The 144,179-nt window shown below is 45.2% G+C and overlaps 1 protein-coding gene, 1 long non-coding RNA gene and 1 pseudogene across 2 annotated transcripts; 2 read left to right on the top strand and 1 right to left on the bottom strand.

Moving 5' to 3' along the window:
* Window positions 1-30,883: 30,883 nt before the first annotated feature.
* Window positions 30,884-35,115, bottom strand: LOC123411358. Its single transcript, XR_006613248.1, has 11 exons — window positions 35,012-35,115; window positions 34,856-34,917; window positions 34,341-34,432; window positions 33,732-33,797; window positions 33,599-33,642; window positions 33,395-33,462; window positions 32,416-32,520; window positions 31,949-32,228; window positions 31,705-31,860; window positions 31,454-31,611; window positions 30,884-31,354 (listed from the first exon to the last, which is right to left on the bottom strand). It is a non-coding gene; the product is annotated as an uncharacterized LOC123411358 (long non-coding RNA).
* Window positions 35,116-77,426: 42,311 nt separating this feature from the next.
* On the top strand, window positions 77,427-86,808 carry LOC123408029 (annotated as a pseudogene).
* An 8,780-nt stretch (window positions 86,809-95,588) lies between these two features.
* On the top strand, window positions 95,589-122,665 carry LOC123408028 (short-chain dehydrogenase TIC 32 B, chloroplastic-like). The gene is made up of 4 exons (XM_045101249.1): window positions 95,589-95,997; window positions 96,081-96,254; window positions 122,315-122,570; window positions 122,660-122,665. Exons 1-4 carry the CDS (start codon window positions 95,624-95,626, stop codon window positions 122,663-122,665), a joined length of 810 nt encoding a protein of 269 aa, XP_044957184.1. The 5' UTR covers window positions 95,589-95,623.
* The last annotated feature ends 21,514 nt before the right edge of the window (window positions 122,666-144,179 follow it).

Here is a 144,179-nt window from a genome sequence, read left to right as displayed (position 1 = left end):
TGGAGCCCAGCAAGAGTCCGCCACCGCGTCAGCCGACTCCACCCCGCCAACCCGCCACCGGGAGGCCACTTCATTTTCTGTCGAAGAACTAGAGTCCAAAGCGAAATAAGCCAAGTAAGAAATGCATCCCTTCTTCCCGCCCAAAGTTGGCTTACGAGAAGACCACAGAGGAAATAGACGAGACAGTGGCTGCTGAGTTGCAGGCCCATAAAGACAAGAGAAAGCATGTACCAAAGGAGATAACACCTCTGCAAACTGTCAAACGCGTTATGTCCAATCTTGCGGACCAGCCGCCTCCGAAGAAAGTTGACTATGATCGCTCTATTACCAAGTCATATCAAAAAGGGCAAACGAAGGGGGCGCTCCTTATTAAAAGAAGCTGGAAAACCATTCCCCAGCTAGGAGAAGAACATGTGCAATCGATCCCGCGCTCAAGGTGGGTACCAATGAGTTCGTAGTCAATCTCGAGGTTGCTGAAAAGATGGCTAGAGAGGCCGGTGTCACTGTTGCACAACTCCTAGGAAACAAAAACATTCCTGCCACGACGGAAGGGGATAACCAACTAGTATGGACATATCAACCTAAGAAACCTCTCGTCAGGTCTGAGCTTGTCAAGCAACTATGAACGAAAATGTACAGATTACATACCTGGTACATGAATGAAGCAGAAGTCGGGCATACGTCCCTAATGGTGAAAGTCAAGCCAGAGCATTTCTTCACTGCAAAAGATTTGTGGATTGATATGCCAAAACTTTGGCAGTTATACAATCAAGACGCACTCGACAAATCTCTCCTTAGTTGCTATTGTTTGTAAGTGATTTCTTTCTGTAATTCAAGTCCCTAGCTCATCGGCTCGTTCCTAATTTTCCTTTAATTATCCGCACTATATTATTTTGTGTGTGTTGTTATGCAGAATGAAGATGTGGGAAATGAAAAGAGATGGAGTATATGGCATTGGCTTCATTGACCCAAATACCATTTATGACCACAAGCTAATACAATTCCCAAAAGATACAAAGAAGAAATCGTTCCGGGTTTTGTAGTTACTAAGTCACAATGAAAAAAATATTATTTCCTTACAACTTCAAGTGAGTGTTACTGTCTTGTATTATAAATCTTATTTTGCTTATCCGATCGATGTTAAGTTTACGTATAGTGCTTCATGAGTTGCATGTATGCCCGTTTATACAACACAGATTCTACTGGATCCTGCTAGTCATTATGGTTGACGAGGGAAGAGTTCACATATTGGACTCGCTAAGAAAAGACCCGGATGAGTACATGTCCCTGAAGTTGATGCTCGACCGGTAATTTCAATCATTATCGCACTATGTCAGCCTCTTTAGTTCATTTCCTGATATCAATTAATCAATGACTCATTTTATTCTTTTTCTTTGTCGGGCAGGGTTTGGAGCCGGTTCATCAAAAATGTTTGTGGTGAATGGAAATCAGAGCTGCGATAGACAGCGTCAAGGTAATTAAGTAGTACTAGCTAGCTATGTCAGTGCATCTCTTTAGTTCTAGTTTCAATATCATTATAATGCTTGATTATTATCTGACTGAATTCTATTCTCATAAAGTATTGGATGCGGCAGCAATCGGGGAATAATTTATGTACATACTATGCTTGGGAGAACATTCGCTGCTTTACGACCGAACGGGCCACTATTCCAGGAACTCTTCCGTTATGTAAGTATTCACAATTTTTATATCATGGTCTAATATATATACGCACATACTCCCTTTGTTCCTAAATAGTTGTTGTTCGAAAGAACTAGGTTAGTTCTCTCCAACAACAAATATTATGGTACAGAGGGAGTATAAAATATTCATATTGATCTCCTTCTTTAAAAGATGTCGCACAAGCGAGAGGAACTCCTCCAAACGGAATGCATACGAGCACTTCAAGAGGAATTTGCCGGATTTTTATTGGGGCAGGTCATAAATCCCAAGGGAGAATATCACTTCACCAATTAATACATGCATGTAATTGATCCGCAAGTTGTAGCAGAAATTGTATATACCAGATTGTATATATGTGTGTATGCATATATATATATATATATATATATATATGAAAAATACATCCTACCACCCAGGGGTAGTTACCCCACGTGTTCCATATACTACCACGCGGGAGCATATATACTAATTTATCATTCCTATTATGTTCATATATTATATATAAGATTTTTCAAAGTGAGCTACATGAAAAAATTACAAGTTGATCCATAGTTTTTATTATATTTGTGAAATACGCATATATTTGTATGTAGAAAAGAGCATACACAAAATATGATACATACTACCAAACAAATAGTATATATACTACCTAAACATGATTATATACTACATATTACGCATACATACTCTCCGATTTGATAGATACTACATACAACATACAAAACACAAGTGGTGGTAACTACCACCGGTGGTAGATAAAATTTGTCATATATATATATATATATATATATATATATATATATATATATATATATATATATATATATATATACACACGTCCTACGAGAAATTCTATAATATATGTACCAAATTCTATGATATATTTAAAATAAAAAAGAATTAAATGAAAAATAGAAAATGAAAAGCAAAAATAAACAATATACCCTAAAATCCCAAAACCCCAAAACCCCACATCATTGAATTCTTTAGTCCCAGTTGGTGTTACTAACCGGGACTAAAGGGTCCCTACCCCTCGCATGCTATGTCTCGGTTTGTGACAAATCGAGACTAGGGGGAGGGGGTCTTTAGTCCCAAGTTAATAGTCTCGATTGGTGAACCGAGACTATAGGTCATTACCAATCGGGACTATAGCCCTGTTTTCCACTAGTGAGGACAGGGCCTATAGTCCCGACCCGTAAGGGGCTTTAGTCCCGGTTCAACAACCGGGACCAAAGGGGCGGGACTAAAGGCCTAACCTTTAGTCCCGGCCCTGTTCCAAGCCGGGACCAAAGGTGCTCCACGTGGGCGCCTCGGAGCGTCCTCAGGGGCAGGCCCTTTAGTCCCGGGTCTTTACACGGACCGGGACTAAAGAGTTTCAGATTTTGTTTATTTTCGGGTTTTAGGGTTTTAGGGTTTAGGTGTTCGGGAGATTAACGTGATGCCTCGTTTGGTGTTCGGGAATTAGTTTTCATATAATTCTAAATAGAAATAATTATGCATATATATATATATAAGATCAACTTATCTTACAAGCGAGCATATATATACAATTATATGGAGATCTGAATTATGGGGACTAGAGCCCATCTATTCGATTACATGGACCAACATCAGTAATGGCCCCTAGCTACACTAAATTGTCCTTTGTCATCTATAGCTTTCGTCCTCAGAAAGGTCGCAAGCTCCTCTGCAACAGCAATCGCGCGTTGCTCTGGTAGGGACTTCTCCGTCATGGCCGTGTACTATATAAGAAGAGGAGATGAATATGAATATCAATCATGATAACAAAGAATGACGTGTAAAAATAGAGGTGTGAATGTTCATTGCTTACGTCGAATCTGTGATCCTTGTGCTCAGAGGTAAACGTGTGAATGGTCTCGCAAACATAGTATCCGCATAGATGCGTCCCCCGTGGCTGCTGGTCGCACTTTACGAGAATAGAATATATATAATCAAAATAATAATCTAGCATCATAAATGTATTGAAAATAGAAGTATATCATACTACTACTTACCTGAGCCGCTCTAAAGGTCAGCTTCTCAGGCTCGATACCGGGAGTCACGCACTTGAACCGCTTCCAAACCTTGCCCGACAAGGATAATGATTTGCTAAGTTTTTCATTAATTGATATATCAGAAAATCATCGAAAGAGACCGATAGAGCGCAAGAATGATTGAAATTACCCTTGGAGCATGTCCTGCAGGCTTTGGAACTGTTCCAAGGGTCTCGATAATGGGTCGAAGGCATCAACTCTTCCCTTATCAATTTAAATTTCCAACAGAATCCAATGGAAGCTGCACATGTATATATATATGTGTGTGTGTGTGTGTGTCAGTAACTTATCAATTACACTTATAAGTGAATGGACACAACAGAGTAAAGACACTCACCTGAAGTTGTATGGAAACAGTATGTGGTCACAGAAATTTTGATCCGTTAGAAACCTTAGAAGGTTTTCCTCCGTCTTCTTGGGTTATCAGTTAGCGTCGCTATATGTATTTTATCTGGGTCAATAAACCCAATATTTAAGATGTTCCTATTTTTACAATCCAGAATCTTCATTCTACATAATAGAGTACAAGTTATATATAGACAATGAATTGAAATAACTAACAAGTTATATGTAGACAAAGAATTGAAAAACTTACAGACAATAGCAACTCATAAGCGATTTGTCGAGGGCGTCGGCATTGTACATATGGAAGAGTTCATCAAAGTCGATATGGATTTCTTCGGGGCGGCCGTAGTACTCCCGTGGGACACTCACCACGATCATCGTTCTCCGATTCTTTGATTCACTTAAGTACCATGTATGCAAGTAATGCATATTTGTTGGGAGATCATCTTTGCTGACCAAAGGCGCTCCCATGACAAACTGTGGCTTAGGGGCTACCACAGCCTTGGGTAACCTGTCGTCTTGGGAAGCTAGAATGTCTTCAACCGGGATACCCCATTCATTCGCCCACTTCTTTGCTAATTCCAAATCTTGCCCCTGCACCAGAGGGGGGACATTCTCGGGTAACACCCTGAGGGGTGGGATCGACTGTTTGGCCTGTTGTCCAAGCTGAGGAACGTCTGATCTTTTTTTGCTTGTAGTTGAACTTGATTTGCTCCCACTTGCACTTGCACGTGATCTGCTCTTTTTCACTTCCTTCTGCAATGTGAGTGTATAGTCATCAGGCTTATGGTGTAAGCCATACAGTGATGGAAGGGTCGTGAAGTATTTTGCATATGCTATTTGCTTCTCGGTGTATTACGGGCGGGGCTCGGGTTCCTTCTTTTTCATCTGCGCATCATGATGTTCCTTTGCTATCCTGGCGTTTTCCTCGGGGGTACGATCATAAGGTCTGATAGGAAGATTAGCATGAGGTACCTTTGGGAGGGGCGACAGTTTGCGTTTTGGGGGGCTCCGTCGCTTAGAAATCATCGCCGGAGCGTTCTTGCTGGCACGCTTCCGCTTAGTATCCGGAGCAGGCGGCGGCGGAGACGGACGACCCAAGTCCGGCGGCGGTGATCGAGATGGACTCGTGTTGTGTTGGCCGACGTCATGTGGAGGGCTTGGAGGTGATGGAGGTGTAGGTGACCTGCGACGACTCGGAGGCGGTGTTGTCCTTGGGGCCGAGCCTGGAAGCTTGATGTAGTTCTTGTCCCATAGGATGACTCCACCCAGTACTTCTCCGAGTGTCCTCTCATCTTCGGGTCCAGCTATGTCGAGCTCCATATCATGAAACCCCGACTTTAGCAAAGCCAGCTGGAATCTCACGGCCATGCCAGCGTGCATCAGGGCCAGAAGGTAAAGCTTGTCCGACGGCCACCTTCATAGATATGTTCTTGAATTTCTGATGGAGTTCACATGATGTTGACTCCTTGATTCCATCCACGGGATAGCCGGGACCGCCCTCTATCATTCTTCGTGCATCGTCGGGCGGGGCCTCAGATTCAGCCACGCTGCTTTTCCGCTTAGATGGGGCGCCGGTAATATCAAGTGCAGGATCTTCCTGGCGCGCTACTCCTCTAAGCTCATCAATCTGCTTCTGCTGCTCGTTAATCCTGGCAAGCAACTGGTTGAACTTGTCATTCTCCTCATCCTGCTGCCGCTTCTTTGCTCTCGCTCGGCTTCTGTAAGTGTCTTGGTCTCTAGCAAACCCAAGCCACCACGGGTAAGAAGGACCGAAGCCTCGCGTTCGTCCTCCATGTTCGTCATTGCCGAGGACCAGTGTGAGCAAATCTTTCTCTCTATCTGCAGTGAACTTTCTTTTTCCCTCCTTAATTTCTTTCACTATCTTTTTCCAATTCTCCCTGGGTATCCTAAGACCATCACTGCAGATGAGGTCCCCTGTTTCTTCGTCGTACAAACCACCATGCGCAAGGAACCAATTTCTTGCTCTCAATTCCCACTCATCACGGAGTGGTTCACGTATGATGCCTTTAGCTAGCAGATCTTGCTCTTTCTTATCCCACTTTGGGATGGCAGTCTCATAGCCCCCTGGCCCCAGCTTGTGGTGATATTTCTTCTTGTCGGCATTTATCTTGTTCTTTTCTGATAATGCCTGGGCATCTTCTGACTCCTTGTACTCTTGAAATGCCTTCGAGTGTTTCGCCTGCTTGGCTAGATACCCCTCGAATACTGGCACTTTCTTTGTCTTCAGATAGTTTTTCCATAGCTTCTTCTTCCAGCTACGGAACAATTCGGCCATCTTTTTAGAGTCCACTGCTTGACTTTGGCCCTCAGTTTGTCTGCGGCGTCTTCATTCTCACATTCTGGCAGGTTGAAATGTGACATGAGATCATTCCAAAGATTATCTTTGTACCTTTCGGCGACATAGTCACTATCGGCTGCCCCTTTGCGCTTGTTCCACTCCCGGACGCTGATCGGGACGTGATCCCTAACGAGAACTCCACATTGCTCCTTGAATGTGTCAGCAACATTCTTAGGAAGCTTGGGTTCGCCCGTAGCCAATATCACCTCAAAGGTGTAATGCGTCCGTGCATCCAACTTTCTAGTCGGGCCTCGTTTCATAGCTTTGCTCGATGTGGAGGCCTAAGAGGGAGAAACATTTGTCAAATGAATGTATATGTATACAATATACAGCTATCTCCAATATTTTTCACATATTACAAGTGATTGTTGAACTTCATATGTATACCTCGCCGGACTTTATTATTTCTTCACCGGCTTCTCCATCAGTGGAGCTATCACCTTCTCCGTCATTGGACCTATCTCGTGCCCCATCGGCTTCATCTTCGTGTCGCTCGACCTCCATTCCATATCCAGAGGGGTTTAGATATGACGACGGAGATTCACCTGGTTCAACGTCGGGGCCGTCTTTGATTATATCTTCGAGAAGTTCTTCCTCTTCGAGGTTAATTCCTGATATGTGGATCCATAGTTCTGCAAAAATGGACATTTGATTAAGTAATAAACTAACAAACTATATAAGAGGGGTTGGAAACTTCGAAGTGTCGTTTTATATAGGAGGACCTTTAGTCCCGGGTCTTCGCTAGAACCTAAACTCTAAAATATGTCTAACGGATTCTCTTAACCTTTAAGGATTTAACAAAATGGCGACATTCCAGATGTGTAGAAAATGATCCTATTTTTACTGATCTCATCTACCCTTCTATATGTCACTTTGTCTAGTGTCAGAGGACTTTGTTGAACTTTGTACCAAAAAAGAATTATTCTATCAGGAACTCCATTCCAAAACAACTTTAGTCCCGGGTCGTGGCTCCACCCGGGACTCCTAGATTTCTGCATAGTATTCAAAGTAGGAGTACTTTTCCAATTTGAGCATTCAATAAGCAAAACCAAATCGTAAAATAAAGGAGTATTCAAATTAGCATGCATTCAATTATAAGCAAAACTACATCATCTCTTTTGTCCGTACATCGTCGAATATTATCACTAATACTCCTCGAATACTATCATACATATAGCATCACTGATACAGCTAGAACCGTAGCGCCCGACGGGTATCGTCGCAGGCGGTGGACACCCAAAGAGAAGGAACCATCACAGGATCATAGCTCCAGTGAGATCCCCGAAGAACCTGCCAGGTATGCTCGAACCTGCCCTCCAACGCAACCATGTAGCGACGGACGTGCTCATCCTCCTCGCTGACACGGTGACGTACCACCTCCGCGGTGTCCGGAAGCCTCGGCACCATCACTGGCCCACGCGACCGCCACCAAACATGGATCGGGTCAACAACGGGCTGGCTCCTCACCAACCTACGCCCCCCGGAAGGTAGCACCTCCCAATACCAGCCGGGCGGAGCCCAGTCCCGGACATGGACCCTCTGATCAAGCAGGTGTCCTCCGCCGAGTCGACGACGAGGATGCGGGATAGGCATCGTAAAATGAACTAAAAAAATAAACTAGTTCTATTAATTTTCTTCCTAAAAATAAACTATTAACACTTCAGCATATACAATAGCAAAATTAAACTATTAACACTTAAGCATGTACAATAGCAAAATTAAGCAATAATCTAAGAAACACTAATTAAGCATCTATATACGTAGAAATGTCTTCTTCTTCTTCTTCTTCTTCTTCTTCTTCTTCTTCTTCTTTCTTATTTTCTTCTCCGCTTCTTCTTCTACTTCTCTTCTTCTACTTCTCCTCTTCTTCTATTTTTCCTCTTCTTCTCCTCTCCTCCTCTTCTTATTCTCCTTTTTCTTCTTTTCTTCTCCTCCTCTTCTTATTTTCCTTTTTCCAAATATTACTTTCTTATTTTTGTTCATCTTTCTTCTTCTTGTAACCCTAACCTAATTCTAAATATTACTAACCCTAATAGTCTAGCACAAACCTAATAAAAATAGGAATTAAATAACAAAAAAATCTTTTTGTTTTTCTTCTTTTCTTCTCCTTTTTCTTCTTTTCTTCTCCTTTTTCTTCCTTTCTTCCCTTTTTCTTCTTTTCTTCTCCTTTTTCTTCTTTTCTTCTCCTTTTTCTTATTTTCTTCTCCTTTTTCTTCCTTTCTTCTCCTTTTTCTTCCTTTTTCTCCTTTTTCTTCCTTTCTTCCCTTTTTCTTCTTTTCTTCTCCTTTTTCTTCTTTTCTTCTCCTTTTTCTTATTTTCTTCTTTTCTTCCCCTTTTCTTGTTTTATTCTCCTTTTTCTTCTTTTCTTCTCCTTTTTCTTCTTTTCTTCTTTTCTTCTACCGGACGGAGTGTTGGGAAGGAGGGGCGGGGGGCTTACCGGCCGGAGGCGTCGACGACGGCGAGGAGGACGGCAGGCGGCGGCGAGGAGGACGGCGGTGGCGAGGAGGATGGCGGCGGCGAGGAGGACGACGGCGACGGTGAGGAGGACGGCAGGCGGCGACGAGGAGGACGACGGGCAGCCTGACGGCGTCGTCGAGTTCGTCGGTGTGCCGCGCCGGGCAGGAGAACGAGGAACAAGGAGGGAACTAAATGCGATTTGGGTTGGAAATTTTCTAACTCCCGCTTATATAGGTGGATCTTTAGTCCCGGTTCGGAGCTCGAACCGGGACTAAAGACACCCTTTAGTCCCGGGTGGAGCCACGACCCGGGACTAAAGACCCTTTTTCGGCAGACCAAAAGGCGGGAAGCAGGGGCCTTTAGTCCCGGGTCGGGGCTCGAGCCGGGACTAAAGATACCCTTTAGTCCCGGGTGGAGCCACGACCCGGGACTAAAGGCCCGTGCTCGGCAGGCGGCAGGCGAGGGGCTTTAGTCCTGGATGGAGCCACGACCCGGGACTAAAGCCCCTCCGCTGGCTGCACGATAAGTTTAGTCCCACCTCGCCCAGCGAGGGGGACTAACACTAGTTTATAAGCCCCGTCGCAGCATCTCCATCGAGCTCCTCTCTAAACTAAGCTTACGGGCCTAAACTCACTGTAAATTTGAAAATTGAAACTATATTCAAAATTATGGAGAAAATTCAACCTCAATTGAAAGTGAGGTCAATTTGAATTTAGGTTGAATTTTCTCTATAAATTCTCATATAGTTTCAATTTTTTTCTAGTTTCAAAATTAATTATTTTGACTATCCAAACTATTATCTATTTTGTTATTTTCAATTAAAAACTATGTTTATTAAAAATTCTTTTTGCATATTTGAGAATTTGACAAAACTATGAAAATGAAAAGTGTTTGAAATTGAATAAATAATTCAAAACTATTTTCTATTTTCAAAATTAATTATTTTGACTATCCAAACTATTAACTATTTTGTTATTTTCAATTAAAAACTATGTTTATTAAAATTCTTTTTGCATATTTGAGAATTTGACAAAACTATGAAAATGAAAAGTGTTTGAAATTGAATAAATAATTCAAAACTATTTTCTATTTTCAAAATTAATTATTTTGACTATCCAAACTATTAACTATTTTGTTATTTTCAATTAAAAACTATGTTTATTAAAATTCTTTTTGCATATTTGAGAATTTGACAAAACTATGATAATGAAAAGTGTTTGAAATTGAATAAATAATTCAAAACTATTTTCTATTTTCAAAATTAATTATTTTGACTATCCAAACTATTAACTATTTTGTTATTTTCAATTAAAAACTATGTTTATTAAAATTCTTTTTGCATATTTGAGAATTTGACAAAACTATGATAATGAAAAGTGTTTGAAATTGAATAAATAATTCAAAACTATTTTCTATTTTCAAAATTAATTATTTTGACTATCCAAACTATTAACTATTTTGTTATTTTCAATTAAAAACTATGTTTATTAAAATATTTTTGCATATTTGAGAATTTGACAAAACTATGATAATGAAAAGTGTTTGAAATTGAATAAATAATTCAAAACTATTTTCTATTTTCAAAAGTAATTATTTTGACTATCCAAACTATTAACTATTTTGTTCTTTTCAATTAAAAACTATTTTTTTAGCTAGTTGACCCTGAAATTGAAAAGCACTACAAATGAACTCTGAAAATGTTGAAAGTTGGCATGCTATCATCATTTCACACACATAGTATGTGTTAAAACGTTGAGAGGGCTACGACAAAAACTGGATGCACTTCGTGTACAAAACAGACAATCTCTCTCGAAGTATTAGGGTTTCGAACGAGAACTCATCTCTTACAAAGGGATTTCATTTTTTTGAACTTATTTGAACTCCATACCTTTTGTGTGTTCAAAATGCACCATTCAAAGGCACATCACAAAATTTCAACAATTTCTGACTTCATTTAGTATTCTTCGTGCATTTACTTATTTTTTTGAGCTAGTTGACCCTAAAATTGAAAAGCACTACAAATGAACTCTGAAAATGTTGAAAGTTGGCATGCTATCATCATTTCACCCACATAGCATGTGTTAAAAAGTTGAGAGGGCTACGACAAAAACTGGATGCACTTCGTGTACAAAACGGACAATCTCTCTCGAAGTATCAGGGTTTCGAACGAGAACTCATCTCTTACAAAGGGATTTCATTTTTTTGAACTTATTTGAACTCCATACTTTTTGTGTGTTCAAAATGCACCATTCAAAGGCACATCACAAAATTTCAACAATTTCTGACTTAATTTGGTATTTTTCGTGCATTTACTTATTTTTTTGAGCTAGTTGACCCTAAAATTGAAAAGCACAACAAATGAACTCTCAAAATGTTGAAAGTTGGCATGCTATCATCATTTCACCCACATAGCATGTGTTAAAAAGTTGACAGGGCTACGACAAAAATTGGATGCACTTCGTGTACAAAACGGACAATCTCTCTCGAAGTATCAGCGTTTCGAACGAGAACTCATCTCTTACAAAGGTTTATTAAAATTCTTTTTGCATATTTGAGAATTTGACAAAACTATGAAAATGAAAAGTGTTTGAAATTTAGTACATTCCATACATGCATTACATAAAAGGTTTAATACATTATTACATTATTGCACCAATATTCCTATCTATTATTTCTGTTTTCTTCTGGGTCGTAGCCATGGAGAATCTTCATCATTCAGTAGGATGCTTGGGTCAGTTTTCACTTTGAAGGGTGGAATTTCATGAAACTTATTATAATCTTCTTACATGTTTGTCTTGTCATCTACTCCCACGATGTTTCTTTTCCTTGAAAGAACTATGTGGCGTTTTGGCTCATCGGACGATATCTTCTTTTGCTGATTTCTTTTTCTCGTTTTTGTAGACATGTCCTTCACATAGAAAACCTGAGCGACATCATTGGCTAGGACAAATGGTTTGTCCATGTATGCAAGATTGTTGAGATCCACTGTTGTCATGCCGTACTTTTGGTCTACAACTACCCCGCCTCCTGTCAGCTTCACCCATTTGCATAGAAACAAAGGGATCTTAAAAGTAGGTCCATAGTCAAGTTCCCATATCTCCTCTATGTACCCGTAATATGTTTCCAAACAGTGCCCATTCTCGTCTGTTGCATCAAAGCGGACACCACTATTTTGGTTGGTGCTCTTTTTATCTTGGGCAACCGTGTAAAATGTATTCCCATTTATATCATACCCTTGGAAAGTACATATAGTCGAAGATGGTGGCCTGGCCAAACAGTACAACTGATCTCCAACGGTGTCATCATTCATGAGATGTGTTTGCAACCAACTGCCGAAAGTCTTCTCGTGTCCCCCTTTAAGCCAAGAGTCAGCCTTCCCCGGGTTTTCGGAGCGTAGAATATTCTTGTGTCTCACGATATACGGAGCCACCACGATGGAATTGTGTAGAACTGTGTAGTGTGCTTGAGAGAAAGAATGTCCGTCCATACATACTTTTGCTTTCCTTCCTAGTGTGCCTTTTCCTATCAGCCTACCCTCATACCGAGATTCAGGAACACCAATCGTCTTAAAGTCAGGAAGAAAGTCCACACAAAACTCAATGACCTCCTCTGTTCCATAGCCCTTGGAGATGCTTCCTTCTGGCCTAGCACGGTTACGAACATATTTCTTTAAGACTCCCATGAACCTCTCGAAGGGGAACATATTGTGTAGAAACACAGGACCGAGAATTCTAATCTCTTCAACTAGGTGAACTAGGAGGTGTGTCATTATATTGAAGAAGGATGGCGGTAACAACAACTCAAAGCTGACCAGACATTGGACCACATCAATCTGTAACCCTGATAGACTTTCTCGATCGATTACCTTCTGAGAAATTGCATTGAGGAATGCACATACCTTCACAATTGTCAGGCGAACATTTTCCGGTAGAATTCCCCTCAATGCAACCGAAAGCAATTGCGTCATAAGCACGTCGCAGTCATGAGACTTTAGGTTTTGGAATTTTTTGTCTTTCATATTTACGATTCCCTTTATATTCGACGAGAAGCCAGTCAGGACCTTGATACTGAAAAGGACTTCAAAGAAGATTTCCTTCTCTTCCTTAGTAAGAGCGTAGCTGGCACGCCCTTGAAACTGTCCTGGATGCATGCCATCTCTTCCTTTATGACGTTCCTGGTCCTCCCGTGCTTCCGGTGTATCTTTTGACTTCCCATACAAGCCCAGGAAGCCTAGAATATTAACGCAGAGATTCTTCGTCAGGTGCATCACGTCGATTGCCGAGCGGACCTCATGGACTTCCCAGTAGGGTAGCTCCCAAAATATAGATTTCTTCTTCCACATGGGTACGCGCTTATCAGGGCCGTTAGGAACAGGTTGGCTGCCAGGACCCTTTCCAAAGATTACTTTTAAATCTTTGACCATATCAAATACTTCAGCACCAGTACGGATGACAGCTTCCCCCGGGGTTCTGCCTTGCCATTGAAATGCTTGCCTTTTTTCTTTAAGGGATGCTTGGGCGGAAGAAAACGACGATTGTACGGGTACACATTCTTCCTACATTTGTCCAGATATATACTTTCTGTCTGATCCAAACAGTGCGTGCATGCATTGTATCCCTTGTTTGACTGTCCTGAAATGTTACTAAGAGCAGGCCAATCATTGATGGTTACGAAAAGCAACGCTCGAAGGTCAAATTCCTCTTGTTTGTGCTCGTCCCACACACGTACACCTGCTTCGGCCCACGGTTGTAAAAGTTCATCAACTAATGGCCTTAGGTACACATCAATATCGTTGCCGGGTTGCTTTGGACCTTGGATAAGCACTGGCATCATAATGAACTTCCGCTTCATGCACAACCAAGGAGGAAGTTTGTAGATACATAGAGTAACGGGCCAGGTGCTGTGACTGCAACTCTGCTCCCCAAAAGGATTCATGCCATCTGTACTCAGACCTAACCATAAGTTCCTTGCGTCAGCTGCAAATCTCGGGAACTCTCTCTCGATTTTTCTCCACTGCCGACCATCAGCAGTGTGCCTCAACTTATCGTCTTTCATACGATCTTCCATGTGCCATCGCAACAACTTCGCATGATCTTTATTCCTGAACAGACGTTTCAACCGTGGTATTATAGGAGCATACCACATCACCTTGGCAGGAACCCTCTTCCTGGGTGGCTCGCCCTCAATATCACCAGGGTCATCTTTTCTGATCTTATACCGCAATGCAGTGTATACCGGGCATTTATCCATATTCTCGTACTTCTCACCGCGGTAGAGGATGCAGTCATTAGGGCATGCATGTATCTTCTGCACGTCTAATCCTAGAGGGCAGACAAGCTTCTTTGCTTCGTACGTGCTGGCGGGCAATTCGTTCTTTCTTGTAAGCATCTTCTTCATTAGTACCAGCAACTTTTCGAATGACGAGTCAGTCACACCGGTCTCTGCCTTCCACTTCAGCAATTCCAGTGTGCTACCCAGCTTCTTCTGGCCATCTTCACAAGTTGGGTACAACAATTTGTTGTGGTCCTGTAACATCTGCTCGAACTGCAACCTCTCCTTTTCTGTGTCGCAACCTCGCCGTGCATCAGAAATGACCCGACCAAGATCATCAGCGGGCTCATCTGGTTCCCGTTCTTCATCCTGTTCTTCTTCTTCATTGTCTTCCATTGCGGTATCAGCATACTCAGGGAACATAGATCGGTAGTTGTCATCATCGTTCTCTTCTTCTTCATCGTCGTCTTCCATCATAACCCCTCTTTCTCCGTGCTTGTTCCAAACATTATAGCCCGACATAAAACTGGACCGAACCAGGTGGCTCTGAATGACTCTTGAGGAAGTGTAATCCTTCTCATTCCGACATTCAACACATGGACAAAACATAAAGCCACCACCATGCTTGTTCGCATCGGCTGCATCTCGAAAAGAATGCACGCCTTCTCTGTAAGCGGCTGTGCGTCGATCACCGTACTTCCATGGATGGCTCATCTGCATTATACGACAGTATATCAAATACAATCACGGTCCTAAAAATTAGTACCGCATGGTCTAAATGAGGAAATATAGTTGCTAACCTTTTAGAATAAGTAGAAATAAAGAGGAAGAAGTTTAAGTGTGGCTCAGGCATCTCATATCGTAGTTGTGTTCGGTGAACTGAAGCGGCATCGCTCTAACACACATTTCAACAAACACCTCTAGTGCATCAAAAAAAATGGAGAGCTAGCACACACCCACACTCTTCCATTCAAGAAAAATGCAAGGAAGAGGGGAGAGGGGGGCTGTGCTATATATAGGCAGAGGACTTTAGTCCCGGTTTGAGACACAAACAGGGACTAAAGGTGACGCACATGCGGGCTGCACACCGCGTAGCCCTTTAGTCCCGGTTTGGGACACAAACCGAGACTAAAGGCTCCTTACGGGCCGAGACCAAAGCCTCATGGGAGGCATTGCGATTTGGGGCGACGTGGCCGGGCCTTTAGTCCCGGCCCAGAGGCAGGCCGGGACTAAAGGGTCCAGGCCAAAGGCCCGTTTTCCACTAGTGTTCTACTAGCGTTTATGAAGAGAGAGATGAAATGAGGAAAAGGAGAGCCAGCCGTGCTGTGCATGGGACTAGACCGACACATGGTTGGCTCTTGACGCGCGTGGAATCGACCGGGTGATCTCAGTTAAATAAATGTTCTAATAAATGTATAATAGCGTTTTGACCGGGTTTTCCCGTCAAATAAATGTTCTTCCATATCAATACGAGAGACAGCAGTAGCCACGTATGGGGATAGTGGTGTTAATTGGATACATGTATCGATACGTGATACAAGTTGGAAAGAATAATTCTTGATATACAAAAGATTACATGGATGGGTTTATACGGGGAGAGTTGCCATATTCTATACATGTGTCAGAGGCCGACGTGGGCTCTTCCCAGATCTTATAAACAAGGTGTGCAACGTTACACATAGAATTAGTCTAACACCCCCCTCAGTCGGAACTCCATGTGGATGGATGTTCAGGCTGGAACGAAAGTCGTTGAACACCTGTGATGGTAATCCTTTTACAAATACATCGGCAAACTGCGAGCTCGTCGGGACATGAAGTACACGAACTTCACCCAAGGCAACCCGATCTCTGACAAAATGCGGGTCAATCTCTATGTGCTTGGTGCGTTGATGTTGCACTGGATTGGAAGCAAGATAAGAAGCACTAATGTTGTCGCAATATACCACCGTTGCACGGGTTGGTGGTAGATGAAGCTCATGCAATAGTTGACGCAACCAGCAAGATTCAGCGACGCAGTTTGCCTCGCCACGGTATTTCGCCTCTGCACTGGAACGGGAGATAGTTGGCTGCCGCTTGGATGACCAGGACACAAGGTTAGAGCCAAGGAAACACAAAATCCAAACGTGGACTTGCGTGTGTCCGGGCATCCTGCCCAATCTGCATCAGTGTAAGCAACAAGATCCATGGACGGTGATCGGTAGAGTTGGAGGCCGTAGTGGGAGGTGCCCAGTAGGTATCGGAGGATGCGTTTAACAAGTGTCATGTGAGCGTCGCGTGGAGCACGCATGAATAGACAGACTTGTTGAACTGCATAAGCGATGTCCGGCCTAGTGAGGGTGAGATACTGAAGAGCCCCGGCTAGACTGTGATACTGGGTAGGGTTGGAGAGAAGGTGGTCGTCCTGGGAAGAAGTTTTGGAGCTTGTGTCTATTGGTGTGGAAACTGGTTTATAGTTTAGCATCTTGGCACGTTCAAGGATCTCGAGTGTGTATTGTTGCTGGCAGAGGAAGAGACCGGAGGAGTTGCTGGTAACATTAATGCCTAGGAAGTGGTGCAATGGGCCTAGATCCGACATGGAAAATTCGGATTTGAGGGAGTGGATGATGGAGGAGAGAATGGTGGTGGAACTCGCCGTCAAAATGATGTCATCCACGTAGACAAGTAGGTAGGCAAGGGAGTTAACATGGTGCATGATGAACAGGGAGGAGTCGCTCTTGGATGCGCGGAAGCCCAAGGACAGGAGGAATGCTTGGAACCGAAGAAACCATGTGCGAGGAGCTTGCTTGAGCCCGTAGAGGGACTTGCGAAGAAGGCATACATGGTCGGGACGAGTGGCATCGACAAATCCCGACGGTTGGGAGCAGTAGACCGTCTCATTAAGGTCACCGTGAAGAAAAGCATTTTTGACATCCAGTTGATGGATGGGCCACGACTGAGAGGTGGCAATGCTGAGCACCACGCGAATGGTAGAGGGCTTCACCACAGGTCTGAAGGTTTCGCCATAGTCCACACCTTCTCGTTGAGTGAATCCACGGACAACCCACCGAGCCTTGTACCGTGCTAGGGATCCGTCAGGGTGAAACTTGTGACAAAAAATCCACTTGCCCGTGACAACGTTGACACCTGCAGGCTTAGGAACCAAAGACCAAGTAGAGTTATCCATTAGGGCATGATATTCATCGAGCATAGCTTGGTGCCAATGGGGGTTTTTGAGAGCGGATTTATAGGGGGGTGGAATGGGTGAAATAGTGGTGGATGGTGCAGCCTCAAGGAAGAGGGACGGGGCATGAGATAGCCTGCTTTAGCGCGAGTGAACATTGTGTGTGCGTTGCGGGGTGGCTGTACGGGTTGTGCATGGGGAGGAAGAGGTGGCAGAGTGGGAGTGGCTGGAACGGAATGCGAGAGAGATTCGGTGGGGTCGCCTGGGCCGTTGGCAGGCGGATGGGAGGAGGATCCCGAGGATGAGGCGGGAGAATCGTGGGTGTCAGGCGCGGCAGGCGAAGCGGAGGGTTGGTGGGAGGCACGCGAGTCGTGGGCGACAGGCGTGGGAAATGAGGCGGGTTGGTCGTGGGTGTTGACCCGGTCAGTGGGAGAGAGGCGCGTGGCAGCGGGAGACTCGGTGGTGGGGTGACTGCGCGGCGGATCGGGTGGGGTTGGCGCGTGGTGTGCGGACGACGAGGAGGGCGCCAGATCCGAGAGATGCGTCGGAAAAACAGATGGCCCTGTGTGTGCGGATGGTATGGAAAAACGGATTCGTCGAATACGACGTGACGGGAAATGATAACACGGCGAGTGATCAGGTCGTAGCACCGGTATCCTTTGTGTTTGAGGGGATAGCCTAGGAAGACACAAGGTGATGAGCGGGGGGATAGTTTGTTGTCCATGGTGGCGTGTAGATTTGGAAAGCAAAGACAGCCAAAAACACGAAGATGTGAGTACTCGGGTTGCACGCCGTGGAGTAAATAGTAGGGTGTGTACGGCGTGATGGCTTTGGATGGTCGGCGGTTGAGAAGATATGTAGCTGTGTGGAGTGACTCGACCCAAAAGGGAGGTGTTAAGTTAGCATGGAAGACGAGCGAGCGCACAATGTCGTTTGTGGTTCGAATGAGTCGTTCGGCCTTGCCGTTTTGAGGGGATGTGTGTGGACAGGAGAACCGATACGCAATGCCATTAGTGGAGAAGAATGTGCGTAGGGATGTGTTGATAAACTCGCCGCCGTTGTCACATTGCATACTTTTGATAATCACGTTGAATTGAGTGTGAACGAAGGTAAAGAAGCGTTGGAGGACGGGTGTGACAGCCCGAGACCGACGTTCCAGAAGCTTCCCCGTTCTTTCCGTTTTCGTCGTGTGGGAATTTTCAGTTGTCGCATCATCATCGCATCATGCGCATCATCAGCATTGCATCGGTGTCTCCGTTGCCGCCCGTTTTCAAAACTCGCATTCGTTAGTAGTTGCCGGTTCTCGTCGTCGTCCGTTCTGAGCCCGACCGCACACGCACGCGCCCGCGGCATCGTCGAAACCCTGTTGTTAAGTGCGTTTAAAACTTCCTCTGATCGAGGTGAAACTTGGCACGCGGTCGCGATTAGATGTAGCTAGGCCGCCTGTCGAATTTCGTCGCGATCGGAGACCGTCTGGCACCCGAACGGTCGCCCGTAGCGGCACCGTATTCGGTCTACCGTCGGACGTCTGTCGGTGTTTGAAAGTTCGTGCCGCGCCGCCCGTTCTCCCTCTCGTCTCCGGATATCTACACAACACGGCCACGTAGCTCGTCCCGCGTTTGGAATCGTCCGAATCCGACCTCGCGGTTGGATCCGGTTCGCGATTCCGGTTAACCGAGCCCCCCATTTGTCTATAAATACCCCCCCCCCCTCCTCCTTAATTTTCGGACAACCTCTCTCTCTTCCTCGTTTTCCACGCAAACCCTAGCCGCCGCCCCACCTCTCTCTCCCCTGCCGCGCCGCCGGGCCCGCGAAGCCCATCCGGGGCCGCCAGGCCCGAGCCGCCGCCGCCCCGGTCTGCTCCGATCTGCCCGAGCTCCTCCCGGCGCCGCCCACGCTCCCCAAGCCCCGCCGCCAGCAAGATCTCGCCGCCGGCCTCTCCTGTTCGGCTCGCCGCGCCTGACCGGAGCCTCTGCCGGCCGGAGTTGTCGCCCTCGCGCCGCCGCCACCTTGCACCTCGCCGCCGCCTCTCCCTGCCCCGGCGCCGCCGTGCCGTTCCCGCCGCGTTACCCGTCGCTGCGCCAGCCCCACGTCCAGATCCGGCGACCTCGAGGCCGGATCCGCCGCCGACGGCCTTGGCCGGCAGGTCCCTCGCCGGAATCCGGGGCAGCCGCATGCCCTAGGTGCGGCGTCGTCGCTGCGTCGGGAGCACGGCAGAGCTGCTGCCTCGACCGAGCCAGCCCCGCTCGGCTGGGCCCCGAGCAGGCCCCGGCTCCCGCAGCGCCTCCGCCCGAGCCCACCTCGGCCCAGTGCCTCCCCAGGCCGCTCCGATCTCCAGCGCCCGCCAGTGGGCCCCGCGGCCGGCCCAACTCGCGAGTTCCATCGGCCCAAGTGGCCACGCAGGTGAGCCCAGCAAGCCTATCCCTCTCCCAGGGCGTGAATTAACTATGGTGCGCCTCCAATTCGGCCCGTTAGGATTTTAGGTCGTTTTCGGAATTGTTTATATTCCAGAAATTAGGTATATCTTAGAACGTCCGTAGTTTCTAAACCGTAAGTCGGAACGACGCGTGTTATATATCGTTTTGGGGTAGCTTCGCGAGTAGAACACGTTTATCCAACATGCATATTTGTTTAACGCTGTTTAGGATGCCTAATGCTTTGTTTTGTGTGCTGTTACAATAGGTTTCGATCCGTAGTTATTTTTCGCGCGTGTCCGGGTTGCCCGTATGCCATCGATTTAATGTCCATGTTTTAGGGATCATATTTCTACGTATTTTAGAACGGTCACTCGTATTTTTCCGTGTAGGGTTTTGCCGGTAGTTTATTTTCCCGTTTAGAGGTATTATCTCGCATTATTGTGTGGCGTTATTGTGTGGATTTTTCTGTGCAATTACTTTTAGCTTTTGAGGAAGTTAGTTCGCGAGATATTTTGCCGTGAAGCCCTTTTGTTTAATCCGTAGGTTTTATTCCGGGCCTCGTTTGAGTTAGTTGTCAACTAGTGATTTGATCTTGGGTGTTTTGTTTAGGCCCTGGTATTTTTAGTTGCAATAGAAATGCATGTTTAGGTGTTGTTTGCTTGCTCTCAAGTTGCTAGAAATAGTGCTGTTTCAGAGGAGCTGAAATATTTCTAAGTCTGGATTCTGCTATTATTTTGTTGCTTTCTTGTCTTGCTTGTATCTTGTGTTCTATAGCTCTTTTGAGGTTGGCCCAATGGAGTTAGTTGTACCCCTTATGTTTCTCTAGCATGCTGTTAAGTTTCATGCCATTTGGACTCCTGTAGCTATAGGTTTTTCTGCTGTCAATATTGCTTCAGGCTGAAAAGTGCACTTTCAGGAGGTGTTATTTTCACTAAGTCTGAAATAGTGCGTGAGGTGCCATTTTGTGTCTTCTTTTCCTAGTGCTCCTTGCTGCCATGTTAGTTGTTGTTAGTTGTTTGTAGTAGGGTGTCTTGCCCTCTTCCGTGCCATGCTTTGCTTCAGCTTATCGGAGTTGTGTAGCCAAAGTTGTGGGGCGTAGAAAGTGCTATGTGGCTGTTTTTGGCAGATTGTAGTGTTTTCTCGTTTTGCTCGTAGTTTTCGAACCGTAGCTCCGTTTTGATCGTGTCCTACATGAAACTTGCTTAGAATCTCGTGCAGTTTCATTTTCTCTTGCTGTTTGAATGCGTTGAAGTGCTCGTAGCCGCCGTTGCACACATTTTGCATTCATGCCATCATATCTTGCGGTGCTCGTAACTTTTGATCCGTAGCTCCGTTGGAGATGTTCTTTACGTGTAGGTTGCTTGCCTTGACGCGTAGAATCACGTGAACCTATTTGTTTTGCTGTTTAACAACCAATTAAATGCATTAATTCAGATCTGGACAGGATTGTAAATTAACTTGTGAGGTCGTCTCGGAGATGCTATATGTCGTTTCCGACCTCATTTAAATGTCTAGATAGGTAGTTTAATTTCCGCTTCACCTCTTGCAGGTTTGACAACACTAATATTGCCGAGTAGATAACCGGGAGTGAACTAAATAATTAACGTGGAGTTTCGTCAATATGCAACTCGTGCATATTGAACTTCACTTAATGTGTAGTGTTTGATTGCGTGAATTGTCATGTCGTGCCTTGCATGTATCCAGTAGCTCATGCATCATATGTGTTGTGCATCGTGTGGTGAATTCGTGTGTTGATTCTTGTTTCCGGTTTGCTTCGTCTCGATAGAGTTCCGCATCGTGCCGGATTGTGAGGACCCGTTCGACACGTCGGTTCGTCTGCTTCACGGAGGCATTCTTCTTCCAAGCGGGATCTCAGGCAAGATGATCATTTCCCCAGATACCATTACTATCATTGCCATGCTAGTTTTACCGTTGCTATCGTTTACGTCTCGTTGCCTACCACCTGTTAAATATCAGCCTCTCTACAATGCCATGAAATCATCAACCTGTTCACCCTAGCAAACCACTGATTGGCTATGTTACTACTTGCTTAACCCTGTTGATAGCGTTGCTAGTTGCAGGTGCATTGCTTCCATGCAAAGCATGGGTTCCTTGTTATATCACCATATTTTATGCTTTCTATTTTAATGCACCTATATATCTGGTAAAAGGTGGAAGGCTCGGCCTTTCTAGCCTGGTGTTTTGTTCCACCTTTGCCCCCTTAGTTTCGGCTACCGGTGTTATGTTCCATAAATGAGCGCTCCTAACACGATCGGGGTTGTTATGGGGACCCCCTTGATAATTCGTTTTAGATTAAAGCTGGTCTGACAAGGCCCAACTTTGGTACTACATTTGCCTAAACACCTAATAAATTGCATAGGGACTTTCCGGACCCCGAGGATAATTTAATCAACCCCCGGGCCAGTGCTCCTCATGAGTGTTGGTACCACCTGAGCGGTCCGGCGCCCCTCTGGTCACCCGGAGGTTTAGCGATCCCGACGTCTAGCTCATCCGCCGTGTCCTGAGAACGAGGTACGCGACTCCTATCGGGATCGTCGACACGTCGGGCGGCCTTGCTGGATTAGTTTTATCTTTGACGAGATATCTTGTGCATCGGTATTCCGGTGATGCTTTGGGTAATCTCAGAGTTGAGGTTTTCCATTAGGGAATCCGACGAGATCGCGAGCTTCGTGATTGAGGATTTCTATTCGGCTTGTGGTAATTTGTGATGGACTAGTTGGAGCACCCCTGCAGGGTTAAATCTTTCGGAAAGCCGTGCACGCGGTTATGTGGCAACGTGGAAGCTTTGTTTAACACTGGTTCTAGATAACTTGAAGTTAACTTAATTAAAACATGCCAACTGTGTGCGTAACCGTGACTGTCTCCTTCGTGAGTTCCTTCTCCGGTCGAGGACACGGTGGGGTTATGTCTGACGTAGGTAGGTGTTCAGGATCATTCTTTTGATCATCTGTAGTGATGTCCGCTATGCGTAGATCTTCCCCCTCTCATTTCTTGTACTCGTAAGTTAGCCACCAAATATATGCTTAGTCGCTGCTGCAACCTCACCATTTAACCATGCCTCACCCATTAAGCTTTGCTAGTCTTGATACCTTTGGAAATGAGATTGCTGAGTCCCCTGTGGCTCACAGATTACTACAACACCAGTTGCAGGTACAGGTAAAGGTTACGTGACGCGAGCGCGTTGATTGTTCACTTGGAGTTGCTTCTTCTTCTTCTTCATCATCGATCTAGGATGGGTTCGAGGCCGGCAGCCTGGGATAGCAAGGATGGACGTCGTTCTTCTTTTGTCGTTTATTTTCGTCCGTAGTCGGACCCTGCTCTTACTCTTGATGATTATGTAATGTACTGATGTGACTCTGATGTAGCTTGTGGCGAGTGTAAGCCAATTCTATATATCTCTTCTTTTCAGTACATGTACTTGTAACGATATCCATTCTTGCGACACGACGAGATGCGCTTCTATCCCTGACGAGGCCCTCGTGCCAAATTGAGGATAGGGTCGCATCTTGGCCGTGACAACGGGGGATGTGTCGGATTTGTTGCGTAGGGGAAATGTCCATGAGAAATGGGTGTAATCATCTAAAATGACAATATAATATTGATAGCCGGAAAAGCTTACAATCGGTGACGTTCACAAGTCACAATGTATTAAATCAAAAGGAGAAAATGTTTTGCTATGAGAAGAAGGGAAACGGAGGCATGGCTGGCGCCCGAGTTGACAAGCACTACATGGAGCATGAGGGGCCTTATTACAATCACTAAGGAAATCACGAGAAAGCGAGGAGAGGGTATGAGCACTAGGGTGACCGAGCCGGCGGTGCCAGAGATCCGAGGTGGTGGTGAGGAGTGCAGACGCCCGAGCCGGAGGGTTGCCAATGAACGGGTAGAGATCACCGGTGCTAGCGGAGATCATGAGTACTTGACGAGTGCAAAGATCCTTCACAAGAAAACCACAAGGGAAAAATTCAACAGAACAAGAGCTGTCGTTAGTAAATTTGCGGACGGAGATAAGACTGGTAATAACATTGGGAGAGACGAGAATATCGGTAAGACGAAAGTTGTGGGGTGGTAGAGTGGCGGAGCCGGTGGCCGTGACAGGTAGGTGGTGGCCATTGCCAACCAGTATGCTTGATGGAACATGTCGTAACGAACGACTAGACGAGGTCGGGTTACCTTGGCTGCCGGTCACGTGCAAGGAGGCGCCGCTGTCCATGTACTACTCGGGGTGGATTGGTTGTGGATGCCGGAGTTGCTGAAGGCGGCGTTGAGCCTGGCGAGGTGTTCCCACGACGACAGAGGGTATGGAGAGTGAGGCGGGGCCGGCGAGTGCATGGGTAGGCATGAGCGTGCGCGCCGGGCCGGGGCCCGAGAACGCCAGCGGCATTTGGAGGGACCCAGCCGGGGCGGGGCGACGGCAAGGCCATGCCGTAGGGCGCAAAGTAGCCTGTGAAGGGTGAGAACGCCGGTTGGGAGGGCTGGCCGCGACCGGAGGAGTCACCGCGCCCGCGACCATGGCCACGTCCACGGCCTCGGCCCCGATCACCGTCGGCGGAGCGATCACCGCGTCCACGTCCAGAGGGATGTGGGGGTGGATGCGGAGGGCCTTGGGGGCGGTTACCACCAGAGCGGTCGGACGGGGCGCGGTCGGCTGCGGCAACACCAGAGCCACGGTCACCGCCGGGCAGGGCGAAGGCCGAGGCGCTCTCCTCAGCGGCGCGCTGCGCCTGCGTTTCCTCGGCGAGGACGACGAGAGAGAGGACGGTGTCGAAGGGCAGCTCCTGGTCGCCGAGGACGACGCAAATGGTGTCGAGGCGCTTGTCGAGGCCGTGAAGGAACTGAGTGGTAAGATCGGTTTCAGTGACGGCGTGGTCGATGTCGGCGAGGCCGTCGGTGAGGAGCTTCATGCGGCGGGCGTACTCGGAGACGGAGAGATCGCCCTCCTTCAGGTTGCGGTATTGGCGGTTAAGAACCATGAACCGGGCGGCACGATTGGAGAGGAAGAAGTCAAGGATCTTCTTCCAGATGGAATATGTGGTGGTGGCGCCGACGACATAATCGATCATGGGATCGGCGAGAGTGGGTAGAGCCAGAGGGCGACGTGGGCGTCGAGCTCTAGATAGGCGGCATCGGTGTTGGGAGGCGGTGGGTGTTCGATGAGGTAGAGGACGCCGTAGCGGACCAAGACCATGAGGAAGAAGGATTTCCACTTATGATAATTGTGGTCGGAGGGGTTCAGAAGGAACTTGATGTGGTTGATGATGTGGTCGGAGAAAATGGGGTGGCGAGGTGGTGGTGGCGCCGGTGTTGATGGTGGCGGTGGGGAGGTGAAGAGTGGTGCGAACTGAGATCCGGTGGCTGGAGAGGAGCCGTGGAAGATGAAGGGCGGCGGCGGTGGTGGTGGCGCCGCGGGAGAGGCCGAGACAGCAGAGGCTGCGTGGGACGCCATGGAGGATGCGGCGGCCGGTGTGGAGCCGGAGCTCAGAGCAGCGGAAAAAGAGGAGGAGATAGCGTCGGGCTCGGCCATGGAGACCTGTAGTCTGATACCAAGTTGGAGAGAATAATTTTTGATGTACAAAAGATTACATGGATGGGTTTATATGGGGAGAGTTGCCACATCCTATACATGTGCCAGAGGCTGACGTGGGCTCTCCCGAGATCCTATAAACAAGGTGTGCAACGTTACACATAGAGTTAGTCTAACAATACGGCCGGGATAACCCAATTTTCTGAAAATCAGGATACAGAGATACGTTTATGCTCCTTCTGTTCCTAAATATAAGTCTTTCTAGAGATTTCACTAAAAGACTATATACGAATGTATATAGATATATTTTAAAGAAATATACATTCAGAGTGCAGACGGTTGGAGGCCGAGCGGCCTGCAGGCCGTAATCGTGCATACGTGCATTCAAGCGATGCGATGTGCGTTTATACACTGGCTTATATCAAAATACAGAGGTACCGAATGCACTGGTGCTGTCGTTGTACATGTCCCTCAGGCGCTACCGTGTGTGTGCATGCACGTAATGTGCCTGTTGGGCTGATTTAAGAAAACAACACGAGTAGGTCGTGGGGCGTTGTTGGTCTATTGAGGTATTAAAATCCTTGGATATGGGCCCATCTGCCAGTTCAGATAAATTAAATACAGGAGGTAGATGTTATCCATCTCGGTCTGATATGTTCCCCTTTTACGTGCTTAGCGGTGAGGCGAGCGATTCTTCATGAATGGGCTTGAGTTCTTCTTCGAGAAAGCCGAATCTAGGTTAGTTTCCTGCATGACATTATACCCATTGTTCTTTTCCAATGCTCGTGAAAAGAGGTTACTTTTTTCACTCGATCTTTCCTTCGGGTCTCACTGGAATTAGATTTGTTATCCTGCAGATTAGTTCCAAGAGGGGATGCGGGTAAGATCTTGGGTGACAGTTTAGTTGTTGTGGAATCAGTAGTTGTTTCCATCCACGAAGCTTGAGGGCGTTCCATAGATGTGATTTCTTCTGAAGCAATAGATGGGGACGGTGACCAAGAGCAGATCCGAGAGGTGGGGGATACTAAGGTAGTCGGCGACTCAAATGACATGGCTGATCATCGCAACACCGTTGGGCGTATGGCAGAGGATGGGGACGCGGAGGGTGTGCTCATCAACAACTTTAAAGGCTCCTGCTAGACTCGCTGGTAACACTCTTCAAAAATCGTTGTCATTTATTTCTTTTTGAGAAATTTGTGCCGGCTTGCATGCTGTTTTTGAAACATTGAACACACTATGGCGGTGAGTTGCAGCGGCGGGGTTAATAAAAAGAAAGAGAATCCTGCATCTAAGCATTTGTCTCTTGCCGTTCATTGTTTTTTACTGGTATATATGAAGGTTTCAGTGTTAGTTTATTTTGCCTTTTTTGTTAGGGGGTGGGGGGGGTGTGGTTGGGGTTTTGGCGGTGTAGGGCAGAGTCTGATCGGTTTGTGTGATTGTAAGGTCGTAGTTTGTGTGATTGTGTGATTGTAACGTGTGCCCACGTCCATGCCAGGTGAGTTGCAACTGTGTGCAGCTCTTGTGCCTGCTGGGTACCTAGCCGCACTTTCTAAATCCTACCGAATACGGTCACCATGTATCGGTCTATTACGCAGAATACAGATAAATACGCTGGTTTGGTACCAGGGTGGCACGGATCACAGCAAACACTGACGAGGCTGACTTCGGCCTTCAGAGAGCGCGGCCACCAAAACGCATTTTCGTATACATTCACTCATTTTGCTCCTATGTAATTTTCTAGTAAAATCTTTTAAAAAATTTATATTTAGAAATGGGGGGAGCATATATGAAAATGTAAGGAGCTTCCATGTCAAAGCATGCGATTACTCCCCTTTATTTTTCTTGCACTTGTCCATTTCCATCGGTTGATATATACTGGGATTTTCCAATGTTTGGTGCTCTCAATCAGTGTATCAACTCTCTCTTTCTCACTTTTCAGCTGAAGAAGAACATTGACAGTCATCTTTTGACATGAATTCGCGCCCATGCTGAAACTTTGAGAAGGTGCACCTTTACTTTTGAGAGGATTTCACGTCGAACGCTCCAAAATATATCGCAGCAGTATCCCAGGACCAGGAGTATCAAAAACTAACTTTCTTTTTTTAAATAAAAAATTTGAGGGATACGTATCGCACCATATCGGGGCAGTATATGTATCCGGCTGGAAACGCGTCGTTTCTAAAGTATCCGCGCAATTGACAAGGGAAATTGTTGCATGATCTCATTTTGGCCTCATCTTGATAATAAAAGGACCGCATGCATCTCTCTCATGAAGAGGTCGGAGGTATTCCTCCTTTTCTAAAAAAAGAAGAAAAAAAACTTGATAATGTGATTCTTGGTTCATGGATTAGGCCATCTCTTTCTTCAACCTTGGAACATCTGGTACGAGCCAAGGAGTGGGAATCCTTCCATGGCCTGTCTGCCACTTTCGGTTTTAGCTCGGCATGCAGGTTTCTAGATGCCGACGCAGACAGCTGAAGAGACGACGGTGCCAGCTCATGCACTCTGCAAGCTGAACCTTGTCGTTCAGAAAGATGGGCTCGAACTCATCCCAGACTAGCTTGGACTGGATATGGTGCTCCTTTTGTGAGTGATCCGTAAGCTCCGTCGAGTTCTCTTCTGCCTCCACTTTCAGGCTGTCATCCTGCTCATGCTCCATAGCTACACCTACACAGTAAGAAAACAGATAATCCATATCACTATCGGTAGTTCAGTACTCTGGAGGGCGTGTCACATCCTGCTCCAACACCTACGAAAGGCACGATCGACCACCCCACTGCAACCCGTCCTCTCCTCAAGGTCGACTTGCTGGCGCCCATCAAGTGCTCGATGGAATGCATGCCCGGACATCATCGCCGAGGGTAAGACGCCTCCGTGGAGGGGTTATGGGACTGAGAGGACCTTGATTTTGGAGGCTCATATTTTTTCGAAAAGGAGCGCTTAATATTACTTAAAAGTTTGGAGGCTCAGATGATGCATGATGCATGTGGTTGTACGTCAAATCAAGTTGACAAACAGGAACACGTTAATCAGAACAACTAGTAGTCTGATTTGCTCGGATTCAAGGGCGGCTCTTAAGGTGTACGTATCAAACTGGTTCTGAATTTTTTTTTTTTCAATGGAAGATTGCTTGGGGATATTCTGATGGTGGTGTTGCACTTAGGAAACTAGTTGAGGTAAATATTGTACATTCTCCTGGAGTTCACTTAGCTGTGCAGTATGAAATTGGGGTACCACTGAATCAGTTTTGTGAACCAATTGAAATGTCACTGGCTGAAGTATTCTACATGCTGCTGGATACTCTTGAACACAATTTATCCATGGTCCAGTTCTGGCCGACCTAACCTACCTGACTTGGTGGTCTCCTGAAACCTCGCACTTGTTGTTTCTCGTTGTTTCTGATCTGGGAGATATGATGAGTGGTTTGCAGAATTACATGTTCTTATCACTGTATGTCACAAATAGTGCAAGGTTTATCTCACCATGGGATCCTGGAACCAAGATCCACAGGCTAATTACTGCTGCAATTTTGGTTGGCTTAATGCAGTTTCTGAGGATATCAGTGTGTTGGCAAGTTCAGCAAGAAGTGGCAATCTTGGGGAATTTAAGTATGCCAATGCAACCTACTGACCTTCATGCCTATTTCAACATTTGTTGTGCTTATTCAAGCTATGAAAATACTGTACATTATTACTCCAGTGGGAGATGGCTTGGTTTTCCAGGATGGGCAACTTGCAGCCTGGACTGTGGTTGTGCATTCTTGGGCAGGAAAATGGTAGGAAGGCTGGTGTGCATATAACAGTAATTTCACTGGTTTGGCTTCTACTATTTTCCTCAGTATCCAGCTCACTGTTTTTGTATATTGTTGTGGGCTTGACAATCAGTGCAACTGTTGTTTGCTCCCAAAGATCACCCATGTACTATTAGTGAAGTGGTTTTTCTTGATAGTTCTGTTTCCTTGGGGTCAAGGAGATGATGTACTTGAGTTGAGGAATGAACTGTTCTTGCGGCATAAATTGTTATCCCTTCGGAACCTTGGGGAGCAAGCAGAAAGAAGCAAATACCCAGAGTTAATTAGTACGAAGAGACAGTCCGGTAAAATGCAACTAATTATGAGTTCAGTGATTGGGCAATTTTTGAGCGATTTGGAGTTTACAGGGAGTGGTAATTATACAGTACAATCAATGTTCGGCGCTATCGAATTGCAAGTGATTGGTATTCTATTCGTGCAGCCAGAGTGTACAATAATCGCTGGCCCTTGTTGCTATTACTTGGAGATTTTGGCCCTGATTCAACAAATCTCAACTCGAATAGAGTATGTACTTGCATGTTTTGCATACATGACGGCACAGGGTAATTCTTGTTGTTCTTGGGTTCAGTTTGTCGCGCAAGAGCCTTGGGATCAGTTTAACTGGGGATGTTCTGCCGGTGGTAATGAACACGGTTTTGAGATGCAGCAATTAATGGAGGATTGATTGGATCTTCAGCCGTATGATGGTGATGTCAGACCTTCAGTCGTTTGGCACTCTTGGAAATGATTGATATGATAATAGGTTCTGGCAACATTTCATTTGACCTGACAATTGCTTGTAGTACGAGCTATGCATGGGTCAAGGCATTTTTCCAACTGATAACCCAAGTGAGTGCTCTGCTATTATACTGATTGCCTGGGTGCCCTGTTCTCTTTGTACGTTGGATGTATCCAGTTTTTCGTGCGCATTCTTCAGAAGCTCGAATCATTGGTACATGCTGGGTCAATCAAGTGTCTTTTATCTGATTGAGGTTCTTGGGCACCCATTCAACCTCGCGTTCTACTTCAACCAAGGCCATGCTGACCAACACCACTCCCTCAACCACTCAACGGGTTTTTCGACCGGACCCCGATCAGCCACGATAACGACTATATCGACCTTACTCAAGGAACTGCGAGTACCATTCGATCCCGATATCGACCTTATTCATCCTTGCAATTTTTCTGTAAATTTCACTAGTTGTTGTATCTGAATTTGGTTGATCAAGTGAAATTAGTAGCGAGATCCTCACAACTAGACCACAGAAAATGCCTCGTTCCCACAATTCTTGGGCCATTTCATTTAAAAAACACTGAATTTGGTTGATCAAGTGAAATTAGTAGCGAGATCCTCACAACTAGACCACAGAAAATGCCTCGTTCCCACAATTCTTGGGCCATTTCATTTAAAAAACACTGAATTTGGTTGATCAAGTGAAATTAGTAGCGAGATCCTCACAACTAGACCACAGAAAATGCCTCGTTCCCACAATTCTTGGGCCATTTCATTTAAAAAACATGGTTTCTTTCAACCCATCGTTTTCATCAAGTAAAAAACAAAAAAATCGCAATATTGTTTTAAAACCACTGCAGACAATATGTTCCCCTTTCTACCATTTTCCATTCCGATTTCAGACTAAACATACCATTACAAGCATAAAATTTCGAATGACAGAAGAACTGAATAATGAATGCTTGCATCAAATTTGTGCCAAACCTAAAGGAAATTTATTTTGCAATGAACATCAGATATTTTGACTATGCATACTGCAAACATAATCCAGGCCTCCGGTAAGCTGTAAGCGAAAAATAAAACCTTATGCGCAAAACACTATGTGCAAATCATACACAATTCCACAATTCCAAATGACCTACTTTCGAGCACACTCCTACATTGCATCCTTCCAGCTACAATTTTTTCTGCTGCTACCCACCCTTCCAGTTACAAAACATAATCCAAGACCACCCTTTATTCCACCCTTCCACCTTTATACCCCAAGGAACATGTAACTGATGCACACAGAAGAGAAATGGCGCACATCATTGTGGCTCTCATCTTCCAGCGTTGGTTAGGTACGCACATCTGGCATTGGATTCTGAAATGTCGATCCGTTGCAAGGCGATTGTCGCTTTCCGGGCCTATTTGGACGCCGCATTCAAGACTGCATGAAACATTAGAGTCCCAGGGGTCCTAGGGGTGCCGACGCTGCTAAAACTGATCTGCCTGCTGACCTATTAGTTGAGAAAACTATTGTCCATGCCTCCAGTTCCTGCAATAGCACGAGTTTGTAAGACACTTGAACATCATTAAAAGAGCAACACAAAAAATAATATGAAGCCCAGGGCATGTAAAGTAGTTCATTCCATACCAAAGTTCCTCAGCTGTTCGATGGTTCCCTGGCTAAGAGACTTATCAAACTTAAGGGGCCCGAGAATTCCAGCAGTGATCCTCCCCATTGCATCACCTTGAGATCTGCAAATAATGGAAAAGGTGCTCCAGCTCTTCTTCTTTTACCACAGGCTCAATCTGCATGTTCAAATGGATATAAGTAGTTGTGGTACCTAGTAACAGTGTATTCCCTACTGGTTTTGACAAAAATATTGAAAGAAGTATTCCTACCGGTTCTTTAACAGAAAACTCTACATAACTACATTATCCATCATCCACTTTGCATTCCCAGTTTCCCACCGCCTAATTGACCTTTATTTATTTTTCCATTCCAGTGAGTTGATTTCTCAAGCAAGGTTTTATTGCATGTAAACCTTCAATTCCAGCCTGAAGGTACCACCAAATATCTGCCTATTAGAATACAGAGAAGGAGAGCACCAAATTAAACACAGAAGTATGGCAGCCATGGATATACCGTAAATCTCTCCACTGGAAATCGTCCAGAACCTTCTCTGCACCTCCCAACTTAGGTTGGTCACTACTTTTGCCTGACACATGCAGATTCCTGAAGCTTTATGCCTGCATTTATCATCCCTACTAATAGGATCACCACTACAAGGGGAAGGTCAATCCCGTGCTTCTTCTGTCCCTTCAAGTGCGAACAACTAATTTCTTAACAGAACTGACACAACAAGATCATCTGGCACCCCCCAGCTCAAACTTTGAATTTTTGTCATTGTCTTCAGATCTTCCTTCTATAATATTAGGGGATGAGGGGAAAATGAGGAACACTTTTCACACAAAAGAAAGGAATAAAACAAGAAACGAAGATCTTCCTCGGCCATCTGAAAGAAGGACTCGGAACATTTCTCCGTGTATTGTTTCAGTAGTAATAGTAACCAAAGTAGAGCTTTTACAATCTAGAAAGTTGCAAATGCTTACCATCCTTGTCAGTGACGTGAGATGGTGTGAAAAGTTTCCCAAGTGGACCAGAAGATAAATCCTCCAGTCCTCTCAAGAGGCCTTCTCCTGGACCACCATCATGTCCTATAATACCAAAATGATGCAGTAAAGACTCAGTATACCTCAGTCCACCTCAGCATCTAACGGGAACAGATAGCTCAAACTCTTTCAGAGAAGACAACAGGTTGTTAAATAAGGAATCAGGAAATGTGGCGCTATGATTGGGCCGAACTCCATCAGCTGAGAATGAGGCAATTCTTAAACAGTATTGTTCCTGAAAGGTCACCTAAAATGCAAAATTACAGGCAATATTTAATCAAACAGAAAGTTGAACATTCTGTTTCACTGTTAATCTTGAAGAAAAAACACCATAAGAGGCTGGCATGTGATGATTGTTTTCGAAGCAAACTTTGGAGGTGATGGAAGAGTGGTCTCAAGACGATAAAATGAAAATAAAGGAATTCCAGTACTGAATTCCAAGTCCCAAATGGATAAATTGGAGGACAATTTTTTAACCTGATAAAGTAACATAATAGACTAGGACCTGGGACGGTTGATAACTTGATATGATAGCAATAGTACAAAGAAGAAGGCATAATCAGTATTCACCAAAATCAGGGATGGGCAAAGATTCTTGTGGAACAGCTTGTATAAATGGTTGTATCAATGTCCACGGAGGACGAAAATATGTGTCTGACATAGAAATATTATTCATACATGAGACACAGCAAAGGTATGTATTCCTAACAGGTTCTGACAAAAAGATTGAAAGCATTATATCCATAGCTCAAATACAATCTCCATCAATGTTATATGAGAAGTTCACATTGCCGAAGTAACATAAGAAGTGCATAGATACAAATTATACTGGATTTGCATCTAACTTAACAGAGTAAGTAAATGACTATAAATTTCATGACTTGTAGTTTCGTCACTATAAACAAGGTATGTATCTTACCTCAGAAACAGCCGAGCAACCTTTATGCACGACAAGTTTTTTGAACTCACCCTGTATGAAATACTACCCTTCAAAAATAATGAGAAAAACAGTTGTTATCATGTCACTAGGTGACTACGATACAAAAAATCTCCGACAAGAAAGCCTGAATAATTATGTAATCAGAGAAGCGTACAGTAATCAATAGACAAGCAAAAAATGTACCCGTGAGAAGAACAGTGATTGCATTAGAAGTTCAGGCTGAAATTCTGTTGACGCAAACAAAATTTCAATGAACAAGTCACTATAGGTATCTATAAATAGTATATTCATAGTTGATTGGGCTGCTTGTCCTTACCAGCATCTTCAATGCAAAGGAATATGTGGTTTACAAGAAAGGACGCCATGGAAGATCCTGCTGCTTCTGCACGGCAAAATAGAAGGAAAAGAGTAAGAATGCAAAAAAATATCCATATGTGTTATGGCTGATAATTCTACTACATAGAATGCGATCATAAAAACTACTCCCTCCATCCCATAATATGAGAACGTTTTTGACACTAGTGTAGTGTCAAAATCGCTCTTATATTAAGGGACGGAGGGAGTACATGAGAAAAAGAAACCTGTTGAGACTTTGGATCTGAATCTGCTCTATCTAAGCCCTCAGATACCCCAGTTATGACTCGAAGAAAAGCCCGTAAAACTGACAAAAATGCGTTTCAGGTTTGACTGATACAAACAGGAACTGAACGACAAGCTAAAGTTTTATGGTCAATAATTATTACAAAGTTCACTTAAAGCAGGACAGAGAGCTCCAGTAACATGCAGCTGAACCTCCAGGCCAAGTGGACTGTTCTGCTCCGTTCGTTGCAGAGTTATCTGATGCTCGACAAAATTTATAAGCGAGGAAGCCAAGACATCAACTAACAAATTCTCGAAGTTGACAAATCATATTCGAGACACTCACATTAGAATCCCCTGGTATCCCTGCCAAAAACTTTTCACCGCCTAAGAATATTTGCTTTGCACCATCATCATCTCGCTTGTTATATTGACTGCCTGAAGAGTTAAATCATGCATTGGCAAACATGTCAGGATTGGGTAATGATCAACTGAAAGTAACTGCCATTCGAATTTCTGTGAATTTAGACAAAACATATGGGAGATTAGAAATTGTGTATACTATTCTTCATTGATTATGTCCTAGTACATTAGGTAACAACAACACAAGAAGACATTAATTTGCTGGGATAAACTAGGAGAGTATCAAACTATCAAACGATGAAAACATAAATGAATCTTGCCCTGCTGGAGAAATCCCTTGCTTCTTTCAAATTTACAACCTATAATATAAATGATATTTCAACCATCTTAATTCCGTGACATCTTTCAGAAAAACCTGATCATCTGTCACAGTTGTCCATGTGAATAATATGTTTGACCCTGGGTTCAATACTGCATTCATTAGCGAAAGAGAGGTACCTCTGATGCCTGTTCTCCTCCCACGCCACCTGCAGCACGCGACTCGTCTCCCGATAAACGAACTGCAGTGACAACACAAAACTGCATACAGTTACCATCTATATATATATACTGCCTGCCTTCTGCAGAATACTACTAGTAATTATCACCGCCTACCTGAGGAAAGTCCAACAAATATACTGTATTAGACACAGCAATACATCGTGGACTCCTCATGTACCATGTCAGAGACACACTATGAAACCAAACCAGCGTCGGCGTCCCAATGGATGAGCGTTCGCACGAGAGAGAGAATGAGGCCGGGAGCGCACCTGCCATTGCCAACGGACTCCGGCACCACAGTGTGGTCCAGGGGGGGCGTGCTCCTCCCTCCGCTGCTGCTCATGACGAGGAGGGATGGGGAATTGAGATGCGCGCTGCTCTTGGTGGCGTTCGCCAAAGGGGCGTGTCAGGAGCCGGGGAGTGAGGCGGTCGGTGGCGGCCTCGAAGGGGACGACCAGCGCGGATGTCCACGCGGCCCCTCTCCATGACCGGCCTCCCTGCTGCGGCCGGGCTCCCCTAGGCATGCCCCGTGCTGCGCCCAAGCGATCGGACTCCCGATCCCCTCACCTTCCAATTCCCCCTGCAGCTCCCGATTCATGCTCCGACAGGTGAGACGAGGGGTGGACCAACGCGCGGCGGTCACGGGGTGAGTTGCCGGTACGCCCAGGTAACCGCGGCGAGGGCGGCCACCGCGAACCCGGAGACGCAGAGCGCCGCGGCGGCCACCACGAGGAGCACGAACCCGAACGTCACACAGATGCGGCTGGTCAGGGGCGCCATCGGGCCGAGGAAGACGAGCGCCACCACTGCGGCCGTGAGGGTCAGCCCCGCCAGCACCAGCAGCGCCGCGCCGGCGATGAGCAGGGTCAGGAGGCCCGCCACCTGCGTCGATGTCGGGAGGTGCGCTCGCACGCGCTGCAGCAGCGTTGTCGATGGGTCGTCCAAGTCGGTGTGCCCCTGGCCGCCGCGCCGAGGCCACGCTGCCCGCGCCGCGGGAGACGGGCGGCTAGCAACCCATCAAGCCTCCGTACGCCGAACTTGTCCAGGGGCGGCGGCGGGGAGAGCAGCCAGTGTTACGCCCCCTTCGGTCGTGGAGCGCGTAGAGGAGGCCGGGGAGGGATGGGGGATAGGAGCACGGCGGCGGCGGCGGCGGTGGAGGTTGGTGAGGGGAGGGGGAAGCAGACAGAGCTGGGCAGGTGGGCTGGCGGTGGGGCTGCCCACACGCATGGAGCGATGGAGGAAGAATATTAACAGGTTTGCTTGCCATCTTTTGGCATTTTGCATAACTTGGTCTGGACATAAGAGCGACTCCAACGGCGCGGCCACCCATTTCGTCCCCTTTAAATCGTCGCCAACGCAAAAATCGATCTACAAAACAATTTCAACGAAAAGATCCAAACAAACACGATTTTTTTCGAATTTTGTCCGTTTGAGTCACCCGTCCGTCTAACGGACAAGATGCGGACACTGGTGACCGGTGAACGAACCCAACGCACGAGATGCAAACGCGGCTGACGTCCATCTCATGCCGCCTCTCTGGCTGGAACCAACACGCAACCTCCTCCCCAAAGCTTTCAACTACACTCAGGATCGGGCGGGCGGGGCAGGGTATCGGATCAGAGCGCTCTTGTGTTGCGTTGCTTGATGCCTGCTCTTCTTTTATTCCCCTGACCTGCTACCGTTGGGGTGGTTTTCTGTTTCTGGGGGCGAGGGGAATGGGACGGGGAGGATTCGTGTTGTGCCGTCTCGCGGACTCCTCGATCTCCATCTCGATCTCGACAGGAATCTGTGGAATCCTATCCATAGGTTTCGATCTCGATCTAGATCCAGCCCATTTCCTCCGCGTCCACGCCATCGATCGCCGTCGGGTTTGCCGGCGGCCCGCTCAAGCATTGGTGGGACTGGGGCATCGGTTGGCTGCTCTCCAAGAAGCTTGGCTTCGCCGGCGACGTGGAGATGAACGAGAGGAGGAGGCGGCAGACCGCTGATAGGTGGTACCAGGGCGGACACGACAGGGGAGGAGCGGACGACGGGAGCGCCCAGTTTTGTCCGTCGTGAACCCATTTGTTGCCCAATTTTGTGTCCAGTTTGGATTGAGATGGACAACGAGCGGACAGCAGGCGGACACGCGTGTTCGTTTGGGTCATCCCGTTGGGCCAGCTTTTGTGTTCGGATTACCCAAACGGACAAAATGGGTCGTTGCGTGGGGTTGCTCCAATGTACCAATTTAAACAGATGCGCGTGAGTCCTTTTGCATCTGAGATTCATTTTAGGCTTAAATTTCAATGTCAAATACATCGACGTGGATACGAAGCGGACACGCGCCTCGCGCGCGCGAGCTCCTTCCCCTGGCTCGCAAGTCGACGTTACAGTCTCCCCTTCTTATCCCCTTCTCCCACCCGCCGTCCATAAGCATACAAATCCTAGGCCAACGACCCCATTTTCCCCGGCCACCCCAGCTCTCCAGCAACAAAGCAGCAAATCCACCGATGGGGTGCCTCCTTTGTCTCGGTGCGGCAGTACTAGTGGTGGATCTGCGGCGGCGACTGTGAAATTTTACGCATCCCGCCAGCGGGATTTGCCGAATCCGGCCACAGGCGGACTACACTTGCCATGGACTGGATGGGTGCCGGTCCACCAGGCCTGAGCAATCCCTTGGCGCCGCATGCAGGCGCTCAATCCGTCTCCAGCCGCTCGAGTCTCGCCCGTCGCAGGTTCATCGGCAAGGCCAGACCGGTCGTCGCCCTGGCTCGGCACTGGCCCAGAAGCTTGCCGCCTCACCATTATCGTTCATAATGTGCGACGACTGCCCGTTGTAGGTCGTCCATCGCGTTTCTTGGACTTCGGAACATCCCGGTTGGGTGTTTGTGAAGTGCACAACCGACGGGGTGTGATTTTCGTTCGGTCTTTTGCTCTTTGATGATTCGATGCAATTTTGGTAGCTTATTTGCTCAATTGTGTGTAGTATGAATGTAACTTTTGGTATTGGGAAAAAGAATACATCGATCTATTGATCTCATGAAATTTGCTAGATGTGCGTGCACTTCTATCTAGAATTAAAGATATAGATGAGATTAAAGAAGAGACCAAAGAGGAAGCAACCTCATACTTCTTTACATCAAAGAAGAAAGACATTGTTAAGCTCAAAAATCCACAGATCAATAACGAAGACATAGAGAAGATCTTAGTTCAGCTAGTAGGAGCAGTTATGGAAGTTCGTTGGTCTTCTAATCTAGCGAAGACTTGGTAAAAAAATGTATCTACCGAAATGCATTTGATGAAATAGAAATAACGTTCAAATCTGGAAAAATGGATGCTGGCCAGCCGCGAGGACGAGATTTGGTTCATTCCATTGGACACACGGCCGAACCATTTACAAAATGAGCGGACATGTCGACAAAACGCGGACAAAACACAAACAAAATGCATGTGTATTTGGGTTGTGTGGTTGGAATTGCTCTAAGAACGGGCAAATCTGATCCCTGGAATGTCCACGGACATGTTTGCATAGTAATCCTCAAAAAATGTAACCTATAACCAGATACTTTCAATTATAATGCCCATGTCCGATGGTTTGTTGCTCCCCTCGTAGTGTCGGTCCCCTCGCCGGCGAGGTAGAGTAGGACATGGGACACTAGTCGGCTCACGGGAGTTGAGATCCCATCGCCTCTCATACCCTACTCTTTCTCGTCGAAGTCCGTAACCCGAACGGTGTCAGTGGAAATGAGATCGATGACGGATCCCTCATGGGAGGCGCCGACGTCCACCAAGACGTGGTTGCGGCGCCCACACTAGTTCATCATACGGGGCGCCGGAGAGTGTGACTCCGCCTCCGCAACGTCCACCGCCATGAGGGCTTCCGCCACCTCCCGTGTCTTCTACCTCGCACGGTGCGGACGTCGCGTCACGTTTGCGTCCGAGTGTACCAACGAAGGGGTTCCGCGTCCGCCGCCGCACTCGGTCACCATACCGACAACACCACCTCCGATGAGGCAGAGATGATGGAGCCATGCATCGATTGTGCGGACACTGTGGATTCCCGATGGAAGTAGTCCGAGCGCTTTCGTCGGGCGGCCACCTGCCGGGAGTGGTGGGGCGCAAGTCGGACAATCATCTCCTCCTCGCGGCCGTGTGGGATGAGCCCGGGGTCAACGGATCTGGAGGTGAAGGACTCGGATCCGTTGCCCTCCATGTCGGAGAAGGCCGGAGATCACCGAAGGTGAGCTCGGGTGGCGGAGGGGAGTGGAGGAGAGGGGAGTGAAGTGGCTAGGGTTTTGTCCGATAAGCGGACGGCAAGGAATATATGTGGGGTCAGGTGGGCCAACGTGGGCTAGGTCCAACGTGACGGATGCGCCTAGGGCGCCCCCATATCCACCCCATATTTGGGTTGAATATGAGGGGTGTTGGTCGGTCTGAGCGTTTGAGGTCCATTTGAGGCACCTGTCTGGGTCGCTTTTTTGTGACCTGTCAGTGACCAAGCGACCTATCCGGGCATTTGAAATGGTTTTGAAAGGTCCAGTTGTAGATGCTCTAAACGAAAGGAAAAGAAAAATTAACATTTGTATAGTTTGGTTACATTTAGGCTATCTCTCTAAGGAAAACAATTTTTATGTTTGGTTGACTACCTTGAAGTTGTTAGACCAACTACATGTTGTTTGGTTACAAACGACATAAGATGTGATCATCATTGTCTTAGTCCTAGCTAGAAAACAAATGGTACTTTATCCTAACTACTATCAAATGACAGTAAAAGAGCCATATGGCTGAATAGGAGAAAGTTCATCCATGCTAGCTAGGTGGAAGTCCATGCTCGTCCTCTTCTTGTTGATGTTGCTTCTTTCTTGTGCCGCTGCCTCTTCTTCCTATTCTTCAGATTATTATCTTACCTCTGTTATTCCATATTGTCCGTGACCACTCCATCTTTTTGTTATTCTAGACTTCATTTTCAAATGCCTCCACACTATGGCTGGAGCTGACAACATCATCGGGCGTCACATCTTCCTCCTTCAACACAAGTTCATCCCAACCTCATTGAAGATCCAGTTATGAGGGATGCAACATGTAAGGACAAGTTTAACCTAGGTAGGGTAAGGGTGGAATGGCTCCTAATTTAGGATGTTAAACATATTCTTCAGAGCTCCACCTCTCAACTGTCAATTTAGAGCTAGAGTGTCTGAGACTAAAAAGTTCATGTGAAGTCCTAGGATAGTTCCTAAAAGAGAACTCGTTCATATGGTACCTGGTTTTCGTGAAGGGTAAAAGAACAACAGGTCAACATGCATAGTCAACATCTCTCGGGTAGAACTTGCCATCGGGAATATTAATGTCATAAGTAATATTGCATTTAATGTTTTGGGGATCATATTAGCATGTCTACCTTATGGACTAGTCGTGGGGAGAAAGGAATAGAGAGATTAGCCACATCAGATTATAATATAATTTATGATGTATCCGGAAACGAGGTAACATACATATATATCTCCACTTACATAGAGCTCCCTTCTACCTCATCTTTAATTGCGGTGCCACATCAAGTTTTTGTCTATGAGACTATGCTAAGAGCCAACTATCAGGATTGCCCTAAGATATAGTGCAATCGGGCTGCTATATCTAATTAAATTCAACAAATGTTTAAGTATAACTTAAGATATATTGCACTAGGTCTGCCTTGAGGTACATGAATGCATGCCCATGAGGGTAGACCCGATTCTCATAAAGAACTATATGTTAGTCATGACACCTAAGAAAATGTCATATTTAACCGTGCATAATGATGAAAGAGAGAGTTACCATATCTTAATCTACATATATTTGTTACCATCAAGGTCAAGATAACACATAATTTTTCTCGCATAATACACAAAAAATGAGAGATCTTATGATACAACAATAAGATAAAATGCATTGGAGGGTTATATCTAAGTGCATATTAAAGGGATCTAATGCGCATGGGTGGTGTTTTGATACATGCAATACTATTGTTCAGCTATGGACAATTGAAAGGGTTATGAAAGGGTACATGCATGCATGCATGCATACATATTGTTGATGTGCATACCATGTAGTGCAATGAATCTACACTATGCTTGTTGACACATAGTTGAAATGTGGTGGAAAAAGTACATGCATGCATACATGTGTTAACATGCATATCATGTGTAGTCCGACAATGGTTGCATGATGAAGTTATACCGCGTCTATCAACACGCCTGCCATCTTGGGGCCGGCCTTATTGTTGGAATTCACAATGATACTCGCTGACCAAGATGATGTTATCATGGCATGTTTCATTAACTTGGTGTCTAGTGAAGATGGGGTGTATACTACACACTACATTGACCATGCCAACTTCTGCCCTTTAACACCAATGTCGTGTGCATCTATATTACAACAGTTTGTTGATTATGTGAGAGGGATCGAGGGCATTTAAGAGTAAATAATGACAAAAAATGTAGGCAAATAAAGAGCTACACGCACTAACATGCATTAATTAGTGCATTCAAAGTGGATTTTGAATCTTGTTAAATTCCATGGCATTTTATTATGACATATTTCACTTCAATTAAGGTACACAAATGCATGTTGTGCATACGCATTGTTGAGCTGACAACAATTGAAATGGAGTTGAAAGGGTACAAGCATACATGCATGTATACATATGTGTTGATGTGTGTATCTTGTGTAGTTCAGTGATGGTAGCACAATAAAGCTATGCTATACGTGTCAACACGTAGTTGAAAGGTGGTTGGAAGGGTACATGCATGGACACATGTGTTAACGTGTATATCATGTTTGTCTGACACATCAACTGTTTTGGGATCGATGTGACATTGGAGTTTCTGCTAATGCTCGCCATCCAAGATGATATGGCCGAGGCATGTTTTTTTTTTAACTTGGTGTATGGTCAAGACAGGGTGTACACCACACATTACGTTTATCATGCCAACTTGTGCCCTTGTAACACCAACACTATCTCCCTCGACACTACAATAATGTGTCGATTACGTGGGAGGGGTGAAGTGGGTTTAAGAGTAAATGGGAACATCAAGTTCTGCTACTGCAACAAAAGACCTTCCAATGGCATCAGAAATAGGACTGTTGCTTGATACTCCTCAGCAACGGCACCAGGAATTCTTCAGCTGCGGCTACGCCTTAAGGGACTTCCTAGGCAAGTATGCAAAGGATTTCCCCCGTGGCCTTGGAGCCTTGCGTTGGTGTTCCCTCGAAGCGGAAAGGGTGATGTAGCACAGGGACGGTAAGTATTTCCCTCAGTTTGAGAAGCAAGGTATCAATCCGGCGGAAGAGTATCTCAAGATCCTGCACAAACACAAAAGCTTGCACCCAACGCTATGAAGGGGTTGTCAATCCCTTATAGATTGTTTGCCAAGTGAGAACTGAAAGCAACAAAGTAACAAAGCAAAGTAAAAGCGGAGGTGTAAACGATGGATGTGAATAGACCCGGGGGTCGTAGTGTATACTAGTGGCTTCTCTCATGAAAGCAAGTAGATGGTGGGTGAACAAATTACTGTCGAGCAATTGATAGAACTGTGCAGAGTCGTGACGATATCTATGCAATGATTATTTCTATAGGCATCACGTCCGAAACAAGTAGACCGATACTTTCTGCATCTACTACTATTACTCCACACGTCGGCCGCTATCCAGCATGCATCTAGTGTATTAAGTCCATAAGAACAGAGTAACGCCTTAAGCAAGATGACATGATGTAGAGGGATAATCTCAAACCAATGATAAAACCCCCCATCTTTTTACCCTTGATGGCAACTGCTTGATGTGTGCCTTGCTGCCCCTACTGTCACTGGAAAAGGTCACCACATGGCAGAACCCAAAACCAAGCACTTCTCCCATTGCAAGAATCATAGATCTAGTTGGCCAAACAAAACCCAAGACTCCGAGAGACTTACAAGGATATCAAATCATGCATATAAGAAATCAGCAAAGACTCAAATATATATCATAGATAATCTGATCACAAGTCCACAATTCATCGGATCTCGACAAACACACCGCCAAACAAGATTACATTGGATAGATCTCCATGAAGATCATGGAGAACTTTGTATTGAAGATCCAAGAGAGAGAAGAAGCCATCTAGCTACTAACTACGGACCCGTAGGTCAGAAGTGAACTACTCACGAGTCATTGGAGGGGCGATGATGATGATGATGAAGCCCTCCACCTCCAAAATCCCCTCCGGCAGGGCGCCGGGAAGGATCTCCAGATGAGATCTTGGGGAAACAGAAGCTTGCGGCGGCGGAAAAGTATTTTCGAGGCTCCCTTGATTTTTTGTGGAATATTTGGGAATATATAGGCGCAAAACCTAGGCCAGGAGGCGGCCAGGGAAGCCACAAGTTTGCCCACCGCCGCCTCCCCCCTGGTGGCGTGGTGCAAGCTTGTGGGCTCCCTGGGGCCCACCTGGCTTGGCCCAAAGGCTCCCTGGTCTTCTTTCATTCGGGAAAAAAATCATTTCGGGGATTTTATTCCGTTTGGACTCCGTTCCAAAATCAGATCTGAAAAGAGTCAAAAACACGGAAAAACAGGAACTGGCACTTGGCACTGAATCAATAAGTTAGTACCCAAAAAGATATAAAAAAGGTACATAAAACATACAAAGAAGACAAGATAACAGCGTGAAACCATCAAAAATTATAGATACGTTTGAGACGTATCAAGCATCCCCAAGCTTAACGCATGCTCGTCCTCGAGTAGGGAAGTGATAAGAATGAATTTTTGATGCTTTCATGCTACCTAGCATAGGTGTCCTTTGTAATTCCTCTTATGTGACGTGAATGTTCAGATCCATTAGATTCAAAACAATAGTTTGCTATTGACGTGGAAACAATAATAATTCAAGCAAACTAGTAAGGTAATCATGAACTTTCAAAATAACTAGGCCAACAGAAAGTTATCTCTACAAAAGCATATAATCTGGCTATGCTCTATCATCATTGCACAACGAATTTAAATCATGCAAAACCCCGGTATTGGCCAAGTAATTGTTTCACACCTTTACTTTCTCAAACATTTTCAACCCTCATGCAATACATGAGCGTGAGCCATGGTTACAACACTATAGATGGTGTGGAATGTGGTGGGGGTTGCAAGACAAAAAGGAGAAGATAGTCACATTAACTAGGCATATCAATGAGCTGTGGAGATGCTCATCAATAGATATCAATGTGAATGTGTAGGGATTTCCATACAAATGATGCACTAGAGCTACAAGTATGTGAGAGCTCTTAAAGAAAACTAGTGGGTGTGCATCCAACTTGCTTGCTCACGAAGACCTAAGGCAATTTTGAGGAAGCCTATCAATGGAATATACAAGACAAGTTATATAATGAGAATTTCCCACTAGCTATATGGTGGTGACAAAACGAGAGACTCTCAATCATGAAGATCATGGTGCTTTAATATGCACAAGTGTGGAAAAAGTGGTAGCATTGTCCCTTGTCTCTTTTTCTCTCTTTTTTTTGGTGGACTCTTTGGCCTATTTTTTATGGGCTTCTTTGGCCTCTTTTATTTCCTGACATGGGACAATGCTCCAATAATGATGATCATCACACTTTCAACTCAAAACTTAGAGCAATTATGACTCTATATGGAATGCCTTCGGTAGTGTACCGTGGCAATGATCTAGCATGGCATAGACATCAATGGAAACATCATGCTAGCTATCTTACGATCATGCAATGGCAATGTAGACGTGGTGGCACATGTCATGGTGGTAGTTGCATGGCAATGTATCTCGGAATGACTTTGAAAAATCCATAGTAGGTAGGTATGGTGGCTGTTTTGAGGGAGGCTAATGGTGGGTTTTGTGCACCGGCAAAAGTTGCACGGCACTAAGAAGATAGTGATGGTGGAAGGTGAAAGTGTATCTAAACCATGGACTCAACATTAGTCATGAAGAACTCATATACTTGTTGCAAAAAGTTTTATTAGTAATCGAAACAAAGCATTCAATGCATACTCCTAGGGGAAGGGTTGGTAGGTATAAACCATCGCGCGATCCCGACCGCCACACAAAGGATGACAATCAATATACTAATCATGCTCAGATTTCATCACATAACGGTTCACCATACGTGCATGCTACGGGAATCACTAACTTCAACACAAGTATTTCTAGATCCACAACACCTTACTAGCATGATTTTAATACTACCATAACCACAACTCAAAACTAATTGAGATGAATCAAACTTCTCTAACTATTCAATGCACATGAAGGAGGAAGTTTTCGTATCCCTTTCGATAACTACCCCTTTTGAGACTACTTTCAAAGCATAGATCAACTACCAAGCCACGCACCGCTGTGCTCTAAAAGATATAAGTGAAGCAGATAGAGCAAAAGTATCTAGCTCAAAAGATATAAGTAAAGCACATGTGAGCTGAATTGTCTACCAAAAGATATAAGTGAAGCTCGACAAAATCACGGCATGTGCATGTATCTCTCTCTAGGTGTGCAGCAAGGATGATTGTGACACAACAAAAATAAAAGACTCCTACGATACAAGACGCTCCAAGCAAAAACACATAACATGTGGTGAATAAAAATATAGCCCCAAGTAACGTTACCGATGGATTGAAGACGAGAGAGGGGATGCCTTCCCGGGCATCCCCAAGCTTAGGCTTTTACGGCATCCTTGAATCTCTTGGGGTGCCTTGGGCATCCCCAAGCTTGAGCTCTTGCCACTCTTTATCTTTTTGTCCATAAGAACTTCACCCCAAACTTGAAAACTTTACAACACGAAACTTAAACAGAAACTCGTGATAACATTAGTACAAGAAAGCAAACCACCACTTCCTTAGGTACTGTAGCAAACTTAAATTCTATTTGTGCTGATGTTGGGTCACTGTACTTTCAATCTTCCATGGCTAATACCCCCCGATACTATCCATAGTTTTATCAAAATTAGCAACCAACACAACAAAAACAAAATCTGTTAACAGCAGACCAGTCTGTAGCAATCTGTATGTTTCGTATACCTCTGGTACTTCAACAATTCTGAAAAATTACGACGGTCAGAATAATTTGCGTATCAATCAGCAGCAAAACGAATCAACTCAAAATCTCTTACAGAAAAAAAATTAAAATTCTTTTCGTAAGCAGAAAGTTTCTGTCTTTCCCAGCATGACCAAACGATCATCCTCAAGACTAATCATAACGGTTTTGCTTGGCACAAACGGAAAAAGAAACACAAAAAACACAATCATAACAGAATTATGAAAGTGTGGAAAACACAAAACAGAAATAAAAAGGATAGATTCGTTGGGTTGCCTCCCAACAAGCGCTTTTGTTTAACGCCCTTAGCTATGCGAAAGTGATGGAATCACGTATAGTCATCTTTGGTGCTCAAACCATAGGTAGCCCTCATCATAGATTCATAAGGCAATTTTATTTTCTTTCTAGGAAAGTGCTCCATGCCCTTCTTTAAGGAAAATTGAAATCTAATATTCCCTTCCTTCATATCGATGATAGCACCAATAGTCCTTAGGAAAGGTCTACCAAGAATAATGGGACATGAAGGATTGCAATCTATGTCAAGTACAATGAAATCCACGGGTACATAGTTCTTATTTGCAACAATAACAACATCATCGATCCTTCCCATGGGTTTCTTGACAGTAGAATCTGCAAGATGCAAATTAAGAGAACACTCTTCAATCTCATGAAAACCAAGAGTATCACATAAAGACTTTGGAATCACAGAAACACTAGCACCCAAATCACACAAAGCATTGCACTCATAGTTTTTTATCTTGATTTTGATAGTAGGTTCCCACTCATCATGAAGTTTTCTAGGAATCGAGACTTCTAGTTCGAGCTTCTCTTCAAGAGATTTCATCATAGCATCTACGATATGCGCGGTAAAGGCTTTGCTTTGGCTATAAGCATGTGGAGTGTTTGCAATGGATTGCATCAAAGAAATGCATTCAAACAAGGAGCAATTATCATAATTGAATTCCTTGAAATCCAAAGTGGGAGTTTCATTACTACCCAAAATTTTGACTTCTTCTACTCCACTCTCCACACCTTTATCATCAAGATAGGTGGACTCCGAATCATCGGGGCATTTTTCAACCAAAGTGGATTCATATCCAGCCCTTCCATAAGTAGTTTTGACACGCGAAAACAAAGATTCAAGAGGAGACACACCAAGCACTTTAAGATCTTCGTGATTTGCATCACTAGAACGCACCCTTTTAAAACATTCATGTCTAGCGCGAATTTGGGCGGTTCTTTCTTTGCTCTCATTCATGGAGATACGCATAGCTTTCAAAGTTTCATCCAAGTTGATCTTGGGAGGAGCCCATCTAACTTTCAAAGCATCAATATCACAAGACATCCTATCAATGCTCTTAGCCAAATCGTCTATTTTGAGTAGTTTTTCCTCGATGGACGCATTGAAAATCTTTTGAGAGTTGATGAACTCCTTGATATTACTCTCTAGATCAGAGGGTAATTTGTTATGATTTCCATAAGTGTTGCCGTAGGAATTGCCATAATTGTTAGAGGAGTTACTAGGAAAAGGCCTAGGAACATAGTTTCCTCTAAAAGCATTGTTGTTGCCAAAATTGTTCCTACTAACAAAATTCACGTCCAAACTAGCGTTGCTACTCTCAATCAAAGAAGATAGTGGCATGTCATTAGGATCTACCGTAGCGTTTATACTAGCAACCAAATTCATCAACTCGTCCATCTTAGCACTAAGCGAGTTAATCTCTTCTATAGCGTGCACCTTTTTGCTAGCAGGCGACCGTTCAGTGTGCCACTGAGAGTAATTGGTCATGATATTGTCTAGGAATTTTGTAGTGTCTCCTAACGTGATTTCCATGAACGTTCCACCTGAGGCGGAGTCCAAGATATTGTGAGAAGCGAAATTCAAGCCAGCGTAAAAGATTTGTATAATCATCCACAAACTCAAGCCATGAGCGGGACAATTTCTAATCATAAGCTTCATCCTCTCCCAAGATTGTGCAACGTGTTCATGATCAAGTTGCTTGAAATTCATGATATCGTTACGTAAGGAGACGATCTTAGCCGGTGGAAAATACTTGGATATGTAAGCATATTTGCACCTATTCCAAGAATCGATACTATTTTTAGGCAAAGAAGAAAACCAAGTTTTTGCGCGATCTCGCAACGAGAAAGGAAAAAGTTTCAACTTAATTACGTGATTATCCACATCTCTTTTCTTTTGCATATGGCAAAGCTCAATGAAGGTATTGAGATGGGATGCGACATCTTCACTAGGAAGGCAAGATAATTGCTCTTTCATAACAAGATTCAGCACAGCTGGGTTGATTTCGTACGATTCCGCACTAGTGGCGGGAGCAATCGGAGTACTAATAAAATCATTATTGTTAGTGCTCGAGAAGTCGCAAAGTTTGGTGTTTTCAGACATGATGTCTTCAACAAACAAATAAGCACACAAGCAAGCAAGGAAACCGGCAAAGGGAAACGGCAAAAAGGCAAAAGAAAACGGCGAAGGAGAAAGGCGAATGAGAACGGAAAATGTGAAGTGCGGGAGAGGAAAACGAGAAGCAACTGGCAACAAAAGTAAATGCAAGAGAAGAGTTTGTGAGACCTACTTGAATAGATCTTGATTTCTCCTCCCCGGCAACGGCGCTAGAAATACTTCTGATGTTTGCTGTGTATCCCCGGCAACGGCGCCAGAAATACTTCTGCTACTGCAACAAAAGACCTTCCAACGGCGTCAGAAATAGCAGTGTTGCTTGATACTCCTCAGCAACGGCACCAGGAATTCTTCAGTTGCGGCTACGCCTTAAGGGACTTCCTAGGCAAGTATGCAAAGGGTTTCCCCCGTGGCCTTGGCGCCTTGCGTTGGTGTTCCCTCGAAGCGGAAAAGGTGATGTAGCACAGCGACGGTAAGTATTTCCCTCAGTTTGAGAACCAAGGTATCAATCCGACGGAAGAGTATCTCAAGATCCTGCACAAACACAAAAGCTTGCACCCAACGCTATGAAGGGGTTGTCAATCCCTTATAGATTGTTTGCCAAGTGAGAACTGAAAGCAACAAAGTAACAAAGCAAAGTAAAAGCGGAGGTGTAAACGATGGATGTGAATAGACCCGGGGGGCGTAGTGTTTACTAGTGGCTTCTCTCATAAAAGCAAGTAGACGGTGGGTGAACAAATTACTGTCGAGCAATTGATAGAACTGTGCAGAGTCGTGACGATATCTATGCAATGATTATTTCTATAGGCATCATGTCTGAAACAAGTAGACCGATAATTTTTGCATGTACTACTATTACTCCACACGTCGACTGCTATCTAGCATGCATCTAATGTATTAAGTCCATAAGAACAGAGTAACGCCTTAAGCAAGATGACATGATGTAGAGGGATAATCTCAAACCAATGATAAAAACCCCATCTTTTTACCCTTGATGACAACTGCTTGATGTGTGCCTTGCTGCCCCTACTATCACTGGGAAAGGTCACCACATGGCAGAACCCAAAACCAAGCACTTCTCCCATTGCAAGAATCATAGATCTAGTTGGCCAAACAAAACCCAAGACTCGGAGAGACTTACAAGGATATCAAATCATGCATATAAGAAATCAGCAAAGACTCAAATATATATCATAGATACTTTGATCACAAGTCCACAATTCATCGAATCTCGACAAACACACTGCCAAAGAAGATTACATCGGATAGATCTCCATGAAGGTCATGGAGAACTTTGTATTGAAGATCCAAGAGAGAGAAGAAGCCATCTACCTACTAACTACGGACCCGTAGGTCAGAAGTGAACTACTCACGAGTCATTGGAGGGGCGATGATGATGATGAAGAAGCCCTCCACCTCCAAAGTCCCCTCCGGCAGGGCGCCGGAAGGGTCTCTAGATGAGATCTCGCGGAAACGGAAACTTGCGGCGGCGGAAAAGTATTTTCGAGGCTCCCCTGATTTTTTGCGGAATATTTGGGAATATATAGGCGCAAAACCTAGGTCAGGTGGCGGCCAGGGAAGCCACAAGCTTGCCCACCGCCGCCTCCCCCTGGTGGCGTGGTGCAAGCTTGTGGGCTCCCTGGGGCCCACCTGGCTTGGCGCAAAGGCTCCCTGGTCTTCTTTCGTTCGGGAAAAAATCATTTCGGAGATTTTATTCCGTTTGGACTCCATTCCAAAATCAGATATGAAAAGAGTCAAAAACTCGAAAAAACAGGAACTCGCACTTGGCACTGAATCAATAAGTTAGTCCCCAAAAATATATAAAAATGTACATAAAACATATAAAGAAGACAAGATAACAGCGTGAAACCATCAAAAATTATAGATACGCTTGAGACGTATCAGTGTACACTACCCACGACATTGACCATGCCGAATTATGCCCATGAAACAACAACCACCCCTCTCTCGACATTACAACGATGAATCAATTATGTGAGATACATGGAGGGGTTTAAGAGCAAATGGTGAATGGGGGAGAGAGAAAAGTACACACCCATTTGTGTAAAGATCAATGTAGCATGCATTAGTGCATTTGTGGACTATATCATTAAATATCATGGTGTTTAGTTGTGACATATTTCACTTCAGTTAATGAACCTTGATTCATGCATCCATACCATGCATTATTGTTGAGCTTGCGACGGTTTACATAGATGTGTTGACGTGTATATCATCTCTAGTCCGACCACTACTGCACGGATAAAGCTAGAATATGCATTTTAACATGTAGTTGAAAGATGGTTCAAAGTGTACATGCATGCATGCATACATATGTTAACGTGCATGCTATATGTAGTCCAACAATGCATGCATGCCCATGTGGATAGTATCAGTGCTCTGTATAGTCCCCCTATTTAAAGTAGAAATAGAGTGTTACCATATCCTAATCTGGATATGATTTTTAGCATCAAAACCAAGACAACACATATTTTTCTTGCTCATAGAACAGGTCGACATGCATACCCAACATCTCTCAGGTAGAACTTATCATTGGAAATATTGATGCTATAAGTAATATTGCTTAATTTTTCGGGGATCATATTAGCATCTCAACCTCATGGTATTGTTCGTGGAGAGAAAGGACGGAGTAAAAAATAGAGAGGTTAGCCACATCGAAGTATAATACTAGTTATGATGTATAGGAAACGAGGTAACAACCATATCTCCACTAACATACACTAGTGGGGACAGGGCCTATAGCCCCGGCCCGTAAGGGGCTTTAGTCCCGGTTCACCAACCGGGACTAAAGGGGCGGGACTAAAGGACTAACCTTTTCGTCTCGGCCCTCTTACACGCCGGGACTAAAGGTGCTCCACGTGGGTGCCTCGTAGCGCCCCAAGGGCAGGCCCTTTAGTCCCGGCTCATTACACAGACCGGGACTAAAGATTTTCAGATTTTGCTGGTTTTTGGCTTTTTTTTTGAATGAAATTATCTTTGGGTTTTAGGGTTTTAGGGTTTAGGTGTTCGGGAGATTAACGTGATGCCTCGTTTGGTGTTCGGGAATTAGTTTTCATATAATTTAAAATAGAAATAATTATGCATATATATATATATATAAGATTAACTTATCTTACAAGCGAGCATATATATACAATTATATGCAGATCTGAATTATCGAGACTAGAGCCCGTCTATTCGATTACATGGACGGACATCAGTAATGGCCCCTAGCTACACTAAATCGTCCTTTGTCATTTATAGCTTCCGTCCTCAGAAAGGTCGCAATTTCCTCTGCAACAGCAATCGCGCGTTGCTCTGGTAGGACCTTCGTCGTCATGGCCGTGTACTATATAAGAAGAGGAGATGAATATGAATATCAATCATGATAACAAAGAATGACAGGTAAAAATAGAGGTGTGAATGTTCATTGCTTACGTCGAATCTGTGATCCTTGTGCTCAGAGGTAAACGTGCGAATGGTCTCGCAAACATAGTATCCGCATAGATGCGTTCCCCGTGGCTGCTGGTCGCACTTTACGAGAATAAAATATATATAATCAAAATAATAATCTAGCATCATAAATGTATCCAAAATTAATAGAAGTATATCATACTACTACTTACCTGAGCCGCTTTAAAGGTCAGCTTCTCATGGAAGTTACCGGGAGTCAAGCACTTGAACCGCTTCCAAACCCTGCCCGACAAGGATAATGATTTGCTTAGTTTTTCATTAATTGATATATCAGAAAATCATCGAAAGAGACCGATAGAGCGCAAGAATGATTAAAATTACCCTTGGAGCATTCTTGGTGGCACGCTCCCGCTTAGTATCCGGAGCGGGCGGCGGCAGAGACGGACGACCCAAGTCCGGCGGCGGTGATCGAGATGGACTCGTGTTGTGCTGGCCGACGTCATGTGGAGGGCTTGCACGTGATCTGCTCTTTTTCACTTCCTTCTGCAATGTGCGTGTATAGTCATCAGGCTTATGGTGTAAGTCATACTGTGATGGAAGGGGGTACGATCATAAGGTCCGATAGGAAGATTAGCATGACGTACCTTTGGGAGGGGCGACCGTTTGCGCTTTGGGGTGCTCTGTGGCTTAGGAATCGTCGGCGGAGCGTTCTTGGTGGCACACTCCCGCTTTGTATCCGTGGCAGGCTCAGGCTTTATATCCGGAGCGGGCGGCGGCGGAGCGTTCTTGGTGGAACGCTCCCGCTTTGTATCCGTGGCAGGCTCAGGCTTTGTATCCGGAGTGGGCGGTGGCGGAGCGTTCTTGGTGGCACGCTCCCACTTTGTATCCGTGGCAGGCTCAGGCTTTGTATCCGGAGCGGGCGGCGGCGGAGCGTTCTTGGTGGCACGCTCCCGCTTTGTATCCGTGGTAGGCTCAGGCTTTGTATCCGGAGCGGGCGGCGGCGGATCGTTCTTGGTGGCACGCTCCCGCTTTGTATCCTTGGCAGGCTCAGGCTTTGTATCCGGAGCGGGCGGCGACGGAGCGTTCTTGGTGGCACGCTCCTGCTTTGTATCCGTGGCAGGCTCAGGCTTTGTATCCGGAGCGGGCGGCGGCGGAGATCGAGATGGACTCGTGTTGTGCTGGCCGACGTCATGTGGAGGGCTTGGAGGTAATGGAGGTGTAGGTGACCTGCGACGACTCGGAGGCGGTGTTGTCCTTGGGGCCGAGCGTGGAAGCTTGATGTAGTTCTTGTCCCATAGGATGACTCCACCCAGTACTTCTCCGAGTGTCCTCTCATCTTCGGGTCTAGATATGTCGAGCTCCATATCACTAAACCCCGTCATGATTTCATCCACCCCGACTTTAGCAAAGCCAGCTGGAATCTCACGGCCATGCCAGCGTGCATCAGGGACAGAAGGTAAAGCTTGTCCAACGGCCACCTTCATGGATATGTTCTTGAATTTCTGATGGAGTTCACATGATGTTGACTCCTTGATTCCATCCACGGGGTAGCCGGGACCGTCCTGTATTATTCTTCGTTCATCGTCGGGCGGGGCCTCAGATTCAGCCACGCTGCTTTTCCGCTTAGATGGGGCACCGGTAATATCAAGTGTAGGATCTTCCTGGCGCGGTACTCCTCTAAGCTCATCAATCTGCTTCTGTTGCTCGTTAATCCTGGCAAGCAACTGGTTGAACTTGTCATTCTCCTCATCCTGCTGCCGCTTCTTTGCTCTCTCTCGGCTTCTGTAAGTGTCTTGGTCTCTGGCAAACCCAAGCCACCACGGGTAAGATGGACCGAAGCCTCGCGTTCGTCCTCCATGTTCGTCATTGCCGAGGACCAGTGTGAGCAAATCTTTATCTCTATCTGCAATGAACTTTCTTTGTCCCTCCTTAATTTCTTTCACTATCCTTTTCCAATTCTCCCTGGGTATCCTAAGATTGTCATTGCAGATGAGGTCCCCTGTTTTTTCGTCGTACGACCCACCATGCGCAAGGAACCAATTTCTTGGTCTCAATTCCCACTCATCACGGAGTGGTTCATGTACGATGCCTTTATCTATCAGATCTTGCTCTTTCTTTTCCCACTTTGGGATGGCAGTCTCATAGCCCCCTGGCCCCAGCTTGTGGTGATATTTCTTCTTGTCGGCATTTATCTTGTTCTTTTCTGATAATGCCTGGGCATCTTCTGACTCCTTGTACTCTTGAAATTCCTTCCAGTGATTCGCCTGCTTGGCTAGATACCCCTCGAATACTGGCACTTTCTTTGTCTCCAGATAGTTTTTCCATAGCTTCTTCTTCCAGCTACGGAACAGTTCGGCCATCTTCTTTAGAGTCCACTGCTTGACTTTGGCCCTCAGTTTGTCTGCGGCGTCTTCGTTCTCACATTCTGGCAGGTTGAAATGTGACATGAGATCATTCCAAAGATTATCTTTGTACCTTTCGGCGACATAGTCACTATCGGCTGCCCCTTTGCGCTTGTTCCACTCCCGAACGCTGACCGGGACGTGATCCCTAACGAGAACTCCGAATTGCTTCTTGAATGTGTCAGCAACATTCTTAGGAAGCTTGGGTTCGCCCGTAGGCATTATCACCTCAAAGGTGTAATGCGTCCGTGCATCCAACTTTCTAGTCGGGCCTCGTTTCGTAGATTTGCTCGATGTGGAGGCCTAAGAGGGAGAAACATTCATCAAATGAATGTATATGTATACAATATAGAGCTATCTCCAATATTTTTCACATATTACAAGTGATTGTCGAACTTCATATGTATACCTCGTCGGACTTTATTATTTCTTCACCGGCTTCTCCATCAGTGGAGCTATCATCACCTTCTCCGTCATTGGACCTATCTCCTGCCCCATCGGCTTCATCTTCGTGTCGCTCGACCTCCATTCCATATCCGGAGTCGTTTAGATATGACGTCGGCGATTCGGCTGGTTCAACATCGGGGCCGTCTTTGATTATATCTTCGAGAAGTTCTTCCTCTTCGAGGTTCCTGATATGTGGATCCATAGTTTTGCAAAAAACGGACATTTGATTAACTAATAAACTAACAAACTATATAAGAGGGGTTGGAAACTTCGAAGGCTCGTTTTATATAGGAGGACCTTTAGTCCCGGGTCTTGGCTAGAACCTAAACTCTAAAATACCAGCCTGGCGGAGCCAAGTCCCGGACACTTAAGCATATACAATAGCAAAATTAAACTAGTTCTATTAATTTTCTTGCTAAAAATAAACTATTAACACTTAAGCATATACAATAGAAAAATTAAATTATTAACACTTAAGCATATACAATAGCAAAATTAAGCAATAATCAAAGAAACACTATTAATACTTAAGCATATACACTATACAATAGCATATACACTTCTTCTTGTAACCCAAAATAAATTTTTTCTCTTCTTCTATTTCTCCTCTTCTTCTACTTCTTCTTCTACTTCTACTTCTCCTATTCTTCTACTACTTCTCCTCTCCTCTTCTTCTATTTTTCCTCTTCTTCTCCTCTCCTCCTCTTCTTATTCTCCTTTTTCTTCTTTTCTTCTCCTCCTCTTCTTATTCTCCTTTTTCTTCCTTTCTTCTCCTTTTTCTTTCTTTCTTCCCTTTTTCTTCTTTTCTTTTCCTTTTTATTCCTTTCTTCTCCTTTTTCTTCCTTTATTCTCCTTTTTCTTCATTTCTTCTCCTTTTTCTTCTTTTCTTCTCCTTTTTCTTCCTTTCTTCTCCTTTTTCTTCCTTTCTTCTCCTTTTTCTTCCTTTCTTCTCCTTTTTCTTCCTTTCTTCTCCCTTTTCTTCTTTTCTTCTCCTTTTTCTTCTTTTCTTCTCCTTTTTCTTCCTTTCTTCTCCTTTTTCTTCTTTGCTTGTGCTGGCCGGAGTGTTGGGGAGGAGGGGGCGTGGGGCTTACCGACCGGAGGTGTCGACGGCGCGCGGCGAGGAGGGTGGCGCGCGGCGAGGAGGACGGCGATGGCGAGCAGGACGATGGCGACGGCGAGGAGGACGGCAGGCGGCGGCGAGCAGGACGGCGGGCAGCCTGACGGCGTCGTCGAGTTCGTCGCTTGCCGCGCCGGGCAGGAGATCGAGAGGAAGAAGAAGAGAAAATGGACGATTTGGGTTCGAAATTTTCTAACTCCCGCTTATACAGGTGGATCTTTAGTCCCGGTTCGGGGCTCAATCCGGGACTAAAGACCCCTTTAGTCCCGGGTGGCGCCACGACTCGGGACTAAAGGCCCTTTTTCGGCGGACAAGAAGGCGGGAAGCAGGGGCCTTTAGTCCCGGGGCGTGGCAAGAACCTGGACTAAAGGGGGTCTTTAGTCCCGGGTGGCGCCACGACCCGGGACTAAAGGCCCTTTTTCGGCGGACAAGAAGGCGGGAAGCAGGGGCCTTTAGTCCCGGGGCGTGGCAAGAACCGGGACTAAAGTTTTGCCTATATAGACCCTCGCCCCTGCCCGCCATATCCCCTGTTTTTTGGTTGTTGAAGTGTGACCATGCCATTCTCTTGCCACTCTAGTTAATGCACATGACGTGTTCGATGAAATGTCTGAGCCACTCTACTTAAGCTTTCTCCTCTCCAAGCTCGACCTCCAAGCTCCATTTTCCTTAATATTTGTCTAGGTTTGGTCGTGCACCAACTGCGAGCACCACCGTGGAGAGCCTCTTGTTCTTATCTTCTCTTTAAAATCAAAAAAATCTTACTTGTATGATTTAGATACATACTTGTATAAATTACTCACTTTCATTATTTTTTGTTATTATATAGTGCGATGGTTTTGGTATCCGCCTCCGTCGGCCCTCGTCGTGTCTATGATTCGGATATGGTATATATTATCTTTTATAACTATTTGTTTTATTTAGTGTTTATGACAATTATGACGACCAATGTGACATATATATTTTTAATCTAGGAGGTATGTGAACCGGAAATTCCAACCCACATAAAAATTCTTGTCGAGAAGTTAAATTTGGTTGAAAAAGAAAAACAAATACTTGAAGAAAAAATTGAAAATAATTGAGGATAAGAATATGGAACTGGAGTTGCATGCCGCCGATGTCATCGATGATCGCAAGATGAAGATCGATGTGATGCGGTTGAAGATGGATGCAATGCGTTTGAAGATTAGGAATTTTAGAAAATATGCCATTGATAAAGAGGCTTGGTATCATTATGCTGTTGGATCAATTGTTACCTTAGTTGCGATTTTGATCGCGTTTGTTGTTGCATTTAAATGTTTTACATAGTTGTATGTTGTTTTATAAGAGAACTTTATGTATTTATTTTTTGCAATAATAACATTTGATCACTACTGTTCTTTGGCTTTAATGTGATGATCAACTTGTATTAATTTGGTCATATGTTCTGCAATGGTTTTTTGAACTTATTTGAACTCCATACTTTTTGTGTGTTCAAAATGCACCATTCAAAGGCACATCACAAAATTTCAACAATTTCTGACTTCATTTGGTATATTTCGTGCATTTACTTATTTTTTTGAGCTAGTTTACCCTGAAATTGAAAAGCACTACAAATGAACTCTGAAAATGTTGAAAGTTGGCATGCTATCATCATTTCACCCACATAGCATGTGTTAAAAAGTTGTGAGGGCTACGACAAAAACTGGATGCACTTCGTGTACGAAACGGACAATCTCTCTCGAAGTATGAGGATTTCGAACGAGAACTCATCTCTTACGAAGGGATTTCATTTTTTGAACTTATTTGAACTCCATACTTTTTGTGTGTTCAAAATGCACCATTCAAAGACACACCACAAAATTTCAACAATTTCTGACTTCATTTGGTATATTTCGTGCATTTACTTATTTTTTTTGAGCTAGTTGACCCTGAAATTGAAAAGCACTACAAATGAACTCTGAAAATGTTGAAAGTTGGCATGCTATCATCATTTCACCCACATAGCATGTGTTAAAACTGGATGCACTTCGTGTACAAAACGGAAAATCTCTCTCGAAGTATCAGGGTTTCGAACGAGAACTCATCTCTTACAAAGGGATTTCATTTTCTTGAACTTATTTGAACTCCATAATTTTTGTGTGTTCAAAATGCACCATTCAAAGGCACACCACAAAATTTCAACAATTTCTGACTTCATTTGGTATATTTCATGCATTTACTTGTTTTTTGAGCTAGTTGACCCTGAAATTGAAAAGCACTACAAATGAACTCTGAAAATGTTGAAAGTTGACATGCTATCATCATTTCACACACATAGCACGTGTTAAAAAGTTGAGAGAGCTACGACAAAAACTGGATGCACTTCGTGTACAAAACGGACAATCTCTCTCGAAGTATCAGGGTTTCGACCGAGAACTCATCTCTTACAAAGAGATTTCATTTCTTTGAACTTATTTGAACTCCATAATTTTTGTGTGTTCAAAATGCACCATTCGAAGGCACACCACAAAATTTCAACAATTTCTGATTTCATTTGGTATATTTCGTGCATTTACTTAATTTTTTGAGCTAGTTGACCCTGAAATTGAAAAGCACTACAAATGAACTATGAAAATGTTAAAAGTTGGCATGCTATCATCATTTCACCCACATAGCATGTGTTAAAAAGTTGAGAGGGCTACGACAAAAATTGGATGCACTTCGTGTACAAAACGGACAATCTCTCTCGAAGTATCAGGGTTTCGAACGAGAACTCATCTCTTACAAAGGTTTTCATTTTTTTGAACTTATTTGAACTCCATACTTTTTATGTGTTCAAAATGCACCATTCAAAAGCACACCGCAAAATTTCAACAATTTGTGACTTCATTTGGTATATTTCGTGCATTTACTTATTTTTTTTGAGCTAGTTGACCCTGAAATTGAAAAGCACTACAAATGAACTCTGAAAATGTTGAAAGTTGGCATGCTATCATCATTTCACCCACATAGCATGTGTTAAAAAGTTGAGAAGTCTACGACAAAAACTGGATGCACTTCATGTACAAAACGGACAATCTCTCTCGAAGTATTAGGGTTTCGAACGAGAACTCATCTCTTACAAAGGAATTTCATTTTTTGAACTTATTTGAACTCCATAATTTTTGTGTGTTCAAAATGCACCATTCAAAGGCACACCACAAAATTTCAACAATTTCTGACTTCATTTGGTATATTTCGTGCATTTACTTTTTTTTTTGAGCTAGTTGACCCTGAAATTGAAAAGCACTACAAATGAATTCTGAAAATGTTGAAAGTTGGCATGCTATCATCATTTCACCCACATAGCATGTGTTAAAAAGTTGAGAGGGCTACGACAAAAACTGGATGCACTTCGTGTACAAAACGGATAATCTCTCTCGAAGTATCAAGGTTTCGAACGAGAACTCATCTCTTACAAAGGGATTTAATTTTTTTGAACTTATTTGAACTCCATACTTTTTGTGTGTTCAAAATGCACCATTCAAAGGCACACCACAAAATTTCAACAATTTCTGACTTCATTTGGTATATTTCGTGCATTTACTTATTTTTTTGAGCTAGTTGACCCTGAAATTGAAAAGCACTACAAATGAACTCTGAAAATGTTGAAAGTTGGCATGCTATCACCATTTCACCCACATAACATGTGTTAAAAAGTTGAGAGGAATACGACAAAAACTGGATGCACTTCGTGTACAAAACGGACAACCTCTCTCGAAGTATCAGGGTTTCGAACGAGAAGTCATCTCTTACATGGATACTATGAAAATGAAAAGTGTTTGAAATTTAGTACATTCCATACATGCATTACATAAAAGGTTTAATACATTATTACATTATTGCACCAATATTCCTATCTATTATTTCTGTTTTCTTCTCGGTCGTAGCCATGGAGAATCTTCATCATTCAGTAGGATACTTGGGTCAGTTTTCACTTTGAAGGGCGGAATTTCATGAAACTTATTATAATCTTCTGACATGTCTGTCTTGTCATCTACTCCCACGATGTTTCTTTTCCCTGAAAGAACTATGTGGCATTTTGGCTCATCGGACGATATCTTCTTTTGCTGATTTCTTTTTCTCGTTAATGTAGACATGTCCTTCACATAGAAAACCTGAGTGTCGTGGTATCAATTCCGACAGTAGAAAGGGGGTAAGATAACGGAGCATGATCTATCAAGATGCACATGGGTGACACGGTGGTTTTAGCGAGTTCGGGCCTCTCACAGTGGAGATAACAACCCTACGTCTCGTGCTCCGAAGAGGCTTTGTTTTATCTGTCATGGACATGAGTTACATGGTATAGAGAGAGCCAGAGCTCCAGGGAAGGAATGAGCCTACAGGGGGAGAGGAAGAAGAAGATGTCCCTAGCTATGTGGAGGGGGGTGGCTTATATAGAGTGCGCCACCTCCTCACCTCTTATGTTACAAGATGGGGCATTGATGCCATAATGTCAGCCCACTACAGATGTCTTGTCGACTGTTGGTGTTTGCATGACCGAGTGAGTCATACGACCGAGTGGTTGACTGTCATCCGAGTGGATGGAATGTACTTGTCTGAGTGGATCCGTACCGAGTGGATTAGATGTTGTCACGATCCAGTAGGAATTTCCCTTGTAGCCCTTAAACTAATAATGAGGTGCCCTTAGGTAGGACGTATTGGTCAGACCTATGACCCTACCCTAGGGCTATATCCCCGTCTTTAGCCCCCGAATGGATCAGGGTCCGAGTGGTGAAGGTGTCGATGTAAATCTTGTAGCAGCAGATCGAACTTGAACGTGCTTCAGAGCCTTGCGAAATTATGCGTTGATTGAAGTCTTCATCATTCGCCCTGATCGATTCCGCTGAGTAGTACGTCCGAGTGAACTTAAGAATTGAAGTAGGTCCGAGTGACCAACAGGATCTTGAGACTTTGACTGACTGCTGGTAGTCGGTTGGAATTTGTTGAATCTGTTGAACTTGGATGTTGTTGGTGGACCTGACCAAGCAGAATGCTTCTTTTTTGTATTTCTCTTCCTGTGGGGGCACGCTCAGTGCACCCACTGGGTGTAGTCCCCGAGCCTCTGTCGGACTAGATGAGTTCGGCAGAGGGTTTAGACTTCCAGTGCTCGTCATGTTGAATGTTTGTTGAATCTGCATTATATGATTTCTGGATCAAAGTCAAGTCTCCGAGTGTATTTTTTAACTAAGGCGATACGGGGTCGCAGCTAAGTTCCCGAGTGTGGAGCGTGTCTGTACTCGGAGTAGTTTTAACTTAGGCGATACAGAGTCGCAGCTAAGCCTCCGTGTGTGGAACATGTCCGTACTCGGAATTGTTTTTAACTTAGGCGATACGGAATCGCAGCTAAGCCCCCGAGTGTGGAGCATGTCCGCACTCAGAGTTGTTTTTAACTTAGGCGATACAGAGTCGCAGCTAAGTCCCCAAGTGTGGAGCGTGTCCGCACTCGGAGTTGTTTTTAATTTAGGCGATACGGAGTCGCAGCTAAGCCTCCGAGTGTGGAGCATGTCCGCACTCGGAGTTGTTTTTAACTTAGGCGATACGGAGTCGCAGCTAAGCCCCCGAGTGTGGAGCATGTCCGCACTCGGAGTTGTTTTTAACTTAGGCGATACGGAGTCGCAGCTAAGTCCCCAAGTGTGGAGCTTGTCCGCACTCGGAGTTGTTTTGACTTAGGCGATACGGAGTCGCAGCTAAGCCCCCGAGTGTGGAGCGTGTCCGTACTCGGAGTTGTTTTTAACTTAGGCGATATGGAATCGCAGCTAAGCCCCCGAATGTGGAGCATGTCCGTACTCGGAGTAGTTTTTAACTTAGGTGATACGGAGTCGCAGCTAAGCCTCCGAGTGTGGACCGTGTCCGTACTCGGAGTAGTTTTTAACTTAGGTGATACGGAATCGCAGCTAAGCCCCCGAGTGTGGAGCATGCCCGTACTCGGAGTAGTTTTTAACTTAGGCGATACGGAATCGCAGCTAAGCCCCCCGAGTGTGGAGCATGTCCGCACTCGGAGTTGTTTTGACTTAGGCGATACGGAGTCGCAGCTAAGCCTCCGAGTGTGGAGCATGTCCGCACTCGGAGTTGTTTTGACTTAGGCGATACGGAGTCGCAGCTAAGCCTCCGAGTGTGGAGCGTGTCCGTACTCGAAGTAAGAAGCATCCGGTCGAGTGACGGTGCCCGGAGCGACCGAGTGACGAAGGAGTGTCCAGTAAAATGATGGCGCGCGGGGCGGCCGGGTGACGATGACGTTTCTCGCCGAGTGGTGATGGGCGGAGCTGCCGAGTGGATATGGAAGTGTCCAAGTACAATAGCTCGCAACGCATCGGAGGAGTTTCCCCATGTTCAGAATCTGCATGCAAGAGGTATTAGTGCTAACTAAGCAAGAATTAGAGACATGTCTCCATGTGACAGAAGTTGAACCGAGACAGAGAGTTGTGGAGGAGGCCTAGGGGAGGGATCCATTGCACCACAAACTGCCGGTCTGGCCAGTGTTCGATGACAGCTGAGAGGTGGCGATGAGGACGATGAACAGCTGGCTGCAGTCCAAACGCGGGAGTTGCGGGCCGGCGCAGCCAAGGACGAGGCCGGCATGAGCGCTGGTGATCGGGTTTCCTGCTCGAGACAGCCAGCGGACAAAATGAAGGTTTGCCCGAGTGATTCTTGTGCTTGTCGGACGACCCATCGGCACTCGAGGTATGCAAAATGTCCGAGTGGATCTGGCTAGAACGTGCATCAATGCAGAAGTTTGACTTGGTGCCGAGCGTGAAAATGCAGTCGGTTGCGTCGTAGACGAGGTCGGAGACGACGATGAGCGGAAGGTGCCAGCGTCCACGTGTGGAGTTGCACTCGTCTACCTCGCGGGCGAGGTCGGAGGCGACGAGCCGACGATGGCGCGGGCGATGTCCGTGGCCTGGTGGCCGTGCAGAAGATCCAGTCGGTTGCGTCGTAGACGAGGTCGGAGACGACGATGAGCGGAAGGTGCCAGCGTCCACGTGTGGAGTTGCACTCGTCTACCTCGCGGGCGAGGTCGGAGGCAACGAGCAGACGACGGCGCGGGCGATGTCCGTGGCCTGGTGGCCGTGCAGAAGATGCAGTCGGTGCCGAGCAACCAGCTCGTTTGAAGGTGCAGTCGGTGCCCAGCAGCCAGCTCGTTTGAAGGTGCAGTCGGTGCCGAGCAACCAGCTCGTTTGAAGGTGCAGTCGGTGCCGAGCAGCCAGCTCGTTTGAAGGTGCAGTCGGTGTCGAGCAGCCAGCTCGTTTGAAGGTGCAGTCGGTGTCGAGCAACCAGCTCGTTTGAAGGTGCAGTCGGTGCCGAGCAGCCAGCTCGTTTGAAGGTGCAGTCGGTGCCGAGCAGCCAGCTCGTTTGAAGGTCTCCGCTTGGTTGATGGAGAAGACGTTACCACGCATTGATGGAGGAGTTACTCACGTACACACGATCTGCATGCAAGAGATACGAATTAGCGGTAATTAAGCAAAAGTTAAGATAGGTCTTGCATGCTACGGGCGTTTCCATTTTCCACGACGCATTCACTGCATCATGTTTATTGCTGCGTCGTGTGTCCTACTGGACACAATCTTGTGGCCGTCGAACTCGCTGGGGACGAGCCGTCAAAGACACCGGAGAATAGCTCGGGAGCTTGGTGTGGACGTTGTCGACGTCGCGGTCGGCTTGCGACTGCCGGAGCAGCGTGTCAACGGACATGATGGCGCCGTCATGCAGTAACAGCTCGAGGTCGAGCTGCGGATGCCGGAGCAGCATGCTAGCGGACACGACGACACCAGTGGGCTCGACGGATAGATCGAGGGCGTGCTCGGCTGCCGGAGCAACTCGTCGACGGACATGGCGACGCCGGCGGGCTCTACGGATAGCTCGAGGGTGTGCTCGGCATCGAGCAGCGCCTCGACGGACAAAATGCTTCAACGTCGAGGACGCCCCAACGCAGCTGACCGGATGAAGATCGGCCATCGTGCACGAGGGTTTGACGACAGCGTCGCGACCGGAGATGACCACAGGCGGTCGGCGTCAACGCCGATGCGTGGAAGTGTGGCGTCGGCGCTGCAGAAGAAGTCGGAGACGACGGGCGGACCACGCCGATGCTCTTACATGAGTAAAGATCAACTCATTGTTAGATAATTTGATGTAAAAAGACAAGATGAGAAGAGGAACTCCCTGATACTTAGCATTTTATTGATCCGTAGATTGTGTGATGGTCGGGACTCCCATAGTCTAATATTCGATGATGATTGTTTGATCTCCAGGAGATCATCCCAGAACAGCTTGGGTTAGTCAAGATTGAAGAAAATACCATTTGCATCATGGCTCGATAGACGCGATGCCCCACGGTGGGCGCCAACTGTCGTGGTATCGATTCCGACAGTAGAAAGGGGGTAAGATAACGGAGGATGATCTATCAAGATGCACATGGGTGACACGGTGGTTTTAGCTAGTTCGGGCCTCTCACAGTGGAGATAACAACCCTACGTCTCGTGCTCCGGAGAGGCTTTGTTTTATCTGTCATGGACATGAGTTACATGGTATAGAGAGAGCCAGAGCTCGAGGGAAGGAATGAGCCTGCAGGGGGAGAGGAAGAAGAAGATGTCCCTAGCTATGTGGAGGGGGGTGGCTTATATAGAGTGCGCCACCTCCTCACCTCTTATGTTACAAGATGGGGCATTGATGCCATAATGTCAGCCCACTACAGATGTCTTGTCGACTGTTGGTGTTTGCATGACCGAGTGAGTCATACGACCGAGTGGTTGACTGTCATCTGAGTGGATGGAATGTACTTGTCTGAGTGGATCCGTACCGAGTGGATTAGATGTTGTCACGATCCAGTAGAAATTTCCCTTGTAGCCCTTAAACTAATAATGAGGTGCCCTTGGGTAGGACGTATTGGTCAGACCTATGACCCTACCCTAGGGCTATATCCCCGTCACTGAGCGACATCATTGGCTAGGACAAATGGTTCATCCATGTACGCAAGATTGTTGAGATCCACTGTTGTCATGCCGTACTTTTGGTCTACAACTACCCCGCCTCCTGTGAGCTTCACCCATTTGCACCGAAATAAAGGGATCTTAAAAGTAGGTCCATAGTCAAGTTTCCATATCTCCTCTATGTACCCGTAGTATGTTTCCAAAGAGTGCCCATTCTCGTCTGTTGCATCAAAGCGGACACCACTATTTTGGTTGGTGCTCTTTTTATCTTGGGCAACCGTGTAAAATGTATTCCCATTTATCTCATACCCTTGGAAAGTACATATAATCGAAGATGGTGGCCTGGCCAAACAGTATAGCTCATCTTCAACGATGTCGTCATTTATGAGATGTGTCTGCAACCAACTGCCGAAAGTCTTCTCGTGTTCCCCTTTAATCCAAGAGTCAGCCTTCCCCGAGTTTTCGGAGCATAGAATATTCTTGTGTCTCACGATATACGGAGCCACCACGGTGGAATTGTGTAGAACTGTGTAGTGTGCTTGAGAGAAAGAATGCCCGTCCATGCATAATTTTGCTTTCCTTCCTAGTGTGCCTTTTCCTGTCAGCCTACCCTCATACCGAGATTCAGGAACACCAATCGGCTTAAGGTCAGGAAGAAAGTCCATACAAAACTCAATGACCTCCTCTGTTCCATAGCCCTTGGAGATGCTTCCTTCTGGCCTAGCACGGTTACGAACATATTTCTTTAAGACTCCCACGAACCTCTCGAAGGGGAACATATTGTGTAGAAACACAGGACCGAGAATTCTAATCTCTTCGACTAGGTGAACTAGGAGGTGTGTCATTATATTGAAGAAGGATGGCGGGAACAACAACTCAAAGTTGACCAGACATTGGACCACATCAATCTGTAACCCTGATAGACTTTCTCGATCGATTACATTCTGAGAAATTGCATTGAGGAATGCACATACATTCACAATTGCCAGGCGAACATTTTCCGGTAGAATTCCCCTCAATGCATCCGGAAGCAATTGCGTTATAAGCACGTGGTAGTCATGAGACTTTAGGTTTTGGAATTTTTTGTCTTTCATATTTACGATTCCCTTTATATTCGACGAGAAGCCAGTCGGGACCTTGATACTGAACAGGACTTCAAAGAAGATTTCCTTCTCTTCCTTAGTAAGAGCGTAGCTGGCACGCCCTTGAAACTGTCCTGGATGCATGCCATATCTTCCTTTATGACGTTCCTGGTCCTCCCGTGCTTCCGGTGTATCTTTTGACTTCCCATACAATCCCAGGAAGCCTAGAATATTCACGCAGAGATTGTTCGTCAGGTGCATCACGTTGATTGTCGAGCGGACCTCATGGACTTCCCAGTAGGGTAGCTCCCAAAATATAGATTTCTTCTTCCACATGGGTACGCGCTTATCAGGGCCGTCAGGAACAGGTTGGCTGCCAGAACCCTTTCCAAAGATTATTTTTAAATCTTTGACCATATCAAATACTTCAACACCAGTACGGATGACAGGCTTCCCCCGGGGTTCTACCTTGCCATTGAAATGCTTGCCTTTTTTCTTTAAGGGATACTTGGGCGGAAGAAAACGACAATTGTACGGATACACATTCTTCCTACAGTTGTCGAGATATATACTTTCTGTCTGATCCAAACAGTGTGTGCATGCATTGTATCCCTTGTTTGACGGTCCTGAAATGTTACTAAGAGCAGGCCAATCATTGATGGTTACGAAAAGCAACGCTCGAAGGTCAAATTCCTCTTGTTTGTGCTCGTCCCACACACGTACACCTGGTACGGCCCACAGCTGTAAAAGTTCATCAACTAATGGCCTTAGGTACACATCAATATCGTTGCCGGGTTGCTTTGGACCTTGTATAAGCACTGGCATCATAATGAACTTCCGCTTCATACACAACCAAGGAGGAAGGTTGTAGATACATAGAGTAACGGGCCAGGTGCTGTGACTGCAACTCCGCTCCCCAAAAGGATTCATGCCATCTGTACTCAGACCTAACCATAAGTTCCTTGCATCAGCTGCAAATCTCGGGAACTCTCTCTCGATTTTTCTCCACTGCCGACCATCAGCGGTGTGCCTCAACTTATCGTCTTTCATACGATCTTCCATGTGCCATCGCAACAACTTCGCATGATCTTTATTTCTGAACAGACGTTTCAACCGTGGTATTATAGGAGCATACCACATCATCTTGGCAGGAACCCTCTTCCTGGGTGGCTCGCCCTCAATATCACCAGGGTCATCTTTTCTAATCTTATACCGCAATGCAGTGCATACCGGGCATTTATCCATATTCTCATACTTCTCACCGCGGTAGAGGATGCAGTCATTAGGACATGCATGTATCTTCTGCACGTCTAATCCTAGAGGGCAGACAAGCTTTTTTGCTTCGTACGTGCTGCGGGCAATTCGTTCTTTTTTGGAAGCATCTTCTTCATCAGTACCAGCAACTTTTCGAATGACGAGTCAGTCACACCGGTCTCTGCCTTCCACTTCAGCAATTCCAGTGTGCTACCCAGCTTCTTCTGGCCATCTTCACAAGTTGGGTACAACAATTTGTTGTGGTCCTGTAACATCTGCTCGAACTGCAACCTCTCCTTTTCTGTGTCGCAACCTCGCCGTGCATCAGAAATGACCCGGTCAAGATCATCAACGGGCTCATCTGGTTCCCGTTCTTCATCCTGATCTTCTTCTTCATTGTCTTCCATTGCGGTATCAGCATACTCAGGGAACATAGATCGGTAGTTGTCATCATCGTTCTCTTCTTCTTCATCGTCATCTTCCATCATAACCCCTCTTTCTCCGTGCTTGGTCCAAACATTATAGCCCGACATAGAACTAGACCGAAGCAGGTGGCTCTGAATGACTCTTGAGGAAGTGTAATCCTTCTCATTCCGACATTCAACACATGGACAAAACATATAGCCACCACCATGCTTGTTCGCATCGGCTGCATCTCAAAAAGAATGCACGCCTTCTCTGTAAGCGGTTGTGCGTCGATCACCGTACATCCATGGATGGCTCATCTGCGTTATACGACGGTATATCAAATACAATCACGATCCTAAAAATTAGTACCGCACGGTCTAAACGAGGAAATATAGTTGCTAACCTTTTAGAATAAGTAGAAATAAAGAGGAATAGGTTTAAGCGTGGCTCGGGCATCTCATATCGTAGTTGTGTTCGGTGAACTGAAGCGGCATCGCTCTAACACACATTTCAACAAACACCTCTAGTGCATCAAAAAAAGTGGAGAGCAAGCACCCACCCACAATCCTCCATCCAAGAAAATTGCAACGAAGAGGGGAGAGGGGGGATGTGCTATATATAGGCAGAGGACTTTAGTCCCGGTTTGAGACACAAACCGGGACTAAAGGTGGCGCACATGCGGGCTGCCCACCGCGTAGCCCTTTAGTCCCGGTTTGGGACACGAACCGGGACTAAAGGCTCCTTACGCGCCGGGATTAAAGCCTCGAGGGAGGATATGAGAATTGGGGCGACGTGGCCGGGCCTTTAGTCCCCGCCCAGAGGCAGGCCGGGACTAAAGGGTCCAGGCCAAAGGCCCGTTTTTCACTAGTGATAGAGCTCCCTTCTACCTCTTTTTTAAATACAGTGTCACATCAACTTTTTGTCCATGACGCTATGCTAAGAGCCAACTATCGGGATTGCCCTAAGATATAGTGCAGTGGGGCAATTACATCTAATTAAATTAAACAGATGTTTAAGTATAACTTAAGATATATTGCACTAGGTCTGCCATAAGGTACATGCATGCATGCCCGCAAGGGCAGACCCAATTCTAATAAAGATATATATGTTAGTCATGACACCTAAGAAAGTGTGATACTTCACCATACATAATGATGAAGAGAGAGAGTTACTATATCTTAATATAGATATATTTGTTACCATCAAAGTCAAGATAACACATACTTTTTCTCGCATAATACACATAAAATGAGAGATCTTATGACACAGCAATAAGATAAAATGCATTGGAGGAGTTTTATTTAAGTGCATATTTAAGGGATCTTATGCATGGGCAGTGCTTTGGTGCATTCAACACTACTGTTGAGCTATCGGCAATTGAAAGAGAGTTCAAAGGGTACATGCATGCATGCATACATATTGTTGATGTGCATACCCTGTAGTCCCATGAATCTACACTATGCTTGTTGGCACATAGTTGAAAAGGTACATGCATACATACATGTGTTAACATGCATATCATGTGTAGTCCGACAATGATTGCACGATGAAATTATACTGCGTCTATCAACACGCCTGCCATCTTGGGGCCGACCTTATTGTTGTAGTTCCAGTGATGCTTGTTGTCCAAGATGATGTTGTCGAGGCATGTTTCATTAACTTGGTGTCTAGTCAAGACATGACGTACACTACACACTACATTGACCATGCCAACTTCTGCCCTTTAACACCAACACTGTCTTCGTCAATATTACAATAGTTTCTCGATTACGTGAGAGGGGTGGAGGGCGTTTAAGAGTAAACAATGACAAATAATGTAGGGAAAAATAGACACCTACATGCCGAAATGTCATGCTCGCATGCATTAATGCATTCTAAGTGGATTCTGAATCTTGTTAAATTCCATGACAGTGTATTGTGACATATTTCACTTCACTTAAGGTACGCGCATGCATGCTATGCATACACATTGTTGAGCTAACAACAATTGAAATGGAGTTGAAAAAGTAAAAGCATGCATGGATGCATACATATGTGTTGATGTGTGTATCATGTGTAGTCCAGTAATGGTAGCACAATAAATCTATATTATGCATGTCAACACATAGTTGAAAGGTGGTTGGAAGGGTACATGCATGAACACATGTGTTAACGTGTATATCATGTTTGTTGACACGTCAACTGTTTTGGGGTCGATCTCACATTGGAGTTCCTGCTAATGCTCGCCATCCAAGATGATATGGCCAAGTCATATTTTATTAACTTGGTGTATGGTCAAGACAGGGTGTACACTACACATTACATTTACCATGCCAACTTGTGCCCTTATAACACCAACACCGTCTCCCTCAACATTACAACAATGCGTCAATTACGTGGGAGGGGTGAAGTGGGTTTAAGAGTAAATGGGAACACCAAAACCAAGGAAACACGTATTTTTATCACTCATAAAATAAATAAAATGATAGCCCAATTAAATGCAACAATATAATTTAATGCATTGAAGATGCTAATTATAAGTGCATATATATTTAAGGCAATAATGCATTGATAGTGCTTTGATGCATGCAATAAAATTGTTGTGCTATCATGATTTGGAAGGGAGTCGAAGGGTACATGCATGCTTAATTACTCACTCCACACATATGTGTTGACGTCTATATCATGTGTAGGAGGGCGTTGGCTGCATGATGAAGTCATACTATGCTTACTATATATGCTTGTTGACACGTAGTTGAAAGGTGGTTTGTAGGATACATGCATGCATATACGTGTTAACGTGCATATGCTATGTAATCTCACTATGATTGCACGAAGAAGATATACTACATCTATAGACACGACGGCCGTCTTGGTGGTCAACCTTATCATTGGAGTTCCACGTGATGCTAGCCGTCTAAGATGATATTGACAGGGCATCTTCCATTAACTTGGTGTGTAGTCATACACACTATGTTGACCATGCCTACTTGTTCCTTTGTAACACAAACACCATCTCCCTTAACACTACAACACTGAAAGATATACTTCATATCGACAACAGTTGGAAGGTGGTTAGAATGGTACACGTAGGCATTAGTACACACCCACACAACAAAAGGTTGTGGTAATATGCATTAGTGCATTCTAAGTGGATTTTGAATCTTATTAAATTCCATAACGTTTAATTATGACATATTCCACTCTGTCAGGGCACATGCAGGGCACATGCATGGATACCATGGATACATATTGTCCAGATAACGACAGTCCAAAGGTAGTCAAAAGGGTACGTGCATGCATACATATGTTTGACATGCATATCATGTGTAGTCTGACCACGACTGCACCGTAAAGATATACTTCCTGTCGACACACTATTCTAAGGTGGTTAAAAGGGTACATTCATATCCCGCAAAAAAAAGGGGTACATTCATGCATAAATGTGTCAATGTGCATACCATGTGTAGTCTGGCAACCGTTGCATGACAAGGCTATACTATGTAGTTGAAATGTGGTTATAAGGGTGCATGCATGCATACATGTGTTAACGTGAATATCATGTGTAGTCCGTGTGATGAAGCTATACTACATCTGTTGAGACGCCCGCCATCTTGGGGTTGACATTAATTAGCATTAGAGTTCCCTCTCATGCTTGTCGTTCAAGGTTATATTATGGTGCATGTTTCGTTAACTTGGTGTACAGTCTAGACGGGGTGTACACTTAACACTACATTTAGCATGCCATCTTGTGCCCTGTATAACATCAACATCGTCTCCCTCAACTTTACAACAAAATGTCGACTACGTGGGAAGTGTGGAGGGGGCTTAAGAGCAAAATTGTGGCCAGTAAGATAGAGTAAAAGTACACACCCACATGCCAAGAGATCAAGATATATAACATGCATTAGTGCATTCTTTGATTTTGAATGTCATTAGATTCTATGGCGTTTAAATGTAACATATTACACTTTCGTTTAAGGTATATGCATGCATGACATTGTTGTGCCAGCGACAGTTGAAAGTGAGTCAATACGGACATACGGTACATGCATGCATGCATGCATAAGGCTGGTTGTAATGGGAGTATCATAGCTAGTATCATGCATGCCAACTAAGCAGTTTTGATGAGGTGGCATGAAATTAAATGAAGAAAGAGAGGATTGAGTATCATATCATGATACCGTATCATATTAAATGTTGTGCTACCATGTGTCATGCATGGCAATAAATGACATATTCTATGATACTAACATATGATACTATGCATTAGGGTGTAATATCATACACTAGTATCATATGCATGATACTAGTATATGATACTACCCATTACAACCAGCCTAAATATGTTGTCGTTCTTATCATGTGTACTCCGCGACTATAGTTGCATGGCGAATAACACTTAATTTATCCCTGTGCGGCTGAAAGGGAGCTGGAAGGGTATATGCATGTATACATGTGCTAGTGTGCACATCATGTATATCCCGGCGATGCATATACGGCGCAGCTATACTATATACTATGGTTATCAACATGCCTGTGATTTTTGGGTCGACCTCATTGTTGTAGTTCCCGGTTTTGCTCACTGCCCAAGATGATATTGTTGGGGCATATCCTTTTAACCAATTTATCTCTAGTGTCAATCTCTCTCAACACTAGAACAATAAATAGATTGAGGGGAAGGGTGGGGGAGGGGGGGGGGGGATTAAGAGCAAATTACAATGAAGAAAGTACAGAAAAATGAGAAAGTCATGTGTAGAAAGATCAAGGTAACATGCATTATTGAACTATATAGTTGCATTTCAAATACTATTAAGTTCCATCACGTTCACTTGTGACATCTTCCACGTCTGTTAAGTATTTTCTTGTTGGAATACTTTCTAATATATACTTTAAATCATATTTAAAAAACAACTTCATATTATTTGCAATATCTAGAAATCCGCATTTCCAACGCCAGTCGAATCCTCAAAAGAAGTGTGTGCCGATTCGATGACACATACGTTGCGACAGGCGGAAGGGAGCCAGAAATGATCCATGCACTGGTGCGGAGGTGGGTTGTCGGCACCGGAGAAGGTAGGGGGTTTATACGTAGGAACAAGACTGCTCGACGTTGTAGTCGGCTCGGGTGGGCTAGAAATGATCCATGCGCTAGTGCGGAGGTGGGTTGTCAGCGCCGGAGAAGGTAGGTAGTTTAGACATAGCGACAAGATAGCTCGGCATAGGAGTCGGCTCGGACGGGCCATAAATGATCCATGCGCTAGTGCGGAGGTGGGTTATCGGTGCCGGAGAAGGTAGGGGGTTTAGACATAGGAAGAAGACAACTCAGCATAGTAGTTAGCTCCGGCGGGCCAGAAATGATCCATGCATTGGTGCGAAGGTCGGTTGTCGGCGCTAGAGAAGATAGGGGGTTTAGAGGTAGGGAAAAGATAGCTCGTCATAGGAGTCGGCTCGGACGGGCCATGAATGATCCATGCGATGGTACGTGTTGGATAACGTAGCATAAATTCAAAAATTTCCTACGCATATTCAGATATTCCTATGGAGAGACCAGCAACGAGAGAGGGGTAAGAGCATCTTCATACCTTTGAAGATCGCTAAGCGGAAGCGTTGCTAGAACGCGGTTGATGGAGTCGTACTCGCAGCGATTCCGATTTAGTGCCGAACTACGGCACCTCCGCGTTCAACACACGTGCAACCCGGTGACGTCTCCCGCACCTTGATCCAACAAGGAGGAGGGAGAGGTTGGGGAAGAACTCCAGCAGCACGACGGCGTGGTGTCGATGGAGAGACGAGGTCTTCCGGCAGGGCTTCGCCAAGCACCGACAGAGAGGAGGAGGAAGAAGGGCAGGGCTGCGCTGGGAGAGAGAGGAAACCGTGTCCAAAACAGCCCTGAAACCTCAACTATATATAGGGGGAGGGGGAGGGGGCGCAGCCCTTAGGGTTCCCATGTCACGCCCAAGATGCGACCCTATCCTCAATTTGGCACGAGGGCCTCGTCAGGGATGGAAGCGCATCTCTTTATGTCGCAAGAATGGATATCGTTACAAGTACATGTACTGAAAAGAAGAGATATATAGAATTGGCTTACACTCGCCACAAGCTACATCAGAGTCACATCAGTACATTACATAATCATCAAGAGTAAGAGCATGGTCCGACTACGGACGAAAACAAACGACGAAAGAAGAACGACGTCCATCCTTGCTATCCCAGGCTGCCGGCCTGGAACCCATCCTAGATCGATGATGAAGAAGAAGAAGAAGCAACTCCAAATGAACAATCAACGCGCTCACGTCAAGTACCCTTTACCTGTACCTGCAACTGGTGTTATAGTAATCTGTGAGCCACAGGGGACTCAACAATCTCATTTCCAAAGGTATCAAGACTAGCAAAGCTTAATGGGTGAGGTATGGTTAAGTGGTGAGGTTGCAGCAGCGGCTAAGCATATATTTGGTGGCTAAACTTACGAGTACAAGAAATAAGAGGGGGAAGATCTACGCATAACGGACGTGTCTACTGATGATCAAATGAATGATCCTGAACACCTACCTACGTCAGACATAACCCCACCGTGTCCTTGATTGGAGAAGGAACTCATGAAATAGACAGTCACGGTTACGCATACAGTTGGCAAGTTTTAATTAAGTTAACTTCAAGTTATCTAGAACCAGTGTTAAACAAAGTTTCCACGTTGCCACATAACCGCGGGCACGGCTTTCCGAAAGATTTAACCCTGCAGGGGTGCTCCAACTAGTCCATCACAAATTACCACAAGCCGCATAGAAATCCTCAACCACGAAGCTCGCGATCTCGTCGGATTCCCTAGTGGAAAACCTCAACTCTGAGATTACCCAAAGCATCACCGGAATCCCGATGCACAAGATATCTTGTCAAAGGTAAAACTAATCCAGCAAGGCCGCCCGGTGTGTCGACGATCCCGATAGGAGCCGCGTATCTCGTTCTCAGGACACGACGGATAAGCGAAGCGTACGAGTGCCAAACCTCGAGTTTCCTCGCGGTGGCCCCGCACGGTTCTCTGTTTTGGACCAACACCATCAGCACTGGCCCTCCCTGTATTATGTAGAATTACTCCTCGGGTAGCGCTAACTCCCTATGCATTTCAATTTAACAGAATTATTATGTTGGGCAAATGTAGTACCAATGTTGGGCCTTGCCAGACCAGCTTTAATCTAAAACGAATTATCAAGGGGGTCCCCATAACAACCCCGATCGTGTTAGGAGCGCTCGTTTATGGAACATAACACCGGTAGCCGAAACTGAGGGGGCAAAGGTGGAACAAAACACCAGGCTAGAAAGGCCGAGCCTTCCACCTTTTACCAAGTATATAGGTGCATTAAATTAACTAGTATTTAATAGGGTGATATAACAAGGCACACATGTTTTCACATGGAAGCAACTGCACCTGCAACTAGCAACGCTACACAGGGTTAAGCAAGCAGTAATATAGCCAATCAGTGGTTTGCTAGGTCGTACAGGTTGAAGGTGATCATGGCATTGTTGAGAGGCTAATATTTTACAGGTGGTAGGCAACGAGACATAATCGATAGAAACGGTAAAACTAGCATGACAATGATAGTAATGGTATCTGGGGAAATGATCATCTTGCCTGAGATCCCGCTTGGAAGAAGAATGCCTCCGTGAAGCAGACGAACCGATGTAGTCGAACGGGTCCTCACAATCCGGCACGCTACGGAACTCTATCGAGACGAAGCAAACCGGAAACACAAATCAACACACGGAATTCACCAGACGATGCACAACACATATGATGCATGAGCAGCTGAATATATGCAAGTCACGGCATGACAATTCACACAATCAAACACTACACGTTAAGTGAAGTTCAATATGCCACGAGTTGCATATTGACGAAACTCCACGTTTAATTATTTAGTTCTATCCCGATTAGGTACACGGCAATATTAAATGTGGTTAACATGGCAAGAGGTGAAGCGTAATTAAACTACCTATCTAGGCATTTTAAATGAGGTCGGAAATGACACATAGCATCTCCGAAACGACCTCACATGTTAATTTACAATTCTGTCCAGATCTGAACTAACAAATTTAATTAGTTGTTAAACAGCAAAATAAATAGGTTCACGTGATTCTACGCGTCAAGACAAGCAATCTACACATAAAGAACATCTCCAACGGGGCTACGGATCAAAAGATACAAGCGCCGCAAGATATGATGGCATGAATGCAATATGTGTGCAACGACGGTCACGAGCACTTCAAAACACACAACCAGCAAGATAAAATGAAACTACATGAGATTCTAAGCAAATTTCATATAGGACACGATCAAATCGGAGCTACGGTTCAACAACTACGAGCAAAACATGAAATCATTACAATCTGCCAAAATCAGCCACATAGCATTTTCTACACCCCGCAACTACGGGCTACACAACTCCGATAAACTCAAGAAAGACATGGCACGAAAAAGGGAAAGAAGCACTACTACAAACAAATAACAACAACTAGTATGGCATCATGGATCACTAGGGAAAGAAGACACAAAATGGCATCTCACACACTAGTTCAGACTTGGTGAAAATAACACCTCATGAAAGTGCAGTTTTCGATCTGAAGCCATATTGACAGCAGCAAAACCAATAGCTACAGGACTCCAAATGGCATGAAAATTTACATCATGCTAGAGAAACACAAGGGGTACAATTAACTCCATTGGACCAACCTTAAAAGAGCTACAGATCAAAATACAGAAGCAAGACAAGACAACAACAAAATATAACAGATTTCAGACTTAGAAATATTTCAGCTCCTCCAAATCAGCACTATTTCTAGCAATTTAAGAGCAAGCAAACCACACCAAAACATGCATTTATATTGCAACCAAAAATACCATGGGCTAGTCTAAACACCCAAGAACAACTCCCTAGTTGACAACTCCGTCAAACGAAGCACGGAATAAATCCTACGAAAAAGACAAGAGGGCAACATGGTAAAATATCGCGCGAACTAACTTACTCGAAAGCTAAAACTAATTGCACAGAAAAATCCCATGGATTTATCTACCCCGAAAACATATAAAATATGTGGGGTTGCGTAACAAAATTATTGCCACACGTAAATGCGAGATAATCACCTATATACGGGAAAATAAACTACCGGCAAACCCTACACGCAAAAATACCAATGACCGCTCTAAAATTCATGGAAAAATGGTCCCTAAAACATGGACATTTAATCTACGGTATACGGGCAGTCTGGACATGCACGAGAAATAACTACGGAACGGATCCTATTGAAACAGCACGCAAAACGATGCATTAGGCACTTCAAACTGCCTCAAATAATTATGCAAGTTAGAAATTCGAAATCTACGTGGAATTCTACATGAAAACCAATATATTACACGTCTCGATCCGACTAACGGAATAAAAGATACGGTCTTTTGAAAATCGTCTATTTTTCTGGATTTAAATAAAAATCCGAAAATAACCTAATACACTAACGGGCCGAGTTGGGGGGCAAATTAACTAACAACGCCTAGGGCGTAAATAAAAGGGCTGGGGAATTGCTCACCTGAGTGGCCTCGGGCTGGCTCGGTAGAAGGGGATCTGGGCCGCGGGAGGGAGGAGCAGCCTGGGCCGACTGCTGGCCATCTGGGCCGCGGCGCTCCTGGCGCTGGGAGCGTCCCCTCGTTCCCTCGAGCAGGAGGGCTCGGCGCGCTGGTCGCACGCAAGGGACGAGGAGGCACCGGCGAGGGGGCCGCCACGGGGGCGCAACAAGGCGGGGCTGCCGGAGGGGACCGGATCCGGGGCTGGCCGGCCCGGATCTGGCGACGGCAAGTCCGGCGGCGACGGGAGGAAGACGGCCATGGCGGCGGCTGGCGAACTGCGGCGGGCTAACGGCGGGTGACGCGGGCGCTCGGGAGGCCGGCTGCTCCGGCGAGCCTCTCCGGCCAGGTGTCGCTCCGGCGGCTGCAGGCGAGGGGGCGTGGGGAGGTGCTCCGGCGGATGGAGGAGCTGCGGGATTCGGGGCACAGAGGTTGCGGCGGCGGATGGGCCTCGAGCGGGCCTCGATCGGGCCTGGCAGGCAGGCGGCGCTGGTGGGAGAGAGAGGTTGCGGGAGCTAGGGTTTCGGGGTAGGTGGCGCGCAAAATGAGGCAGAGGAGGGGGCTGTCTAAAATAATGGCATGGGGCCTATATATAGACAAACGGGGGGGGGGGGGGGGGGGGCTAGGTTAGCCGGAATCGTATTCCGGATCCAACCGTACGGTCGGATTCGGACGATTCCGAACGCGGGAACGGTTATGAGGCCGTGTAGAGTGGATATCCGGAGACGAGAGGGAGAACGGGAGGCGCGGCAACAGATTTTAAAACACCGACACATGTCCGACGGTAGACCGAATACGGTGCCGCTACGGTCGACCGTTCGGGTACCAGACGAACTCCGATCGCGACGAAATTCGACAGATGGTCTAGCCATAACTAATCACGACCGCGTGCCAAGTTTCACCTTGATCAGAGAAAGTTTTACGCACACTTTTAAAACAGGGTTCGAACGATGTCGCGGGCACGTGCGTGTGTGGTCGGGCTCCGAACGGGCAACGACGAGAACCGTCAACTATCAAAGGACGCAAGTTTTGAAAACTGGCGGCAACGGGATGCCGATGCAATGCTGATGATGCGATGATGATGCGACAAAAGATAATAGACACACGACGAAAACGGAAAGAAAAGGGGAATCTTCTGGAACGTCGGTCTCGGGCTGTCACATCCCACCCCCAAGGGGTGCGGCAGCCCCAGATGGGAGAGGGGGCGGCGGCCAGGGTAGGGAGGAGGGGTGGTGTGCACCCCTGGTGGGCCTTAGGCCCACCTGGCTTAGGGTTTGCCCCCCTTCCCTGTCCCCTGCGCATTGGGCTGAGTGGGGAGGCGCACCAGCCCACCTAGGGGCTGGTTCCCTCCCCCATTTGGCCCATCTTACCTCCCGGGGTCGTTGCCCCCCTTCGGTGGACCCCCGGGGCCACCTCCGGTTGTCCCGATGGTCCCGGTACGTTACCGGTGATGCCCGAAACACTTCCGTTGTCCGAAACCATCCGTCCTATATATCAATCTTTACCTCCGGACCATTCCGGAGCTCCTCGTGACGTCCGGGATCTCATCTGGGACTCCGAACAACTTTCGGTAACCTCGTATAACAATTCCCTATAACCCTAGCATCATCGAACCTTAAGTGTGTAGACCCTACGGGTTCGGGAGACAGGCATACATGACCGAGACACCTCTCCAGCCAATAACCATCAGCGGGGTCTGGATACTCATGGTGGCTCCCACTTGCTCCACGATGATCTCATCGGATGAACCACGATGTCAAGGATTCAATCAATCCCGTATACGATTCCCTTTGTCTGTCGGTATAGAACTTGCCCGAGATTCGATCGTCGGTATACCCATACCTTGTTCAATCTCGTTACCGGTAAGTCTCTTTACTCATTCCGTAGCACGTCATCGTGTTACTAACTACTTAGTCACATTGAGCTCATGATGATGTTCTACCGAGTGGGCCCAGAGATACCTCTCCGTCACACGGAGTGACAAATCCCGATCTCGATTCGTGCCAACCCAACAGACACTTTCAGAGCTACCAGTAGTGCACCTTTATAGTCACCCAGTTACGTTGTCATGTTTGATACACCCAAAGCACTCCTACGGTATCCGGGAGTTGCACAATCTCACGGTCGAAGGAAAAGAAACTTGACATTAGAAAAGCTTTAGCATACGAACAATACGATCTAGTGCTATGCTTAGGATTGGGTCTTGTCCATCACATCATTCTCCCAATGATGTGATCCCGTTATCAATGACATCTAATGCCCATGATCAGGAAACCATAATCATCTATTGACCAACGAGCTAGCCAACTAGAGGCTTTCTAGGGACACATTATGATCTATTTATTCACACATGTATTATTGTTTCCTGTTAATACAATTATAGCATGAACAATAGACGATTATCATGAACAAGTAAATATAATAACAACCATTTTATTATTGCCTCTAGAGCATATTTCCAACAGTCTCCCACTTGCACTAGAGTCAATAATCTAGTTACATTCTGATGTATCGAACACCCATATCATTATGGTGTTGATCATGTTTTGCTCGTGGAAGAGGTTTAGTCAACGGGTCTGCAATATTCAGATCCATGTGTACTTTACAAATATCTATTACTCCACTCTGGACATGGTCCTGGATGGAGTTGTAGCGGCGTTTGATGTGCTTCGTCTTCCGGTGAAACCTGGGCTCCTTGGCTATGGCAATGGCCCCAGTGTTATCACAGAAGAGTGTCGTTGGACCCGACGCGCTTGGAACCACTTCATGGTCGGTGATGAGCTCCTTCATCCAAATTCCTTCATGAGCCGCTTCTGAAGCAGCTATGTACTCCGCTTCACATGTAGATGCTGCCATGACTTCTTGCTTGCTGCTGCACCAGCTCACTGCCCCACCATTCAAAACATATACGTATCCGGTCTGTGACTTAGAGTCATCCGGATCTGTGTCGAAGCTGGCGTCGGTGTAACCCTTTACGACGAGCTCTTCGTCACCTCCATAAACGAGAAACATTTCCTTAGTCCTTTTCAGGTACTTAAGGATATTCTTGACCGCTGTCTAGTGTTCCATACCGGGATCACTTTGGTACCTTCCTACCAAACTTATGGCAAGGTTTATATCAGGTCTGTTACACAACATGGCATACATAAGAGAGCCTACGGCTGAAGCCTAGGGGACATAACTCATCTTCTCTCTATCTGCTGTCGTGGTCAATGACTGAGTCTTACTCAATCTCATACCTTGCAAAACTCGCAAGAACCCTTTCTTTGAGTTTTCCAATTGAACTTCTTCAATATCTTGTCAAGGTATGTACTTTGCGAAAGACCTATGAGGCGTCTTGATCTATCTCTATAGATCTTGATGCCTAATATGTATGCAGCTTCTCCAAGGTCCTTCATTGAAAAACTCTTGTTCAAATAGGCCTTTATGCTCTCCAACATCTCTATATTATTCCCCATCAATAATATGTCATCCACATACAGTACGAGGAAAGCTACAGAGCTCCCACTCACTTTCTTGTACAGACAGGCTTCTCCATAAACCTGTATGAACCCAAACGCTTTAATCACCTCATTAAAGCGAATGTTCCAACTCCGAGATGCTTGCACCAGTCTATAGATGGAGCGCTGGAGCTTGCACACTTTGTTAGCACCTTAGGGTCGACAAAACCTTCTGGTTGCATCATATACAACTCTTCCTTAAGGTTCCCGTTAAGGAACGCTGTTTTGACGTCCATTTGCCAAATTTCATAATCATAAAAGGCGGCAATTGCTAACATGATTCGGACTGATTTCAGCTTCGCTACGGGAGAGAAAGTCTCTTCGTAGTCAACTCCTTGAATTTGTCGAAAACCCTTTGTGACAAGTCGAGCTTTATAAACGGTTACATTACCGTTTGCATCAGTCTTCTTCTTGAAGATCCATTTATTTTCTATGGCTCGTCGGTCATCGGGCAAGTCCACCAAAGTCCATACTTTGTTCTCATACATGGATCCTATCTTGGATTTCATAGATTCAAGCCATTTGTTTGAATCCGGGCCCGCTATCGCTTCTTCATAGTTCGAAGGTTCACCATTGTCTAACAACATGATTTCCATCACAGGGTTGTTGTACCACTCTGGTGCGGAGCATGCCCTTGTGGACCTTCGCGGTTCAGTAGTAATTTGATCCGAAGCTTCATGATCATCATCATTAACTTCCTCTTCAATTGGTGCAGGCGCCACAGGAACAACTTCCCGCGTTGCGCTACTATCCTGTTCGAGAGGGGGTGTAATTACCTCATCAAGTTCTACCTACCTCCCACTTACTTCTTTCGAGAGAAACTCTTTCTCTAGAAAGGATCCGTTCTTGGCAACAAAGGTTTTACCTTCGGATCTAAGATAGAGGGTATACCCAATAGTTTCCTTAGGGTATTCTATGAATACGCATTTCTCCGCTTTGGGTTAGAGCTTTTCTGGTTGAAGTATCTTCACATAAGCATCGCAGCCCCAAACTTTAAGAAACAACAACTTAGGTTTCTTTCCAAACCATAGTTCATACGGTGCCGTCTTAACGGATTTAGACGATGCCCTATTTAAAGTGAATGCTGCAGTTTCTAATGTGTATCCCCAAAATGATAGCGGTAAGTCGGTAAGAGACATCATAGATCGTACCATATCTAACAAAGTGCGATTACGATGTTCAGACACTCCGTTGCGTTGCGGTGTGCCAGGTGGCGTGAGTTGTGAAACGATTCCACACTTCCTCAGGTGTGTTCCAAACTCGTGACTCAAATATTCTCCTCCACGATCAGATCGTAGACATTTAATTTTTCTGTCACGTTGATTCTCGACCTCACTCTGAAATTCCTTGAACTTTTTAAATGTCTCAGATTTGTGCTTCATCAAGTAGATATACCCATACCTACTCAAATCATCGGTGAGAGTGAGAACATAACGATAGCCACAGCGAGCTTCAACGTTCATTGGACCACACACATCAGTATGTATTATTTCCAATAAGTCGGTTGCTCTCTCCATTATTCCTGAGAATGGAGTCTTAGTCATATTGCCCATGAGGCACGGTTTGCATGTGTCAAATGATTCAAAGTCAAGAGACTCTAATAGTTCATCAGTATGGAGCTTCTTCATGCGCTTAACGTCGATATGACCAAGGCGGCAGTGCCACAAGTATGTGGGACTATCATTATCAACTTTACATCTTTTGGTACTCACACTATGAATATGCGTAACATCACGATCGAGATTCATCAAGAATAAACCATTCACCAGCGGAGCATGACCATAAAACATATCACTCATATAAATAGAACAACCATTATTCTCTGACTTAAATGAGTAGTCGTCTCGCATTAAGCAAGACCTTGATACAATGTTCATACTTAAAGCTGGTACTAAATAACAATTATTAAGGTTTAAAACTAATCCCGACGGTAGATGTAGAGGTAGCATGCCGACGGCGATCACATCGACCTTGGAACCATTTCCGACGCGCATCGTCACCTCGTCCTTGGCCAGTCTCCGCTTATTCACTACAAGAAATATGCTCATACATGATGTTTTTTAAGACGTCGTTGATGAATTCGTCATAAATCTATGACGATTTCATCCGAGATCATCATAAACCATTTGAGGGGATCAAATCTACATATAAATTACGACGATGTGAGTCAAAAACGTCGTAACCACATAAGATGAGATCGTCATAACTTTTACGATGATTGTAAAAATGTCGTAACATGTTCTAACTATGTTGACATGTCACTCATGGGTCCACTCTATCCCACCTCATGCTAGTTTGTGAAGCAACCTACTATTCTGTCATTCCAAAAATTCTTGAAAAATTCTCATAAATACTTTAGATCATATATTTCTCAAATATGTGAAAACCTTTCCTTCCATAGTTCAAAAACAATTCAACAATATTCATTTTCCTATTCTGTTTAGAATAGCACTTTGTGAAGGAAGTGCTATTTCTATTTCTTTGATTACCCTCATATTTTGTGGGCACTCTTTCCTATCCAAATCATTGTCTCATGAAAACTTTCGTAAGGATTTTCCTAGTAAATATTTCTCATCAAATTTTCAAAATTTGTGTTCAGCTAATAGCTTTGTGAAGGAGGTAGTAGATAGGAATATCCTGATGAGTTGAATTTTTTCCACATCATCTATGTGCCCAAACACATAGATTCCTCTATTTTTAATATGTGCAAACTATTTTAAATCACTGATTTTCTGAACCAATCAGAACCCTTCCCACGGATCGATGACATGGCGCCCATCCATCCATCCATCCATGTCTTCATCCCACATCCATCCATCCATCTATCTACAAAAAAACACTAAAAAAGCAGCCCAAACCCTAGGTCAGATCCCCCCCATCCTAACCTTCCTCCCTAGTCCCCATCTCCTCGTCGTCGCCGCCGCCACCTCCTCCCCGTCGCCACCCCTCTCCCGATCCCCACCTCCTCGTTGGAGGACATGGACCGCGGGCTGTCCTCGTCGGAGGCGGCGGCACGGCTGCGCGCGCACGGCCCAACGAGCTGCTCGACCACCAGGGGCCCTCGGTGCTGCAGCTCGTGGCGCATCAGTTCGAGAACACGCTGGTGCGCATCCTTCTCGCCGCTGGCGCCGTCTCGTTCGTGCTCGCGCTCTGCTCGTCGGCCGGCGCGCTCACGCTCTTGGCCTTCGTCCAGCCGCTCGTCATCTTCCTCATCCTCGTCGTCAACGCCGCCGTCGGGGTGTGGCAGGAGACCAACGCCGAGAAGGCGCTCGAGGCGCTGCGCCAGATCCAGTCTGACCACGCCGCCGTGCTCCGCGACGCCGAGTGAGCGCCCGCCCTACCCGTGCGCGACCTCGTCCCGGGGGACGTCGTCATGGTCCGCGTCGGGGACAAGGTCCCTGCCGACATGGGCGTCCTCAGGCTCGTCTCGTCGACCCTTCGGGTCGAGCAGGGGTCGCTTACCGGCGAGACCAACTCCGTCAACAAGACGGCCCACGCCGTGCCGGCCGACGACGCAGACATCCAGGCCAAGGACTGCATGGTGTTCGCGGGCACCACCGTCGTGAATGGCAGCGCCGTCTGCCTCGTCGTGCATACCGGGATGGCCACCGAGATCGGCAAGATCTACTCGCAGATCCACGAGGCCTTGCAGGAGGACGACGACACGCCGCTCAAAAAGAAGCTCAACGAGTTCGGCGAGGCGCTCACCAAGATCATCGGGCTCATATGCATCCTCGTGTGGCTCATCAAGGTCAAGTACTTCTTGACCTTTGAGCTCGACGGATGGGTGCCCAGGAACATCCATCCATCTATCTACATCCATCCATCCATCCATCTACATCTAAGCAATCGTTTTTGTTTGCTAATGTGATAGGTAATACTTGGTGTGGACCGGCTAGACATGATTAAAGGTTTCCTGCAAAAGGTGTTGGCCTTTGAGAAATTTCTTCAGGAAAACGAGGAATTGGATTCTGAATACAAAGTAGTTCTACTGCAGATTGCAGTGCCAACCAGAAGTGATGTACCTGAATGTAAGATTCATTTCTATGGTTTATAATTTGTTCGTGCCTTCTATGCAAATAACTCGTATAATGGACATGCAGAATATTTACTTACTTGAATGGATTTATAATTTAGTACAATGTGATATCATGCTTCAGAAATAATATACCTTCTAGGCTTCTACTAGCTGAAGTAATGGAACTCCCAAATTTGTTGCTGACACTTCTTGTGAATGAAATAGAAGATGCGGTAATGCTTGAAGTGTTTTGTCTAGAACATAAATTTCTGCATGATTGGGTTCCTTAGAATATTTCAGAGTACTGTTTTTAGTAATCATTGAACGCATATTACTATTGGTAATTCTCTACTTTTAATTTGCAAAATAAAAATGCCTCATTAAGATTTAAGGGTCCAAGTCCCAAGAGTCTAATACCACACACACAGTCGGCCATTCTTAAATTTTGCATCCTAATGAACTTCTTTTCTGACAGAAAATAATGCTACCCCTTTTCTTTTCTTTTCTTTACTTACTTGAATGCTTTTATTGGGGGTGAGTTTTCTTTAAATCTTGGTTCCGACGAAATGGCGTGGCGAGGCGTTTTTGGATTCTTTTCGATGGAGAGGCTGGGATTGGCCGGTGCTTGGGGGCGGTGCCGGATCCTTCCGCGGTGGAAAGCCGAGGGATTCATCTGATTCCGCCTAGGTCAGGCGCTCTGAAGGAACCGGCCGCGTCGGCGGCTTGGGGAGCTCTTGCCGATCGTCGGCCAGACCGACTAGGATTGCGCGTTCCGTAGATTCGTGCGCGACTCGGTTCTCCTCATTGCCCCGTCGTCTCTTTAAATACAAATTAGTCGCCCGCGACGTGGTTTGCTGCGTGTGCTTGTCTGACGACACCGTCCTATTCCTGTTATGCCTTTGGTTTGAAATAAAAAAAACAGTTGAGGTTTCAGTGTAGCTCTTTGTTGGATCTGCGACTGCAATTCCAGCCACTGTTGTGGCTTTTGAACGCATTGTGGTTCGAGAGGTTTATCCACCTGCTTCTTGAGCAGTTTTATCTTGCACACATTTGTTTGTTATTTAGTACATGTGTTATTATTGCCAGCTAACGTGTGCTTGGCTTCTTTCAGGATTTGGACACTTCGATCGACAAGACCGCCCCGGCCGTTGCTCAAGATAGTTGACAAGTTTGCATAGTCACCAACATGGAGATTATTGACTTGTGTTCAGATAGCGAGGACGATGTTAAACTGTGTTCAAAAGGCATCCATGTAATGTGTCAGACTGTGATGCGACGATGGCGCACTTGATTGGAGCATCATGTAGCTAGCTCTGCTCTGCTGAATAATTCCTAATGCTCCTTGTGTGTTTGCAGGCGGTGGCACGAGTCTTGACGCTGTCGCAGCTGCCATTCAAGCGTTGGAGGTACGCACTGTTCCCTGTAGATGGATGGAGTGTCCATCTATACAGCTTGTCCGTTAACATCTGCAGCAATTACGGATTATGCAAGTAAACATGTTTTAATAGTTTAGAAGACCTGGCCGGAAGCACATTTCTCTGTTAAATAGCATTATAATGACAACAAAAAATTCGAAATATGCTCATACATGATGTTTTTAAGATATACTGATAATGACCCCCTGAACAGATCTCCTGTAAACAATGACCCCCAACCAAGCATGCACGTGCCTTATTTATTCAGATATACTGATAATTATTGACTACAGTTAAGGCATTGAGGGTCAGTCCCCGAGTCTGGTATAGGCATTTTTTATTTATGCAGTTGTCCATCTAGAATGTCTGAAAGTGTAGCTCTCTTGTGATATCAGCTGACGCCAGTGACATTTGCCATTACAGAAGATGATTTTGTCCTGTGTCATGCTTCCAGGAAAAGTTCAAGCTCATACGAGCCAACGATGATGCTACTGTGTTGGACGCTCTCTCATTCAGCATCCCCAAGATCAGACTGCTTCCCAGCTTGACGGTCGGAAAGAAGAACTCTGTTCAGGTACATATATTCGGCAGTAACATATATTGCAGTATATATTTTTACATCTGTGTTATTGTCAAAGAGAATTAGTCAGCTATTGTGTTGTCATGAATAGGCTGACACTGGATCAAATATTCATTGTCTTGCACCTATTCTTCAATTTTGCAGTTAAGTTTGATGCTTCCTGGTTGTCTATTATGTTATTGTTGTATAGTCTCTTTCCATCATGGAAAGCATGCCATGGTCGAGCAAAACATGCTATGATGCCAACATCCAAATGGATGAAGATGTAGGATCTGGATTTTACATTATTGTTGGTAGTCGTGAGCTGTTCTAAAAATATGTTTTGACTTCTGCTTGTCTCTTTCTGCTGGGTGTGCAATGCCTAATCTTTAATGCAAATATTTGTGTCCATTATTTTTAATGCCTAATTTGAATGCAAATATCTGTTCTAAAAATATGTTTTGACTTCTGCTTGTCTCATTCAAGGTTTTTATGTCAATTACAGTAGTAGTATGTTTTTTTTGCATCGATTACAGTAGTAGTACGAACTAAAACAAATAGCTGTATTGTAACTTTTATGCATCCATCCATACCTAGTAAGTAGCTGTTTATATTATTATGGCAGATTCTTGTCGAAGTCACCATTGATGCAAATGGCAGTTTGGATGGTGCGTGCATGAGTTTTGTGCAAGAAGATTATTTTGGAAGCACATCGACTTCTTTCATTACAGAATTTTGAACACTAGGATTCCCAAACGAGAATTTAGCTTTACTCTGTATGGTTCCATAAGGTACAGCTTTAGTCTCATGCAAAGCCAGCTGCGTTTTTCATATTCATTACAGATTATTTTGGTGTTTTTTGGCCAGTTGGGTGGGATTCTGTTGATATGGTAGTTTCTCTTACCTGGGGTGCTTTGTTGATCCTATTCATTTTGTTAACATCTCGTTATCTTAAGGAGAAATCTATTCATATCTGTACAAAGTTCCAATTTCACCATGTTAGAAAAAAAAAGTCTATACTTGGCTGTGTAAAGCGTCCAACTTACAGTTTTGACTATTACTTTTCATGAAATAAAAAGCAAATCAAATGCCATTTGTTCAGTAGTAAATACTTCTATAGTAAACATGAAGGGAGTGTATCAGGCGTCAGGTTTGTTGATAGCAGAGGAACACTGGTCAATAACCAAAACTTGAACGGGAAAAGGGCCTGAATTACATCATCCAAGGAACATAACTCTATCATATGGAATTGTAGCCTTTATCTTGTTTCATTTTGGTCTGACTTGATGTGGTGCTATCAGGTTTTTGCCCCATACTAGATGTTTCATTGAGCATCTATAGCAGGTTTCCTCATAATGTCCCAGTTCGCTCCTCCTGTTTTCAATGTGATGTTTCGTTGCTGGTGTTTGTAACTCCAAAATAGACCATATACTGTTATCTTTCCGTTAAGTCATTATTAATGGAAAGGTGGGGGGTTGAGCGGTTGGAAAAAAAAGAAAAAAACTGTATCATGTGTGCAGAGCATAATTACCACATGAGACGATGAGTTGTATTAGGCACATACAAGTACAACTTTACTAAAGTTGAGAGTTGAGACACTTATTCTGGGATGGAGGGAGTACATTTTTATTTCTGTTGCACTAATGTGGTTTGGTATTAAGGTCAATGTTTTGGGGTATGTGATCTTGGTGAAAATATATTAGGTGCACACAGTAGTTTGATCTTTGATTATCAATGTACAGCGCTCAATTAAGTCATGTATGATCCTTTTCACAGTTTTCTTTTTTCGGAAAGATCCTGTTGTCTTTTCATGACTTACATTTGAGCCTATGAAATATGCTAAAATTGTCTATATTTCCTCCTCAAAAGCATGATGTAGGTTAAATTGACCTTGTTAATGTGTTATTTCACTGTGAGTTGCTTACAATGTAAAATTCACTTTCCATATATGCAATCTTTTCTTTGCTTCCTGGGACTTTAGTAATTTGGATGGGAAGACATCTCCTTGATCTGGATAAAACATGGATTATATGTATTCTATATATTTATTTAATGATTAGTTTTTCCCGTCTGATGATGATTTCTAATCTCATGCAGGTTTTTGATCTGAGTCACTCGTGTCTTTTGAAGTCAGCGAGGGATCCCCTTATTTCCTCTCTTGCTACTTCTGGTTCATATATTGCATAAAATTCGGAGATTTCACTTGATACAAGTGGAACATCTGGAGTTTTGTGCAAATACTTCCTATCATGTGAATCAGTGGTAGTTGGTTTAACTGGTAAGACTCAAACTTCTCTCATCTGAGTTCAGAAACATTTGTCGCTTCAAGGTTTTCGCCATGGATTGCTTGTTTTTGTGCCTTGTTTCTATTCTTGATCTGTATCTTGTAGCTCTTAAAATTATGATTGTTTCTTCTATAGGACCTCCAGGCCTAAGAAAGTTGAAGTGCAAAGCCTTGAAGCCAATTGTGTGATGCTCTACTTGTCCAAGAATGCATATTATATATTGTAATAATAGGCATATCTGCTTTGTAACAGATTGGAAAAATTGTAATATACTACCTTCGTGTTAATTTGATGAATTTCACATGTTCTTTCTGCTCTATTTGAAATATTCATATCGTATGCGATTTGAAAATGTGTGAAATGAAAACCTGACGAGAACTTCTTGACATATTGGACAAATTATGAGAAGAACATGACAAGTGGGACCTGCACACAAAACTGAAATTCAAAAGGCCAAAACTGAAATTGGACCAAATGTATTTTGGCACTAAAAGGCCAGGGCCCAAATTATAATGACAAGAAAAAAATCGAAAAATATTAGAAGTGGCTGTAAATAGGCTAAGTCCCAAAAAGAAGCCCAACAAGAAAAGGCCCAAAAAATAAAACCAGCCCATGTGATCAATTGAAATGGGTTGGGCTGATTTCAATCATGATGTTTTGATTTCGTCGTAATTTTGCCACGTAGGACTGCCACGTAGGACTGGGTTTGATTGTCAATGACGATTTAGGATCGTCGTAAAGGTTACGACAATCCAGGAATCGTCGTAAAAGTTACGACGATTTTGATCAAAACATCGCTGTTCTTCATTTCCGACGCTCCGTCTTTTACGCTTGGTTTTTCGTCGTGAGATCGTCGTAAATTAAAAACCGTGACGATGTAGTGACGAAAAAATAGCGTCGTGTATTAGCATATTCCTTATAGTGATTCCGCAGTTCCTGCTTTGAGTTGCAAATATGAGCAACAACACCGATATCAAATACCCAGGAGCTACTACGAGCGCTGGTAAGGTACACATCAATAACATGTATATCACATATACCTTTAACGTTGTCGGCCTTCTTGTTCGCTAAGTATTTGGGGCAGTTCCGCTTCGAGTGACCTTTTCCCTCGCAATAGAAGCACTCAGTCTCAGGCTTGGGTCCATTCTTTTTCTTTTTCCCGGCATCTAGCTTACCGCGCACGGCAACATCTTTGCCGTCTTTCTTGAAGTTCTTCTTACCCTTTCCCTTCTTGAAACTAGTGGTCTTGTTGACCATCAACACTTGATGCTCTTTCTTGATTTCTACTTCTGCAGACTTGAGCATCGAGTACAACTCGGGAATGGTCTTCTCCATCCCTTGCATGTTGTAATTAAGCACATGGCCTTTGTAGCTTGGTGGGAGAGACTGGGGGATTCTGTCAATTATAGCATCATCCGGAAGTTCGACTCCAAGTGAAGTCAGACGACCGTGTAATCCAGACATTTTGAGTATGTGCTCACTGACAGAACTGTTCTCCTCCATCTTACAGCTAAAGAACTTTTCGGAGACTTCATATCTCTCGACACGGGCATGAGCTTGAAAAAACTAGCTTCAGCTCTTGAAACATCTCATATGCTCCGTGTTGCTCAAAACGCCTTTGGAGCCCCGTTTCTAAACTGTATAACATGCCACACCTAACCAGAGAGTAGTCATCACTCCGCGTTTGCCAGGCGTTCAGAATGTCCTGGGCTGCTGCGGGAGCGGGAGGGTCACCTAGCGGCGCATCAAGGACATAAGCCTTTTTAGCTGCTTCAAGGATGAGCTTCAAGTTGCGAACCCAGTCCGCATAGTTGCTACCATCATCTTTCAGCTTGTTTTTCTCTAGGAATGCGTTGAAATTGAGGTTGACGTTGGCCGTCTACAATATTTATAAAGACAACTTTTAGACTAAGTTCATGACAATTAAGTTCGTTTAATCAAATTAAGTATGAACTCCCACTTAAATCGACATCCCTCTAGTCATCTAAGTGATACATGATCCATGTTGGCTAACCCGTGTCCGATCATCACGTGAGACGGACTAGTCACCATGGTGAGCAACTTCATGCTGATCGTATTCAACCATACGACTCATGTTCGACCTTTCGGTCTCTTGTATTCGAGGTCATGTCTGTACATGCTAAGCTCGTCGAGTCAACCTAGGTGTTTCGCGTGTGTAAATCTGGCTTACACCCGTTGTATGCGAACGTTAGAATCTATCACACCCGATCATCACGTGGTGCTTCGAGACAACGAACCTTTGCAACGGTGCACACTTAGGGGAATACGTTCTCAAAATTTTAAGAGGGATCATCTTATTATGCTACCGTCGTTCTAAGCAATAAGATGAAAAACATGATAAACATCACAATGCAATCATATAGTGACATGATATGGCCATTATCATCTTTGCCCTTTCGATCTCCATCTTCAGGCATCGCATGATCATCATCGTCCCCAGTGTGACACCATGATCTCCATCATCGTGTCTCCGTGAAGTCGTCGCGCCAACTACTACTATCACTACTACTATAGCTAACCGTTAGCAATGAAGTAAAAGTAGTAAGCACATGGCGTTGCATCTCATACAATAAATTAAGACTACTCCTATGGCTCCTGCCGGTTGTCATACTCATCGACATGCAAGTCGTGAAACCTATTACAATAACATGATCATCTCATACATCATACATGCAACATCACAACTTTGGCCATATCACATCACATGTCAAACCCTGCAAAAACAAGTTAGACGTCCTCTAATTGTTGTTGCAAGTTTTACGTGGCTGATTTGGGTTTCTAGCAAGAACGCCTTCTTACCTACGTGACAGCCACAACGATGATATGCCAAAGCTATATACCCTTCATAAGGACCATTTTCATCAAATCCAATCCGACTAGAGTAGGAGAGACAGACACCCGCTAGCCACCTTTATGCACGGTCTGCATGTCTGTCGGTGGAACCAGTCTCACGTAAGCGTACGTGTAAAGTCGGTCCGCGCAGCTTCATCCCACAATACCGTTGGAAAAGAATAAGACTAGTAGCGGCAAGCAAATTGACAAATCATCGCCCACAACTTTTTTGTTCTACTCGTGCATAGAATCAACGCATAGAAAACCTGGCTCTGATATCACTGTTGGGTAACGTAGCATAAATTCAAAATTTTCCTACGCATATTCAGATCTTCCTATGGAGATACCAGCAACGAGAGAGGGGTAAGAGCATCTTCAAACCTTTGAAGATCGCTAAGCGGAAGCGTTGCTAGAACGCGGTTGATGGAGTCGTACTCGCAGCGATTCCGATCTAGTGCCGAACTACGGCACCGCCGCGTTCAACACACGTGCAGCCCGGTGACGTCTCCCGCACCTTGATCCAGCAAGGAGGAGGGAGAGGTTGGGAAAGAACTCCAGCAGCATGACGACATGGTGTCGATGGAGAGACGAGGTCTCCCGGCAGGGCTTCGCCAAGCACCGGCAGAGAGGAGGAGGAAGAAGGGCAGGGCTACGCCGAGAGAAAGAGGAAACCGTGTCCAAAACAGCCCTGAAACCTCAACTATATATAGGGGGAGTGGGAGGGGGCGCAGCCCTTAGGGTTCCCACCCCCAAGGGGTGCGGCAGCCCCAGATGGGAGAGGGGGCTGCGGCCAGGGCAGGGAGGAGGGGTGGTGCGCACCCCTGGTGGGCCTTAGGCCCACCTGGCTTAGGGTTTGCCCCCCCTTCCCTCTCCCCTGCGCATTGGGCTGAGTGGGGAGGCGCACCAGCCCACCTAGGGGCTGGTTCCCTCCCCCACTTGGCCCATCTTACCTGCCGGGGTCGTTGCCCCCCTTCGGTGGACCCCCGGGGCCACCTTCGGTGGTCCCGATGGTCCCAGTACGTTACCGGTGATGCCCGAAACACTTCCGGTGTCCGAAACCATCCATCCTATATATCAATATTTACCTCCGGACCATTCAGGAGCTCCTCATGACGTACATGATCTCATCCGGGACCCTGAACAACTTTTGGTAACCTTGTATAACAATTCCCTATAACCCTAGCATCATCGAACCTTAAGTGTGTAGACCCTACGGGTTCGGGAGACACGCACACATGACCGAGACACCTCTCCGGCCAATAACCATCAGCGGGGTCTGGATACCCATTGTGGCTCCCACTTGCTCCATGATGATCTCATCGGATGAACCACGATGTCAAGGATTCAATCAATCCCGTATACGGTTCCCTTTGTCTGTCGGTATAGAACTTGCCCGAGATTCGATCGTCGGTATACCCATACCTTGTTCAATCTCGTTACCGGTAAGTCTCTTTACTCGTTCCGTAGCACGTCATCGTGTGACTAACTCCTTAGTCACACTGAGCTCATGATGATGTTCTACCGAGTTGGCCCAGAGATACCTCTCCGTCACACGGAGTGACAAATCCCGATCTCGATTCGTGCCAACCCAACAAACACTTTCAGAGGTACCCGTAGTGCACCTTTATAGTCACCCAGTTACGTTGTGGCGTTTGATACACCCAAAGCACTCCTACGGTATCCGGGAGTTGCACAATCTCACGGTCGAAGGAACAGACACTTGACATTAGAAAAGCTTTAGCATACGAACAATATGATCTAGTGCTATGCTTAGGATTGGGTCTTGTCCATCACATCATTCTCCCAATGATGTGATCCCGTTATCAATGACATCTAATGCCCATGATCAGGAAACCATGATCATCTATTGACCAACGAGCTAGCCAACTAGAGGCTTGCTAGGGACACATTGTGATCTATTTATTCACACATGTATTACTGTTTCCTGTTAATACAATTATAGCATGAACAATAGACGATTATCATGAACAAGGAAATATGATAACAACCATTTTATTATTGCCTCTAGAGCATATTTCCAACAGTATGGTGGTGGGTTGTCGGTGCCGAAGAAGGTAGGGGGTTTAGACGTAGGAGGAAGACAGCTCATCATAGTAGTCGGCTCTGGTGGGCCAGAAATGATCCTTGCGTTGGTGCGGAAGTCGGTTGTTGACGCTAGAGAAGATAGGGGGTTTAGAGGTAGGGACAAGACAAGTCGGTATAGGATTCGGCTTGGACGGGCCAGAAATGATCCATGCACTGGTGCGGAGGTGGGTTGTCGGCACCGGAGAAGGTAAGGGGTTTATACGTAGGAACAAGACTGTTCGACATTGTAGTCGGCTCGGGTGGGCCAGAAATGATCCATGCGCTAGTGCGGAGGTGCGTTGTCAGTGCCGGAGAAGGTAGGTAGTTTAGACATAGCGACAAGATAGCTTGGCATAGGAGTCGGCTCGGACGGGCCATAAATGATCCATGCGCTAGTGCGGAGGTGGGTTGCCGGTGCCGGAGAAGGTAGGGGGTTTAGACATAGGAAGAAGACAACTCGGCATAGTAGTCGGCTCCGGCGGGCCAGAAATGATCCATGCGTTGGTGCGAAGGTCGGTTGTCGGTGCTAGAGAAGATAGGGGGTTTAGAGGTAGGGAAAAGATAGCTCATCATAGGAGTCAGCTCGGACGGGCCATGAATGATCCATGCGATGGTACGGTGGTGGGTTGTCGGTACCGAAGAAGGTAGGGGTTTAGACGCAGGAAGAAGACAGCTCGTCATAGTAGTTGGCTCTGCTGGGTCAGAAATGATCCATGCGTTGGTGCGGAAGTCGGTTGTCGACGCTAGAGAAGATAGGGGGTTTAGAGGTAGGGACAAGACAACTTGGTATAGGATTCGGATTGGACGGGCCAGAAATGATCCATGCGCTGGTGCGGAGGTGGGTTGTTGGTGTCGAAGAAGGTAGGTGTTTAGAGGTAGGGAGAAGACCGCTCGGCGCACGACTACCACAAAATTGAAATACCTACATCAAGATTAGAATGTTCTTTTGTGGGGCTAGAAAATCTATTTTGAAATATTTATTTTTCTTTTTTAATTATATAACAAGGTTGTGTTGCTTACCACATACTCCCTCCGTTCCAAAATTCTTGTCTTAGGTTTGCTTACAAATGGATGTATCAAAATACTAAAACGTGACTAGATACATTTATACCTTGACAAATCTAAGACAAGAAATTTTGGGACGGAGGAAGTATATTAACTACTCCTACTTTTTTTAATTGTAAAAAAAAAACTACTCCCACTTCTTTTAGGGTTAAAAAAGAAAAGAAAAGTAGTAGCAGTTTAATCAGCTAGAAAGAAGCAATATACCTCCCCGCAAAAAACAAAAAAAAAACAATATATTACCTAGAAAGGAATTTTGAGTGCAACGGCTGGGTGACAGGACGGGGTGTAGCACGCACGGGCGGAAAGCTCAGCCAGACCACCGTCTATTTAAGGGCCACCCACACGTCAAGAGCCGTCACGGCCGCTTTCATTCGTTCGCACCCCCGCCTCTCCCTTCCGCCCTCTCTCCTCCCACCAAAGCTCGCCGAGCAAACCCGCGCACGCAACCCACGCGCCACGCCCCCACGCCGCCGGCGACGTCCGCAGGCTACCAGGTGAGACGGAATGCATGAGATCCGTCGCTCTATCTCCCTGGCTTGAATTATTTCGTCCGCGGGATCTGATTTGTGCGCAGTCGGATTAGTCTCGTCTCGGCTATGTCGATTTACTTCCACGCTTTTCCCTTCCTGCCGCCGGTACTACTTGTTGTTCAACTAGTCCTAGATTTTGTGGCTTAATTTGGGGACACTTGTCTTTGATTCAACATCCGGAAGGAGTACTAGTTTCTCCGCGAGGACGGCGTGGAGATGACCTTCGCCACCGACTACCTGAGCCACTTCCTGCTCACCCCCTCCTCCTCGTCCCTCACCGGTCACACCGCTCTCTAACCATCTCTCTCTCTCACCCTCTGCAGCCTCCTCCATGAGCGCCATGCTGAGCTCGCTGAGGTACCTGGCCGGCTCGTCCGGCCCGAGCGGCTACGGCTCGCGCACCACCGCCGAGGAGGCCACCCTGTACGCCGGCGACCTGAGCCACATTACCGCCATCGTCACCGGCGCGACCTCGGGCATCGGCGCCGAGACGGCCCGCGTGCTCGCCCGGCGCGGCGCCCGGCTCGTGCTCCCGGCGCGCAACCTCAAGGCCGCCGAGGAGGCCCGCGCCCGCATCCTCGCCGGCCTCGCCGTCCCGGACGGCGACCGCGTCGAGTTGCTCCCGCTTGACCTCTCCTCCCTCGGCTCCGTCCGCCGCTTCGTCGCCCGCTTCCTCGCCCTCCGCCTCCCCCTCCACCTCCTCATGTAATCGCTCGATCCACCACGTCCTCGTCCCCGTCCCCGTCGCCGGCGATCGCCGTGATTGACTGAGCTGATCGTGCGTGCAGAAACAACGCGGGGCAGTACGCGGAGCGGTTCGCGGTGTCGGAGGACGGCGTGGAGATGACCTTCGCCGCCAACTACCTGGGCCACTTCCTGCTCACCAAGCTGCTGCTGCCGGCCATGGCGGACACGGCCAGGGCCACCGGCGTGCAGGGCCGGATCGTTGGTACGTGCAGTCTGTAGTGCATGTCGCTTTCGAGAGCACCTCCTAGTGCAACTCAGCGGCGCACCGTGCGTGCGTGCGCGCCATCGACGGACGGACGGAGCTCCATCTCCTTCACCTCTCCGGCCGCCTATCCTTCTTCAATATAATGACGTGGTCCAATGTCTGGTCAGCTTTGAGTTGTTATTCCCGCCATCCTTCTTCAATATAATGACACACCTCCTAGTTCACCTAGTCGAAGAGATTAGAATTCTCGGTCCTGTGTTTCTACACAATATGTCCCCCTTCGAGAGGTTCATGGGAGTCTTAAAGAAATATGTTCGTAACCGTGCTATGCCAGAAGGAAGCATCTCCAAGGGCTATGGAACAGAGGAGGTCATTGAGTTTTGTGTGGACTTTCTTCCTAACCTTAAGCCGATTGGTGTTCCTGAATCTCGGTATGAGGGTAGGCTGACAGGAAAAGGCACACTAGGAAGGAAAGCAAAAGTATGTATGGACGGACATTCTTTCTCTCAAGCACACTACATAGTTCTACACAATTCCACCGTGGTGGCTCCGTATATCGTGAGACACAAGAATATTCTACGCTCCGAAAACCCGGGGAAGGCTAACTCTTGGATTAAAGGGGAACACGAGAAGACTTTCGACAGTTGGTTGCAGACACATCTCATGAATGACGACACCGTTGGAGATCAACTGTACTGTTTGGCCAGGCCACCATCTTCGACTATATGTACTTTCCAAGGGTATGAGATAAATGGGAATACATTTTACACGGTTGCCCAAGATAAAAAGAGCACCTACCAAAATAGTGGTGTCCGCTTTGATGCAACAGACGAGAATGGGCACTGTTTAGAAACATATTACGGGTACATAGAGGAGATATGGGAACTTGACTATGGACCTACTTTTAAGATCCCTTTGTTTCGGTGCAAATGGGTGAAGTTGACAGGAGGCGGGGTAGTTGTAGACCAAATGTACGGCATGACAACAGTGGATCTCACCAATTTTGCATACATGGACGAACCATTTGTCCTAGCCAATGATGTCGCTCAGGTTTTCTATGTGAAGGACATGTCTACAAAAACGAGAAAAAGAAATCAGCAAAAGAAGATATCGTCCGATGAGCCAAAACGCACATAGTTCTTTCAGGGAAAAGAAACATCGTGGGAGTAGATGACAAGACAGACATGTCAGTAGATTATAATAAGTTTCATGAAATTCCGCCCTTCAAAGTGAAAACTGACCCAAGCATCCTACTGAATGATGAAGATTCTCCATGGCTACGACCCAGAAGAAAACAGAAATAATAGATAGGATTATTGGTGCAATAATGTAATAATGTAATAAACCTTTTATGTAATGCATGTGTGGAATGTACTAAACCTTTTAGTTTTGAATTATTTATTCAATTTCAAACACTTTTCATCATCATAGTTTTGTCAAATTCTCAAATATGCAAAAAGAATTTTAATAAACATAGTTTTTAATTGAAAATAAAAAAATAGTTAATAGTTTGGATAGTCAAAATAATTAATTTTGAAAATAGAAAATAGTTTTGAATTATTTATTCAATTTCAAACACTTTTCATTTTCATAGTTTTGTCAAATTCTCAAATATGCAAAAACAATTTTAGTAAACATAGTTTTTAATTGAAAATAACAAAATAATTAATAGTTTGGATAGTCAAAATAATTAATTTTGAAAATAGAAAATAGTTTTGAATTATTTATTCAATTTCAAACACTTTTCATTTTCATAGTTTTGTCAAATTCTCAAATATGCAAAAAGAATTTTAATAAACATAGTTTTAATTGAAAATAACAAAATAGTTAATAGTTTGGATAGTCAAAATAATTAATTTTGAAAATAGAAAATAGTTTTGAATTATATATTCAATTTCAAACACTTTTCATTTTCATAGTTTTGTCAATTCTCAAATATGCAAAATGAATTTTTAATAAACATAGTTTTTAATTAAAAATAACAAAATAGTTAATAGTTTGGATAGTCAAAATAATTAATTTTGAAAATAAAAAATAGTTTTGAATTATTTATTCAATTTCATACACTTTTCATTATCATAGTTTTGTCAAATTCTCAAATATGCAAAAAGAATTTTAATAAACATAGTTTTTTATTGAAAATAACAAAATAGTTAATAGTTTGGATAGTCAAAATAATTAATTTTGAAAATAGAAAATAGTTTTGAATTATTTATTTAATTTCATACACTTTTCATTATCATAGTTTTGTCAAATTCTGAAATATGCAAAAAGAATTTTAATAAACATAGTTTTTAATTGAAAATAACAAAATAGTTAATAGTTTGGATAGTCAAAATAATTAATTTTGAAAATAGAAAATAGTTTTGAATTATTTATTCAATTTCAAACAGTTTTCATTTTCATAGTTTTGTCAAATTCTCAAATATGTAAACAGATAACTATTTATATTCTCAAATATGCAAAAACAAATAAAATAAGAAAACAGAAAATAGGCCTTTAGTCCCGGCCCGTACCACACACCGGGACTAAAGGACCTGGGGCTGGAAACCCCCCGCCGAGGCCTTTAGTCCCGGGCGGTGGTTCAGGCCGGGACTAAAGGCCCCCCTTTAGTCCCCGCCTGAACCACCGCCCGGGACTAAAGGTCCGGGGGTATAAAAGGTGCCCTTTCTTCCCCGCCGCTTCACACTTAGCAGTTTCACGCGCGAGGAGTCTCCGAGGACGCCGTCAGGCTGCCATGCCGCCAGCCCACCGCGCCGCCGTCAGCCCACCGCGCCGCCGCGCCGCCAGCCCACCACGCCGCCGCATTGCCCGCCTGTCCCTGCGCGCGTCCTCGACCCCCCCCCCCCCGCTCCAAGCACCGTCGGTCGACCCACTCTCCTCCCACTCCGGTAAGCCCCCCGCCCCCTCCTCCCCATGCCTCGGTACCTCGCTTCAGATGCCCACGCCCCCTCCTCCCCATGCTATGGTGTTGCTAGAGATCAGGAGAAGAATAGGAGGAGAAGTAGAAGAAGAGGAGGAGGAGAAGTAGAAGAAGAGGAGGAGGAGTAGAAGAAGAGGAGAAGAATAGGAAGAAGAAGAGGAGTAGAAGAAGATTTTTTTGTCATTTAATTCCTATTGTTATTAGGTTTGTGCTAGATTATTAGGGTTAGTAATATTTAGAATTAGGTTAGGGTTACAAGAAGAAGAAAGATGAACAAAAATAAGAAAATAAGATTAGGAAAAAGGAAAATAAGAAGAGGAGGACAAGAAAAGAAGAAAAAGGAGAATAAGAAGAGGAGGAGAGGAGAAGAAGAGGAAAAATAGAAGAAGAGGAGAAGTAGAAGAAGAGAAGTTGAAGAAAAATAGGAGAAGAAGAAGCGGAGAAGAAAATAAGAAAGAAGAAGAAGAAGAAGAAGAAGATAAGAAAAGGAAGAAGAAGAAGAGGAGAAGAAGAAATAGGTTAGCTAGTGTGCTAGGTTAAATCTGTTTATTTTTATTTTTTGTCATTTGATTGCTATTGGTATTAATTTTGCTTGCTAAGTTTTTGTTAATTCATCACATATTATTTTGTGTTAATTAAGTACTTTGTTCAGTAATGTTGGTTGTTTCTGCCATGGTCATGCAAATTAAAAATATCCTCAGTTTTCCCGAATGTCCGAGTGGCCTATGTTTTGCCGGAATGTTGATTTATTTCTGTTCCAGCAAATTTTAGGTGCTCCATATGTCCATTTTTAGCAAAGGTCATGCCGAAAATTTCAGTGAATTTCGGCATGACTTGTGCTAGAAACTAGGACATATCGAGTGACCGGGAATTGCTGAAAAGGGGAATGAATCAACATTCCGACCAAATGTAGTCCCCCTTTTATTATTTATGTTATTCGGCCTATAAACAAAATGTTATACTTAATTACTCGTAGAAAAATAATATGTCTATCCACGACGAAGCCGGGTGTTCTTGTCGCCATGAAGAAGACCAGTTTGAGGAAGCAAATCATTATTTCGATTACCTAGATCAACTAGAGATGCGGATGCAGGGTGGCAATGAGACCAATTCGACACTGTCACTACCCCCGGCAGCGACAATGGCACCAACACCAAAACGGCGATGTTAGTCCCGGGCGGTGGTTCAGGCCGGGACTAAAGGCCCCCCCCTTTAGTCCCGGCCTGAACCACCGCCCGGGACTAAAGGTCCGGGGGTATAAAAGGTGCCCTTTCTTCCCCGCCGCTTCGCACTTAGCAGTTTCGCGCGCGAGGAGTCTCCGAGGACTCCGTTAGGCTTCCTTTTATTATTTTAGTTAGAATTATTTAGTTAGAATTTATTTGCAAATAGAGATAGAATGATTTTACTTAGAATTCTTTAGTTAGAATTATTTAGTTAGAATTTATGTGCAAATAGAAATAGAATTATTTTGCATCATATATAGTTTGTTAGTTTATTAGTTAATTGTCGGGACCCCGATCCTAAGCCATAGGAATCCAGCCTGTAACACATCGCATCCCTTTGTGGTCTCACGCACGGTTAACTCCACGGCTGCAGCCTTACCTTAGCCGGGACCGTTTGCGTCTTTTGACTCACGTATGCGATAGTGTCGCTAGCAATCCAATGTCAAAGAACCCGGATCGACGTGTCTAGTCATAAACCAAAGTGGCAGTACCGCACAAGGACAGACACACATGACCCAACAAAGCAGGTGTCGGTCATCAGCGAATGTAGACGAGTCGTAGCAAGCTACAAGGACTCTCTTACATCGCGTGACATTTCCTCAAAGAGGACAGACACAACAGCTAAGAAGGACACATGCCGGTCAACCAATGTGTCCGGAGCAGTAGCGAACTACCAAGGCTCGTTGGATCACAAAGGGGCATTTCCTTGTAAGGAGTGCTATTAAAGTTCACGACTAGGTAATCGAACCCCATACATATCAAGCATGACACACGTACGCATGGCATACCAATATGTATAGATACATCGATGGCATCACAACATAATCATAAACATACAAGCTTTATTTAAGAGGCTCGGAAGAGCCACACACATATTATTACACATTAAGGGTCTCACGACCCATAATAGCAGTCATTCAGTTACAAGCCAGCGGAAGCGTCATAAACTGTCTGAGTACAGACAGGGCAACTAGAAGGCACATGGCCTGACTATACTACAGATCCAACGTAGGGCCAGATCGTAGCTGGGACACCAGCTACTCGTCGTCGTCGATGTCTACGAAGAACCCTCCATTAGGGTCATTAGCAACCTCTGCAACATTTATTAAGCAAACATGAGTACGAAGGTACTCAGCAAGACTTTAGGACAACTAACTACTCATGCAAGGTATCAAAAAGGTATTGTGGGGTTTCATGCAGAAAGCCAGCATTTGACTCGTGGCTAGACACTTGCATTTTGAAATTATTTTTGACAACTTGATTTCTCGCACACGAGTCCACTAACACCACAACAATACGCTATCGTGGAATCATTCCGTCTCCGTACGGAAATGCCGTCCACGACACTCACGCTTATCTTGGCAATCTTATGAGTAGCCATTTAAGTTATCTATGAACAACATATGTCTCCAAGTAGTCCATATCAGCGGACGCGGCTATTCGAATAGATCATAACCCTGCAGGGGTGTACTTCGTCACACACGCTCTCGCCACTTATCGCCATGTGCACGTCATGCACCTCGGCAACCTTCAAGCGGAAGCCCAGCGAGGGAGTCGGCCACGACCGTTAACCACGCTAGTACCTAGTCCAGGTTTATCGCCTATCTAAGAGTAACCCGTACGGAAGTCCGACCGAGGTTTCCGCCACGGCCTCAAACGATGTGCGCAGGGTTCCCAAGCCCACCATCCGGGTGCCACTTGGTACACCGTGCCACTGCCTACCGCATCACGGCCCACCTCTCAGGTCAGCACCACGCACGGCCTCCAGCATTACTATAAACACCAGAAACTACTTGCAACTCCTGGACCGAGTACTACACGATTAATAGGCCGAGCGGGGTCATATTTCAGGGCCCAGCATGTGGTAGTATCTAGTCTTGGATTACATACACGGAACTCAGTTCCTATGGACGGTTCCAATGAAACAACCCACCATGTACTCCTACACGGCCTTTCACCGGTACCTTTACCAAGTCAGGATAAACGCACAACCTATACTTACCGAACACATTCTCACAATTCTGTTCATCTCCCAGATGACAGACCATACACAACTCTAAGCATAGCATGCATAGCAGGATAAGGCACATCATAGCTCAGGCAACTACCAGGTATGCTAGGTTGCAAGGTTCGGCTATTTACCGTGACAAGGTTAGGTCATGCAAAGGAAGTGGGTTCAACTAACGTGGCAAAAGCGGTTGTAGCATTTGATCCTAATGCAATAAATAAGTGCAGGAGCAAGAACATGGGAATTATCGGGATGATCAAAGGGTTGCTTGCCTTGTTGCTCAGAGGAGGGACGATATCCGTCAGACGGATATTCGGTGGAATCCGAGGGCGCGGAGCCTACCGAAATGAATGGCAACATTCAATAACAATCATATGCACTAAAAATGATGCATGAGCATGGCATGAGAATGCAAGGTGATAGGTTATTACAATCAACATGTATTAGGTTTAGAGTTGATTTGAATCACATTCGAATATCAATTCAAACGGGGTATTCACGGTTACCGTTTAATTGATTTGACCTGATGCTCAGATCAACTTGATGTTAGCATGCATGATATGTCATGTTATGGTACTGATTTGTAGCTAGGACAGTGTGTGATCATGGCATTCATAATGAAATTTGAATATTTTTCCAAATTCCATTTATGAAGTAATTATAAGAATTGAATTATTCATTATTCTACATTTTAGGGTTCTGTAACCTTTTCAAACATGAATGAAAATAGCATATTAAGATTCCTTGAATTTTTCTGATACTTTTTCATATATAAATTATTTTCATTGGAGTTACAGATTAATTTCTATGATTTTTACAAGTTTTAGCAATTTCCTGGAATTATTTCTATACTGGAAATTCTCTTTATTGCATCAGACTGACGTCAGCAGGTCAGCCGACCTGTTCAGGTCAAACTTGACAGGGGGGCCCCACTGGTCAGTCTCTCTGGTCAAATTTAGATTAAGTTTAAACTTAATGAACTGATTAACCTTGCTGGACCCACATGTCAGTGACTGATTAACTTATTTGATTTATTTTTATTAGTTTTAAACTTGCCAGAGGCTGGCCCCACCAGTCAGTGGCTCAGGCCAGCCGAGATCCACCGGCGGCGAGGTCGTCCTCGCCGGCGGGGAGCCTCCGGCGACCACCAGCACGGCGGAGGGGCTCGGAAACGGCGCACAGGGGGCCAAATGCTGCACGAAGAGCACCAGAAGAACGACACATCTCCCGCAGCTCCATTTCTGCACTTAGATGGGGCTGAACTGGCCGGAGATGACGCCGACGACGAGCTTGGCGGCAGCCAAGTCTCGGGCGTCATCGGGGTCCTTGATTCAGAGGGTACTACGCTCGGTTCTTAGCTCCTATAGCATCTACGCGTCGACCTGAAGCTGCTGGTGCCCTCGGAAGGACGAACTGATCACCGGAGGGCTACCGGCGACGAGCTGCAGCGGCGGTCCTCGTCGGGCTCCGGTGAAACTAGAGCTAGAGGAGGGGATCGACGGGGAAATCTTAGGGGAAATGTCCGCATGCTCACTCGGATTGCAGAGCAGGGCTTAGACGGCTCGGGGAAGGCCTGGGGGCGACGAATCGAGCAGAGCTCGCCGGCGGTCGAAGGTTGAAGACGACGGTGCCGTGGGCGTTGCAGGGCTTGGGGTGGCTTCGGCTTCTGCGGGGAGGACCAGACCGACGAGGCGGAGCTAACGGCGTGCTCTGAGAAGGGATCCTATGGCTAGGGGCACGGGCAGCTCGAGCTTTGCTCGGCTCCAATGGCGGCAGGAGGGGGAGGAGAGATCCGGGAGGAGGGAGAGAGCCGACGCTGGGAATGGATAGAGGAGGCCTCGGGGAGCTTATCCCCGGCCTTGCCAGCGCGAGGCGGCGGCCAGGCAGGCGCACAGGTGCGTGGCCACGCCGGAGAAGGCGGCGGCCACCTCCTGCTCCTACTGGCGCGAGGGAGACGACAGGAGCTGGGATGGGCCGGGCCAGGCTAGGCGACAGGTAAGCTCTTTTCCATTTCCTTCTGTTTTATTTCTGTTTTAATTTCTGACATTGATTTGCTATTTATTTCAGCTCCAAAAAGGTTGTAAAAACTATTTTAAACACACCTGAATATTTGTTATAATATTCCCAACCATTTCCAAAGTTTTCAACATTTTTGAAAATTTATAGTTTCTGATTTCAAATTTAAAATTTGAAACCAGTGGCTTTTTTGCATTAATTTAAAATGCTCAAAGTGTCAAGAAAATAGTTTTCTCCAATGCTCATTTACTTTCATGATTTATCAGAAAGTTTGAACATTTCTTTAGGCCATTTTGGGTTCATTGATTTTAACTAGTTTGAGATTTTCTTTATTTAAGGTAGTGGCTAGGGTTTTGAGTTTTTCCTTTGCCACTTTCTTGATCTTGTTGGAAAATCTTAGATGCAAATGCAAAGAAGACATGAGCACAAGACTAACTTGCTTAAGGGTTAGGGATGTGACAACTCACCCCCACTCAAAAGAATCTCGTCCCGAGATTTAGAAGTCGTCGGGAATAACGCAGGATACTCAAGTCGGAGACGATCCTCTCTTTCCCAAGTTGCCTCCTTTTCAGAATGATTTGACCATTGAACTTTAAGAAACTTGAGGTTTCGACATCGAGTGGTACGCTCAGCTTGATCAAGAATACGCACGGGGTATTCTCGGTATGAAAGGTTATCTTGGAGATGAGGCGTTTCGTGGTCCACTTCACGGATAGGATCCGAAAAGCAACGCCTGAGTTGCGAGACGTGGAAAACATCATGAACCTTGGAAAGATGCGGAGGAAGTTCCAACTGGTAGGCAACTTCTCCTCGTTTGGCAAGAATGCGAAAAGGACCAATGTAACGAGGAGCCAATTTGCCCTTGATACCGAATCGATGGGTACCCTTCAAAGGTGTAACCCGAAGGTAAGCCTTCTCGTCAACTTCAAAGGTCACAGCCTTATGATGACGATCATATTGGCTCTTTTGACGAGACTGGACTGTTTTCAACTTTTCACGAATAATGCGAACCTGCTCTTCTGCATCCTGGATCATATCCGGGCCAAAGAGTTGCCTCTCTCCGGTTTCTGACCAATTAAGAGGTGTTCGACATCTTTGTCCATAGAGAACTTCAAAAGGGGCTTTGCCCAAGCTTGATTGATAACTATTGTTATAAGCGAATTCGGCGAATGGAAGGCACTTCTCCCAATTCATACCGAACGAAATAACACAAGCTCGGAGCATATCTTCTAGGATTTGATTCACTCTTTCTACTTGACCACTTGATTGGGGATGGAAAGCAGTGCTAAAAGATAGATGAGTCCCCATGGCATTCTGAAAACTTTCCCAGAAGCGGGAGGTAAAGATACTTCCACGGTCCGAGTTAATCTCCAGGGGAACACCATGAAGAGACACTATTCGTGAGATATATAATTCTGCTAGCTGGCTAGCTGTTATACTCTCACGAACGGGAAGAAAATGAGCCACTTTGGAAAGACGGTCAATGACCACAAAGATAGCATTATTCCCTTTCTTGGTCTTGGGAAATCCGGTAATGAAATCCATACTAACTTTATCCCATTTCCATTCAGGAATAGCTAGAGGTTGAAGGGTGCCAGCAGGCCCTTGATGTTCTGCCTTAACTCGACGACAAACGTCACAGTTAGCAACGAACTCAGCAATTTCTCTCTTCATCCTAGTCCACCAGAACCTCTGGCGTAGGTCCTGATACATCTTAGTACTACCGGGATGAATGGTGAGAGGAGAATCATGAGCCTCCTTAAGGATTAACTGCCTTAGATGTGGGTTCGTAGGAACCACTAAACGATTCTGGAAGAACACAACACCTTGATCGTTCATGGAAAATTCTTTAGCGTTTCCGCTAAAAAATATTCTCCTTGATCCGTGATATACCCTTGTCACGCTTTTGGCCAGCTATAATTTGATCCTTAAGAGTAGGCTTCGCCACCAGGGTAGAAAGGAATCCTTGAGGAACAATATGAAGATTCAACTTTCGAAAGTCCTCATGGAGATGTGGTTGACCTTGTTGTAGCATCAAATTGTTACAATAAGATTTACGACTTAGCGCATCGGCCATAACATTGGCCTTCCCCGGGGTGTAAGTTATCCCTAAGTCGTAATCCGAGATCAACTCAACCCACCGTCTTTGCCTAAGATTCAAATCCGGCTAGGTGAAGATATATTTCAGACTTTGGTGATCAGTGAATATTTCGCAACGATTACCCAGAAGGCAATGTCGCCAGGTTTTTAGTGCATGGACCACAGCTGCAAGCTCAAGGTCATGTGTGGGATAATTATCCTCATGTGGACGCAACTGTCGAGATGCGTATGCGATCACATGACAATCTTGCATGAGAATGCAACCTAATCCTTGTCGCGAGGCGTCGCAATAGATAACAAAGTCCTTAGAAAAATCTGGTGGTAGCAACACAGGTGCGGAAGTCAGGCGTCTTTTCAGTTCCTGAAAACTATTCTCACACTGTGGTGTCCACTCGAACTTTTTATCCTTCTTGAGGAGTTCAGTTAGGGGCTTTGCAGCCTTGGAGAAATTCTCGACAAAGCGGCGACAATAGCTCGTTAGACCAAGAAAACTCCTAACTTGCTTAACCGATTCAGGTTGGGTCGAATCAAGGACAGCTTGAACTCTCTCGGGATTGACAACAATACCCTTCCCAGAGATTACGTGTCCTAGATAGGTCACTTCTGGTAACCAGAATTCATATTTTGAAAACTTGGCATAAAGGCGATGCTCTCGAAGTTTCATCAATACCAGCCTTAGATGCTCGGCATGTTCTTGTTCATTCTTCGAGTAGATGAGAATATCATCGAGGTATACCACGACGAATTTATCCAAATACTCCATGAAGATTGAGTTCCTCAGTCGAGAGAAGGTGGCTGGGGCATTGGTTAAACCGAAGGACATAACGGTGTACTCATATTGGCCATAACGAGTGACAAAAGCCGTTTTTGGAATGTCCCCGTTCTTAATCTTGATTTGATGGTATCCCAACCTCAAATCCATTTTGGAGAAGACTGAGGATCCAGCGAGCTGATCGTACAGATCGTTGATCCTGGGGAGCGGATACTTGTTCTTTATGGTGACCAGATTAACTGGTCGATAATCTACAACCATCCGGTCCGTTCCGTCTTTCTTCTTGACGAAGAGGACGGGACAAGCCCAAGGAGAAGAGCTAGGACGAATGAAACCCTTGTTCAAAGCCTCATCTAATTGCTTCTTAAGTTCGGCTAGCTCCAGGGGTGCCATCTTATATGGTCGTCTGGCTATTGGGACAGTTCCCGGAACAAGATCTATTACAAACTCTACATCTCTGTCAGGTGGAATTCCTGGCAGTTCCTCTGGAAAAACATCCGGGAAGTCACGGACTACCGGAATGTCTTCAAGTTCCGGAAGAGGGTTGGCATTTAGGGAGTAGAGTTGGCATTTGGAAACTCGAGTAGAGACATTTACTATCTCACCCGAGGGATGGGTAAGCTGGACATTTCTAGAATGAGTATCAATCTTGGCATAGTGAGCTGACATCCAATCCATGCCCAAGATGATATTAATATCCGAAGATTTCAATGCTATCAATGAGGCTAGAAAAACTAGCCTGTCTACTAGAATTTCATTGCCATAGGTTATCCTAGAGGTTTGCCATTTACTACCAGGGGTTTGGACAACCAATGGGATTGGCATATCACAAAAAGACATGTTATGCAACTGTGCATAACTTTCTGAAATGAAGGAATGAGAAGACCCAGTGTCAAAGAGAACAGACGCTGGGTGATGATTAACAAGAAGCGTACCCAGCATGACGTCGGGATCCTCTACAGCTTCTTCTGCTGACACATAGTTCACACGGCCACGTGCAGGAGTTGGCTTCACATAAAACGCTTTGCCCGACTTGGCTTGCCCGACGGACTTTCCGGGTTGCTTGGCACCCACATTCTGAGGACACTCACGGGAATAGTGCCCTGGTTCTCCACACTTATAGCATATCACCTGGTTGGCACGTGGTGCAGCATTGCTAGCTGGACCACCATAAGATTTTGCTGCAGGGTTGGCCTGATTCGTCTGAGGCGCCACGTAGGATGGCCTCGGAGTGTATCTTGGCGGCAGAGAACTGTTTGGAACCCACAGCCTGCGTTTTGGAAACGCGGAACCAGAAGACGAGCCAAAGTCACGGGAGTGCTTCCTTGTGGCTTCGAAGTCAGTATGACCAGTCTCGGCACTGATCGCTTTGTTGACCAGGGCTTGAAAACTTGCACACTCATGGAGGCGCAGATCACGACGGAGCTTAGGGCTCAGACCCTTACGGAATCTTGCTTGCTTCTTGGCGTCAGTAGACACCTCCTCTGTTGCATAGTGGGCGAGGTTACCGAACTCGCGGCTATAGGCATCCACAGACAACTTGCCCTGAGTGAAGGCACAGAACTCCTCTCTCTTTCTGTCCATCAGGCCCTCTGGAATATGGTGCAGACGAAAAGCTGCACTGAAGTCTGCCCATGTGGCCACTGGTTCAGCGGGACGCATAGCTTCAAAATTCTCCCACCATAGATTGGCGGGTCCTTCCAGGAAATACGCCGCAAAGGTCACCTTGTCGGCCTCAAACACATTCGCAGAGCGAATCTTGCGTGAGATGCTGCACAGCCAGTCATCAGCGTCGAGGGGATCGACGGAATGATGAAACTTTGGAGGATTCAGCTTCACAAAGTCATTGAGGGACACTACGGCATTCCTAGGCTGTCGAGCCGTATTCTGCTCAATACGCTCTAGTAGTCGATTGGTCTCCCTTTTGTTTCTTTCTGCCTCAAGCATCACTTCCACCACAGAAGGCGGGTGAGGCAGGTCTTCCTGCGAGGCTTGACTACCCTCGCCTTGCTCATGAGCAGGGGCACGGTTCAACCTGGTGAACACCATCCTGACAAACAAACACATAGCTTAGACCAATATCATATCAATACTAACTATGGATTAAGAATGTACTGATCACACGGAATGCGGAAATGAATATCCGAACAGCATGGTAACAAGCAACTGCTATATATACACCATGGTTCATACACACCCTTAGATAGTTCAGTACAACCTTAACCGAAGAGCAAACTACTGAAATTATGAAACTACTCATCAGAGGCTTACAAGCTTCTTATACATTATTTATCTAGGCCTCCGAAATTCATTTCACATTACATGCATACTTCACATGTCATGCAGGACTGTGAACGTACGGCTACTACCAAACTATCCTTCCGCTCACAGCTTAGGCATCCGCATAAAACATCTCATAGAGATTGCCTCCATGACCTGGAAGCTCAACCTGCGGATCAGGAAACACTCTAGCTTGAGATCCCTGGGATCCATAAGGACACGGATGTGGCCTTGGTCCCCTGACTGGTAGTAAGAGGGGTCCCCGAAGAGGTGTGGCTCCTCCTATAGCTGGCCAGTCAACGTGAGCCGGAAGATGGGTCCTAACAGGGTTTAGCATCTCCATCTCTCCATACCCTGTCTGGACTACCGGTGCCAGCTGCGTCAAAGCTGTCCACAGACGGGCACGGGTAGCATAAAGCTCCATGCGGAGAGCACGAGCATCCCTGTCTCTGTTCTCTAGCATCTCAACAGTGGACTGCAGTAGTGGATCCTCCATAGAAGAATCAAAATAGACTCCACCGAGGTATCCCTCTTCACCAGGCTGAGAGGCCGGAACATAGCAGAACTCTGAATTCTGCAGCAGTGCATGTCTCGCTCTCATAATGGTCAGCATTGAGTTGGCAGCATCTTGTACTGCCATGTCAACAGTGACTCCCAACCCATAGGACCAATGGATTGGCTCCTCAGCTCCAGGGTAGTCTGGAAATACCCTAACAGTGCAGATGTACTGGCTCTGGTTGAAGTCTCGGTACTGTTCCTCTACCGTGTACTCGGGGTACCAGCGGTAACCGCACACCGACATCACCCTGACCAGCATGGCCGTATGACCCGGCACATCAATGCACCTGGTCAGACGTACCACCTGGTCAGACGTACCACCTGACGAGAAGGACGGCATAATGGCATAATCTGTAATTAGAGAGTAATGCAAAAGCATTAGAGCTCTGAATGAAAAATTGGGCAGCATAACGACTGTAAATGCTCAAAACAAATTTTGAGACAACCCAAAATGGAATAGCGTAACCACTCAACTATCAAGTTCAACTCTCTGATCATCAAACTTACTTCATTTTTCCCAGGAATAAAAGAAACCCAATATCTCTTGACCCGTAGTCCTATAATCTACCGATCAGAAACACGAGCCTAGGAGAAGATGAGTAACCTAGTCCTTAATTCCCGCAGAAAAGACGAGGATGACCCGAATAGAATAACTTGAGAAGAGAGAAAGAGTCTTACGTTCCCTTCCACAAACAATTCCCTTATATATAACTAAAGCAATTCTAGACTCAACTTCGACCAGTTTGGCTTAGTAATCCTACAGTCAGTCAGGCTCTGATACCAACGCTGTCGGGACCCCGATCCTAAGCCATAGGAATCCAGCCTGTAACACATCGCATCCCTTTGTGGTCTCACGCATGGTTAACTCCACGGCTGCAGCCTTACCTTAGCCGGGACCGTTTGCGTCTTTTGACTCACGTATGCGATAGTGTCGCTAGCAATCCAATGTCAAAGAACCCGGATCGACATGTCTAGTCATAAACCAAAGTAGCAGTACCGCACAAGGACATGCATACATGACCCAACAAAGCAGGTGTCGGTTATCAGCGAATGTAGACGAGTCGTAGCAAGCTACAAGGACTCTCTTACATCGCGTGACATTTCCTCAAAGAGGACAGACACAACAGCTAAGAAGGACACATGCCGGTCAACCAATGTGTCCGGAGCAGTAGCGAACTACCAAGCCTCGTTGGATCACAAAGGGGCATTTCCTTGTAAGGAGTGCTATTAAAGTTCCCCATACATATCAAGCATGACACACGTACGCATGGCATACCAATATGTATAGATACATCGATGGCATCACAACATAACCATAAACATACAAGCTTTTATTTAAGAGGCTCGGAAGAGCCACACACATATTATTACACATTAAGGGTCTCACGACCCATAATAGCAGTCATTCAGTTACAAGCCAGCGGAAGCGTCATAAACTGTCTGAGTACAGACAGGGCAACTAGAAGGCACATGGCCTGACTATACTACAGATCCAACGTAGGGCCAGATCGTAGCTGGGACACCAGCTACTCGTCGTCGTCGATGTCTACGAAGAACCCTCCATTAGGGTCATTAGCAACCTCTGCAACATTTATTAAGCAAACATGAGTACGAAGGTACTCAGCAAGACTTTAGGACAACTAACTACTCATGCAAGGTATCAAAAAGGTATTGTGGGGTTTCATGCAGAAAGCCAGCATTTGACTCGTGGCTAGACACTTGCATTTTGAAATTATTTTTGACAACTTGATTTCTCGCACACGAGTCCACTAACACCACAACAATACGCTATCGTGGAATCATTCCGTCTCCGTACGGAAATGCCGTCCATGACACTCACGCTTATCTTGGCAATCTTATGAGTAGCCATTTAAGTTATCTATGAACAACATATGTCTCCAAGTAGTCCATATCCGCGGACGCGGCTATTCGAATAGATCATAACCCTGCAGGGGTGTACTTCGTCACACACGCTCTCGCCACTTATTGCCATGTGCACGTCATGCACCTCGGCAACCTTCAAGCGGAAGCCCAGCGAGGGAGTCGGCCACGACCGTTAACCACGCTAGTACCTAGTCCAGGTTTATCGCCTATCTGAGAGTAACCCGTACGGAAGTCCGACCGAGGTTTCCGCCACGGCCTCAAACGATGTGCGCAGGGTTCCCAAGCCCACCATCCGGGTGCCACTTGGTACACCGTGCCACTGCCTACCGCATCACGGCCCACCTCTCAGGTCAGCACCACGCACGGCCTCCAGCATTACTATAAACACCAGAAACTACTTGCAACTCCTGGACCGAGTACTACACGATTAATAGGCCGAGCGGGGTCATATTTCAGGGCCCAGCATGTGGTAGTATCTAGTCTTGGATTACATACACGGAACTCAGTTCCTATGGACGGTTCCAATGAAACAACCCGCCATGTACTCCTACACGGCCTTTCACCGGTACCTTTACCAAGTCAGGATAAACGCACAACCTATACTTACCGAACACATTCTCACAATTCTGTTCATCTCCCAGATGACAGACCATACACAACTCTAAGCATAGCATGCATAGCAGGATAAGGCACATCATAGCTCAGGCAACTACCAGGTATGCTAGGTTGCAAGGTTCGGCTATTTACCGTGACAAGGTTAGGTCATGCAAAGGAAGTGGGTTCAACTAACGTGGCAAAAGCAGTTGTAGCATTTGATCCTAATGCAATAAATAAGTGCAGGAGCAAGAACATGGGAATTATCGGGATGATCAAAGGGTTGCTTGCCTTGTTGCTCAGAGGAGGGACGATATCCGTCAGACGAATATTCGGTGGAATCCGAGGGCGCGGAGCCTACCGAAATGAATGGCAACATTCAATAACAATCATATGCACTAAAAATGATGCATGAGCATGGCATGAGAATGCAAGGTGATAGGTTATTACAATCAACATGTATTAGGTTTAGAGTTGATTTGAATCACATTCGAATATCAATTCAAACGGGGTATTCACGGTTACCGTTTAATTGATTTGACCTGATGCTCAGATCAACTTGATGTTAGCATGCATGAGATGTCATGTTATGGTACTGATTTGTAGCTAGGACAGTGTGTGATCATGGCATTCATAATGAAATTTGAATATTTTTCCAAATTCCATTTATGAAGTAATTATAAGAATTGAATTATTCATTATTCTACATTTTAGGGTTCTGTAACCTTTTCAAACATGAATGAAAATAGCATATTAAGATTCCTTGAATTTTTATGATACTTTTTCATATATAAATTATTTTCATTGGAGTTACAGATTAATTTCTATGATTTTTACAAGTTTTAGCAATTTCCTGGAATTATTTCTATACTGGAAATTCTCTTTATTGCATCAGACTGACGTCAGCAGGTCAGCCGACCTGTTCAGGTCAAACTTGACAGGGGGGCCCCACTGGTCAAATTTAGATTAAGTTTAAACTTAATGAACTGATTAACCTTGCTGGACCCACATGTCAGTGACTGATTAACTTATTTGATTTATTTTTATTAGTTTTAAACTTGCCAGAGGCTGGCCCCACCAGTCAGTGGCTCAGGCCAGCCGAGATCCACCGGCGGCGAGGTCGTCCTCGCCGGCGGGGAGCCTCCGGCGACCACCAGCACGGCGGAGGGGCTCGGAAACGGCGCACAGGGGGCCAAATGCTGCACGAAGAGCACCAGAAGAACGACACATCTCCCGCAGCTCCATTTCTGCACTTAGATGGGGCTGAACTGGCCGGAGATGACGCCGACGACGAGCTTGGCGGCGGCCAAGTCTCGGGCGTCATCGGGGTCCTTGATTCAGAGGGAACTACGCTCGGTTCTTAGCTCCTATAGCATCTACGCGTCGACCTGAAGCTGCTGGTGCCCTCGGAAGGACGAACTGATCACCGGAGGGCTACCGGCGACGAGCTGCAGCGGCGGTCCTCGTCGGGCTCCGGTGAAACTAGAGCTAGAGGAGGGGATCGACGGGGAAATCTTAGGGGAAATGTCCGCATGCTCACTGGGAGTGCATAGCAGGGCTTAGACGGCTCGGGGAAGGCCTGGGGGCGACGAATCGAGCAGAGCTCGCCGGCGGCCGAAGGTTGAAGACGACGGTGCCGCGGGCGTTGCAGGGCTTGGGGTGGCTTCGGCTTCTGCGGGGAGGACCAGACCGACGAGGCGGAGTTAACGGCGTGCTCTGAGAGGGGATCCTATGGCTAGGGGCACGGGCAGCTCGAGCTTTGCTCGGCTCTAATGGCAGCAGGAGGGGGAGGAGAGGTCCGGGAGGAGGGAGAGATCCGACGCTGGGAATGGATAGAGGAGGCCTCGGGGAGCTTATCCCCAGCCTTGCCAGCACGAGGCAGCGGCCAGGCAGGCGCACAGGTGCGTGGCCACGCCGGAGAAGGCGACGGCCACCTCCTGCTCCTACTGGCGCGAGGGAGACGACAGGAGCTGGGATGGGCCGGGCCAGGCTAGGCGACAGGTAAGCTCTTTTCCATTTCCTTCTGTTTTAATTTCTGACATTGATTTGCTATTTATTTCAGCTCCAAAAAGGTTGTAAAAACTATTTTAAACACACCTGAATATTTGTTATAATATTCCCAACCATTTCCAAAGTTTTTAACATTTTTGAAAATTTATAGTTTCTGATTTCAAATTTAAAATTTGAAACCAGTGGTTTTTTTGCATTAATTTAAAATGCTTAAAGTGTCAAGAAAATAGTTTTCTCCAATGCTCATTTACTTTCATGATTTATCAGAAAGTTTGAACATTTCTTGAGGCCATTTTGGGTTTATTGATTTTAACTAGTTTGAGATTTTCTTTATTTAAGGTAGTGGCTAGGGTTTTGAGTTTTTCCTTTGCCACTTTCTTGATCTTGTTGGAAAATCTTAGATGCAAATGCAAAGAAGACATGAGCACAAGACTAACTTGCTTAAGGGTTAGGGATGTGACATTAATCAAATGTCCGTTTTTTGCAGAACTATGGATCCACATATCAGGAACCTCGAAGAGGAAGAACTTCTCGAAGATATAATCAAAGACGGCCCCGACGTTGAACCAGCTGAATCTCCGTCGTCATATCTAAACCCCTCTAGAGATGGAATGGAGGTCGACCGACACGAAGATGAAGCCGATGGGGCAGGAGATAGCTCCAATGACGGAGAAGGTGAGAGCTCCACTGATGGAGAAGCCGGTGGAGAAATAATAAAGTCCGGCGAGGCATACATATGAAGTTCGACAATCACTTGTAATATGTGAAAAATATTGGAGAAAGCTCTATATTGTATACATATACATTCATTTGATGAATGTTTCTCCCTCTTAGGCCTCCACATCGTGCAAAGCTACGAAACGAGGCCCGACTAAAAAGTTGGATGCACAGACGCATTACACCTTTGAGGTGATATTGCCTACGGGCGAACCCAAGCTTCCTAAGAATGCTGCTGACACATTCAAGAAGCAATGCGGAGTTCTCGTTAGGGATCACGTCCCGATCAGCGTTCGGGAGTGGAACAAGCGCAAAGGGGCAGCCGATAGTGACTATGTCGGCGAAAGGTACAAAGATAATCTTTGGAATGATCTCATGTCACATTTCAACCTGCCAGAATGTGAGAATGAAGACGCCGCAAAAAACTGAGGGCCAAAGTCAAGCAATGAACTCTAAAGAAGATGGCCGAACTGTTCCGTAGCTGGAAGAAGAAGCTATGGAAAAACTATCGGAAGACAAAGAAAGTGCCAGTATTCGAGGGGTATCTAGCCAAGCACGCGAATCACTGCAAGGCATTTCAAGAGTACAAGGAGTCAGAAGATGCCAAGGCATTATCAGAAAAGAACAAGAAAAATGCCGCCAAGAAGAAATATCACCACACGCTGGGGCCAGGGGGCTATGAGACTGCCATCCCAAAGTGGGATAAGAAAGAGAAAGATCTGCTAGCTAAAGGCATCATACCTGAACCCTTCCGTGATGAGTGGGAATTGAGAGCAAGAAATTGGTTCCTTGCGCATGGTGGTTCGTACGACGAAGAAACAGGGGACCTCATCTGCAGTGACGGTCTTAGGATACACAGGGAGAATTGGAAAAAGGTAGTGAAAGAAATTAAGGAGGGAAAAAGACAGTTCACTGCAGATAGAGAGAAAGATTTGCTCACACTGGTCCTCGGCAATGACGAACATGGAGGACGAACTCGAGGCTTCGGTCCTTCTTACCCGTGGTGGCTTGGGTTTGCCAGAGACCAAGACACTTACAGAAGCCGAGCGAGAGCAAAGAAGCGACAGCAGGATGAGGAGAATGACAAGTTCAACCAGTTGCTTGTCAGGCTTAACGAGCAACAGAAACATATTGATGAGCTTAGAGGAGTAGCACGCCAGGAAGATCCTGCACTCGATATTACCGGCGCCTCATCTAAGCGGAAAAGCAGCATGGCTGAATCTGAGGCCCCGCCCGACGATGCACGAAGAATGATAGAGGGCGGTCCCGGCTACCCCGTGGATGGAATCAAGGAGTCAACATCATGTGAACTCCATCAGAAATTCGAGAACATATCCATGAAGGTGGCCGTCAGACAAACTTTACCTTCTGGCCCTGATGCATGCTGGCATGGCCGTGAGATTCCAGCCGGCTTTGCTAAAGTCGGGGTGGATGAAATCATGGCGGGGTTTCATGATATGGAGCTCGACATAGCTGGACCCGAAGATCAGAGGACACTCGGAGAAGTACTGGGTGGAGTCATCTTATGGGACAAGAACTACATCAAGCTTCCAGGCTCGGCCCCAAGAACAACACCGCCTCCGTGTCATCGCAGGTCACCTACACCTCCATCACCTCCAAGCCCTCCACATGACGACGGCCAGCACAACATGAGTCCATCTCGATCACCGCCGCCAGACTTGGGTCGTCCGTCTCCGCCGCCGCCCGCTAAGGATACTAAGCGGAAGCGTGCCAGCAAGAACGCTCCGTCGATGAGTTCTAAGCGACGGAGCTCCCCAAAGTGCAAACTGTCGCCCCTCCCAAAGGTACCTCATCCTAATCTTCCTATCAGACCTTATGATCGTACCGACGAGGAAAACGCCAGGATAGCAAAGGAACATTATGATGTGCAGATGAAAAAGAAGGAACCCGAGCCCTGCCCGGAATACACCGAGAAGCAAATAGCATATGCAAAATACTTCACGACCCTTCCATCACAGTATGACTTACACCATAAGCCTGATGACTATACACGCACATTGCAGAAGGAAGGGAAAAAGAGCAGATCACGTGCAAGTGCAAGTGGGAGCAAATCAAATTCAACTACAAGCAAAAAAAGATCAGACGTTCCTCAGCTTGGACAACAGGCCAAACAGTCGATCCCACCCCTCAGGGTGTTACCCGAGAATGTTCCCTCTCTGGTGCAGGGGCAAGATTTGGAATTAGCAAAGAAGTGGGCGGATGAATGGGGTATCCCAGTTGAAGACGTTCTGGCTTCCCAAGACGACAGGTTACACAAGGCTGTGGTAGCCCCTAAGCCACAGTTTGTCATGGGAGCGTCTTTGGTCAGCAAAGATAAGTTTGATGATCTCCCAACAAATATGCGTTACTTGCATACCTGGTACTTAAGTGAATCAAAGAATGGGAGAAAGATGATCGTGGCGCATGTCCCACGGGAGTTCTACGGCCGCCCCGAAGAAATCCATATCGACTTTGATGAACTCTTCCAGATGTACAATGCCGACGCCCTCGACAAATCGCTTATGAGTTGCTATTGTCTGTAAGTTTTTCAATTCGTTGTCTACATATAACTTGTTTAGTTATTTCAATTCATTGTTTACATATAACTTGTACTCTATTATGCAGAATGAAGATTCTGGAATGTAAAAGTAGGAACATCCTAAATATTGGGTTTATTGATCCAGATAAAATACATATAGCGACGCTAACTGATAAACCCAAGGAGACGGACGAAAACCTTCTAAAGTTTCTAACAGATCAAAATTTCTGTGACCACATACTGTTTCCATACAACTTCAAGTGAGGGTCTTTACTCTGTTGTGTCCATTCACTTATAAGTGTAATTGATAAGTTACTGACACACACACACACACATATATATACATGTGCATCTACCATTGGATTTTGTTGGACATTCAAATTGATAAGGGAAGAGTTGATGCCTTCGACCCATTATCGAGACCCTTGGAACAGTTCCAAAGCATGCAGGACATGCTCCAAGGGTAATTTCAATCATTCTTGCGCTCTATCGGTCTCTTTCGATGATTTTCTGATATATCAATTAATGAAAAACTTAGCAAATCATTTTCCTTGTCGGGCAGGGTTTGGAAGCGGTTCAAGTGCGTGACTCCCGGTATCGAGCATGAGAAGCTGACCTTTAGAGCGACTCAGGTAAGTAGTAGTATGATATACTTCCATTTTCAATACATTTATGATGCTAGATTATTATTTTGATTATATATATTCTATTCTCGTAAAGTGCGACCAGCAGCCATGGGGACGCATCTATGCGGATACTATGTTTGCAAGACCATTCACACGTTTACGTCTGAGGACAAGGATTACAGATACGACGTAAGCAATGAACATTCACACCTCTATTTTTACCCGTCATTCTTTGTTATCATGATTGATATTCATATTCATCTCCTCTTCTTATATAGTACACGGCCATGAGGGAGAAGTACCTACCAGAGCAACGCACGGTTGCTGTTGCAGAGGAGCTTGCGACCTTTCTGAGGACGGAAGTTATAGATGACAAATGACGATTTAGTGTAGCTAGGGGCCATTACTGATGTTGGTCCATGTAATCGAATAGACGGGCTCTAGTCCCGATAATTCAGATCTCCATATAATTGTATATATATGCTCGCTTGTAAGATAAGTTAATCTTATATATATATGCATAAACATGTATATTTAGAATTATATGAAAACTAATTCCCGAACACCAAACGAGGCATCACGTTAATCTCCCGAACACCTAAACCCTAAAACACTAAAATCCTAAAATAAACGAAATCTACAGAAACTCTTTAGTCCCGGTCCGTGTTAAGACCCGTGACTAAAGGGCCGGCCCCTGAGGGCGCTCCGAGGCGCCCACGTGGAGCACCTTTTGTCCCGACTTGGAACAGGGCCGGGACTAAAGGTTAGGCCTTCAGTCTCGACTCTTTGGTCCCGGTTGGTGAACCGGTGCTAAAGCCCCTTACGGGCCGGGACTATAGGCCCTGTCCCCACTAGTGATATATCGTCCATTGTTTTTCCTTTATCCCCTGCATTGATCTTATTACGAGATGTCCACCAGTCCCATAACAAGACATCTACAACCCCTAGTAGAAAACAGGGCTATCGTTCGGCCCTGGTCAGCCCATTAGTCCCGGGTGTTCAAGAACCGGGACGAATGGGGCGTATTAGACCCGGTTCGTGAGTCCAGGGGGCCGGTAGGGGCCTCGTGGGCATCGGTCCCGGTTCGTGTAGAACCATTTGTCCCGGTTCGAGCCACGAACCGGGACCAATGGTCCTCGCTGCTGGCCCGCAACCATTGGTCCTGGTTCGTGGCATGAACCGGGACAGAAGGGGTGGCTTTAGTCCCGGTTCATGCCACGAACCGGTACAAATAAGTTGCCTATATATACCCATCGCCGTGGCAGAGCACTCTGTTTTTTGGCCGGCAAGGGGAGGGCATTTTGGTGCTCTAGCTCACCTTCTATGCACATGAGGTGTTCGATGAAATGCCCGAGCCACACTAGTTAAGCTTTCTCCTCTCGAAGCTCGACCTAGGAGCTTCATTTTTCCCGAGATTTGTCTAGATTTAGGGGTCCGTCACACCCCGTCCCCGTTTTCACCGTCGTTGATCGCCCGCGCCGATCTCATCGCCGGCACCACCGTGGTGAGCCTCTTGTTCTTATCTTCTTTATGATACTTGTCTGATTTTCTTACTTTAGATAGGTATTTGTCTGATTTTCTTAATTTTTACACACATAATTATATGTAATGCACGCAGATGAACCGGCAATGGATGTATGGTGACAGACACACCTCCGAGTACATTAAGGGCATGCATATTTTTCTCCAAGTGGCCGAGGCAAACAAGCAGAATGGTTTTATGTGTTGTCCATGCAGTAAATGTGGGAATACGAAGTCTTACTCTGACCGGAAAATCCTTCACTCCCACCTGCTTTACAAGGGTTTCATGCCACACTATAATGTTTGGACGAGGCATGGAGAAATAGGGGTTATGATTGAAGACGGCGAAGAAGAAGAGGACGATGACAACTATGTGCCCCCTAAATACGGTGATGCTGCAACGGGGGGAGCTGCTGAAGATCAAGAGGAACCCGACGATGTGCCCGATGATGCTGCAACGGGGGAAGCTGCTGAAGATCAAGAGAAACCAGACGATGTGCCCGATGATGATCTCCGCGGGGTCATTGTCGATGCAAGGACGCAATGCGAAAGTCAAAAGGAGAAGCTGAAGTTCGATCGCATGTTAGAGGATCACAAAAAAAATTTGTACCCCAATTGTGAAGATCGCAACACAAAGCTGGGTACCGTAGTAGAATTGATGCAGTGGAAGGCAGAGAATGTTGTGCCTGACAAAGGATTTGAGAAGCTACTGAAAATATTGAAGAAGAAGCTTCCAAAGGATAATGAATTGCCCGACAGTACGTACGCAACAAAGAAGGTCGTATGCCCTCTAGGATTGGAGGTGCAGAAGATACATGCATGCCCTAATGACTGCATCCTCTACCGCGGTGTGTACGAGGATTTGAACGCATGCCCGGTATGCGGTGCATTGCGGTATAAGATCAGACGAGATGACCCTTGTGATGTTGACGGCGAGCCGCGCAGGAAGAGAGTTCCTGCGAAGGTGATGTAGTATGCTCCTATAATACCACGGTTGAAACGACTGTTCAGAAACAAAGAGCATGCCAAGTTGATGCGATGGCATAGTGAGAGCACCTGCTGACGGGTCGCTGTGGAGAAAAATCGAGAGAGAGTACTGGGCTGAGTTTGCACGTGACCCAAGGAACGTATGGTTTGGTTTAAGCGCGGATGGCATTAATCCTTTCGGGGAGCAGAGCAGCAATCACAACACCTGGCCCATGAGTCTATGTATGTATAACCTTCCTCCTTGGATGTGCATGAAGCGGAAGTTCATTATGATGCCAGTTCTCATCCAAAGCCCTAAGCAACCCGGCAACGACATTGATGTGTACCTAAGGCCATTAGTTGAAGAACTTTTACAGTTGTGGAATGGAAACGTTGTACGTGCGTGGGATGAGCACAAACAGGAGGAATTTAACCTGCATGCGTTGCTGTTTGTAACCATCAACGATTGGCCCGCTCTCGGTAACCTTTCAGGACAGACAAACAAGGGATACCACGCATGCACGCACTGTTTAGCTGACACCGAAAGTATATACTTGGGAAGCTGCAGGAAGAATGTGTACCTGGGCCATCGTCGATTTCTTCCGACCAACCATCAATGTCGAAAGAAAGGCAAGCATTTCAAAGGCGAGGCAGATCACCGGAAGAAGCTCGCCATGCGTACCGGTGATCACGTACTTGCTATGGTCAATGATTTACACGTAATCTTTGGAAAGGGTCCCGGCAGACTAGCTGTTTCGAGTGACGCTGGGGGATACGCACCCATGTGGAAGAAGAAATATATATTTTGGGATCTACCCTACTAGAAAGACCTAGAGGTCCGCTCTTCGATAGACGTGATGCACGTGACGAAGAACCTTTGCGTCAACCTGCTAGGCTTCTTGGGCGTGTATGGAAAGACAAAAGATACAACTGAGGCACGGGAGGACCTGCAACGTTTTAATTTAGGTTGAATTTTGTCTCTAAATTCGTACCGCTCGACATTGCAGCCGCGGCGGAGCTTATAAACAGGCTCGGCAGCCCTTCACTTGGCGAGGTGGGACTAAACATCTAACCGCACCGCGGCTGTGGCAGGCACATGCCTTTAGTCCCGGTTGGTGGCTCCAACCGAGACTAATGCCTCTCTTTAGTCCCGGTTGGTGGCACCAACCAGGACCAAAGGCCTCTGCTTCCCGCCCTTTGGGCTGCCGAAAAGAGGCCTTTGATACCGGTTGGTGCCACCAACCGGGACCAATGCAACCCTTTAGTCCCGGTTGATGCCACGAACAGGGACCAATGCTTCTGCTATATAAGCCAACACTTTGGAAATTTTTAGATTTGACGGCGCCGCGAGCTCATCCACGCCCGACGATGCCGCGAGCTCATCCACGGTGCCGCGAGGCTGCCCCATCGCCGTCGCCCGTCGCCCTCCGCCCCTTAAGCCCACGCCGTCGCCCGTCGTTGTTGCCCTCTGCCCCCCGCCGCCATCGCCGTCGCCCTCCGCCGCCCCGAGCCGTCGCCAGTCGCCCTCGCCCCCCGCCGCCGTCGCCGTCGCCCTCGCCGCCCACGCCGTCACCCCGGCCGCCCCCAATGTGAGCCGCCGCCGCCATGGCTCTGTTTTTTTATATTTATTGTTCTTAATTTTTGATTTGTAACGTTTGACTTCTATATACATATATAGTTGTAGAATGCTCATTTCATGCATGTATGTTTGCATTTTTCATATATGTATGTTTGCAAAGACCGGGGGTCTTAACCTCCTTTTCAAACAAAAATATACTCATTTGACCAACGTCTGATGGGTAGCGTGAATCGTTGCCTTCTTTGTGCGTGATATTTGGCACAAATATGGCCTCAAATCAAAAAAGGTTCAACAAGAAAGTTGTTTGTATCACCCATATATATAAATTTAAAATTGGGCGCACCTCCATCCGAGATCATATGTGGACTGTGGTACCCAAAATTGAAATTGTTGTCTCAACCATACTTAAACCCGAGTTCGGTTAATTTTTAAAAAATGTTTAAAGGATTTGGAATACTTCCATTTTATGGGAAGTCCAGCAACATCATAAATATATGTGAGGTCACGGTGCATTGAACAACACATAGCAAAATATTCAATCAACCACTTTTTACATTTATATACCCTTTTATCTCTCCCTTGTTTATATGCTTTCACGTTCTTCATTGTTCGTCATTCTTGCTATGAATAGATCATCAACATGTGTTTGTTATCCGATATAACCAACCACTTTATGTAGTGGCCAATAATTCATATGGTGTTTCTAGATCGTTCAGTGAATATACTCTATCAACCATCCCTAATTTTCTCATTCATGCATCTAATTACATGCAAATGACGATTCAAACTAATATCCACTAGTCAACAACCCGTGCATTTGCACGGGCTAGTTTTAATGCATGGTTACTTAGCAATGGTCTCGTGAAAGTATATTGATTTTGGAAATAGTGGTTAGTCTTATAGTTGTCAGATTTTTTTTGTTATGTGTGTAGTTCCTTCAAAACAAATGTGAAAACCAAAGTGCTAATTTTTGTGGGTATCTTAAAACGGAAATCAAATGCTTTATAATTTTAACATTTAAATGAAATATAATAAAGCATAGAATAGTTTCATTCAACGTATTGATTTTGTTTTTTTCCATGCCTTATAGAAATGTTATTTTTTTAGTTCATTTTACGATGCCTATCCCGCATCCTCGTCGTCGACTCGGCGGAGGACACCTGCTTGATCAGAGGGGCCATGTCCGGGACTGGACTCCGCCCGGCTGGTATTGGGAGGTGCTACCTTCCGAGGGACGTAGGTTGGTGAGGAGGCAGCCCGTTGTTGAGCCGATCCTTGTTTCGTGGCGGTCGCGTGGGCCAGTGACGGTGCCGAGGCTTCCGGACACCGCGGAGGTGGCACGTCACCGTGTCAACGATGAGGACGAGCACGTCCATCGCTACATGGTTGCATTGGAGGGCAGGTTCGACAATACCTGGCAGGTTCTTCAGGGATCTCACTGGAGCTATGATCCTGTGATGGTTCCTTCTCTTTGGTGTCCACCGCCCGCGACGATACCCGTCGGGCGCTGCGGTTCTATATATATTAATGATGCTTTATGTATGGTAGTATTCGAGGAGTATTAATTAGTGATAATATTCAACGATGTATGGACACAAGAGATCGATGATGTAGTCTTGCTTATAATTGAATGCATGCTAATTTGAATACCACTTTATTTTACGATTTGTTTTTGCTTATTGAATGTTCAAATTGGAAAAGTACTCCTACTTTGAATGCTAAAATTAGAGAGCACTATGCAAAAATCTAGGAGCCGCCCTCCATCATCCGCGCCGTCGTCCCCGTCAACGACCCCCCTCCGACCTCGAGTCAGGGCCTATATTGTTTTATGCTATTTTACCTTAAATAGGGTATTTAATTAGGTCCTCCCTGATACTAATGATCATGTTGCTATAAATGTTGTATGACAATGTTCTAAAGGGTAGTAATTGGTCTCTTCTGCTGCTTTTCAGAGATGGAGTTCTTCACGGTTATACTTGAGAAATCCTCCAGGCTGGTGCTGCCGCACAATTTTGTGAAGATGATGGACGGCCATCGGCCACAGAACATGAAGCTGAGGCAGGCTGGCAACGGGCTTCGCAAGCTATGGGACGTGGAGGTGGTGTTCGACGCCGATGGCCGCATGTACCTAGACCGTGGCTGGAAGTAGTTCGTCCGTGCCTACGACCTGGGGATCGGGTACTTCCTTGTCTTCAGGTACGACGGCAACGCCACGTTCGCCGTGAAGGTGTTCGACACGACTATGTGTCGGAGGCGCTACCAGGACGACGACGATGCCGGTACGCTCTGTCTCTTCTTCCTCTCCATTAGGCTATCTCTCACACCCATTTTAAAAAAAAACTTTTTTCATTTGGCAAGGGAATGGGAGCAGGAGCAGCGAGTACTGCGACATGTGCTATGTCTACGGCAGCAGCGACTCTGGCAGCAAAAGTAGCAGCGACTCTGGTGAAAGCAAAAGTAGCAGCGACGATGGCCTCGCGATGGATGTCCCACGGCTGGGCGACAGGGCCATGCCAATTGTGGTAGAGGAGTACATCCCACAGCCCGGCCTGGGGCTTCGCCGCTCTAAGCGCATCAAGATGATGAAGGAGAAGGTGAAGAAGCAGGAGTGAATATCTTAAGAACCTGATGGCTTTAATCTTTATAGTATAAACCTTTTAAGTACGATAGTGTTGAACTGCTACTGCACTTTTAAGTATGATGGTGGTGTGCCTGATGAAATTTTATGCATGCTCATGGATGCTCCTTGTTTTTATGATGTATGATGATGCATGATTAGTAGGACTTGTTATTATATATGATGATGTATGCTGCCAGCATGAAGGGTTATTATATATCAGCGGGTGAAATGAACATAGCAGTAGCGTTGGTAAACCAAGCACGAAGATAAGAGAGGACACTTCTCTCTATTAGCTAGCTAATAACAACCTAAATTAACCTCCAAAACCCCTAAACCAGTCACTTTCAAAAAAAAACATCAGCTGCAGCCAGTTTCTGACGCGTGGATGCCTTTTGGTCCCGATTTATGTCACCAACCGGAACCAAAGACCCCCTGCCTGGGCTGCCCGCAGCGGCCACGTGGATGCCCATCTGTCCCGGTTCGTGTAAAAACCGGGACTAAAGGGGGGGAGGCATTAGTAACGACCTATTAGTCCCGGTTCAAGAACCGGGACTAATGGCCCTTACGAACCGGGACAAATGCCCTGTTTTCTACTAGTGAGCTTTCTTCTCTTTCGACTTAAGCAAACATATAGCTTCCACAACAACAGGGCATGTCATATACATGGAGGAGTATTTTGAAGGGTCTTGAGCTTCTCAAAGAGGGAGTGATTTGGCGCGTTGGGGATGGTGAATCTATACATGTATGGAGGGATCCCTGGATTCCGAGAGGGAGTACAAGAAGGCCGGCGTTCGGTAGAGGACAAGTAGTTTTGGATAGAGTAGGAGAACTAATTAATCCAGCCACTGAGCATTGGGATACGGAGCTCGTTCATGACTTGTTTAGTTCAGAAGATGGAAAGGAAATCCTAGCTATATTCCTCTCAGAAGTGGAATGGAAGACCACGTAGCATGTCATCACTACGACACAAAGGGTGTTTTTTCGGTTAAATCTGCATACAGGCTGAGTGTCACTTTGCTAGATGCGAGGCTTCAGGTGGATGTTAGTTCGTCAAGGAGAGAATAAGCCATGGAAGATCACAATGGACAAAGCTTTGGTCCATCGAGCTCCCAGCGATAGAGTCACTTTTGGATGGTCTGAGTAAATAGGTGTGGACACGCCAACTAACTTGATGTTTTTTTACTTTCGCCACGTAGGCACGATTATCACATTGGATTTATTGTCGTCAGATCAATTGGTATCACGTAGTGTAAAAAAAAAGGTCAGATGCATTGGGTGTTTGCAAGGGATCACATCACGAAATAATTAATATATTCGGATGATCCGTAGAAAACATAAGATCCTCTGGGGTTATTCAGTAAAAATAATACCGAAGAATCCTACCGGCATCCTTCCGCTCCACCGGCGAGTCAGGGCTGAGAGCATACATCCACTCAGTAAAAATGTACCTTGCAGTCCGTTCTATATTTTCTAAAGGAAAACGTTTATACACGGCGCACCGCGTTCGTTCGATCTGGACGGATCGCGCGCGTCCCCTCCCCGCGCAGGTCGCCGTCGCACCCTCCCCCGCGCAGGCGCCGCCGTCGTGTGCTACCCCCCTCCCCCCGCGTAGGTCGTCGTCGCCCACTCCCCCCGCGCAGGTGCCGCCGCCGTGTGCTTCCCCTCTGCGCAAGTCGCCGTCGCCCCTCCCCGCGCGCAGGCGCTGCCGTCACGTGCTTCTCCTCTGTGCATGCCGCCGTCGCCCCCTCCCCCGCAGGCACCGCCGCACGCCCTCGTACCCTTCGCTGGCGCTGTTGCAAAACCATCATCGCTGGTGCTCGGGCCGAGCCACAGGGGAGATGACATGGCTGCCTCCTGCCATGGACTGATCTATGTGTATGCATGTATTAAAAAAAAGCTACAAGCGGTGTGCAAAAAGCTTCAAACGACATAAAAAATGCTTCAACCGTTGATAAAATAAGTTACAACCACGTCCATGAGAGTTGCAACCAAACTTCGCCGGAGTTTTGTAGGCAGAGTTGCAACCAAACTTCGCCGGAGTTTTGTAGGCGGAGTTGCAACCATGATGAAAAAATGCTGCAACCATTATACAAATTTGATACATCAGTCATTTTGTTTTGTTGCAACCGTATTGTTTTTTTGCTACAACCGTTGACATGGGCGAGTTGCAACCATGATGGAAAATGCTGCAATCATTATACAAATTTGCTACATCAGTCATTTTTTGTTGTTGCAACCGTATTGTGTTTTTGCTACAACCGTTGACATGGGCGAGTTGCAACCATGATGAAAAATGCTGCAACCATTATACAATTTTGCTACATTTGTCGTTCTGTTTTGTTGCAACCGTATTATTTTTTACAAGGGGTTGCAACCATGAGCGCACGCTGCTACATCCACGGAGGTTAGAAACGCACAGAAAGGTGACATAGGTGAGGGCGGGGAGGGCAGCGACCGGCGGCGACCGACGATGGAGGGCGGCCAACGGTGAGGAGGTGAGGCGAGGCGGTCGGCACGTGCTGGAGCATTGACACGGGCTAGGCGCGTGCGGGGACGGCGACGCGGGCGAGGATGGCGGACGGTGGGGGCTCACGCGAGCAGATCTGACGGTCAGGGGGCCCTGATCTGACGGCTGCTGCGCGACCGGCGCGTGGGCGCCTAGCACAGCCATTTTCTAAAACCCTTGCACTCTGTTCCGAGGCCTGAGCTCCCCACCTCCCTCACTCGCTCGGTCACTGTCTCTGTACCACGCGTCTGCGACTCTGTGTGTGCGAACCACCTTTGGGGCTTCATGCTTTGTCCCGTCCGGTATTGATAGGCATGAGCCTTTGCCTACCTAACCAAACATGAGTGACTGAATGGCAGCAAACAAAAGAAAAGCGAAGGCGCAACTCGTTTTTGATTTGGTCATGTTTTATCCCTTTTTAAAGCCACATCATACATAGAACGGTCGTTTGGAGGCCGAGCTTCATGGAGCTCGAAATTTTTGAAAAATTCAAATTTTAAACTTTTTGGTTTTAAAAGGAATCTAAAAAAAATATGCAAGCAAAGGAAGATGTTATGTGTATATGTGTGTAAATTTTTAGGATGAAATACCTTGAGATACGATCTACATAAAAAAACAAATTCATGGCCTGAAACGATGAATAGCATCATGTGTTAAGAAGCCCTAGAATTGTCGTTTCTGTACAGGCCTCATTTAAATGTTTTTTTTTAAATTTACACACATGTGTGTTACACTCTCATTTATCTCTGTATTTTTTCCAGAGTTTTTAAAAATGTAAAAATATGTATTTTCATGAATTTTGGATTTCAAATTTAAAGGCCACCATGGAGACCGAGGTCCAAAAAACTTTTATGCATCATACATTAATAAAAAAAGTTATTACAATTGTTCAACACAAAATCATCATGCAGGGCGAAACATCATTAACATGATAACATCTGAGCTATTATCAAAACTAAACTTTGCAATCAAATGGGCCACCACATTGGCTGACCGGTTAACCAGATGGTCCTTTTATATCTAGTATGTTTGATCCAGTTGATTTTTTAATTGGTAACGTATGTATTCTGCCATGTAGAAAAGGGTACACGTCCTACCAGTCGCAAAGAGTATAGATGGAACTAAATTCGTCTATACGGGAAGCATCTCCCGCGCCCCCTTGCGCCTAGGCAATCCTTGAGACTTCACCAGCAAACCCGTGGATTATTCTCCTTTTTCCTCTCTTTCACCCCGGTCATCGGTGACGCGGAGGGGAACCCTGATGACTCCACTCCGACTAGTAGTTTAGGTAGGGTTCTTTAGTCCTCATAGGTGCTACGCCCGATGGATGGCGACGCTTCTTCTTCGAATTTGTCTTTCGGACTTCGATCCTCCTCGAGTTAGTCTATGTGGAAGTAGTTGATAGAGCTCTAGTGTAAATTTATGTCATCTATTTGGGGCGGAAAGCTTATGGTTCTCATCATGCTTGTGTGATGGCGAGATTTGGTGTCAGATGCATCACATGTATTCAAGGTTATGAAGGCAATTACAACTTCAGGGCGATGATTCTTAGGGGCATGTACATGAAGAATTCCTGATTATCATCGACAAAAAGCTGGCTTCGGTTGGGAAGCGACGACAAGGGCGCCTCAGTGGCTCATTCTATCGGTAGTAGGAGTATATATTATTACCAGGTAGAATACTAGTTATTAGGAGATCTTCATCATTTTTAATATGGGAGACATTGTACATCGATAATCGTTGTGTTCTTTTTTTCCTTTGAGAAAGGGATGTTTGATTTAGAGTAGACATGTATGGAAGAGAAAATATAATTTATCCTTCCAGCACGAGAAAGCTTATTATTAGCTTTGTAGCCCATGAGCCGAGCCAGAGATCAATTATAAAGCTGCATGTTCATGATCTATCTTTTGTTGGAAGCACAAAGCGATTAACTAAATGAATGGATCTCACATTCAATCGTTGATATTATAAAGAGAAATAAATGCTTCATAGAATCTTCGAAAGAGCGACAACAATCAGAACTTCCAGAACATTCATGCTTACAGAATGAATATTTATTCGACTTACAAAGTTGGCTTGATTCATGTGAAAATTGATGCAAGGCATGGCAACATACTAGTACGTCATCATTTAGAATGGATAGAAGGGAAATTTGGACCAACACAAATAAATGTTAGTTTGTTAGATTGCATAACAACAAAGGGAGAGAAATACTTTGTCCATCTTAGTTTATTACAGAACTTCCTCGTATTCTGCGTTTAATTTTGACTATAAATATAACTAATAACAAAATATAAGTGCTATGGCAGATAAATTGTACTATGAGAAACCTCTTTTGAATACAAATCCATTAGTATACTTTTTGTAACGTAGACTTTATATTTGGTTTGTGGTGGTCAATTTTTAACATAAAATAAGAAGGACTCAATAAATATGAATAAGTATATCATTAACTGCAAGAACAAATAAACACGGACCGCGTGACACGGACAACCTTGTCAGATTTGCGGAAATAGAAAATTGATTCACCATTGATTCTAACTCTAAAAGGATGGTTTTGAGGGAAATTCAGTTTGATTCCTGGTTATATATGCACCCTATATATATTTTTAATAATTAATTGAAAAGTCAAAATAGTTCTGAAGTATTTTTAGATAAAACTTGACTTTGTTTTGCACTAATATATAAATTTTCATGGAAAAAGTCAACATTGACTTCTAGGCAAAAAATACAAAATCTATTTGCTATTATAGGTCACTATTCACTTTATTTTGACCAAAAAATTGTCTTTTTTGAAAGAAAGTCAAAGTGTAATTATATTTTTGTGGAATCTTCTTACAAATACAATGAAATGTTAAGTTTATTTCAAAAATATTTTCAGATTTTTTTCAGATTTAACTAATAACAAAATATAAGTTCTATGTCACATAAATTACAGTATGAGAAACCTCTTTTGAATATAAATCCATTAGTATACTTTTTGTAACATAAACTTCATATTTGGTTTGTGGTGGTCAATTTTTAACATAAAATAAGGACTCAATAAATATAAATGAAGAAACTATATCATTAACTGCGAAGAACAAATATACACGGACCACGTGACAAGGACAATCGTGTCAGATTTGCGGAAATAGAAAATTGATTTTCCATTAATTCTAACTATAAAAGGATGGTTTTGAGGGAAATACACTTTGGTTCCTGGTTGTATATGCACAATATATAAGATCTTTTTAATAATTAATTAGAAAGTCAAAATAGTTCCGAAGTATTTTTAGATTAAACTTGACTTTGTTTTGCACTAGTATATAAATTTTCATGGGAAAAGTCAACATTGATTTGTAGGCAAAAAATACAAAATCTATTTGCTATTATAGGTCACTATTCACACTATTTTGACCAAAAAATTGTGTTTTTTGAAAAAAAGTCAAAATGTATTTATATTTTTGTGGAATTTTCTTACAGATACAATGGAAGGTTAATTTTATTTCGAAAATATTTTAGGTTTTATTTTTATTTTTCATGAAATTGCTATTTTTGTTTTACATATAGGATGTATATACACGCAGGTTCCAAAAGTCCCCCTCCTGGTTTTGAAAGCTGTAGTATATGATTGGCCATTATTGAGAAACAACAAAACAACAGTTGCCGAAGCGACCAAATGATTGACCATCAATGATAACAGACAGTTGCAGAAAGCATGCAAATGATTGGTCCTTTGAAACAAGCCAGCACAGATATTCATGAACGTAGAATGAGCATGCAACCCTTCACGTCCGCATTTGGCTCTGGAGGGAGAGCCGGATCTTCTTCTCCTTTGTCCGATCAGCCGTCCGCAACGTCTGTAGTGGACCATTCCATGCGATCCAGTGGACCGTTCCATCCCATCGGCCACCATCTGAATATAACAGAGGACGCACGTAACTATCGTTAGCTACTAGACCATGTGATTAGGAAATAGGAACTGGCCGACCCAGCCCGGCCCGGACTGGTCGCACATGTTGCACGTCGTCGTACGTGCATGCTGGACTCCTGGAACTAGTACTATATCCATGGTCCACATGCGCGCCGCCAACACGTATGGCCTGCCTTGGGTCTCTGTAGAATTTTCTTTTAAATCGGAAAAAGTATTTTTAGATATGGCCGTTGTTATTACTAGCAAAAGGGCCCGTGCGTTGCAACAGGAGAAAAAAATACCACACGCTTTTAATTTTTTTATAATTATTTTGATTTATTAAAACAATAAGCTAACTAACTAATGTAGTCAGTTCTATCCTATTTTGTTGAAAAATCAACCCGTCCATTGTTAATTCCATCATGATGAGAAATTGAGCGGGACAAGCAAAGCAAAACAAAGAGGCTACATGAATTGATCAATGGACTGTTATCTTATTTCACTCATGGGGTAGAGAATGTGGGATCACATAACAAACTGAAGGTGGTGTTCCATTCTCTCTCTCTACAACAATGCAATCTTACATTCAATACATTCATTCATGAGCAAACAAATTCTCACAAAACAAAATTTCTTGCCGGTGCTTGGCACACGGTTGGAGGCATGGGGAGGGGATCTCACCAGATGACGAGTTCCTGCCGGAGGAGGGGATACGATGAGGGAGCAAGGGTTAGGCGCCTCTATCTGGCCATAAGGAGTCGCCGTTGCCGCGCCATAACCTCGGAGTTCCCCGTGTGAGCCATGGAGGCCCGCCTCCACCTGCAAGTACTTCGCGCCGACGCGCCTTATCCGCGCGCTGCCGCCTTTCTGCATCGAGCAGACGCATCATCCCAAGTCGCTGTAGCTGTCGCGTTGATTTGATCCAGAAGCTGTGCTCGAGCGCCGAAACGGGGCCAGCAAGTGGGCAGAGGTACGACCGCAGAGGCGGGTGGGTTGTGATCGACAGCAGTGGTGGTTGAGGTCGGCCGGGGCGGCGAGTGGTGTGGCAGCGGCCTGGGCACAGGCCAGGGTGGACCAGGGTCGATGCGATGCGCTGGAGCGCCGCAATGGGGGCAGTGAGCAGGGAGAGGTACAGCCGCGGAGGCGGGTGGGTTGAGATCGGCACCGGTGGCGGTTGAGGTTGGCCGCGGCGGCGAGTGGTGTGGCGGCGGCCTGGGCACAGGCCAGGGTGGCCAAGAGTCGACGGGAGGAGGCGATCCGTACGGGTATAATTTTTGCAGCGAATCATTTTTTCCTTTTGCGTTGCAGATAAATGATGAAGCGCGGGTTAAATAACAAAAGTTATAGGGTCTTTTTTTATAAAAATGATGTGGTGGGTTTTCCGACGGAAGCAATAGCCGCTTTATTATTAGGTATAGACTAGCAAATATGCCCGTGCGTTGCAATGGAAGAAAAAATGATGGATCGATTGACGGTAAAATAATTTGGATGTTAGTTTGGAACATGGGACATGATGTCTCTTACAATGAATAACGCTAAAATCAGGTTGTTAGTTCATTTTTAAAAATTAAAATAGGATTAAAAATATCATTGGCAACAAATCTAGAGTAACATCATCAGCAAGCAGTACTCTTTTTTTTTGTCCGATGAAATCAAGGCAAGGCATAGAGCAGAAAAAAAGAAAGGAAATAATTTATTAGACACACTAACATCGGATTCAGACCAGACAACACACATTTATCAATCACTACATGTTCTAGTCAGTCGTGACTATCTCCAACAAAGAACAAATTTGAAAAAACTGAATAATTGTTAGACATAATAATTTTATTGGCACATACAAAAAGCCAATGGTGCTATCGAAGTCTTCTTGGTTAGGATGATCCAAGAAGAAGCCAAAGTGCAGTACATTATCCTATACATTTTCCTTTATTCATGATTGTACATAGCATAAAAAAGACCATTTCTATAATCAGTTGAACATTATATATCAACAAAATAAGCACCATTATGTGTTATCTAACCTCATATGCTCTGGATTTAAGTCTCTGCTAATCCAGGTTGAAGTATATGGTTTGGTTCCTAAGGTTATTTGTAGTTATAAGTATGAGTTATTTGTTCGTAACACAGGTTACAAAAGCTATATCCATTGCGTGAAAACCTTGACAATGTAAAATGCCTTGTTAGAAGATCACTAACGAAAGTGTGCACTTATAATTGAAATCACATCACCAGAAAGTCTACACCCAATTATTATTGGAATTATCCTTACACTTGTTTCACAATAGATGGCAATCTTGCGGTTACTCATGAACCCAAAACAGGCCATCCACTTGATTACCTGTCATCAAACCATGGTAGGAAGTTGTCGATTTTGTCGGAAGCAACAATTGAAGGCATGTCTGGCTACCCCATGAACGCCAAGCGGTTCATACATATGGAGGCGCAGACCATGTCCAACACCAGCCGGCACTGCACTAGTAGAAAATGGGTCTTTCGGTCGAAGCCCAAAACCATATTAGCCCCGGTTCAAACTAAAACCTGGACCAATGCCAGGCATTGGTCCCGGTTTGAGCTGCCAGGCCCTAGCGGGGAAATAGCCCCGGTTCGGTTCGATGCATTAGCCCCGGTTCTCGCAAAAAACCGGGACTAAAGATCCAGCTACTGACACGTGGTGTTCTGCGGGGGTGGCAACCGTTCGTATCCCCTTTTAGTCCCGGTTGGTGGCTCAACCCGGGACTAAAGGTCTGACACGTGGCCTGCCGTAGTGGTGGAAACCGTTGGTATCCCTCTTTAGTCCTGGTTGGTTGCTCAACCCGGGACTAAAGGCCCAAACAGTTTGCATCCCGATGCCCAAAACCACAACCGAAGCAGAGTCTCTATCGCGTCGCCATTTCTGTGTTCTTCTTCCTCTCTCGCTCTCGCTCTGTTCTTCCCCTCTCTTCTTCCCTTCTCTTCTTCCACCATGCCAACTCGCTTTGGAGAGGTGCTCGCACATGGCAAGACCAAGCTCGATGTTGTGTACACGAACGAGAGCAGGGAGGTGCCGCATTTTCTTAGACAGTTGAAGGAATGGCTTGACGACGCAGTGGATCATGAGAAGTTCTTGGGGCTTGATCTGGAGTACACGGCCGATCAATGCGGTGTTGCCATCATCCAACTATGTTTCAAACACCATGTCTTGATCTTCCAATGAGCGAGGTAAGTTTTGAGGCTTTCTTTGATCCAAGGTAATGACATTGTAAGTTTATTTGTTTCAATCGTAGTTGGTTCCCTTCAAATAGTTGTAGTGAAACAGTTTTGATTAGTTGAAGGGAACATAATCTGATTGGAATAATGTTCCATAATCTGAAAAACCTTATTAGAATCAACTAGTGTTTAATATGTTCCATTGGAATCATAGTTGGTTTGCTTCAAATAGTTGTAGTGAAACAATTTTGATTAGTTGAAGGGAACACAATCTGATTGAAATAGTGTTCCACAATCCGAAAAATCTGATTGGTTCAATATGTTCCATTGAAATCATAGTTGTAGTAATACAATTTTATGCGGCGTTCTTTGATCCAAGGTTATGAAAATTGCATATAGCTAGTGATCTCTCTAGGTTGCATTGGATAGCAATATGATATGTCATAGTCATGAAAATTGCATATAGCTAGTGATCTCTCTAGGTTCCATTGGATAGCTATAGTGATCTCTCTAGGTTCCATTGGATAGCAATATGCAATATGTCTAGCTTATTGAATATTTGCAAAACCGTGGGAGAATATATATATATATATATATATATATATATATATGTCATAGTTAATTTACGGTTTCTTGATCAATTCATAGGATATGAAAATTGCATAGGATAGCAATATGTTCTATTTGAATCCTAAAGATAATTTTCTCTTTAGTTGTAGTGAAACATGTTTCCTTATTGCAGCAGTATGTAACATTTGTTTCATTTTAATTTGTTTCTGTTGCAGTAGTGACAAGCATTGTACAGAACTCATGGACTTCCTTCGCAACGGCATCACTTTTGCTACCGTTGACATAACGAACAACAAGCTGAATATGAGGTACAGCTTCGGTATTGAGATACCAACTGGTTGCCTCATTGATCTCAAAACGGTATTCAGGCTTCGACATGTCAGGACTTCGATGGCTCATATGGCAGTTGCCTTGATCGACGAGGAGTATGGTAATATGAAGACCAATTTCCCAAAGTCTCAGCACAAACTTTGGGAGAAGGCCCCACTTGATCGTATCAACATTGAGTATGCAGCAAAAGATGCATACGTTTCATACGAGTTGCACCGCAAGATTCGAGTCGTCAACTATGGCCAGCGTCACCTCGAATAAGGTGGACATTCTGATTCAGACGATTCAGACGAGTAGTGTTCTCAACGTCGAACACTTGTATATATATCTATGGTAGCTATTATTATGTATTGTTTGTACTAGTATCATGTACTGCGTGGACCAATTTATATATGTCTAGTTTCTGTTTGTGCCGTTATAGTTTCCAAATTTGAATGGTTTAGCCCTATCTAACTTCATTTGCTACTTTTGAATGGCTTAGCCCTTTCTAACTTCATGGTGTCATGCATTTCGACCACATATATATACAAAAAGTCTTAAGTTCAAATAAGTTCGAAAAATAAAATCCCTTTTGTAACAGGTCTGTTTTTGTTTAAAACAGTCATTTAAAAATGAAAGACCATTAGTCCCACGTGGCGTGCAGCGGAACCACGTGGCATGCAGCGGAACCAAGTGGCGTGCCGCGGAACCACTTTTGTTGTGGGGGTCGCTTTTCCTTCTTCTCCTTGTGCTAGATATTTGTTATGCATTAGGGAAAGAAGGAAAAGCGACCATCATCGACGGTCGAAAAATCAGGTGAGGGAGTGTCCACCATACATGAGAGAAGAAGAATGCCGACTGTTGTTGTGGGGGTCGCTTCTCCTTCTTCTCTTTGTCCTAGATATTTGTTATGCACTAGGGTATGAAGGAGTAGCGACCATCATCGACTGTCGAAAAATCAGGTGAGAGAGTCTCCACCATATATGAGAGAAGAAGAATGTCGACTATTGCTGTGGGGTCATTTCTCCTTCTTCTCCTTGTGCTAGATATTTGTTATGCACTAGGGGAAGTAGGAGTAGCGACCATCATCGACGGTTGAAAAATCAGGTGAGCTAGTGTCCACCATATATGAGAGAAGAAGAATGTCGTCTCTTGTTGTGGGGGTCGCTTCTCCTTCTTCTCCTTGTGCTAGATATTTGTTATGTGCCTTTGAACGGTCCATTTTGAACACACAAAAAGTATGGAGTTTAAATAAGTTCAAAAAAATGAAATCCCTTTGTAACGAATGAGTTCTCGTTTGAAACCCTCATACTTCGAGAGAGATTGTCCGTTTTGTACACGAAGTGCATCCAGTTTTTGCCGTAACCCTCTCAACTTTCTCGCACATGCTATGTGGGTGAAATGATGACACCATGCCAACTTGGAACCTTTTCAGAGTTCATTTCAAATGTTTTTTAATTTCATGGTCTTATAGCTCAAAATAATCAGTAAATGCAGGAAAAAGAACAAATTAAGTCAGAAAGGGTTGTAAATTGGTGATGTGGCTTTGAATGGTGCATTTTGAACATAGAAAAACTATGGAGTTCAAATAAGTTCAAAAAAATGAAATTCCTTTGTAACAGATGAGTTTCCGTATGAAACTGTGATACTTCCAAAGAGATTGTCCGTTTTGTATACGAAGTGCATCCAGTTTTTGTCGTAACCCTCTCAACTTTCTCACACATGCTATGTGGGTGAAATGATGATACCATGCCAACTTGGAACCTTTTCAGAGTTAATTTCAAATGCTTTTCAATTTCATGGTCTTATAGCTCAAAATAATCAGTAAATGCATGAAAAATAACAAATGAAGTGAGAAAGGGTTGTAAATTGATGATGTGGCTTTGAATGATGCATTTTGAACACTGAAAAACTATGGAGTTAAAATAAGTTCAAAAAATGAAATCCCTTTGTAACAAACGAGTTTCCGTATGAAACCCTGATACTTCCAAAGAGATTGTCCGTTTTGTACACGAAGTGCATCCAATTTATTCCATAACCCTCTCAACTTTGTCGCACATGCTATGTGGGTTAAATGATGTTACCATGCCAACTTGGAACCTTTTCAGAGTTCATTTCAAATGCTTTTCAATTTCATGGTCTTATAGCTCAAAATAATAAGTAAGTGCATGAAAAATAACAAATGAAGTCAGAATGGGTTGTAAATTGATGATGTGGCTTTGAATGGTGCATTTTGAACACAGAAAAACTATGGTGTTCAAATAAGTTCAAAAAAATGAAATCCCTTTGTAACAGACGAGTTTCCGTATGAAACCCTGATACTTCCAAAGAGATTGTCCGTTTTGTACACGAAGTGCATCCAGTTTTTGCCTCTAGTATTATTGAAACTAAAATTATATAGAATTTTGTTACAAACTTTCATAGAAAAAATAATTATCATAAAAGAAAATAAATAAGTAATTAGAATTTTGTTCAAAACATTAAAAGCAAAAAGAATTATCATAAAATAAAATAAATAAGTAATTAGAATTTTGTTACAAACTTTAATAGCAAAAAGAATTATCGTGAAAGGAAATAAATAAGTAATTAGAAACAAAAAAGAAAGCAAAAGACAGGGAAAAAATTAAAAAAAGTGCCACCTACACGACCACCACGGCCTACATACGACTAGAAACCCATTACTAGGGCCAGGATGCAGGCCCGCAGTAGGCCCAATAGGCCCACAAGCACATAGAGTGAATTTAGGCACGTAAGCCTGAAGTAGAGAGGAGCTCGAAGTGGTTGGTTCGGCACGGCTTATAAACCACTCCGAGCCCCTCTCGGGTAGCGAGGTGGGACTAAACATAGCACCGCACCGCGCAAGGCCTTTGGTCCCGGTTGGTGGCACCAACCGGGACTAAAGGGGCATTGGTACCGGTTTGTGCCACCAATCGATACCAATGTTGGGGAACGTCGCATGGGAAACAAAAATTTTCCTACGCGCACGAAGACCTATCATGGTGATGTCCATCTACGAGAGGGGATGAGTGATCTACGTACCCTTGTAGACCGTACAGCAGAAGCGTTATAGAACGCGGTTGATGTAGTGGAACGTCCTCACGTCCCTCGATCCGCCCCGCGATCAGTCCCACGATCTAGTACCGAACGGATGGCACCTCCGCGTTCAGCACACGTACAGCTCGCCGATGATCTTGGCCTTCTTGATGCAACAAGAGAGACAGAGAGGTAGAAGAGTTCTCCGGCAGCGTGACGGCGCTCCGGGGGTTGGTGATGACCTTGTCTCAGCAGGGCTCCGCCCGAGCTCCGTAGAAACGCGATCTAGAGGAAAAACCGTGGAGGTATGTGGTCGGGCAGCCGTGAGAAAGTCGTCTCAAATCAGCCCTAATTGCTCCATATATATAGGAGGAGGGAGGGGGGGGCCTTGCCTTGGGGTCCAAGGACCCCCAAGGAGTCGGCCGAGCCAAGGGGGGGAGGACTCCCCCCCCCAAACCGAGTTGGACTTGGTTTGGTGGGAGGAGTCCCCCTCCCTTCCCACCTCCTTCCTTTTTTTTCTTTCCTCTTGATTTTTCTTCTCTTGGCGCATTGGGCACTTGTGGGCTGTCCCACCAGCCCACTAAGGGCTGGTGTGGCTCCCCCAATGCCTATGGGCTTCCCCGGGGTGGGTTGCCCCCCCGGTGAACTCCCGGAACCCATTCGTCATTCCCGGTACATTTCCGGTAACTCCGAAAACCTTCCGGTAATCAAATGAGGTCATCCTATATATCAATCTTCGTTTCCGGACCATTCCGGAAACCCTCGTGACGTCCGTGATCTCATCCGGGACTCCGAACAACATTCGGTAACCAACCATATAACTCAAATACGCATAAAACAACGTCGAACCTTAAGTGTGCAGACCCTGCGGGTTCGAGAACTATGTAGACATGACTCGAGAGACTCCTCGGTCAATATCCAATAGCGGGACCTGGATGCCCATATTGGATCCTACATATTCTACGAAGATCTTATCGTTTGAACCTCAGTGCCAAGGATTCGTATAATCCCGTATGTCATTCCCTTTGTCCTTCGGTATGTTACTTGCCCGAGATTCGATCGTCAGTATCCGTATACCTATTTCAATCTCGTTTACCGGCAAGTCTCTTTACTCGTTCCGTAATACAAGATCGCGCAACTTACACTAAGTTACATTGCTTGCAAGGCTTGTGTGTGATGTTGTATTACCGAGTGGGCCCCGAGATACCTCTCCGTCATACGGAGTGACAAATCCCAGTCTTGATCCATACTAACTCAACTAACACCTTCAGAAATACCTGTAGAGCATCTTTATAGTCACCCAGTTACGTTGCGACGTTTGATACACACAAAGCATTCCTCCGGTGTCAGTGAGTTATATGATCTCATGGTCATAGGAATAAATACTTGACACGCAGAAAACAGTAGCAACAAAATGACATGATCAACATGCTACGTCTATTAGTTTGGGTCTAGTCCATCACGTGATTCTCCCAATGACGTGATCCAGTTATCAAGCAACAACACCTTGTTCATAATCAGAAGACACTGACTATCATTGATCAACTGGCTAGCCAACTAGAGGCATGCTAGGGACGGTGTTTTGTCTATGTACCCACACATGTAAGTGAGTCTTCATTCAATACAATTATAGCATGGATAATAAACTATTATCTTGATACAGGAATTATAATAATAACTATACATTTATTATTGCCTCTAGGGCATAATTCCAACAGTCTCCCACTTGCACTAGAGTCAATAATCTAGCCCTCACATCACCATGTGAATTACATTGTAATAAATCTAACACCCATACAGTTCTGGTGTCGATCATGTTTTGGCCATGGAAGAGGTTTAGTCGACGGGTCTGCTACATTCAGATCCGTGTGCACCTTGCATATATTTACGTCCTCCTCCTCGACGTAATCGCGGATGAGGTTGAAGCGTCGTTTGATGTGTCTGGTCTTCTTGTGAAACCTTGGTTCCTTTGCTAAGGCAATGGCACCAGTGTTGTCACAGAACAAGGTTATTGGATCCAGTGCACTTGGCACCACTCCAAGATCCGTCATGAACTGCTACATCCAGACACCCTCCTTAGCCGCCTCCGAGGCAGCCATGTACTCCGCTTCACATGTAGAATCTGCTATGACGCTTTGCTTGGAACTGCACCAGCTTACTGCACCCCCATTAAGAATAAATACGTATCCGGTTTGCGACTTAGAGTCGTCCGGATCTGTGTCAAAGCTTGCATCGACGTAACCTTTTACGGCGAGCTCTTCGTCACCTCCATACACGAGAAACATCTCCTTAGTCCTTTTCAGGTACTTCAGGATATTCTTGACCGCTGTCCAGTGATCCACTCCTGGATTACTCTGGAACCTACCTGCCATACTTATGGCCAGGCTAACATCCGGTCTAGTGCACAGCATCGCATACATGATAGAACCTATGGCTGAAGCATAGGGGACGGAGCGCATATGCTCTCTATCTTCATCAGTTGCTGGGCACTGAGTCTTACTCAATCTCGTACCTTGTAACACTGGCAAGAACCCTTTCTTGGACTGTTCCATTTTGAACCTCTTCAAAACTTTATCAAGGTATGTGCTTTGTGAAAGTCCTATCAGGCGTTTTGATCTATCCCTATAGATCTTAATGCCTAGAATGTAAGCAGCTTCTCCTAGGTCCTTCATAGAGAAACATTTATTCAAGTAACCTTTTATGCTCTCCAAAAGCTCTACGTTGTTTCCAATCAGTAATATGTCATCTACATATAATATTAGAAACGCCACAGAGCTCCCACTCACTTTCTTGTAAATACAAGATTCTCCAACCACTTGTATAAACCCAAATGCTTTGATCACCTCATCAAAACGTTTGTTCCAACTCCGAGATGCTTGCACCAGTCCATAAATGGATCGCTGGAGCTTGCACACCTTGTTAGCACTTTTAGGATCGACAAAACCTTCGGGCTGCATCATATACAACTCTTCCTTAAGGAAACCGTTAAGGAACGCCGTTTTGACATCCATCTGCCAGATTTCATAATCGAAAAATGCAGCTATTGCTAACATGATTCTGACGGACTTAAGCATTGCCACGGGAGAGAAAGTCTCATCGTAGTCAATTCCTGGAACTTGTGAAAAACCCTTTGCCACAAGTCGAGCTTTATAAACGGTCACATTACCGTCAGCGTTCGTCTTCTTCTTAAAGATCCATTTGTTCTGAATAGCCTTGGGGCCCTCAGGCAGTATCTCCAAATTCCACACTTTGTTCTCATACATGGATCCTATCTCAGATTTCATGGCTTCTAGCCATTTGTTGGAATCTGGGCCCACCATTGCTTCTTCATAATTCGCAGGTTCATTGTTGTCTAACAACATGATTGATAAGACGGGATTACCGTACCACTCTGGAGCAGCGCGTGATCTCGTCGACCTGCGTGGTTCAACAGAAACTTGAACTGGAGTTTCATGATCATCATCATTAACTTCCTCCTCAACCGGCGTCGCAATGACAGAGGTTTCCCCTTGCCCTGTGCCACCATCCAGAGGGATGAGAGGTTCGACAACCTCGTCAAGTTCTATATTCCTCCCACTCAATTCTCTCGAGAGAAACTCCTTCTCGAGAAAAGCTCCGTTTTTAGCAACAAACACTTTGCCCTCGGATTTGAGATAGAAGGTGTACCCAACTGTCTCTTTTGGGTAACCTATGAAGACGCACTTTTCCGCTTTGGGTTCCAGCTTTTCAGGCTAAAGCTTTTTGACATAAGCATCACATCCCCAAACTTTAAGAAACGACAAATTTGGCCTTTTGCCATACCACAGTTCGTATGTTGTCGTCTCAACAGATTTTGATGGTGCCCTATTTAAAGTGAATGCAGCTGTTTCTAATGCATAACCCCAAAATGATAACGGCAAATCAGTAAGAGACATCATAGATCGCACCATCTCTAACAAAGTACGATTACGACGTTTGGACACACCATTACGCTGTGGTGTTCCAGGCGGTGTTAACTGCGAAACAATTCCACATTGTCTTAAGTGAGCACCAAACTCGAAACTCAGATATTCACCCCCATGATCAGACCGTAGGAACTTGATCTTCTTGTTACGATGATTTTCCACTTCACTCTGAAATTGCTTGAACTTTTCAAATGTTTCAGACTTGTGCTTCATCAAGTAGACATAACCATATCTACTGAAATCGTCAGTGAAGGTGAGAAAATAACGATATCCGCCGCGTGCCTCTATGCTCATTGGACCACACACATCTGTATGTATGATTTCCAACAAGTCACTTGCACGCTTCATTGTTCCGGAGAACGGAGTTTTAGTCATCTTGCCCATGAGGCATGGTTCGCACGTGTCAAGTGAATCAAAGTCAAGTGACTCCAAAAGTCCATCAGCATGGAGTTTCTTCATGCGCTTTACACCAATATGACCCAAACGGCAGTGCCATAAAAATATGGTGCTATCATTACTCTAACTCTTTTGGTCTCGATGTTATGTATATGCGTATCGCTATCAAGATTCAATATGAACAATCCTCTCACATTCGGTGCATGACCATAAAAGATGTTACTCATAGAAATTGAACAACCATTATTCTCAGACTTAAAAGAGTAACCGTCTCGCAATAAACAAGATCCAGATATAATGTTCATGCTCAACGCAGGCACTAATTAACAATGTTTTAAGTTAATCACTAATCCCGATGGTAGCTGAAGCGACACTGTGCCGACGGCGATTGCATCAACCTTGGAACCGTTTCCTACGCGCATCGTCACTTCGTCTTTCGCCAGCCTTCGTCTATTCCGCATTTCCTGTTTCGAGTTGCAAATATGAGCAACAGAACCGGTATCGAATACCCAGGCACTACTACGAGAGCCGGTTAAGTATACATCAATAACATGTATATCAAATATACCTGATTTTTCTTTGCCCGCCTTCTTATCTGCCAGATACTTGGGGCAATTGCGCTTCCAGTGACCCATACCCTTGCAATAGAAGCACTCTGTTTCAGGCTTAGGTCCAGCCTTGGGTTTCTTCGGTGGATTGGCAACAGGCTTGCCGCTCTTCTTCGAATTGCCCTTCTTGCCTTTGCTGTTTCTCTTGAAACTAGTGGTCTTGCTGACCATCAACACTTGATGCTCTTTACGGAGTTCATACTCTGTGACTTTCAGCATCGCAAACAACTCGCTGGGAGACTTGTTCATCCCTTGCATGTTGTAGTTCAACACAAAGCCTTTATAGCTTGGCGGCAGTGATTGAAGGATTCTGTCAGTGATAGCTTCTTGCGGGAGTTCAATCCCCAGTTCAGCTAGACGGTTTGAGTACCCAGACATTTTGAGCACATGTTCACTGACAGACGAGTTTTACTCCATCTTGCAAGCATAGAATTTATCGAAGGTCTCATACCTCTCGATCCGGTCATTCTTCTGAAAGATAAACTCCAACTCCTGGAACATCTCAAATGCTCCATGACGCTCAAAGCGACGTTGAAGTCCCGGTTCTAA

The sequence above is a fragment of the Hordeum vulgare genome, chromosome 7H (genome assembly GCF_904849725.1).
Source record: "Hordeum vulgare subsp. vulgare chromosome 7H, MorexV3_pseudomolecules_assembly, whole genome shotgun sequence".
NCBI lineage: Eukaryota > Viridiplantae > Streptophyta > Magnoliopsida > Poales > Poaceae > Hordeum > Hordeum vulgare.
This window is presented reverse-complemented; position numbering and strand designations above follow the sequence as displayed.

Coding starts and splice junctions, on each gene's coding strand:
- LOC123408028 (XM_045101249.1), top strand. CDS start 95,624: ATGAGCGCCATGCTGAGCTCGCTGAGGTACCTGGCCGGCTCGTCCGGC. Junction 95,998..96,080: donor CTCCCCCTCCACCTCCTCAT/GTAATCGCTCGA, acceptor TCGTGCGTGCAG/AAACAACGCGGGGCAGTACG. Junction 96,255..122,314: donor ATCGTTGGTACGTGCAGTCT/GTAGTGCATGTC, acceptor GGAAATTTTTAG/ATTTGACGGCGCCGCGAGCT.